Source organism: Sus scrofa, chromosome 6 (genome assembly GCF_000003025.6).
Source record: "Sus scrofa isolate TJ Tabasco breed Duroc chromosome 6, Sscrofa11.1, whole genome shotgun sequence".
Taxonomy (NCBI): domain Eukaryota; kingdom Metazoa; phylum Chordata; class Mammalia; order Artiodactyla; family Suidae; genus Sus; species Sus scrofa.
Window position 1 is genome coordinate 25,592,415 of NC_010448.4, and position 144,179 is coordinate 25,736,593.

Genomic DNA, 144,179 nt, shown 5'->3' on the forward strand with positions numbered 1-144,179 from the left:
GATCCTCAAGGAGTTCAGAAGTGGAAACTGTAACTCAATAACAGTAATAATAATAATAACTGTTATAAACAAGTTGATTTTGCCTTTTTTCTCTCATAATTTTATCCTCAGTGCTCAGAGTGCCTGACATCCTAAAATTTATCAGTAAATATTTGTTGAATGAATTAATAATTGAACAAGTGAAAGAAAATGTTCTCTCAGGAAAGGAAGAATGATTAACCTTTATTAAATACCAAATATGCCCTGTCCACATCTCATGTTCTTAATGCCATTTAATGGTCATGGCACATTGTAAATGGGAAGCATAATTATCCTCCTCCCAAGGCATAAATAAAACATGAAGCCCAGAAAGAATAAGGAATGTCCCAAGATCACAGGGTTGTTTGGCAGCACCCAGATCCAACCTCAATCTGTTGCAGTTTGGTGGCTCTGCTCTGGGCATTGTGCTCCAAAAAGCAGTGATGAGCCTGGGACATGCTCCATCCAGGCCCATCTGCACCATGCTCTCCTCTGAGACTTAGTGCCTTCTCCCCGTATCTGCCACCACAAGCCTGCCTTCTTCTCATTGCTCATATTTATAATTCAGCATCACATTATCTTATTAAAAATACTTTGACCAAAATAGCATAGAGGTGCCATTATGGAATCAGAGGTGTTTACATAGAAACTAAAGGGCAACCCCTGTCCCCAGCCCTACAGTTTTGAGTCTCCCAAAAAAGCAAAGGCAAAGGACAGAATTTTGAAACTAGCCAGTTCTTACTGAAACATAAGCTCTGAAGCTACTGGGTGAAAAGTGAGTAGAAAACCTCTGTGCTGGCTGAATCTTCCCTCACGCTCACCTTTTTTTTTCACACTTTCTGGGGTCCCCCCTTTCTCATACATGTTTACCTCTGACCATAAATCCAGAGTATATTACTGCAACCATAGCCCCCAAAAGTCACTTCTGTCTGGACAGAGAAGTAGTGGGCTCCAGAATCTTTTTGGAAATTTTCAACTTCTGTTACAGATCTAAATACAGTTCTCTTGACTGAGAACTGTAGGTTCAATCCATTGTATGGATTTCTTTATGCTATATTTTCTACTTTGCTTAACTTTTGTATTTGTCTAGGTTCTCCAGAGGGGGAAAAATCATTAAGGTAGGAGTCCTCATTGTGGCTCAGCAGAGACAAACCTGACTAGTATTCATGTGGGTTCAATCCCTGGCCCGCTCAGTGGGTTAAGGATCTGGTGTTGCCATGAGCTGCAGTATTGGTCCCAGGTGTTACTCAGATCTGGCGTTGCTGTGGCTGTGGTGTAGGCCATCAACTGTAGCTCTGATTCAACCCCTAGCCTGGGAACTTCCATATTAGAACCTGAGGCCGTGAAAAAAAATCAGTAAGATAGATAGATGGATAGATTATTTATTTATATATATATATATATTTAGATTACATATATTTAGATTATATATCTTAATATGTAAGTATATTTAGATGTATTACATATTTAGATATATAAATAACGGGTTACACATATTTCCTGTTATATATATATATATATATATATATATGTAGAATATATATCTATGCATCCATATGCATCTGTATCAATATCTATCTATTTCTTTACCTATTTTCTATCTAAAGAGAAATTTACTGGAAGGAATTGACTTGTGTGATAAAGGAGGCTAAGTTCCAAAATCTGTAGTCAGTGAGCTGGAGATCAGCAGAGCAAGTGTTATAAGTTCCAGTCCAAACTCAAGTTTGAAAATAGGAGAAAACTGTCCCAACTCAAAGGCCATCAGGCAAAGAGGAAGATGTCTTGCTTACTCAGGCATTTATTCTAGTCAGGCTTTCAAGGGACTGGATGAGGCCCATTCATATTGTAGAGAGCAACCTGCTTTACTCAGGCTGCTGACTGAAGTGTTGATCTCATTCAGAAACATACTTACATATACACCTAGAAATAATGTTTAACCAAATATCTGGGCACCCCATACTCCAGTCACGCTGACACATAAAACTAACCATTTCAACTTCCATTTTGGCAATTTAACCATTGCTTTCTTCAATAATCTTATCACCTGTTTTTTGAGCATGTGTTCATTGGCTTCAACCAGATTTTCAGTTTGTTACCTCTCGATCTCAGAATCCAAAGTCCAAAAACTACTATGAGGTACCACCTCACACCAGTCAGAATGGTCATCTTTAATAAGTCCACAAATAACAAATGCTGGAGGGGGTGTGGAGAAAAGGGAACCCTCCTACATGGTTGGTGGGAATGTATTGGTACGACCACTATGGAAAACAGTATGGTGGTACCTGAGAAAACTAAATATAGAGCTACCATATGACCCAGCAATCCCACTCTTGGGCGTATATCTGGACAAAACTTTCCTTGAAATAGACACATGCACCCATATGTTCATTGCAGCACTATTCACAGTAGCCAAGACATGGAAACAACCTAAATGTCCATCAACAGATGAATGGATGAAGAAGATGTGGTACATATACACACTGGAACACTGCTCAGCTGTAAAAAAAGAACAAAATAATGCCATTTGCAGCAATATGGATGGAACTAGAAACTCTCATACTAAGTGAAGTAAGTCAGAAAGAGAAAGACCAATACTATATGATATCACTTATATATGGAATCTAATATATGGCACAAATAAACCTTTCCACAGAAAAGAAACTCATGGACTTGGAGAACAGACTTGTGGTTGCCAAGGAGCAGGGGGAGGGAGTGGGATGGACTGGCAATTTGGGGTTAATAGATGTGGACTACTGCCTTTGGAAAGGATAAGCAATGAGATCCTGCTGTTTAGCACTGAGAACTATATCTAGTCATTTATGATGGAACATGATGGCAGATAATGTGAGAAAAAGAATGTATATGTGTATGTGAGACTGGGTCACCTTGCTGTACAGTAGAAAATTGACAGAACACTATAAACCAGCTATAAACTGAAAAAATAAGAATCATTAAAAAAAAGAATCCAGAGTCCACATGACCCCCCAAATTCTAGACTGTTATTGAGACCAGCCGATAACCCCCATTCCCTTTTGATCTGTCTGACTGTAGACCCCAAAATAGGGAGAATTATCATCCCTTGATATCTGTTCAAACAGTAATTCCCAGAATGTGTTCAGAACATGGCAGCTTCCATGGCAAGTTGATAGGAACATAATACATAAATAGTTGCTCAAGAGATAGATAAATGTGAGGTAATCTGCCAAATAACCCAATGTGTAAACTATTGAGAAGCACCAAGTGTCATATCCTGCTGGATTTTTATTTTTTACTTTTTATTTCTTATAAAACATATTATAGGATAAAGGCTCTGAAAGGCATTTGTTTGTTTCCTCAGTGTGGTTCCACCTAATATGGACCAGAGGCTTCCTTCTGAGTGGCTACATTGTTACTTCTTCCCAGTGTAAAGGTCTGTCTTCAACTTTATTCCTGTTTATCCTTCATGACCCCTTCTTCTGTGAAGCCCTTTCTGGACACACTTGAAGTGGCAGGTGCTCCCTGCTGGATAATTTCACAGTGGCCTGGGTCCATCTCCATTTGACCATTGCTTCCTGGCATCAGTATGTTCCGAATATGTGGACACACTTCTCCACTGCACTGTGGGCTTCTTAAGGCCGGAATTGTGTGTAGCCCTTCCTGCATTGTGGAACCTGTGGAACCTCTCATCGTGCATGGCACAAAGCAGTTAGGAACAAAAGCCTAATGAGTGACAGAAAAGGTTTCGTTATTGTTTGTTTAAGAAATAAGAACTTAACTGGTTTAAGAAGTATTTATTTGGTGCTTTCTAGACTCAAAGAATCTGGTGCTACATGCACACATACACTAGACATACACTCTTACATTATATATATGTATACACATATGTATATATTTGTAAATGTATATTGTGTATATGTATATACACAATACACACACACGTATTCATCTATTGAAAGAGATGATCAAGTCGAGTCAATAGAGTTTTTCAAGGCAAGATGCATACTATAAAATTTAGAAGATGTTCACTGAGCAGAGAAAGGCTTTAGGCAGTGGTAATCCATTCAGTGGAAGTTCTCCCAAAATAAGCAGGAGGAAAATCTAAAAGGCAGGGAATGTTATATATTTTTAGAAAACCATTAGTTCAGAATGATTGGAAGTGCTACAGGAGGGTGGTAATAAATAAAAGCAAAGGGGTAGGGAAAAATGAGTTCCCGCTGTGGCACAGGGGGTTAAGAATCCAACTGCAATGGCTTAGATTGCTGTGGAGACACAGGTTTGTTCCCTGGCCCAGAGCATTGGGTGAGAAGATCCGGTGCAGCTGTGCCTTGGAGTTGATCGCTGGCCTGGGACCTTCTGTATGATGCCTGCATGTGGCCATTAAAAAAAGGGGGGAGGGTGAATTAGAGTTTGGACTCTATGCAATGAGTACAATGGGTACAGATTAAGGTAGTTTGAAAAAAGATTACTTTCTCAAATGGTTGAATGCAGGTTCCTTAGGCTTTCTCCCCAGTTTTTCCTCCAGTTGCTAGAGTCTGAAGTCAACATTTTCTTCATCCAACACGTAGAAAAATATCAGAAGATAAATATATTGGGGGAAAAAAGGTGCAGGGCATTTATCAGAGCACACAGAAACTTCTGTGATTAGGGAACATGAGAACTGTCTCATAAAGATAATGCAAACAAAGGGACAGATGAATTGATGTGGAGATGTCTTTTAGTGGTGAATAGGATTGGACTGAATTAATGCTGGGAAATGTTATTTGTATTCCCAGATTTTCTCTCAGTTGGTTTACCTGAAGTTCTCGTGTTATTGTGAAGAAAAAAATGGATATTGGATGCAAGTGGCAAAAGGGCAACTACAATTTGTATGAGGATAAATCATAATTATCTTTATCATAATTATCATCAGTATTTCTTTGCTCAGCCAATTAAATATATTTCACATTTTTTTCTCTTTAGACCTAAAATTCATTACAACAATAGCAGTGAGCCTGTGCATTTAGGGAATATATTAAATATAATAAAAATGATTTATATTCAAGTTAATATCTAACAGCAATAGCTAAACTTCTCCTGTCTTACAAGAAATGCTGTTGTTGAATGGTATTTTCAGATTATATTTCTCTCCTTTTTAAGCAGTCCTATAAAGAAAATTTCTGCTTACATGGCCAATAATTTTTGAAGACAGAGTATGTTTATTGTTAATGTCTACTTGAAACATTCATTAAATAATTGAATATCAGAAAAAAGTGTTTATCTCTATATGAACTAATATGCTTTCTCTTTCTATAGGCTACACATTAATCAAAACATTGACTGCTCTTTTGGCCTTGATATCTAGGAAACCCCAAACTAGATTTACTGCTAAAGTCACAATATTAATTTTTTAGGAATATTTTCCTTCCATTTCAATCCTATTTTTCATTCTGCCTGCTATTTTATCATATGCCACTTCAAATCAGCCTTGGAAATGGATGGAATATAAATGAATATATTAGCAAGCACCAGCATAAATAAATGGGAAACGAAAGGGAGTAATACGGAAATTGTAAGATCCAAAAGGGTAATTCTTCCTGTGTAAATTACAATCAACAAATATAACCAGTGCTCCAGAAATAATGCATTGTCCTAAAACAGTGATTTGAAAATAGAAACAGAGATATTTGACAATTACGAAAAAGTGAGGGGAATAATTTATGTGAAGGAACACTAGAAATTATTAAGATGCCATAATTTACTAATATCACTGGTTATGTACAAAAAAAAGTTGGTAATGTTGCATTTTCACCAAGTGGGGAAGCAGACACTTATCTAAATACAGGTTTATACAAAGTGAAACTGGTGCGACCATTTTACAAGGCAACTTAGCAATATCTGTCAGCATTTCAAATACATATATTTTTGACCCAGATCATTTTAGATATCTGTACTCCACAGGCACTTACTCAAGTGTACAAAGGTATACGTTAAAGGATGTTTATTGAAGTCTTTGTTGTAATAGTAAAGTTTGGAAAAATCTTTTAAGGTGTTCATCAATAGTGGACCAAATAAATAATGGCAAAATGTATAATAGAATTGTACTTAGTAAAAAGAATGGATCAGATCTTTATGTATAAATATGGGAAATTATTTAGAGTATATAACTTAAAGTGTTCCAGAATACATTTACTTTTTAATATATTTATTTATAATAAACCATCATAGATATAAATAAACATAAAAATGATGATAGACAATGAGCTTATATATGCAAGATACTCTTAATAGTGGTACTTCTAAAAGCCGGAACTGCGTAAGGCATTGATAGAGTAACTTGTGTTATTTAATTGATTTTCATTCTAAAGTTTTTGAAATTTTCCATGAATAACTACAATTGTTATAGTAATTATAACAAAAAAAAAGTTTTAGAAAATAACTCAAACAAAGCAATTGCGCTCTAAAACACCAAAAAGAACCATATCACATCACATCTTCCACAAAGTCCAGGCTAGAGAGTGTGGATTCCCCATGAGATTCACCAGCATATAGATTTACGTGTGTTTATAATGTTACTGCAATATAGGAGAAAGTATGTTTTTTTTAAAAGACATATTTTTAAAAGACCAACTATATTTTCTGTTGTTCAGAGTGAGTGCATCCTTGTCCATGAAAGATAGATGCTTGTGATGGTGCTAAAAATGCCTGAGACTAGGCATTTGGTCTGAATGAAAGCATGCAGCGAGAACCTGGGATAAATCTCACTGACTTCTCCGTTAAGTCTCCTTCTCTTTCTTTTGTATTCTCATTCTCTCTCTCTGTCTCTCTTCCCCACCTCCTCCTTCTCCTTTCTTCCTTACTCCACGACCCCTGTGCTCCAATTTATATTCAAAAATCTTACAGTTTTACAGCTGCGCAAGGCTTGAAATATTTAACACCCTCTGTTTTATAACTGAGAAAAATAAGATATGTAGAAAAAGGAAACATCTTAGCTACTACAAACAAGTAATTGATAGATTATAGTCATCTACCAGGTGCCAACTGTCCACTGACGTATGTATTGAGATAGGAAATATGAATATACATGTATATATGTGTATGTCTATATCTGTATATACACATATACATATATATTTCACTGATTGAAACGTGTCATGATTTCCCAGTATCTAGGAATTAGGAAAAGGTGCATTGCACGTCCCCATCCTTTACTCATTCACGATAAAGTTAAAGGATTGAAATTCCTATAAAGCAGTTAGTCAAAGGAAGAATCCTGAATCAAATTAATCAACATTACTTCACAGACTAGGAGCTTTGAAAGCAGACAAACATGACATTCAAACCCAATTCCTTCACTTATTTACCCCTAGAGACTCAGTTTTCCCAACACTAAAATGGGACAGTAACATCCAACATGTGGCGTTTTTGAGTTGATTGATGAAATGGACTATATATTAAAGGCCAGCTTATGCACTTGTCCTGAGATTCTTAACCTAGAAACCAAAAAACCCCTGGGAGGAGCTTTGTAAGTCCTTAGATGAACTGCAGGCATGCATCAAACCTTTGATAATCCAAGCATTTTTCTGCATGTAAGCATTCTTTTCTTTGGGAAAAAGTCTCTAACTATTATTGGAGTCTCAAAGTTGTCTCTGTTCCCAATTATGTTAAGAAAACTGACATAAATAGAAGCTGTAATTGCTGATGTTAATAATAATAATTGTAACCACAGTAATATTACTAATACCTCACTACAAGTAATATCATTATGATTATTAATACTCAGTTCCTTGAAACTGAGCCAAAATTGATGAATGAACCATGTATTTCAGTCTTGGGTGCTTTGCTTTTACTGGGTAGAATATTCCAGTTTCTTCTTATTACATGAGCCCTTGAGATTTTATTTCACTCTGATCCACAAAGAGGAACTCATTTCCCCCAGAAAGGCTGGCTAATGAGGTCTGCTTAATTTATAGCTGAGTCCGTTTATGTAGTCTCTTCGTTAATGGGAATGTCTCTTTAATTCAATAGAATCCTGCAAGTAATACAGGTAGAAGACACCACAACCCCGTCCACTCCACATCCATTTATTAACCTAATGCCTCTGACATACACAAACAAACCATGTTTTACAAACTGCTCAGAGATTTGATTAAGTCACATCATGCATTTTGTTGTAACAAGAAGGGTGATTTAAAATCATTAGGCCTAAAATTTAGGCCTCAGTGTGCTTTGAAGTCAAGAGGAACAATTTGTCAGCTGGTTGATCTTTTGCTTCTAAAGCTAGTTAACTGATCAATCTAATGTCAAAGGAACAGAGACAAATGGGACACATTTTACTATGTGGAAAACTGTACATGAAGATAAATCCAACATTCTGCTTCATTTCATCTGCAGTTGTCTTTGCAGTAATTGCTTTGGAACATTCAAGGTGCTCTTTGCATGAAGGATGTGTTGGAAACTTTAAGTTCTTTAAATTCTAACGTCAAACCTCACTTTGCTCCGCTTTGGGTAGGCAAGGCCATAATCTCTCATTTTAAATGTACACTTGGCAACGAACAAAGGTTAGGATTCTTGACTAGTTAATTTACTCTGTAATCAATTCACACATTTCTGAAATTTCCTGACATGTTTGCAAAGTAAATCTATTCCTTGGTGAATTTGTTTGATTTTTGCTATGAACGTAATGATGAAACTGGAGCTAGAGTAAAAGCTTCTCCTTGAATAGATTTAGTTACACCAGCTGTTCTAGGTACCTATTGCTGCATAAAAAACTACTCCCAAACTAATTGGCTTAAAACAACAGCCATGTGCTTATACTTCATAACTTTGTGGATCAGGAATTGAAACTGGGTAGGAATAGCCAAAGTCACTTACTAGTGTTTAAACTAGTAGATGGCCCATAGGGTCCATACACCTTCCCTTATGTGGCTGGAGCTCTTGGTGAGGTCGGGGAGGGGTTGGGACCAGACAGCTGGGCTCAGCTGGGACTGTCAGCCAGAGCATCAGCCTGTGGCCTCTCTAGCATGCAGTATTAGGGAGTCACTCTTTTTATTTGGCTACTCAGGGCTCTCAGAGAGTTCCAAAATGCCCTATTGGAAGCTGCAACATTTCCCATAACCTAGTGTTAAAGTTAGAACATTCCTTGTTACTTTTCAAGCAATCAGCTAAGATCATCTCAGACTCAAGGTAAAGAAAACTACACTTACCTCATAGACAGAGGAGCAAGAAGGTATCCATATCCATCTTTAATCTCCACACTAGTTGATTCTTTATAAGCTCCATAACAATTTGTTCTACTGCCATCACCTCACGCTTCCCTGATATGTGCTAGAATTTTCAACCAGTGGTGGAGGGAAAGGAATGGTAATTGATTAGACTGCTACTAATCCTAATATCCTACAATGGGAAGTTGCATTTGCTTAACTCGTAGCAATCATGCTACTTTAGAAAAATCAATAAGTAAATTTCTTAGGTTTTAAAAAAGAAAGATTAGAAACATTTGTAGAGGGAATTTATTGTAGATCCCCACCTTTGATATTACTCCCTCCATTTTTAGATTGAGTGATTGCCTTGAAAAATAACTATTTTTCCCCTGATTCCATAAATAGAAAATTGTTTTGATGGTTTTTACTGATTTTGAGGGGCATCTTTTTCTTTCAAAGTGTTAGTTTCACACTGAATTTAGATTTCAAGCATTCTGTTTGTCCATCATCCTAGGATACTGGGAGATATATATATACACACACACATACATACACATATATATTTGTCTTTTTAGGGCCACACTCTCAGCATATGGAGGTTCCCAGGCTAGGGGTCTAATCAGAGCTGTTGCTGCGGTCCTACGCCAGAGCCACAGCAACGCCAGATCCAAGCCGCGTCTGTGACCTATACCACAGCTCATGCAACGCTGGATCCTTAACCCAATGAGCGAGGCCAGGGATTGAACCTGCAACCTCATGGTTCCTAATTGGATTCATTTCCACTGTGCCACTACGGGAACTCCCACTGAGATATATTTTATAGACCACTGGACCTAGAACAGGCACTCCACAAACTCTTAATCCATCAACATTTTATTAAGCCTCTATTAGGCACTCTATGCAAGTGAGAACAAATGAAACAATCTCAAGAATCCTTGGTTGGTTGTTTTAGTTTACTGATAAATATATAATATGTATAATGTATATAAACATATTGCAAAGAAAAAAGAATTTAGTTTTGTTTTTAGAGGAATTTGAATGTTTTAAGTTGGAATTGCATTTTCCCAGTTGGCTAGCAAGGCAACATTGGACAGTTCTTATTGCTTCTATTTTCCTTGTCTCTGAAGTTAGAGTACAAATGATGGAATTGTAGTCTTAAATGGTAATGATGTGAAGCTTTGCTTCTCAGTCAATCTTTCACATGCTTAAATATAACCTAGAATCTGGTACGAAGGCTCTGTGGTCCAAAGGAGGAGGGCCCATGATTCTGCATTTCCCACAGGCTCCTAAGTGATGCAGATACCACAGGCCCATGGGCCACAGCTTGAATAATGAGGCTGCAGAGCATCTAATATCAGTAAATATGAAGATGCCCTCAGAAATGTCAGTTCCTGGTCTCCACTTCCTTCTTCTTCCTTTGAATATTTCTTGGAGACAGGAATGGGTTTTTGTATGTGTCCCCAGTCTCCAATTTGATGAGTTCTCAATTGTGTTCCTTATTTAAAATATCGTGGCTCCTGCATTTTGTTTAACTCTGCTTGACATTCAGTGATTTGTTATTCTCCTCTTTCCTGAGCTTGTTTATAAGACAGTGACCTTGGGATTGAAGACTCTTCCTGTCTAGACACAGGGACACAGAGAGCAGACTTTCTATGAAAGAACTATGAATGGCCATTTTATCCTAGGTTGTTCTTGTTTTCTTTCTTTTTTTCCTTTTTTTTTTTGTGTGTGTGTGTGCTTTGTCTTCATATGCTAATACAATCAACATCCTTGTTTGCTACTTTAATATGTCTTAAGAATGTTTATCTCAGAATTTCCTCTGGTTTATATGCTCATTATTCTTCTAAGTGAATCAGAGATTTCCTGTTATAACCCACCACCACCTCCATGAGGTTTCTCACTAAGCCCTCTTGGCTCCTCATTGAGCCTTTTGAACAACTTTATTATAACAGCATTGAAATGAAGCCAGAAGAGGCAGAACACCAGTGCTGGGCTTTCTTTCGAGTTTTATGGGTTTTTCTCAGAAGTCTAATGTCAGTTTAATGAAGTTTTATAGTTATTAATACTCTGCAACTCTTGCTACAGTAAGAAATATGTAACTAAACAATAACTTAAAATAGGTAAATTCATGATCAAGTCACACTAAACACTAATGTCTCTGGGTCATAGTTCATAATTTCCAAATGTACATCATTTGGAATGATTGGTAACTTCAGCCTTGTAACTCTTTCAAGGAGAAAGGCTATGAGCTTAAATCACTACATTAAGCTGACAATGAGACTCATATTTTCTAAGCTAAAGATATATTTTTATGGGCACACAGTGGACTCTGTTTATCACTCATCATAAACCATAGGAAACCATTTTTGTTTTAAATTAGGTATCCAGGCTTTTGTCCTGTAATCTGTTTCTTTATTTCCCCCTTTCACTTTTGTTGGTCCATTTTCAGCAGCTCCCAATTGTCTTCCATTTCCTGAAAATGGCTCATATTTTATATCTCAGCTTCTTCAAAGATACTTCATCCTAGTTGAGGTCACCTTAATTTACACCTTAAATTATGATTCCAAAGCCAACTTTAGTGTTACTGATATTGAGTAATCCTGCTAAAGAGTCCAATTTTAAAATAAGGGAGAGTCTTATCCTAAAATGCCAGGCATAAGAAACCCATGAATTTTGCATATCTCTTTAGTACTTTTGCTTATTGAATTACATTTCTTCCCTTCCTTTGAGCCGCTTAGTCAATTATGCCTCATTTTACTGCCTAGTCTGATTCTAGAGGCTGTCCCTTCTTAAAGACCGTAAGTCACTTTTTCCTGAACTAGGCAACAGCTACAAATCATTTGAAAGTTAAATGAGTGTGAAATTTGGGGCTTAATGGTTTTAAAACCATCTCAATTATACTTATTAAAATGGAAAATCTTGTCAAAATAAATTTCTTCCTTCCTTCCTTTCTCTCTCCATCTTTACCCACCACCACCCCTTATTCTCCCCCTCAACCTTCCTGCTCACCAAGGCCCATATTTTTGTTGCCTGACTTGATGCTCTAGCATCGGCAGTACGCAATGAAGAGCAAGCTGCCACAGCCCCATAAACTAAGTGGGGGAGGGAAAGTAATGGCCACAGAAGTCTCCTTGATTGAAAACAATGTACCTTTAATTCATATGTGATTATTAAAATGCACTTCGCCATCTATAAATGGCAAAAAAGAGCAAATAAACATAGGGCATTATTTTGTACTTAAAATAATTTTTTTCTCATAATTTCTAAGGCAAATAAAAGAAGCTTTGGTTCAATGTTTTTTATATAAATAAATAAGGAAAGTGGGCCTATTAAGTTTCATAGGAGATAAAAATCTGCATATTTTTCGTAAGTGCTCCTGAAAGATGGGTTTGACTCCTTTTTTTTTTTTTTTTTTTTTTTTTTTTTTGCTTTTTAGGGCTGTGCCTGGGGCATATGGAAGTTCCCAGGCTAGGGATCCAATTGGAGCTGCAGCTACCAGCCACAGCCACAGCCATAGCATCGTGGAATCTGTGACCTACACTACAGCTCACAGCAATGCTGGATCCTTAACACACTGAGCGAGGCCAGGCAACCTGCATCCTCATGCATACTAGTTGGGTTCATTTCCCTGAGCCACAAGGAGTTTCTTTTCTGCTTTTGTTTTCTAACTCAGCTCTATTCACTTTTCTATTGCTCTTATCTGTTTACCAGCTTGTCTTATCTTTTTAGACCTGAACTGTTTAATCCCATAGTTATTAGCTACACATTGCAGTGGACCACTGCTAGTCCAAATTGAGATGTGAGTATTGGATTTCAAAGACTTGGTACAATAAAACAGGTCGAAGAATATATTAATGATTTAATGTGAATTACACATTGAACTTACACTAGTCTGTGTGTATTGAGTTAACTAAATACATTAAAATTCATATCATCTCTTTCTTTTTACCGTCCTAGAAAGTTTTAAAATTACATATGTAGCTCTCATTTTTAACTTGCATTTTATTTCTATTGGCCACAGGTATTCTAAACTATAAATTCCTCTAAAGTAGGAATTGGATCTTATTCTTTTCCAAATAACCAGTGAGTAGATCAGAAACTCCTTAGGGTTATTAAATGACTCAGTGTCTGTACTGATTAATTTATTATTTATTCCAATTTATACTTCACTCCTGAAGATAGCTATATTCTTTGGATAATATACATGTGTGAAAATAATTTCCTGTGTCTTAGTTCAGAGTTTCCTAATTTCTGGCCTCTGGTATTCCTGAATGGGTTGCCATTCAAAAGATTGAATCTTTCAGCTCTAGGAGCTTCCATAAGGGACATGGGGCTATCTGGATCTTCAAGTCTGTTGGTTGCCATGCAGCTCATCCATTTAACCCAGAGTATTGTGGAAACATGATTATCTTCTCTTTTTATGATAAATGAAAAATGACTGGAAAATATTGGCTATATTTTGTGAGGGAATTAAACTTATTTATATTTAGAAAAATCAATTCAAAAATTAATTTAACCATGAACTCTACTATATTTTTTTCTTTCTTTTTTAAACCATTAAAATGGGTGGATATTAGTCTCAGGGTTAATCTCACTTTAGAATGTTATAGCTTGAGGATTATTTCAAATTACTCTAACGTTTTCCCTTGAAACCTGTCTAATGCGGTAGGTATAAATAGTATTATATCTCTGGAGTATATTATCTTTCTTGTTTGATTAAGCACATCTCAGGCAGTGAAGATCCAACTTATTAGGTACTCTGAGATAGTGCAGTGATAGAAATTTTGGCATCGTCCTTATGCCAACCTTAAGCAGTGAGTATGATCAGGCTTATTTTGTGGTGGAGGAAACTAAGGTTAGCTCTGATTCACACAGCTCTTCTGTCATATTTTGGGACATTGGATTTCAACCTCTTTGTATCCAGTGCCTCTACCGTATTTCATAAGTATGCTTCTTAGGGGAAAACAAACAAACTACACGACAATTAATCACATATAATTTATTGAGATATAAATTCATAGTTTCACTTCCCTTTTAATTTCTTTGCCTTGGAGATTTTGTAAGACAGAAAATGGTTGCTTGAATCCACAGCCTGGTCCTCGATACTGAAAAGAAAGCCCTGTGTGTTTTACAGGGAAAGCGGGAAGAAAGAGAGCAACATTGCCAAAATCAGAAGGAGGCAGGATTGGTCCCCAGCACACAGGGTCTTTGCTTTTGTGGGAGGCTCTTGCCTTATAGTCAGTAAGGAGGCAGCAGAACGCTGGACCTAAAAGGAAGCACTCTGTCCTTTCAGGCAGGGGTGAGCACAAGGCATATCCCGTGGCCTGTGGGGTTATCTCCAGTGCTGGGTATGATAAGGTTTTAAAGCAGGAAATATGGATTTGGTATTTGTTCCCTTTTTTGGCACAGAGTTACCAAAACCTTGGAATTTCCTAAATGATGAGAGCAACAAAGGTGTCTTTTGTTATATGGGTGAGGTGACTTTTGGTCCCCACATAGGTAGGGGGGCTGGTTGCCCAGAGAACTAAACAAGTGATTAGAACTTTCAATCCTGCTCACTCCCCTGATCTCTGGGGAAAGCAGAGGGAAGGTGAATCACTTGCTAATGGTTGATGATTTAGTCAGTCATGCCAGTGTAATGAAGCTTCCTTAAAGCCTAAAAAGGAGTTCCCTTGTGGCACAGTGCGTTAAGGATCCAGCATTGTCACTGCAGTGGCTTGGGTTCTGCTGTGGTAAGGGTTGGATCCCTGAACTTCCACATGCCAAGGGAGTGGCCAAAACAAACAAACAGAGAAGTAAAAACAGAAAACCTGAAAGGATTAGGTTCAGAGAGTTTCCAGGTTGGTGAACACTTGGAGATGTAGGGAGAGAGGTATGCTCAGAGAGGCCATGGAGACTCCTCACACCATACCTTGCTCTGTGCATCTCTTCCATCTGGCTGTTCCTAAATTATGTTCTCTTATAATAAACCAATAATCTAGTAAGTAAACTATTTCTGAGTCTTATAAGCCACTTTAGCAAATTAATCAAACCCAAGGACAGGTTCATTGAAACCTCCAGTCTATAGCCGGTCCATCAGAAGCTTAGGTGACAGCCTAAACTTGGGTTTGGTATCTAAAGTAGGGGATGGCAAGATGGTCCTATAGAAATGAACACTGTGAGATCTGGTCCTATGTCCAAGTAGATACTGTCAAAATTGTATTGAAATGCAGGTCACCCAATTGACGTTTGCTTGTTGGAATTGGTGTCAGAATTATACTGGGACATGGAAGGGCACTGGTAGGAGAAGAGATGAGACAGCACTGGCAAAAACACTGTCTTTATCCCACAAAAGCTTTTGTGCATCCCTGCCTCTTTCTGCACTAACTTCAAAACCATCTAGAGCCAGTCAGCGGGAACGCATAGGGATTACAGTGGGAGCCAGATGATGCAAGAAGCTGCTCTTCCACCCAGCAGGCTCCTGAGCTTGGTTCACTGTCCCCACCATTGACATTCTAGCAGAACTCTGCAAGATGCTTGCTCTCTCTGAAAGAACAGTATTTCCTCTTTGGAAGCAAAGGTGTAGAGGGAGGATGGGCTTTTCTATTCTCAGGAAATGCAGTCCTTTTCAAGTCAGCTCCATCTCTCTTTGTGCCCTCTGGTCTACTTCCAGTGCTTAGTACTGTTTATCAACCTTAATCAACATGAGTGACAGAAAACCTGATAATAGACCAGGGCTGGTACTGCTGGTGGGGGTGACCTCTTTTGAAATGTCAGGCTTGAATAAGCTGTATTTACATTTCTTTGGGCTCCAGCTTTTCAGAGATTGTTATCTTCCACACAGGAGAGATGAAAGTAAAAGTTATTTTGGTATCCATCCAAAATTACATCTTAGGACAGCATTTCAAACCCTCCCTGTGCCTCCTCCAAGCTGAGAACTCCTGTGTCAGGATCAAGAGCCACCAGTGAAGCAGCTGCTCTAAGCATCACACACCTTCAGTCTTTGAAATATTAAAATCCATTAAAAAACAAATGAGGACACAGGTATGTTTTAATTAATTCAAAGATGCCACCTTTACTATGAGGTAATGGAAACCACAGGTAGGATTCTAGGTCAGAACTGGGTTGGACCCCTGTCTGTTATTTTTGAGATTAGGGAGGCCCTCCTAATCTCTCTGAGGGTATTTCATGGTAGATATAAAAGAAAAAAACACTACTCTCAGTGAAGGCTTGTCAATTACAGTACCTCACATAAAAGTAGGAATTCAGAAAGAGCCTCCCCAAAAAGGTACCGCCTTCGCATGACAATTATTTTGATCTAAAGACGGTTGAGACCCTGTGTTTTCAAGAGATATTACCATCCTTCCCTTAACTCTCTAGGAGAATTTAAACTGGGGATTTTCTTGGTTATAAAAAAGAGTTATTACCAGTGGAAAAAGTTATCTGAGTGGCCCCATCTATATGGCAGGGCACACAGCAGATTTCCAAACATGTGCTCTTATTTTGCCCTGTGAATGACCCTTCTGTCCTTGGAAGCTCCAAGCACCTGTCCCATTCCTTAGCTCAAGATGTCACATGGACCTCATTTTATCTTTTGGTCTCTGACCCTCTCATGTATGTAGTAATCCCATACATATAAAATTATATTGTCTCCTACTAGTCTGTCTCATATCAATTTAATTCTTAGACCAGCCAGAAGAACCTCGAAGAGTAGAGGAAAGTTTTCTTCTGCCAGGCCACAATACTTGGCATGCATTAAATACTTCAGATACATTCATTTTCTCCTATTTCTTATTTTGTCCTTACCTTAATTAGGACCCTCTTACCAAAAGAAAGAAAAATTATCTTAGAAAAAACTAGTTCAGTTCAGCAAGTTCAGGCCAAAGTATGATTAAGTAATGTGTTCTAGTTGGCTACTGTGATTTAAGACTTAGTTTTTCTTAGTGTGGTGCAGGGTCCAGCACCTTCAGAACTTCTTAGAAATTCAGCGTCTCAGGCCTCACTCTAGATCTACTTAACCGGAATCAACATTTAAACAAGACCTCATGTGATTCCTATGCATATTAGTGTTGAAGAAGTGCTTTTTAATGGAAAGAGCACTAATTTAGGATTTGGGAGATTGGCCTTTTAATTTGTCTTTCTTACAAACCAGTAAAGGCTCTAAATTCTGTGGTTTGTTTCCTTTCCCTTAAAGTGGGTATCTTTTCATGTGCTGCTGCTGGAAAGGATATTTGTGATCTGGAAAAACAAAAGCAAAACTTGGCCTTAACTGTGTGTTGCAAATAATGTGCTTTGGGGTTGCATATGCATTTAGATGAAACTGCAAAAACTAAACCAAACACACGCGTGTGCGCACACACACATAATTGTCAGCAGCTGTGTCACCCAAGTGCAATGCAAAAGCAGTAAACCTCACCCTCTTGGACACTTCTATAACATTTATCACTTTGCAGATGTGTTTGTCCTATTTTCCTGCCCAAGAGAAAAGTATTTGCAATTCTGTGACACTGCCCTTTATCCAACACTGCAAGGACAGGGACATACGAGAAAGTTTAGTTGGTGCTTAAGACACTGGGTTGAGTCTATAATCAAGTCGTGTAATTGGAATCTATTTGCAAACACTACTACTGTTCAGGGATGGGTGTTATTTTGGAGGACACTTTTGAAAACGATCCCCAGAGGACAGACTTTTATCATCTTAGGATTTGAGATGCTGTTTTGCTTCTCATCTTTCTTTATTCAATCCACTTTGATTCTTCATTCTTTCAGGGGTTTATGTTATATATTTCCCTCTATGGTCAAAATAGCTGCACTCCTCCTAATTTAAAGATGTTTCATCATTAAAAATTATATTAAACAGTCAACCATCCTCAGGGAAGACTTAATTTCCACTTTCTGCTGCAGTCAGCATGGTTGAGGTTCAATCTTTCCATAAACTTGGAGTAGCTTTAAAGCTATTTCCATAAACCTGGAGTCATTTGATACCTTTTCATACTCTTGCTAACCAGCTAACTACCTATTTTTAAAAGCCAATAAAATTGACCTGATTTCAGCTAAGAGAGAGAAACACATTTTAAATTCTGCAGAACTGAGAAATTATAGAAACTGAGTTTATTGGGTGAAAGCAATAAAATTGCAAATGCAAATATTTAGGAGTGTTAGACTATTGATGTTAGATTTTGAAAGGAACATGGGAAGTGGGTGAGGGCAGCCACTCCTCTCTCCCCTCAAGGCCATCTTCATAGTTGCTTTTAAATCAGACACACTTGTAACTCATATCAGTGTGTTTTTTTTTTTGAAGGAAAATGTGTTACTATTACTAATGTTATTTCACTGTTTATTAAATTAACATGTACTCAATAGAAATAAACTGAGAAAATACCTAAAATCTATGAAGAAGAAAAAAGAATACCTCTTTAAATAGAAGCATAATGTTTAATTAAACATTTATATCTCTAACATATTTATCTTAAATATCTATTACTTGAATATGAAACGGACAGCACTAATGGCCTGAACCCAGCCTAAACCCAGATTGGGACATGAACCCACAGTTTTAAATTAGAATCATTCACCCGGTGTCTGGACTTACTTAGGTTCATTTTCTTTATGCCTCTGCACAGAAGGAATTCAGTGAGAGACAAAGTGATAGGCAAGAAATAGATTTATTAAGATAAGACTCTTGTGGAATTCCCGTTGTGGCACAGTGGTTAACAAATCCGACTAGGAACCATGAAGTTGCAGGTTCAATCCCTGTCCTTGCTCAGTGGGTTAAGGATCCGGCATTGCCATGAGCTGTGGTGTAGGTCATAGATGCGACTTGGATCCCATGTTGCTGTGGCTCTGGCATAGGCTGGCGGCTACAGCTCCGATTGGACCCCTAGCCTGGGAACCTCCATATGCCACAGGAGTGGCCCAAGAAAAGGCAAAAAGACAAAAAGACCAAAAAAAAATAAAAAAGACTCTTGTGAGAGACCCAATTGGGCAGGCAAGGAGACTCTGCCCCAAGGATCAGGTGGGCTATGGTTTTATTATCCAGGGGGAGTGGAGGTAGGAAAAGACTGCCTCTTACTCTTTCTTTGAGTAGTAGCTACTCCTTGGTATCCAGTAAGAGAGTATTTGACCCTATAAGGTCAGACTAGGACTGTCATGGTGCTTATTCAAATCAGCAGAAGGGTGGTCCTCAGACTCCTAGCCTTGGTCTGAACATGAATGCAGGCCTAACCGCATCCCCCACCCAGTGACCTGAAGCATATCTCACGCCTCCACTAGTCAAGCAAGCCTGCCTTGTTCTGATGTCTCTCTTGTGCAGTTATTAACTTACAGTGATCTCTCAAAGTCCCCTTGGTTTCCCTCTCTATCCGGGGTCCCTTACTGAGATTTCTACAACTACCTGTGCCTACTCCATCCCTATCAAATACATTATACCCCTCTGCTAGTTATAAATATTAATTCACAAAATCAAATTTAACAAATTGGTGGGAAATGCAATGTCATACCAATATGTGCCTCCCTGGGCTATCTAAGGGACTCTTAGTGCAGACAGGGTAGTCTGACTTACTTCCACTCTCAGGAAAGAGAGTCCTAGTATTTCTTCTCCCTGTTGACTCCACTGCTGTGGTTGGTCCTTGTTGCAAATTCTGTGACAGAGAGGAATGAGCATGGACTTTAGATGAGGTAGAGGTTAAGTTTATCTTTCAGGTAGCAAATGTTAACTGAGACCTGAAAGATGATACAACTCCAAAAATGCAGACTCTTAACAACCAAGCCAGGAACATGTCTCTTCAACACTTGCATGTTTAAGCCAAGCAAATGCAAAGCTGCACATCCCTTGAGAAGTGTGCAGAGAGAGTGATGGTTCAGAAGCAGATCCTTCCCTGCAGGAGAGTGAGTCTCAACCCTGACTGCCAAGGAGCTTTAAAATATTGATGGCTTGGTTCCACCCCCTAGTCAATTATATCACAAAATCTAGAGGTGCAGAGGGACTGGGCATCACCATTCCTCAGAATGTACCAATAAATCTAATATGCAAAGGAGGGCTGAGAAGCACTTTTGCAACAATCTACCAGCCAGTAGACTTAAGCCAATAAAAAATCGGTGAGTAAAAAGTCGCATATAGAGTAATAGATATGTTTGTGAGATTCTATGAGGAGAAAAAGAAAAACATTTTTTTAGTCCAACTTTCTGTATTTCATAGAAGATGAAGTAAGAACATTGTGAAGTAAATGAACTTGGCTAAGGCCCTCCAAAAATAAGATTACCTTCATTACTTTATTGGTACTCTTTTCTCTTGAAAATTATCATCATCATCATCCCAAGGCAAAGCCAAAGGCAGATATTTCCACTTCTAATAGCACCTAAAGAGCACCTAACAGTTGCTATTTGTACTTTGTTGAAATTCATCGTGTGAGAGTTTTGCCCCTAAATGGTTCTATTATACAAATAACATTAGGACAAAACTAAAAGAAATAGAAGTAAAAATCTGCAATATTACCCCCCCATTCCTATTTAAGCATGTGAAGTTTCTATCTGTCCATATATTATTTGAGCCCTCATCTATAGCCATGCACATTTTGTATATTTGATTCATAATGTGAGTAAAATTTATTTTTTATGCCCAACATAGGTTATAGATATTTTCAGCCTTGCCATATAATTTGTCACAGCAGCCCTGCAAAACTAATATACCTGTTAAAGGATTTCTACTTTATCTTGAGTTGCAACAAATAACCATTGGCATGCTTAAAATAAAACAATGTAGTCATATTGTGAAGATAACTCTGGATGGAAAGACAGTGTTTTGGGGAAATAAAAAAAAATTTAAATAAAAAAAGCCATTGTGGGACTGGGAATATGAGAGTACTCAGAGCAGAGGGATTTCATCCATCCATTCATTTATATATTCATTAATCCAGTCTTCAAATAGTTATCATGCGCTAACAAACTATGTACATGGTTCTCTGCATGGTTCTAAGCATAGAGAACAAAATAGACTCTTCACTCATGAAATTTAGAATTTAGTGAAGAGAGTGACAAGAACAGAGAGCAAATGAATAATCACTAATTGTGTGCCCTACAAAGAAGAAGAGATGGTGAAGGATGGGAGTAAGTGGGAAGTCGGTGGTTTGATGTAGCCACATAGTTAATGGTTACAGAGCCCCTGCCCAAGATTGCAATATCTCAAGGCTGAGGAGAAGCCAGTCTGGGCAGGATAAGAGAGAACAGGCATCCATGGCAGAGGCTAATAGCATGTTCAGAGGTGGTCTTGCAGCTAGCGAGGAAGTGGGAAGAGGACAGAGTGATGAGGCAATGAGAGAGAAGAAGAGCAGCAGGAAATGATGCTGAAGACCAGAGAAAGCCAGATTATGCTGCAGGTTGTGGGTCACAATTAAGAGTGTGAAATTAATTCTAGATATAGTAAGAAGCCAGTGGAATCCTTTATGCAGAAGAATAGCTGAGTACAGTTGTGTTTTATAATGATCCTGCTGTTTTCATGGGACAGAATAAGAAAGAGTTAAAATGGTGTGGTAGGGAGGATGCTTACACAGACTTCTGAACAACAGTTGATTCAACTTAAAACTAAGGTGATGGAAAGAGATATAGAGAGAGTTGGCCAGATCCAAGATGTGTTTTGGAAGTAGACGTGAGTGCCTTAAGAATGTAAGCCATAGGTCAGGTGAAAAGGGGTAGTGGTTAATGAGTCCTGTCAAATGGCTTTTCAATTACACTGAAAGTACCACATTTTAAGTATAGATATTTCAAAGTAATGTTGTCCTGGTTTCTATTAATATATAGAGATTATGTATTTAAAGGCTTTATTATACATTTCTATGATGATCTGAACAGAATACATCTGTTAAACCTAAATATTTCCTCTCATGTAAATTTTACCTTTTCTTTCTATTTCTCTTTCTCTTGGGGATAAGACATTTTTCCTCATCAAGTTTGTGAGCTACTCTTCATCAGATATAAAAGTCATATTATGTCAGTTACATTTGGTGTCACTGTGTTCTCTTGCTTTGTATTTTTATTTTTTTCTATCATATTATTTTCCAATACAAGAATATTTAGAATGTGTATGGTGCTGATTTCTTCCTCTCTGATTTTCTCTATTGATTTAAAGCTTAGGGTGTTGAAACGCTTCATAAGATCTGACTAGTTCTATTTTATTTTATTACATATATATGAGCATGTGTGTATACATACATACACTTAACAAATCCATTTATTGTTTGTTTTGGCATAAACTATAGGGTGTAAGTATAAATTAATGTTTATTTTTCAATAGGTATCAGTTTTCCTTGCATCACTTACTCAACGTTTATTCTCTTGTCCATCACTATGAAATTTCATAGATGTTAGTAGATATTTTCCTTGGACTTCCATTCTGTTACTTTTGTCTAAATTCTTGTTTGTCAAAAGAGGAAAGACAACCCACTCTTCGTTGCTATGAGCAAAGACTTCCTGCTGGAGAGTTCAAAATAATACTTGATAGATGTACTTGTTGATTCTTCCAGGTTAGTACATCTCTTGTATTTTTTGTTATTATTTAGTTAAATGTATAAATACTTGAAAATTACACATATGCATTTATTGCATACATTTTCTATTAAAGGTTACAAATTTTAAACTCAGTGAGGACTCACCTGGATTTTTCCCACTGACTCCCCAGTATCAACATAGATTATGGTATCTATTAAGGGCTCAAAAATACTTAATGACTAGAAATGAATCAATATATCTAAGTCAGTCATACAATATCCCAAAACTAATCTAGACAGGCGAATTGTACAGTGTTTCATTTTCTCATGCAGAAGCAGGACATTTCTTTTTTCTGTAAGGCTCCTTTTATATATTTTATTCCAAATAGATCACAGATATTTTGGGTTATGTTTACTATAGAGATATTTTGTTTTTAGTATTAGAAATGGGATTTAACTTTTTGTTTTTGTCATCTGACAGATTACCTCTCTTTACAGAAAAGCAAAATTGATTTTATTTATATTGCTGTCAGCTAACATAATAAGCATTTACTGATTTGATCGACATTTCACTAAACCCTAAGATAGCTTTGATTGTAAAATACACGATTGCTTTAATAACAACTTAAAATATAACCACATTAAATAGGCACATGATAGTAAGATTTGTTTCACTTTCAAATTTTTTAAAAAATGAGACTTAATACTAATGTCCTTCAGTAGGTTATATTTAATTATTTGGACTGTGTGCAAATAATCTATAGGACATGACATCTGTAACACATGATATTTTCTTTCTTTGTACTATATCTATGTATCATATTTTATGATACCAAAATTTCAAAATTGTTATTAATGAATACATTGTTTTCCTTATTAGGACTGAAAAATGCTGCATTTTTACTTAGCAAATACGGCATCCCCTCCATGTAGACATGGCAGATAAAACATGCTGATGGGCACTGAAAACAACACCCAGTGAGAGCAGAGCTGCCCAGGCTGTTACTTCCAGGTGAATTTACCCCAACAATCCAGGCGCCAGCTCCATTAAGGTTGAGAAGAGGTTGTTTTCACCTTAGCTACACATGTGAGTTCCTCCTTAAGAGTGCATACCCTGTGCTGGTGGACATAGGTAAGGAATGCTTGCATCCTAGGTATTCTCTCTCAGAGCCTTTAGTGGGCTAGAGTAACGTTTAAAAACCCAGGAGAGATACAGAATTACTAGAGCACATCTGCTTGTATCTTTTTGTAGCCTCACAGTTACAATTTAATATTTAATATTAATTTATTGCAATTTAATACTCTGTGTGTTATGATGGTAGACTAATTTTGTCTTTTCTGTAAGATTCTAGGCACCGTACAAGGTAGGATCCTGTCTGATTTTATTCCACATCACACCCCAGTAGTTTTCCCAAACAGAATGAACTGTGGCTTAATTATCTCACATGACTCTTGTTCCAAAACTCACATTTTTGGAAAATGATGTTGTAAAAGGAATTATTCCTAAGATTGCCCCTCTGTATTACCCAAGGTCCTTTCATTTGATGGAGATGTACAGCTCCTCTGAGATGCAAATAAACAGAAAAGAGAAAAACCACACTCATATTAGAAATTAAGATGTCTCAAGGAGATGATGAATGCAGAATTGGCAGGAGACACTTGCAAAATTCCTAAAATAATTGACTACTTCTTGACTTCATGAGCAGTGAAAGATCATCTATGACATGCCAGTCATTGTGCTTGGTGCTAGGTATCCCATAGAAATAAATACACATTTATTGAGGGCTTGTCACATATAAGAAGATGTGGCTAGGTTGTAGGAAACCACCAATAAGTAAGCAAGGTTTGGGTTGGTCCTGACATCCTGGAGCTTGTACATCTTCAAGTTCACATTCTTATGAAGAAGACACAGCACAGCACAGTGTTGGGCACCATTGACCATCTCCCATCCCTTCAGTCTCTTCTTCTATCTTTCTTTTCTTTTTCTTTTAAATATCTGGCCACTTTGTTGTACTTTTCCAAGATACTGCCCTTTAAAATAAGGGCCCTACTTTTATTATTTATTTTTCACTTTCTCTTCTTATCCCTTCCTTAATTTTCTCTCTCTAGAGAATTGTATTCAGTCTTCTGACTTAGCACGTGTATGCTAGTGACCCTAAAATCCTTTTATTATATGTTTAATGAGTCTTTATAGTTCATCAACTCATATCAAACATTAATTGAGTTGTTCAATTGCTTACCACTTGACCTGACACATGGAAGATTCTAAATGTTTCGTAAGAAATGAGTTTACTAAATACTCATTTACTAAAATGTGGTTAGTGTTAGAATTGTGCTCTAGGTATATGCAGAATGAATTTTTGCCCCAAAGAGTTCACATTCTGATGAATTATGAGGGGATTCAACCCAAAATTGAAATAGCTAATGCAGCTTTAAAGTGTAAGTTGTATAGGGAAAGAGATGAGACTAAAACACAAGGTTGAGAATAAATTATAAAAAGCATTGGAAACTCATCCACTTAATACTATGTACTTCCAGGGAAAAAAATTGAGAAAATCATTGTTCTTCCCCTATCGTAATTTGTTTCATTTGGCTGATTGCCTCTGGAGGTGGATGAGGAGTGTAAAGTGCCTGGAGTACCCCTGCCTTCACTTTCCTCCCCTAGGGTCCCATCAGGTAGAACATTTTCTGGAGTCAGAGAGGAAAAGGGGTGCATCTGCTTAGAAGCTATGAAGCCAAGAGTCAGGTCCAGCAGACACCTGTTATTTCCAGAACCCATTTCCAGTGGACAGGTCTTGATGGCAGCTCCTTGCTTCAGGGTAAATATATGCTCTTGTTCATTAATATAACTTGCAATGACAACAAAGAGTAAGTGAATCTTCTCCATAGACAGTACCCAAAATTCCCAAGCATGCAGTCCCCATCAACTTAGTGATATACAGCATGGACTTTGCCCCCTTGAGATTGCATGCATCATGCATTGCTGTCCAATTACCTCCAAAACCCCTCCTTAAACACCCACTTCAAGTGGAGCAAGCCAGACCAGAAATGGCTTCCCTTCTGGTTTCCATCACATACACATGGTGTTTTGTTTTGTTTTGTTTTGTTTTTCACCACTGCATCTTTAACATAATGGAGGAGTGCGACTGTTGCCTGGGAAACCAGGAGGGGTACATTCCTGCTCGGGTTTTGCTGAGAACTCAGTGCCACAAGAGTAGATTCCAGCCAGGTCTTTATCTCAGATCTTACTTTTAATGACAAGAAGACAAATATTAGTAAGTTCTTTTTCCTTTTCTTCCTCTCCTTCTCCTCTTCCCTGACCCTCCAACTCTTCCTACTCCAAATTCTTCTTCCTCTTTTGTTATTACTTCCCAAGGTCTTTGTTATTATTACTTCCCAAGCTCTCTTTGAATTCTAAACTTAATAGCTTAACTCTTTTATATCTAACCAACATTGATTCTTTTGCCTCTCTCAACAAGATAGATTACACTTGAGGCCAACCCAATTTGGATTACCCACCCAATAGTTTCAATAATTTTATTTCAACCAACTCTTATTCTTACTTTAATAGCTTTAGCTTGTTCTAAACAATATTTTAATAAATTTGAAGGGTGTGTACTGCTTTATATTGTTTTAATATATGTTTAATTAAATGTATAAAAATTAAAACCTGCTAGTCCAGTTCATCTAATACATTCATCTCCTCAATTTATCTGGTATACACTCAGTGATATCCTTGGATATCCTGCCTTAAATATATTTTCCTCACTTTTAGGAGCTTTCCTTAAAAATTCCTCTTCTAATACTACCTCTTCTTTCATACATGGATGAAGTTGGGAAAATATCCTTTGTTTATTAGGGAATAGACATTTTAGAATTTGTGCAGTTTAGTCTAGTCATACCGCCTATAGGTCTTTAAATACAAAAGGCTATTTTGCTGTATAAGGTTCTTATTTATTTCATTGCCTCTTCCTGTAATATCTGTCCCATGTTTATTCTTTGTAACCTTTCTAACTGTATCTCAGGTAATATCAGAAAGCCATCCAGAAGCTTCTAGTTTGATTTAGGGAGCCACTCTGTATTTTCAGAAGAACTTGACACATATCTGTGACAGTTATTTTAAAATTACATTCTTCCTGGAGTTCCCGTCGTGGCGCAGTGGTTAACGAATCCGACTAGGAACCATGAGGTTGCGGGTTCGGTCCCTGCCCTTTCTCAGTGGGTTAACGATCCGGCGTTGCCGTGAGCTGTGGTGTAGGGTGCAGACGCGGCTCGGATCCCACGTTGCTGTGGCTCTGGCATAGACCAGTGGCTACAGCTCCGATTCGACCCCTAGCCTGGGAACCTCCATATGCCGTGGGAGCAGCCCAAAGAAATAGCAAAAAAAAGACAAAAAAAATAAAATAAAATTACATTCTTCCATACCTAAACACAACTTCATATGTATCAATGAACGAGTGCATTTTGAACCCAGAACTTGCCAAATTCTCCCTATGCGCCCTGGTCCTATTATAGCATCAGGCCCAGAAAAGCCACCCAAAACATGCAAACCAAATTCAACTGAATTTTCTTCCTCATCCTTACAGTGTTTTTCCAGATGTAAATTGCAGGTATCTCCTTTAACAACCCCTAAACCCCTAAACCATTCCCAATAGCATAACTTTTACTATCTTGCTATACTGTTTTCTTGAGTCTTCAACATTGAACTATTTGGACTTCAGCACTTGGAAGATGAATGTATTGAGGAAAGAGATAAAAACCCAAAGTAACCTTTCTTTGGTTGTTGTTGTTTTCCAAATGGATGGCAGATTGGGAAGATTCACATTAATATATAAAGAAATATTTTCTCTTCATTAAAGACTTAGGTTTTGTGATAGTCACTATATAGTAGTACTTTCAAGAAGAATAAAATCGAGTTTCTGTTTCCTCATAAGTTTGCTGTCAGACTGAAAGTGAGAGGCCATGAGGACCAGAGAGATACAGCTATAGGACCCCTCAGAGGACCCCCTCGTGTGATTTCCTGGCATCAGTTGTTTGTCACTGGACTAGTTCTGATTAATTTTGCATTGAAAGGTCCAATATCTCTTTCTTCTCTTGCTTGCAGCAACATCGTACAACATAGCTCAGCAAGTGATGCCTCATGCCAAAGGTCTTGAACGTGCTACCATTTTTCAGCAACATGCTAGCAGTTCAGGCACTAGTGCCCTGAATTACCCATCCCTGTCCCCGCTTGCTTTCCTTATTGGTCCCAAACTTCTTTCTCAACCCAAGGGTAAGAGTCGGTGTGATTATATGCAGGGATTGCAGTGTAAGACAATCTGAATTCAAACCCCAGCTTGGCCACTTTGAGCTGTTACTTCTCTGTGCCTGAGTTTCCATATATGTCGGGTAGAGTAATAAATGTGTGATTCAGAATACTTATTTGAAAAAGAAACTATGTTCATTTATGGACCACTCTCAGTTATCTTTTTATCTTCCTAAATGCTGGTTTAAAAAAGAAAGAAAAAAAGAGCGACATTTATTCTGGCAGCTCTTTTCAGATTTATCTAGGCTTCGTTATACTGTGATGAGGTAAGTTTATTATTCTCAATTCTGCAGAAGAAGAAAATGAAGCTCAGAGAAGTTAACAATTTTGCCAAATTCCACACTGTTAGTAAAAGTCACAAGGAAGGATTAAAAAAAACCCAGGTGTTTCTGAATCCAAATCTGGGTTCATTTTCTTCATGCACGCCTCTCTTCCAGCTTCCTTTATATGGCTCAGTAGTTGTCCATTTCTATAGCAAAACCTTGGATGTGTCAAGAGCAGGGATCCCCAGATCACCTTCATCTGCTGGGCCTCCCCCAGTGCCTGATACAGGAGGGCAGCCATGCATACTCATTCATGATCAGCTGATAAACACCTTCCTGTCTCACTCCTCCACACAAAGCACTGTGGCACTCTGTTTTCAGGAACATTCCCCCAGACTCTTCCCTGAGACTTCACTTGCAGGATGCTGTTTTCCAGCGAGAAATTGGGAAACAGAAATTAAACAAGAATTAAATGTGCTGACCTTTTCTTTGGCTCCCATGTGACCTGCCCTCTTCCAAAGGGAAGAGCAGAGATTCCCACTGCATGCCTGCATTAGAACTCTCCCTTTACTGCTCATAGCCTTTGTGGTCTTCGAAACTACAGTTCTCACATGGAAAAGGGGTCATTAATCCCCATTCCAGATTTTTTATGAGCATAAGAGAGATTCTGGCCCACAGCAGGCACTCTACCACTTTATCTCCAATCCCAGAAAGAGGTTCAGGCTGGGAAAGTTCTCACAATCAAATGAGTAACCCAAGATTAGAACTGTTCTTCTCTGTAACACCCCCTGGGACACCCCCCCATTTGCCCACTGTGCAGGTCTCTGTCACATGTCTTCCACAACGTTAAATCCTCTTTACAGCATCCTTTGTTGGGAGAGCGGGAAGGGGAGTCCAGTGGTCACAACTTGAAAAGATAACAATTATCTCAATTTTATAAATGTATTATATCTACTCATATTTATGGAGGACATCCCCCCTCCCATACAACCAGGAGTCATGTGACATAGAGGCTATTCAAAGATAAGCTGAGAGAAAAGCACACCACCTGAGTTCACATTTTATCCACCTGACACTGTGTTAAGTGCTTAAACTGTGTCTCTGTTTTCTCATCTCTAAAATAGGGATAGAGTTTTCATGACATGTGAAAGCATGAGATGCAGAATGAAAATCATTTAGCAAGTTCTGCCATATAGTAAGTGCTCAGAATATGTTTGCTATTGTTAATAAATGATGAGAAACAGCCGTGCAGTTGGAGGATAGGAAACAAATGGTTCATTTCAGTTTCACAGTGCAGGAGTTAACAAGTGTCAGTCCATGCACAAAGCAAGGAATGATCACTGGCCCAGGAAGGGAAAGCTCCAAATTGAAGTGACTCCTGAGATAACAGGCATGTGGATTAGCTGGACTCCTCATCCAGTGCTCAGGGATACACATGACCTTCAAGAGAGGCATAAAACCAACACAGCGCAATCATTGCCCCCCAGTAACTCTTTCTGGAATCAAATAAATACACAGTCTGTGTCAAAAATTGTCTCCAGCAGAGATATAAAAATGTATCAAATAAATCTGCAATGTTTTCATGAAAGTTCCAAAAACCACTTCCTAAAGAAAAAATTTGAATGTGTGAAAGAGCACTGCAGATAATCATGGAGACCTGTCTCCTACTCACAGGTCCAGGAATGCCTGGCCTGTCTGCAAAGCTCACCCAAAGTTATATAAACAGAGACAAGTCTAATCATCAGGCATATCAGCTGAAAACTCTGAATCCATCCTCAAATGTTTTTCCTTCCAAATAATGTTCTTTGGGGAGAGTTTGGAAGAACCATTTCTCCTGAGAAAATATCACTGACTGACATTTCAAAATAATACAATTTCCAGTTATGAACTATCTTTGCATTGCCTCTGTTTTAACAAGAGGGAGACGGGGACTGTAGGGAAGGGAGTGATAAGTCGTCTTTGGTAATAAGAAGAGGAGACAGAAAGTTTACTTTTGAAAAATAAAATAAGCCTACTCAGCTACTCTTGGTAAGAAATACCAAGTGTGGGGTGTTTACAGCATACCAGCACTACACTGAGTGCCCTATACATTTTTGGTTTTGTTTTGTTTTCTTTAAATCATTAATCTAGGTGAGATCACTACAATTCTCCCTATTTTTAAAATGTGGAAACTGGGGTTCAGTGTGGGAAGTAAATTGTTCAAGGTCACGTGGAGAGTAAGAGGCAAAGCCAGAATTTAAATTCCGCTTCCTGGATTCTGCAAGTTACATTTTAAATTATTATGGTGTGGAGTTCCCGTCATGGCGCAGGGGTTAACGAATCCGACTAGGAACCACGGGGTTGCGGGTTTGGTCCCTGCCCTTGCTCAGTGTGTTAACGATCCGGCATTGCCGTGAGCTGCGGTGTAGGTTGCAGGAGCGGCCCAGGAAATAGCAAAAAGACAAAAATAGATAAATAAATAAATAAATTATTATGGTGTTTCCACCTGAAATGTGTCAGCCTTCAGGACTGATAAGAACCTATTTGGAAAATGTGAAGATCCACTGGCTCTTCATGTGATGTAAACCTTAGTTATATTTAGTGTTCACTGGAATTGCAGATTTAGTTATATTTAGTGTTCACTGGAATTGCAGTGTCTTCTTCACTCATAATGGAAAAGAGGGGAAAGGGGGAGGTAACTTTTAATTTGGTTCAGATAAACTTTTTTTCTGTTGCTGTTGCACAGATGATTGTCAGTGTCCTGGCATTCAAAGTGCCATTCTCTTATTGTCATAACGTCTCAAGTGTGATTAAACTGTCTTGTCTGTCAGATCATCTTCAGAGAGCTAGTGGGGCATGGTCACCACTTAGTGAACTTAAAGTCCAAGGACTTGACAGAGAAATACAATAAATAAAAGGGATGATGATAATTAAATCCCAGGTCATTTGGAGGAACAATGCAATCATGTTTTCGAAGACTTTGGTAGAGTGTATGGCACACAGTAGGAGTTTCATAAATATTCACTTTCTTTGTTTAGGTAGGATAATGATTATTATAGGCATTAGTGGAGAATAGAAATGAAATAGACTGTGCTGTTGAACACGATATTTAATTTTTAAAAAAAGCTCTCATTAGGAAATGAGTGGAAAATGTTTCTGCATTTGCAGTAGAGCAGAAAACAAGGCAATTATGGATATCAAGAATTGACTGCAATCACCAGTCAGAGATGAAGAATTACAGCTCCAGCTCCTAAAAGGAAGAGTGAGGAGAAAGTTTGGATTAGAGTTCATACATTTGAGGAGACTAGAGAAAGAATATGAAAACTGTTCTATGGTTATTGCAGCAAGATAATTGAATAGGAGAAAGAGGAAAGAGAAGTTACATAAAGTTTCCTGAAACAGACTGTGAAAAAGTTGATAGATAATTTCAGGGAATATTTTATCATCAACGCTGCTGTCATCCTTGCCAACATCAGTATAAACCATCTATTGATTTTTTTCCAAGTATATAAAACTACTCAAATAACAATTAGCTAGTACTTACTGTGTGTTAGGCACTGCTAATATACTATCCTATTTAATCTTCGCAGAACTTATTTAAGGTAAATATTATTCACATGCTATAGATAAGTGAGATGAGTGTCAGAAATGAGTGCTCATCTTCCAGTACTTGTAATCTAAATGTGAAAGGTATGGAGATTACTTGATTTATATTGAGAAGCTAATGCATGCTGATTATTTCCTATGCATTGTCTCATGTGGTCATCAAAAAAACCCTGACTTAATTGTCATCTCGTACATTTTGCATATCAGGAGACTGAATTACACAGAGTTTAATGCCACAAATCACTGTTTAAAATGGCAGAGGAATCGAATCCTGATTTGTTTGACTCTGCCAAGGCACTGTACGGGGGAAGCCAGGCAAATATCCCATAATCATGGAAAGATAAGCTTAGTTTAAAACTGTCATTCTCAGGGGAAAATCAGTGATTAAAATCATGCCTAATGGCCCAGTCTTTTTCTCAACAAAGCCTGAATTTATTCATTTATGGTCATTAGTTGTACATAATCATGGTCAACCTGCCAGGTAAACAGCTAATTATTTTGGTTGTGTTATGAGCAAATAAACTTGCCTGGCTGCAAAGTGACAAATGAGACCTGATCAACAGAGAAACGGTTGTTCCAACCTTGCAAACTCCCAGGAGTCTAATGAACAATGGCTTACTGAATGAGCAATTGCAAAACAAAAAGATCGCATTAGTGTGGTTTCTTGAGAAACAGAGAGCAACCTATTGGCTTTAATGCCTTTGCAATAAAGAACTGTAGCGAGTGTGAGTTGGGCAGCTGAGAAGGAAATGTTCTTGCCTTCAGCCCAAATATCCAGACATTCCAGCACTCCCTAGGCACAGGCTCGCTTCACACACTACCTCCAGGACTTATTGAAACTCAGAATTTCCACTGGACCAATGGCCAACCAATGGTAACACCACCTGAGCCAAGACAAAGGCTTTCTTTGGGAACATAAAAGACACACCTGTGCTTTGTGAATGACTGGGACATTCTGGCTATGCATGAGCTTGTTAAAGCAGGAGGTAGTGTGAATAATAGCCAAAAATGAACTCAGTCAGATCTGGATTTGAAGCCAGCCTCTTCCACTTACTCACTCTGTGTTTTGGTCAAGTGGCTTACCTCTTGCAACTAAGACATCTTATCTTTAAAATGGGGGCAGTGATTTCTCACTTTCTCTCATGATTCTTGCAAGTACAAACTAAAAAGAATGACAGAGCAGCAAGCTAGAACACCAAACTGATGACTGCGTGGGTGTGTGTGTGTGTGCACTTGCGTGCGTGCGTGTGTGTATTTGTGTGTGACTCTAACATTCAGAAAAGACAAAGCAAGTTGAATAGTTTGAGAAGGATCTCCCAGCAAGGTGTGCACCTATCAGGACTGTGTTTTTGGACTTTGTAATTTCCCTGAAATTTTTACAAGGTGGGGAACTGGGGAAGCAGGATCAACCAAAGAGCAGAGTAAATACAGTTAAACGGCTTTGAACAGATTCAGCTTATGCTCTTGTAAGTAGCTTATTCACTCCAGTTTTAGGAAAACAGGAAATAATGAGATTAAGGATCCAAAGCTCAAATGAAAACATAATGTCAAACCTAGTCCAAGTAGGATTCGGGTTCAGGAAAGAGATTGAAATACTCTATAAAATTAAAGGAAGATGAAGAGGCTTACAATAAGCTGATGCATACACTCTCCCCACATTTTGTAAATTCCTAATGGAGCACTACATGGAAAATAATAAATTGTGAGGGTATATTAAGAAAGTTCAGTGCTGAGCAGGAAATATGGGCCAGGCACTTTCAGGATACGCACGCTAAAGAGTCATGTGCAGCATTTACCATTAGAAACTTAGCAAGGAGTGGAGAAATAGCCTACAAACTTTTTGACCACAGTGCTCTCTACAGGGCAAAAATCCCTAACCCTGCTTACCCAACTCACCCCTATGTGCAAGATCTTCGTCACAACAAATAGTTGGACAGAAATAACCCTACATTGCTTATAATTTCTCTCATAAGATATATAATGTTGTTTATAAGATATTAAACTACAAAGTCATTCAAACTTTAACCAATCATATGACAAAAATTCCTACTGTAAAGCACAGGGAGCTATATCAATATCTTGTGATAGAAAATGATGGAAGATAATCTTGAGAAAAATAATGTATATATATGTATGACTGGGTCACTTTGCTGTATAGAAATAATTGACACAACATTATAAATCAACTATACTTTAATAAAAAAAATTTTTAATCATATCAAATAATTTAAATAGTAAAAGTTCAGGTGTAGTCCACTTGCAATCAAAAATCCCTGTACAAGAATATTTAAAAATGGGTATAAATAATATATTTAAACTGCTGTTGATACACGTTTTAAAGTCCAGTTAAAAAAATGAAGTTGTCATCAATATATGACAATGTAAGAATGCTTTACAAATATGTTTATAAATATGTATTGCACTGCCTCTAAGGATAACTGAATACAATAAACTTAATTGGTAATGAGGAAATTAAGCTTATAGTAATTCCCAGTGCAAAGCAAAAACAGTATACTTTCAATCACCGATTCAAGGCAAAACTGATGTTACATCAGGGATAAAGCTTTTTTGATCAAGTTGTAAAATTCTCAAAATCTGTTTCTCAGTGCACTCAAGAGAGGCTTTAGATCTTGCAAAGAACTGCATGTTAGTTAAATTTCTTTAAAAATCACTGAATAATCCTCGGGAAATTCTAACTTTTATGAGGCACTCCTACTTTTATCAACCATTATTAATACATTGAGTGGGTTACGAGCAAATAACACTCAATTGTGCATTTAAATTTAAAAAAATAAAGATCAGCGTTTAGCACATTAGGTGAATACACACATAGACTCAAGACTAAAGTAATAAAAAATAGATAAACAGCTTCTATTTATTTCAGATTATGTACCAGGGACCATTCTAAGTGCTTTGTATGCATTTATTAACCATCACTTAATCCTTCAGATTTCTCAGAAGTATCAATGGAGTAGATACTAACATCAACTCATTTAAGATAAGGAAACTAAGAAATTGCATAGACTAACCTGGATTGAAAATTTCCAGACAAAGAATTCTTCAAATTGACATCAAAAGTACAAGCTATTTAAAAAAGAATGATAACGGTATCATTATCACAATGGAATGCGACTCAGCCATAAAAAAGAACAAAATAATGCCATTTGTAGCAACATGGATGGAACTAGAGACTCTCATATTACGTGAAGTAAGTCAGAAAGAGAAGGACAAACACCATATGATATCACTTATATCTGGAATCTGATATACAGCACAAATGAGCCTTTCCACAGAAAAGAAACTCATGGACTTAAGAGAACACAGTTGTGGTTGCCGAGGGAGATGGGGAGGGTGTGGGATGGGGCTCAAGTTTGGGATAAATAGATGCAAACTACTGCATATAGAGTGGATAAGCAATGAGATCCTGCTGTATAGCACAGGGAACTACATCCAGTCTCTTGTGGTGGAACATGATGGAGGATAATGTGAGAAAAAGAATACGTATATGTGTATGACTGGGTCACTTTGCTATACAGTAGAAATTGAGAAAATACTGTAAATCAGCTATAATGGAAAAGATAAAAATCATATACACTTTAAAAAAAAGAAAAGCTCCTCATTTGAAATCCTGTCTTTTCCACCTGTTTTCTGCCCTTCACTAGTCAGACAATTTTTCTGGCTTCTGTTTCCACCTCTGTGAAGTGTCTAGGTTTTAAACAAATAATACATGTACAATTGTTTATTTAGAGCCAAGTGCATAGAAGATACCAAGTAAATGTTAATCTGAATCTGGAATTGAATTTGGCAAGAAAGAAAAGGAGATATTCATATTCTTTAGTCTGTGGCTTTTATATGTAACTAAATATAAATGCATTCTTCTCATGTATGTTCCTTGAGATGTTTTACATTATGCTTCGCAATATCTTTATTTTACTAGCAAGCACTCAATGTATACATATAGATACATATCTTTTCAAGTACATTCTTTAAATGTAGGGGAAGTATTTCTTCTTATTGAAGACTTACAAGGAAACTAGATAGAATTCTATATTGATTCACTTGAGGAAAATGTGGAAAGAATTGCATATTTAATTTTACATTCATCATGGGATATCTGGGGGAGATATTTATAGATGTCTGCATGTGATTTGAATAGTATTAACCATCATTCTCAAAGATGGATACTATTCATGCTGTTGCCCTAAAAGGAAGGGACAATAGAAAAACCATCTGAGGCAGGTTAACCATTAAGACAGGACCCTAGAAAGGGCTATTGGTGAAGTTAATGTAAGTCTAATGTCGCCTTCTCACTCCAAAGTTAGCGGAACCCCATCTTAGCTGTACACTCAAATATAATCAGACTCAGGGAGACTGTTTCTCATTAACCAGGCCCCTACAACACTGACAGATAAAGATATTTCATTGTATCTACTGAAAGTGAGAATTATAACTGCCAAGGAGTTTTAAATTCAAGATTCTGGGCCAATAAATTCTCTCTTTTTTTTTTTTAAACTTAAATTTTATTTTATTTTAGTCTTTTGTTGTTGTTGTTGTTGTTGTTGCTATTTCTTGGGCCGCACCCGCGGCATATGGAGGTTCCCAGGCCAGGGGTCGAATCGGAGCTGTAGCCACCGGCCCACGCCAGAGCCACAGCAACGCGGGATCCGAGCCGCATCTGCAACCTACACCACAGCTCACAGCAACGCCGGATCGTTAACCCACCGAGCAAGGGCAGGGATCGAACCCGCAACCTCATGGTTCCTAGTCGGATTCATTAACCACTGCGCCACAACGGGAACTCCAAATTCTCTGATCATAGTAATTTTTCCAAATAACAAATAATAGGTACATTAATTAATACATTTATTCATTCATTCAAGACACCAAGCTACGAACTTGCATACAATTTTAGCAAAAATAGATACCAAGCTTGGTCCTTTTTTTCCTGCATAGTGAAGGAGATAAATATACATTAAAAACTACACAAATAATTGTAAAATTGCATCTGTGCATATTGGACAAGAAGTAGTACATGACATAATGCTATGTAAACCACACACTTACACTCAAGCAGTGTAAGGGCAGTTAGTTGACTTTTCTTCAACTATGAAAAGCTAGCAAACTCATACCTTCACTTTCATAGAGACAAAAAGTACTCTAGTCAGGCTTCCTCCCACCTAGAAGAGAAATAATACTACCAATTCTGCAAATATTAACCCCCTATTTCCCTATTTTCTTCATCCCTCTTCCCTTGTCATGTTCTTGATTGAGATGTGAATAAAATCTATTAGGCCAGAGTTGAGAAACACTCTCCTTGTGGATCAGTGTATCTTTTTGAGACACCTTCTACCAGTAACTGAACTCATCCATCAGGTAGTAGTTGTATCAGTGTTGAAAATGTCATGTTCTTTTGGTTGTTTCACTACCTATATATGTCTATATATGACGCTGAGTATGACCTCAATGTGGAGAACCATGACTGATGGCCCTTCAGTTTCCTTTAACTATGCAGAGAGCAGGCTGGTCCCAAAGAGTTTCCAGGGATGATTTCACAGAAACATAAAGGCAGGTGCTCACAGGCTGATTCCAAGATGTGTTTGCTGGTGTGGAACACGATACCTCAATAGTCTAGGGTGGGAGGACTAAAAATACATGAGCAAGCCCCCCTGGGAAAAGACAGGTAGCTAAAATTGAATGGAATTCTCAGAAGATAGCACCAGACTTCCTTGTCTGCTTTTCTAAACCGCTGCCGCTGTAGTGTGGTCTGAAAAGTAGGTGAAATAGAATCAAGAATGACAAGGGGTGATGTCCATGGGTTTGTTCTTCTACCAGCTGAAATCTTTATAAAAGCTAACCCTAGCTTTGAAGGAGGGAGGGTGCATGGTCTAACCTAGACCAACCCCTGCTGCTGTCACTACAGAACCAGCTAGTGCACTTCTATTGATTTCCATTGTTTTAAAAATATTTCAGACTTCAAATTTAGGAGACTTAGCAGTAGCAGGCTTTGAGGAGATCAGTTCATAATTTGAAGTCTGGTTGGCCATGTGGCAAATAAAAGAGAGAAAAAAATATATATCTTCTTTTGCAAAGATCTAGATACTTGAAAACTCTCCTTTGCTGAAATTCATCATGGAACCAGCCATGCCATTCTAATTAAGTTTACAATGTCTATTGTTAAAAGGAATAGTTCTTACTGTGTAGAAGAAATTATACCCAGCAATTCCAGCCTGTAATAGTCTGCAAAAATAACTCCTTAATTGACTGTTGAGAGTAATGATAACATGATTTAAAACATAATGTTGGCACCAGAAAATTTAGTACAGAAGACCAATCTGAGGGTTAAGCTGTCAGTAAAGCAGCCCATTGAATTTTTCTAAGCTAATTTAAATGAAAACGCTGATTAAAAGTGATAACACAGTGCCAATGAGATAAGAATTTCTGCAAAATTAGATTACAGTCTTCTTGTGGCCATCAAAACTGTATTATCCTTGACACTACTAAATCACCGCATGAAAATTATCTTCACAAGTTAAACTAGTATTTCTTGTTTGAACCTGAAACGTTTGGTCTGTTGTCCTGTTATTTAAGAAACAGAAGAGATGCTTTTTTTATGTAGTTCTTGTTTGAAGAGGGATGGATGCTTCACAACCAGCTTTATGACAAAGAAATAACACCATTTGCCTGTGGTATCAACAAAGATATCATTTAATTTAAAATGAGAAAAACTTTGCAAGTATTGAATTGTGAGATGCAATAACTTTTACCACTTGTCATTTATCCGCTTATTAACATCCAGTCACAACTTGTTTAAACATAAGTTTATTTTTTGTGTTTGTACAACACAGGTAACCATTTCCTGATACTTCTGTTTATTTTTCAGCAATTTCAGACATCTTTGATGAATAGTTTTCATTTAGGATATTGTTTTTCCTGTTTAGTGAGAGTTTAGTTTATTGAAAACTGAGTGTGAAAACACCCTGTCTGGTTCTTCAGGAGAACAACAGAAAACAACAGAACACTCTTGTATTGATACAAAAAGAAAATCGAATTCCAGAAAACAGGGTTAAGACCATGATGTCCTGACCATTATCTGCTCTGGAGCAAATGTATATGATAAGAGCACAGACTTAGAATTCACAGGGACCAGAGGTCAAATTCCAGCTACATTACATAGTAATTATATGAGCTTGGAAAAGCCTTATAACCTCTCTGCGCTGACTTTCTTATTGGTAAAAATGATATATTAATTTTGAAGGGTTGGTGTGAAAATTTAACTAAGTACAAACCATGATGCTTGACACATATAAAGAACTTGACATATTGAGTTATTTTTATTATTACCATTAACATCTTCATCGGTATTATTTGTACATCCGAATTATATCCATGGAAGTGGTAATTATTAAAATAGGCCATCTTATTTCCAGTATCAACACCTAAAGCATGCTGTTCCCTCTGTCTGAAAGACCTTCAGATTTTAATAGTGGTCTGGTAGATATTCATCAATCTTGAATATTTATTTCAAATACTCAAGAAGTGGTAGATGAGTACAAATGATTGACAAACAATTTTCACCTATCCTGGCCAACTAATTGATGCCATTGCCCTCTATCCACTGCTAGCAACCTTATGAGATTATTCATTATTGGACTTTCGCATGGTATGGTAGCCATTGGTTGGCTTCTTTTTTATCTACAAGATTTTGAATTCCTTAAAGATAAAGATCTAGTCTAATACATATTTGTCTGCTAGTCTCATATAACTATGGAATCTGACATATGTTCCATGTTTGCTAAGGAAGGGACTGTTTCTATGGCATTTTTAATAGACAGTGTTTTAGAATGATTTTAAGTTCACAGAAAAAAGTGAGTGGTAAGGACATATGCTTACTTCTCCCACAAGCATCATCTGGCACCCGAGTGGTACCTTGTTGCGCTTGGTGAGCTTATACTGACACATCATAATCACCTTAAAGTTCACTCTTAGGGTTGTACATTCTGTGGGTTTCGACAGATGTATAATGACCTGAATCCACCAATTGTACAGAATAGTTTCACTGTCCCAAATCCTCTGTTCCACCTATTTATTGTTCCTTCTCCCCAACCCCTAACATCCACTGATATTTCTACTGTCTCCATGACTTTTCCTTTTTCCAGAAAATAGTTGGAATCATACAGCCTTTTCATATTGGTTTAATTCACTTAGTAATATACTTTTAAGCTTCCTCCATGTCTTTTTATTTCTTTCATCACTAAATTATATTCCATTGTCTAGGCATAACAGTTTATTTGTCTGTTCATTTACTGAAGAACGTCTTGATTGCCTCCAAGTATTGGCAATTGGGAATTAAGTTGCTACATCCATGTGTAAATACAATATAAGTTTTTGACTCATTTTGGTAAATATCCAGGGGCATAGTTGCTGAATCATATTGTAAGGATATGTTTAGGCTTATAGGAAACCACCTAACTATCTTCTAAAGAGGCTGTACCATTTTGCAATTCCACTAGCAATGAATGTGAATTCCTGTTGTTCCACATCCTTTCAGCATTTTGTGGTGTCAGTGTTTTGTACTTTTAGCCATTCTAAAAGGTATGGAAATGTATCTACTTGGTGTTTCACTTTGAAATTCCCTAATGACATATAATAGTGAGAATATTTTCATATGATATTTGCCTTATGTCTTTCTTCTTTGGCGAGATGTCTTTTCAGTTCTTTTGCCCATTTTCAAATCAGGTTGTTAATTTTCTTACTTTTAAGTTTTAAGAATTCTTTGTCTATTTTGAATATCAATTATTTATCATATATATCTTTTGCAAATATCTATCAAAGTCTCTGGCTTGTCACATTCTCTTCTCTTGACATCATCTCATTTTCTTTCTTTTTTTTTTCCATGTGAGAAATTATGTGTATTTGTGCAAGATTCATATTATTGATCTTTCCCAGGATTATTTTAGTAATAATAAGAAGTTACTAGAATTTTTTTACAGGTTGATTGAAGAAATCATATATTTTTTTAAAAGGAAAATAAAATTTCATGTGTAATACAAATGTTCAGAAGTAAATTTTGTTCCATTTTGGTACATACTTTTTTTTCTTTTTCTTTTTTTTATATATATTTTTTTATTTCCCCAATACATTATTTTTTTCCTACTGTACAGCATGGTGACTCAGTTACACATACATATGTACATTCTTTTTTCTCACATTATCCTGCTCCATCCAAAGTGACTAGAATAGTTCCCAGTGCTACACAGCAGGATCTCATTTTCTTGACATTGTTGCAGAGCAGAAAATTTCAGTTCTAATGAAGTCCATCTTATCAGTTATTTCTTTTATAAACATACCTTAGGGGTGATATCTAAAAAGTAATTTCCATGACCAAGGTTATCTAGATTTTCTCCTGTTATCTTCTAGAAGTTTCATAGTTTTGCCATAAATTTAAACTGGTGATCCATTTTGAGTTAATTTTTGTAAAGCGTGTGTTATGGAGTGAATTATATCTTTACAAAACATATAGATTGAAACCCTAACCCCCAAAGTGGCTATATTTAGGTAGAGGGTCTACAAAGAGGTAATTAAGGTTAAATGAAATCATAAAGGCAAGAACCTAATCCAAGAGAAATAGTGCCCTTATAAGAAATGTGCACTCAAAGAAAAAAGACCATGCAAAAACACAGCCAGAAGGCAGTGCTCGGCAAGGAAAGGAGAGATGCCCTCAGAGAACTTAAATCTGTCAACACCTTGACCTTGGACTTGCAGCCACTCCGCCCACATAATTCAGTTATGACAATCCCATTGATTAAAATAAATGTAAAGTCTGTGTCTAGATTCATTTTTTCCTGCACTGTGTTCCAGTACCAGTTTTGAAAAGACTAAATCTTCTTCATTGCATTGCCATCAATTCTTTGGCAAAGAGCAGTTGGTCTTTATTTGTAGTTTCTCTCATCTGTTTCATTGATCTATATGTGTGTTCTTTTACCAATACCACACTGTCTTGAATACTATAACTTTATAGGAAGTCAAATAGTGTCAGTCCTCTTTCAATATTGTGTCGTCTATTCTTTTACCTCCCATGTAAGAGGTGTTTTATCTCTCCATATACGCTTTGAATCAAAGAGTTTATCAATATCTACAAATTCCTTGCTAGGACTTTGGTTGAGATTGCATTGAATCTCTTAATTATCTTGGGAAGAGTTGACATCTTGTCAATAATTGAGTCTTCTTAACAACTATGTATTATCTCATTTATTTAGTTTTCCTTTGATTTCTTCCATCAGAGTTATATATTGAGCACATTGTGTCATATTTATTCATAAACATTTTGGAGGTGCTAATATAAATGATATTGTATTTTTATTTCAAATTCCACTTGTTCATTGGTGGTATACAGGAAAGCAATTGACTCTACGTTAACCTGGTGTCTTACAACCTTGTTATGCTTGCTTGTTAGTCAAAGCTTTTTTTGTTGTTGATTTGTTTGGATTTTCTATGTAGAGAATTATGTCATTTGCAAAAAATATATAGTTTTATTTCTTTTCTTCCAATCGGTATACCTTTTATTTCTTTTTCCTATTACTTTAGCTAGGACTTCTAGTAAGACGTTAAAAAGGTGTGCTCAGTGAAGGCATCCTTTCCTTATTCCTGACCTTAGCAGGAAAACTTCTAGGTTCTTACCATATGTTAATTTTTTATAATGATTTTATGTGTGAGAATCATAATCAGACATAGAAAATACTTAAAACTGAGTTCATTGCTTGTGTTTCAGGGGCCTATATTCAGTCATAGATTTCTACATCTTCCTACCTGTCACACATCTAGAAAGAAATACCTATGTCTTAGAAGGGGCTTTTTCCTAACCCAAAAAGGTGTATTCCACAGTGGGATATGTCATATATTCTTTACCACTTAGTGTTACAAATTTACCACTTAGTGTTACAAATTTAGGGCTTTAAAAATCTGATCATTGTATTTATATTTTATTTAAACTCTCCCTTTAGTCCTATTCATTCTTCAACTAGGAAGATAAAACACACAGTCCACTAATACCCACCCCTCTTAATTCTGCCTTTCTTAAAATGTAAAGCAACATGACATTAAATTGCAAATTCACAATTAAAACTCTGATTTAATGTGTCTTCTTGTAGACAAATGGATGATTTGGTTGAAAAGTAACAAAACTATTTTAGTATTATACCTTTGAAAAGGTACTTTAAGATTAGGCAACAGGAGTTCCCATCGTGGCGCAGTGGTTAACGAATCCGACTAGGAACCATGAGGTTGCGGGTTTGGTCCCTGCCCTTGCTCAGTGGGTTAACGATCCGGCGTTGCCGTGAGCTGTGGTGTAGGTTGCAGACGCGGCTCGGATCCCGCGTTGCTGTGGCTCTGGCGTAGGCCGGTGGCTACAGCTCCGATTCAACCCCTAGCCTGGGAACCTCCATATGCCGCGGGAGCGGCCCAAGAAATAGCAACAACAACAACAAAAGACAAAAAGACAAAAAAAAAAAAAAAAAAAAAAGATTAGGCAACAGCAAACAAGTGAGAGCAAGATAGAAAATATATTTTTGTTCAAACCCCAAGAAAGCAAAAATAATCTAAAATTTATTAATTATTGTTGAGTTCCAAAAATTATGTTCAGCATTTAATCTCAATTTGTTATATGCTGGTCACAATTTGGAAGCTGCATTTTGCATTACTCATAGCCATAAAGGGATTGATCATGTATCCAATCTGTGGTAACTAAAAGTCTGTGATAAATGTTACAAGACATTTTACTTTTTTAAAGTACAATTAATGATGTTCCTACATAGCAACTTGGTTGCATTACTGGAAGTCATCCAAGAGATTTTATACTAATACAGCTCAAGTAAATATACTATATTAGAAATGTAGCAATTTTTTTTCATATCTCTAATTTGGTTGATTATATGAGCAAAAGAAAGTATGCAGAAGATGCAAAATGTTGAGTATAGTCTCCAGTTTTCATTTTAGAAAAAAAGTGCCTATAAAAATTAGTATTTTTATTTTATTTTATCCCATTTTTCAAGTATGATTTTAAACCTTTTTAATCTTTTAAAGAATGTTATTTATCTCTGATTTGTGCATGTGTTAGGAAAACTCAAAAAAGTAGCCCCACAATGGTTAAAATATTCAAGATATTATTTGTTTAAATGTTTCCTTGTGTTCATTAAACTTTACTGCATAGTGTAACCTTGAGCACTGCCAGCATTTGATTGCTTAGAATTCCAAATCTGATCTGTAAAATCACCTCCAGTGTATGACTGGGTTTACTATGTAATCTTTCTTTTCAAATATGCCATTATTGTAGGCTTCCACCTAAACCTTAAGAATACTGTTATTAACTTGCTTTTAAATTCCTCAATAAAGCAACATTTAGGATGTACATAAGAAACACTGAATTTTTATTAAACAGCCCTAGAGGAAAGAAAGGTTATTTTAAGCCACATCAACAGTATAGTTCTACACTTCTTTTCAATTAGCATTGGATTGCCGACATCCTTAAGTACTGGCACCATGTACAAGTATGCTTATTAATAGATTTTTCTTTTTCTACCCTTTAACCAATATCATAGGATTCTTTTAAAAACATGTCCTAGATTTTTCAAGGTAAATGATAACCTTCACCTCTCCTTTTCCTCCCACTCCCTTTTTCGTCATTCCCTCATCTCCCTCCTTACCCTTAAACCCCCTGTTTTCTAAGGATATGAAAGAGAGAGAGATCATAGATAGATGATGGATGGATGGATAGATAGATAGATAGATAAATAGATAGATAGATAGATAGATAGATAGAATGAACCACAAAAAGACACACGCTAGGGCCATGTTAATGGTGATACAGAAAGAGAACAGATTTGAGAACATTTAAATTAAAAACCTAAAGAACTGGATCATTGTCATGGAGGTGAGCAAACGCAAGAAAAAGATATATAATATAGAATAATTATCAGGTTCAAATAAATATGGTTAATTACAGCTAAGTTTTACTTAAGGCTTAGTATGTGCCAAATACTTGCTAAATTATTTTTCATATGGTGTTCCATTTAACTTTTTAGATAAACTTTTTAGAGAAAAGGAAACTAAATCCAGGAGTGTTAAGAAACCTGCCCAAGGCCATATCTGTAAACATGGTAAATGGGGATTTACAGCCAAACATTCTGATGCCAGAGATCACATTGTTAATGAAAATCACCTTTCCTTTTGGCATGCTGATTTTGAGACGCTTGTGTGCATCTAGGTGGAAATGGCCAGCAATATGTCGCATATGGGATTCTGAAATTCAGGAGAAATGGGATTTTCCATTTGGTAGACTTCCCTGGGGAGCAAAACCATGTTTAAAACAGTGATCCACCACAGATAGAATGCTAGGAAATCACGAGATTTATAGGAAGGGCTGAAGAGAGAATAATCATGAGATAGAGAAATAACACTCACAGGCGGGGAAAAGGAATCAGAGGATGCAGAGTAACCATGTCAAAGGTAGTAGATAGTTTCACCAATATCAATGCATATAGCAGCACACATCATATAGCAGAAAAGTCAGTTGTGAGAAAAGAGTGTCATGTCCATTGGGTAGACTATAGAGGGTCGTTTCCAGGATGCAAGAGCAGTTCTAGTAAAGGGCTAAGGAAAGATGAGATTGCAGTGCATGGGGAAGAGGTTGGCAGGGAAGAACTGTGGAGTTTATTGGGCTAAAATTATAAGGATGCCCAGCAGATGCCTTTACATGTAATGTTTTCACCATAAGAATTATTATATTTATCCATATTCCTTTTTGCAGTGAAGCCTGTGCCTAGAGTAGCATACAGAAATTTCATGCAGAGATGCTGCTAGAAATAACCTAAACTGTAACCTCTAACTCTTTAGCAGTGGGGGTAGATTTTAATGGAACAATATTTCGAAGATTTTTCATGTAAGCCACAGAATAAGCAAGATATATATTTCAGTCCACCGAAAGAGGTTCATTTGGTAAAGCAAAAATGCCGCAATCTTTTAAAACTGATACTTTTTCTAAAACTGAAAACTTCACACATTTTGCATTTCATTTGCTAACTTTCGCAGCAGGCCTCCCAAAACCCAACTTCCTACTGAAGTGTGTTTCCAAGCAATTTAATTTGGAAATTGAGAGTTGTCCTGACCTTTTCATGGGTTTTAACTCTGTGTCCCAAAAGACTTCAGAGACAACACTCGACAGGTGACCAAACATACCAGAATAATAGGATTCCTATTTTTAGATAGTATTTTTTATACAAAAAAGATTATTCAATCAGTTTTCTTTTAAAAGGCCTTCTAGAGAAGCAGTTTTTACATTTGAGTTTGCATGACATTTACCACTTTGTGTGTTCCATTAAGTATCATTACCAGGCCTTTTACATCTAGCAATGTATGGCTCTCACACACACAAAAAATCCCTTTGTTTCTGGGCTCAAGACTCCTCACCAAGAATCACAAAACTGTAGAAAGATAGCACTGTAAGATCATCTGTGCTGCAGAAAACTTAGCCCTTCTCAGAGGTTTGCTGAGACTCCACTCAGAATGACAAGTTTTATCAGAGAGGAAAGATTTGAACTGGATAACACTACACATCCCTTTCATTCATTTTATTTATTCAAGTTTCTGGCAACCCATTTTTTTTTTAAGAGAAAATAGCCTTATTTTATAAGTGGTTAAAAATGTAGGTTTGGATCACTAGCCTAATTTTATAGTTAAAGGAAACCAAGGCTTAATTATGCAAGAGGATTTGCCCAACGGTACATCATCTATTAGTGGCAGAATGGGTTAATGCCAGTTCTTTGGGCTGCAAACTAAAAAAAAAAAAAAATTTAATAAGAATTGGGTACTGACTAGAAGGATACTAGAGTAGCCCACAGAATCCAAAGGAAAGCTTAACAGCCAAAATTTAGGTGGAAATAAACCATTGTAGCTATAGGAACAGAAGTGTCAGAACTTCTCTCCAGAACATGGCCATAAGGAGACTCCGCTGCCATAGAGGGAGCTGATATGGTCAACTCCCACAAGGGAACCTCTGATTGGTTGAGCTTGATTGGCAGGTGACTGCCTCTGAATCTAAAGACTATGATTTGGAATTAGCAGAGCCATGGCCTTTGGCAAAATTCTTATAAGTCTCATACTCAACTGTGTCTCACACATGGCATGGTGTCCACATTGCCCGGTCTCCTATTTACATTCTCTTTTCTGTCATTAGCATCCCTTGGGGAGATTTAAAAAATACCAGTACATAGACCTTACCCTTCAGACATGATTTACTTACTCTGAGCAGGGCTGAGACCTGTTTGAGATGATGCTGCCTCCAGCAGAAGTTAAGGGAAAGAAGAGAATAATGATTTGCAATGATTGAAAGAGAACAGCATCTCTTGATTGACAAGAAGCTCAGAAACCAGCCTTTTTATACCTATACTTGTGCAGGTCAGATTAATCCAGGGAATCTGTTCTAAAATGCAGATTACAAAGACCCATTCTAGACTCCATGAAAGAATAAATAAATAAGATGGAGTCTCTAGAACTTGTATTTTTAAAACTCTCTTCAGCTGTTTCTCACTAGACATACCTGCATTGGACCTGCAGTTCTGAGGACCAGATCATTGATTGTGATCATTCTAGGCCAGTGGTTCTAAACTTGAGCAGACATCAGCATCACCTGGAGTGCTTTAAGATGCAGAAATACAGCTTGCTGAGCTCCACCTTAGGAGTTTCTTTCTTTTTTTTTTTCTTTTTATGACTGCACCTGCAGCATATGGAAGTTCCCAGGCTAGGTAGGGGTCAAATCAGAGCTGCAGCAGAGCACAGGATCCAAGCCACATCTGCAACCAGAGCCACAGATTGGGGCAACACCATATCCTTAGCCCACTAAGCGAGCCCAGGGATCAAACCCACATCCACATGGATACTATGTCAGATTCTTAACCGCTGAGCCACAATGTGAACTCCAGCAGTTTCTGATTCAGTAGGTCTGAGTTGGAGTCTGAGAATTTCCATTCATAGAAGTACTCTGGTGATGCTGATGCTGCTGGTCCAGGCACCATATTTTGAGACTCATACCATTAAGAGATTTGTACTGATTCTCTCATGGAATCCTGATTGTAAAAGGCTTTTAAAGTCAAATCCATGACAATAATTCTGGAGGAAAGCAATGATAGGAAGCTCCTTCAGAGTAGAAAAAAGAAGTGAGGTCAGTGGAAAAGGAAATGACTCATGAGTGTTAAAAATACCATTTTACTGCACAATGTGAAGCATCACTGAGCCAGCAGTCTTCTAATCTGGCATGTCTTAAATTGACCTAATGTAGATGGTGTTGCTAATACTTGGCATATTTCTTTGAAATGAGTCCTAGTGCATCATTCTACATCTTTCTCAGAGATAACTGATGCTTTGGGGCATTCATCATACAATCTGTTCCCAAATACCTATCAAGAGTTTCTCTCACCATCTGAATGGATATTAGTTAAATTATCCTAGGTCATTAAGTTAAATTATAAACGATCATAAATCATTTGTTAAGTATCCGTTTATCAAAATGTTTTGAGTGTTGATTATGCACTGTGCTGAGCACTAGGAAAACAAACATGAAAGTTACAGATTTGGTTTTTAAAGATATATCACCTATATAAATACACCCTTAGATAGTATATGCATGTATTTATATACCAGCACAATGAATTATAAGTAAGGGAATGGTCAGTGCTATAGAGAGATATCATATTTAGAGGAAGGTCAGAGAAGCTTTTTATATATGAGCATTCAAAGGTGTGTAAGCTGATCTGGCACATGAAGGAAATAGTCCCAGAAGACATAGCAACAGAAACAAAGTCATAGAACAAAAGGAATCCCATAGTCAAGCAGCAAAGAAGAGAAAGAAGATGAGGAAGAGGTGGGCAAGGCCATATCTTGGCCGTTCTCATGGGCTGTGCTAAGGCATCAGCAGACTAAAGGATTATTTACAGGGAGTTATATAGGTGGGACTTAGCCCTCATATTAAAATCACCTGGAAAGGTCTAACCCCCCACACCTGAGCCCTACTCCAAGTTAATGGAGTTGGGATCTCTAAAGATAAAGCCTAGTCATCCATATTTTTTAAACCGTTCACAGTGATTTTAATATTAAGCAATATGTAATTATTGACAAACTGTAGCATCTCATTTGCTAATAGTCAAGATAGTCTGGCATCCAGGTTCAAGGGTGGTTTGGGATAGACTAACTGAAAGCAGGGGGAGCGAGCAGAGGTGTTGGCAAGAGTCCTGGAAAGGTGGGAAGTAGTGAACTTTGTAGTTTCCTTGGAAATGGAGAAGAACAAACTATAAGAGGAATGTCAAAGAGGTTGGGTTTACAGAAAGAAATTTCTGATTGAAAATGTTGGAAAAGGACTTTTGGGAAACAACAGAATCCCCATGTCCCTATATTGGCCGTATCTCACTTAGATTTCCCCTCTTTTCAATTCAGTAATGTTTTCCTGGACAAGTTCTACAAACCAGATACAAATTGAGCAAGACATCACCTTCCTGTATTTCTGGTCTGGTCACCTCCCCAGTGCAATCATCTTAATACCAAGGTCCCGAGAAACATGTCATAGAATTTTCCTTCCAGTTGAAAACCAGTTCTGTTTTTTATGGCAGAGAGCCAAGTACATTTGGCAAAGAGTATTTACATAAAAGCGAAGCTACTAGGGTGATTTTTTTTTCCTTTCTATTTTAAAGTACATTTGCATCTGGGAAAAATGGCAGGTAAAGTCCTTACTGAAATTTAATGCATGGTTTAATACCTCCATTTGTCAAGATGTCAACTGCCAAACACCCAGCACAAGCCAACATTGTTTTGAGGGAGTGGGGAGCTTGCCAACTCGAAAGATGATGTCTCTAAAGGGAGGTCTAAGTATGCAAGAATGAACAAAGTTCTCCTTTGCTGTAAATTGATGCCCACTAAGTAAATGTATAGGGAAAAATAGGATGGGCCACATCCCCTTATAGTTATGACTTTGACATTGCAAAAATGAACTGTGATTTTCCCATTTTCATGGATGATATTTTAGTGGATGTTTTTTATTTTCCAGAGGCAATGAATTTAGGTAGACATACATAAAATTTAATTTTGATATTGTAGTAGAACTGTCAGTTTTCACCCTCACAACAAACTCATGAGGTAGACAGAAGAGATTGGTGTCTTTTTTGAATAATGAAGATTTTGGCTTATCCAGCCAGCATCACAAAGCTGGGAAACCAAGAACCAAACCACAAGTTTCAGATCCTAAGCCCTAAAATATTTTTTTCACCTGCTCCTTCACCTTCACCATAAAAGTTACCAGTAGCTTATCTTTGCATGTTTAGGCTATCTAACAAAATCCCACCAACTGGATGGCTTATAAATAATAGACATGTATATCTCACAATTCTGGAGGCTAGAAGTCTGAGATCAGGGAGCCAGCCTGCTCTGATGAACATCCTTTTCTGGGTAGCAGACTTCTCATCATATCTTCACATGGTCGAGAGGGCAAAGGAGCTCTCTGGAGACTCTTTTAGAAGAATATTAATCTCTTCCATGTTGTCTCTGCCCTCATGACCTAATCACATCCCAAATGCTCTACCTTCTAACACCGTCACCCTGGGCATTAAGATTTTAACATATGATTTTTGGGGGGACACAAATATTCAGACTACAGCACAGGCCATTGTGGGAAAAGTTCAACATTGAAATCAGAGACATTAGATTTAAACAGGACTCCTCCATCAGTGTGACCTTGAACTCCTTACCTCTCAGGGCCTTGGTTTCCTCACTTTTAAATTTGAATAAATATATAAACATCACAAGATACTTTGGAGACTGCATAAGATATCTGATGTTATACTAGAACCACCCCTCATTCCTATACACACACAGATAGTCACACACACACACTCCATCACTTATGGAATTGTGAGAGAGCATGGGTTTTGCTTTGGTTCCTGTTGAATCTGCCATGTCTAGAAAGGACATCTTTAATGGTGGAAGAAATGAATCTGCAAAACACTTCTCAAATATCTAAAAACTGGTATGTCTTATTTCCTTCTTGTTCTATATTTTTATCTTCTACATATTTAATTGTAGAAGTTTCTAAAGACCTGGTTTTATAGTATACCTTGTCTGACAGACACAAAGTTCTCCAGCAACCTCAGCAGAAATCATACTCACAGGATGACTGCACATCCACAGGGGACAGCTGGTATCTGAGGCAGTACGTAAATAATAATTTAGCATTTGAAAATTGCACATAGGTCTTCCAATTTTATTAACCTAGACAACTTATAATAATTATGATAAACAGACATTGTCATTAAATATAGCAGCCATTTGATAAGATTAAGTATAATGCAATACATCTTCCTTTCCACCAGATTCCGTATAATAAATTACCCGTAGGCTTCTAAATGAAGCATTTTATAATTGAGCAAAACAGATCGATTTTTAGGGGTCCTTATTTATATGCAAAACAGACTTTTTGAGAATGGTAAACTTGATTAAAATATCTCTAAGTGCAATTCACAAATAACTCCTTCTCACAAGCCATAACCATCCTATTAATGTATAATTTATTGCATACAAGGATAGTAAAATTCTAATGTGCTTATTTATGATCCAGATGGAAGAAAGAGTTAAATAGAGAAAACAATAAACCACATAAAATGAGAAGAAAATGGAATTGAAATTTGAAAAATATTGCACAAGATAGCATCCCAGCTGGTACAGATGCTATAGGAAAACAGAGGCTGGGTTAGAATAGCATAGTCAAATCAATCTCAGGAGAATTTAAAAAGAGGTGTGTTTTCATAGAAGTTCTAGCTTTAGAGAGGAAAAAAGTATAGTTCCTAAAAAGCATGAACAGTGTATTATATGTGGAAAACAACTTTGCAGATGTGGCCTCTTTGAGTCTGCATTACTCAAAATCATGGGTCTTTTTTGGCCCCCACCCAGCAACTAAGAGACGATGCCCTAGATGAGTGGATTTCTTCCCAACTGTGTATAATTTACAAAAAGAAACGACTTTTAACCAAAAGGACACATGAGTGACAGAGTTAACCTATATATCATTAAAAGGCAAGGCCTGGTTTATGTCAATCATAGCCTCTGCAAATATCAGCATTAGGCCAATTTCACATGATATCCTGGGTCCCACTTTAGAAGTGAATCCAGTGGAGGTATTCTCCTGGGAAGAAGACTTAACGGCTTCAAGATCCTTGAATCATGTTCTCTACCCAGCTTCTCCATGAGCATACATGTTACACACACATAAAATTAGCTTTATTCTCTTTTCAGAAAAAGAAATTACTACTGACAAGGGTGCTTATTATTGAGTCAGAGCACATGATACTATTTCTTCTCTAGTAAAAGTAAGCATTAGAAAAGGGCCTTCATATGTTCCTGTTGTGGCTCAGCAGATTACAAACCCGACTAGTATCCATAAGGATGCAGGTTCAATCCCTAGCCTCTCTCAGTGGTTAAGTATCCAGCATTGCTCTGAGCTGTGGTGTAGGTTGCATACACGGCTGAGATCTGGCGTTGCTGTGCCCGTGGCACAGGCCGGTAGCTGAAGCTTTGATTATACCCCTAGCCTGGGAATTTCCATAAGCCACATGTGCCACCCTAAAAAGTGAAAAAAAAGTGGGGGGAGGCTTCAGATTCCCCCATTCTTGCAGGAAGTTGTTTACATGGTAGAATGTCTTGGAACATTTGTTTGCATGTGTCTAGGATTGCAACTCTTGCATTCTCTGAAATATAACATTTATTCATTTACTCAAAATTGTTTATGTCACCAGTACCTATGATCTCCAGTCCTGTGTGCCAAGATAATTTTAAGTCATTTTAAGTACTTTTAATCATGAAATATTTCAATTACATACAAAGAACAAAAAATAATGCCCATAGTTTATACAAATATATTTTAAGGTGTATTTATAGGACATAAACAATGGAAGGACTCTGCCCTGGGAGGCAGTGATGAGTAAGGTAGACAAAGCCCCAACCTTAAGACAAACAATTACAATAAAAGAAGAGGAGAAACAGAGTCTTATAAATGACATGATAGCCAAAGCTCAGGGTGATGGGACCATATGGCCGAGTGAAGGAAGGCTTCCTGGAGGGTAAAATGCATATTTCTTCTGAACTCAGCATAGCAAATCACCCTTAAATTGCAGAATGAGGCATTTTGTAATGGAGCCAAACAAACCAATTTAGAATCTATATTCATAAGAAAGTCAGGGTTTTGAGGCTGGTAACCCTCATTTGGAGCTGTGAAGAATGTTCCAGGAGGGGGATTGAGGTGTGAAAACAGATCGCTGTTTCCTCTCACCACTTAGGTGATGGAGGAAGTGCTCAATGTTCAGTCTTAACACGGAGTCTCTACACAGAGAGGGTGCAATACAGGTACAGGTGCTATCAGCCTAATGATTGTTGGTTCTTTTCAAATGAAAGTATCTTAAAAACATTTCATCTACTGACAATCCCAGAACATGATACTTTGATAATAGGTGTCAATTTAAATTTAAATGTTGTCCCAGCACACTGATTTTTCTGGCTATGTAGGACTGGTTGACTCAGTGCTACTGTTTTGACTGAAAGCAATAGAGAAAAGATATGCTAATACTACACACCTCTGAGTAGTCTCAGACTTCGGCCGCCTTCTGCAAAGGGGAAGTCATGATGGTGTCAACAGGCAGACATGGGAGGCAGTCAGGATACTAGGTTTAAGTTCTTCTCGGCCACATATTCTATGCAGTCTTGCACAGTTACCTTCATGGCTGCTCAGTTTCCTCATATGTACAATGGACACAGAAATGTGTTGCCTGTCACAGGATTTGTAGGACACCAAACAAAATAAGACCTATAAAATATATCCATGCTCTAAAAGTAGCACAAAGTTTGGAATCATTGGGTACAAGTCAGAGTTCCTGAGGGAGCAGGATTTCCCAAGCTAACTCATTGTCTTGTATATTCTCTCTCTGAACAATTTCAAATTGCAACCATTCAGTGAAATGTCTAACTAGTGTTCCTCAAAATTGTCAAGGTCATCAAAAACAAGGAGTATCTGACAAACTGTCACAGCTAAAGAGGAGCCTAAGGAGACATGATAACTGAAAGTTATGTGGTATCTTGTATGGGATCCTGGAAAATAAAAAGGATATGAGATGAAAAGTAAGGAAATTGGCATCCCCATTACAACTCAATGGGTTAAGGACCCAGTTAGCATCGATGAGGATGAGGATTCAATCCCTGTCCTCACTCAGTGGTTTAAGGATCTGGCATTGCTTCAAGCTGTGGTGTAGGTCGGAGATGCAGCTCAGATCTGGCTTTGCTGTGGCTGTGGCATAGGATGGCAGCTATGGCTCTAATTTGACCCCTAGCCTGGGAATCTCCAAATGCCACTGGTGTGGACCTAAAAGACAAAAAAAAAAAAAAAAAAAGAGAGAGAGAGATAGAGAGAGAGAGAATGGAAATCTAAGCATACACTTTAGTTAATAATAATGTATTGGAGTTCCCATTGTGGCTCAGTGGGTTAAGAACCTGACTAGTATCGATCTCTGGCCTCTCTCAGTGGGTTAAGTATGCAGCCTTGCCACAAGCTGCAGTGTAGGTTACAGATGCGGCTTGGATTCTGCATTGCTGTGGCTGCGGTATAGGCCAGCAGCTACGGTTCTGATTCAACCCCTAGCCTGGGAACTTCCAAATGGAGCTGGAGGAATCAGGCTCCCTGACTTCAGACTATACTACAAAGCAACAGTCATCAAAACCATACAGTACTGGAACAAAGATAGAAACATAGATCAGTGGAACAGGATAGAAAGCCCAGAAATAAACCTACACACTTACAGCCAACTAATCTATAACAAAGGAGGCAAGAATATACAATGGAGAATAGACAGCCTGTTCAATAAATGGTTCTGGGAAAACTGGACAGCCACATGGAAAAGAATGAAATTAGAACACTCCCTAACACCATACACAAAAATAAACTCAAAGTGGATTAAAGACCTAGATGTAAGACCAGATACTATAAAACTCTTAGAGGAAAACATAGGCCAAACAATCTTCAACATAAATGACAGCAACATCTTCTCAGATCCACCTCTTAGAGTGATATCAGTTAAAAATAAACAAATGGGACTTAATCAAACTTAAAAGTTTCTGCACAGCAAAGGAAACCCTAAACAAAATGAAAAGACAACCCACAGAATGAGAGAAACTATTTGCAAATGAATCAACTGACAAGGGATTAATCTCCAAAATTTATAAATACCTCCTACCACTCAATGCCAAAAAAACAAACAATCCCATCAAAAATGGGCAGAAGATCTAAACAGACAATTCTCCAAAGGAGACAAACAGATGGCCAAAAAGCACATGAAAATATGTTCAACATCACTCATTATAAGAGAAATGAAAACCAAAAACACTATGAGATTCCACCTTACACCAGCCAGAATGGCCATCATCAAAAAGTCTACAAACAATAAGTGCTGGAGAAGGTGTGGAGAAAAAGGAACCCTATTACACTGTTGGTAGGATTGTAAATTGGTGCAACCACTGTGGAAAACTGTATGGAGATTCCTCAGAAAACTAAAAATAGAACTACCATTTGATCCAGCATTCCCACACCTGGGCATCTATCCAGAGAAAACCATGACTCGCAAAGACACATGTACTCTGATGTTCATTGCAGCACTATTTTCAATAGCCAAGGCATGGGAACAACCTAAATGTCCATCGACAGAAGAGTGGATCCAGAAGATGTGGTACATTTACACAATGGAATATTACTCAGCCATTGAAAGGAATGAAATACTGGCATTTTTAGCAACATGGATGGACCTAGAAACTATCATGGTAAGTAAAGTCAGCCATACAATGAGACACCAACATCAAATGCTTTCGCTGACATGTGGAATCTGAAAAAAGGACAGACTGAACTTCTTTGCAGAACAGATGCTGACTCACCGACATTGAAAAACTTATGGTCTCTGGAGGAGACAGTTTGTGGGGTGGAGAGATATGCTTGGGTTATGGGATGGAAATCCTGTGAAATTGGATTGTTATGATCATTATACAACTACAGATGTGATAAATTCATTTGTGTAATAAAAAAATTAAATTAAAAGAAAAAGATGTGGTACATATGCACAATGGAATATTACTCAGCCATTGAAAGGAATGAAATACTGGCATTTTTAGCAACACGGATGGACCTAGAAATCATCGTGCTAAGTGAAGTCAGTCATACAATGAGACACCAACATCAAATGCTTTCACTGACATGTGGAATCTGAAAAAAAGGACCCAGTGGACTTTGCAGAACAAATACTGACTCACACAGACCTTGAAAAACTTACGGTTTCCAAAGGAGACAGTTCGGGGCGTGGGGGAATGCACTGGGGTTGTGGGATGGAAATCCTATAAAATTGGATCATGATGATCATTGTACAACTGTAAATGTAATAAATTCATTGAGTAATAAAAAAAAAAAAAAAAGGATGCGGCATTGCCACAAGCTGCAGCTTAGGTTGCAGATGCAATTTGGATTCTGCGTTGCTGTGGCTGTGGTGTAGGCTGGCAGCTGCAGTTCTGATTCAACCCCTAGCCTGGGAACTTCCATATGCCCCAGGTGTGGCCCTAAAAAGAAAAATAATAATGATAATAATGTATCAATTTTGACTGATTACTTTAGCATATGTAGGAGTTTCCATTGTGGCTCAGCAGAAACAAACCCGACTAGTGTCAGTGAGAATGCAGGTTAGATCCCTGGCCTTGCTTAGTGGGTTAAAGATCCAGCATTACTGCAAGCTGCAGTGTAGGGCGTGGACGTGGCTGGGATCTGGCGTTACTATAGCTGTGGTTAAGGCTGGCAGCTGTAGCTCAGATTCAACCCCTAGCCTGGGAACTTCCATATGCCACAGGTATGGCACTGAAAAATATTTTTAAAAAATTAATTTTAGCGTAGGTACCATAAGATAATAAAAAGAGACACTAGTCATGGAGTATATGAGACCTGTATCCTCATATTTTTTCTATAAATATAAAACTACTCTAAAGGAAAAGGTGATTTTTTTAAATAGCATTATGGAAAACTCCCATTCATTGATTTAGCCAACAAAACAGCATCAGCCAAAGACACTGTTCTAGCTACAGGTGATAGAGTGATGAACAGAGTGAAATCCTAGCCCTCCCTCAAATGGTTTGTATACCAGTGGGTGAAGGAAAACAAATGAAATGTAACTATATTTAAAATCCTATCATGTGGTACTCAGTGCTATGAAAAAAGAAACACAACTTAACAGTGAAGGGGGAAGAGATTGAAGGTAGTCAGGAGAGGCCTTTTGAAGGGAGGGCTGTTGTACAGACAAGAATAAATGGGTGGAGAGGGGCAGGTAGCCATGCAAAAACCTGTGCTGAGTGCATCCGATGTAACAACAAGTTTGAGACTCTGAAGAAGAACAGGCTAAGGGAGATCTAGGAACAGTAAGGAATCCACTGTCCCTAAACAAAGAGAGGGCCAGAGCATAAGCAGATGAGGTCAGCAAGGTAGTCAGCCAGGCACCATATTGTGCAGAGCCTTGTAATCCAAAGTAGCTGTCTGGATTTTATTCTAAGTATGCTGGAGAACCTTTGGAGGATTGTGTGCAGGAGAGAGAAATGATATTTCCATTTCCCAATATTTTACTATGAAAATTGTCAATCATTCCAACAAAGTTGAATAAATTTTACAGTGAATACACATGTACCCATCACTTAGATTCTATAATTGCTTTGCTATAGTTGCTTTAGCACATATTTATCTATCCATCTGTCTATTCATCCATCAATCTTCTTTTTTGATGCGCTTTGAATTAAGTTTTAGACATCAGTACAATTCCTCCCAAATACTTTAGCATAATATTAACTAAAATTCAGTATGTGTTGATACTTCTTTATATTTGTGATAGAATTTGCATATAGTGAAATATATAAACATTAAACATATCTATTCCATGATTTCCGATAAATGTATACACCGGTGTAATCAAACCCACTTTAAGGTGCAAATACTACATCACCCACAAAAGCTCTCATGCCCCTTACCAGTCTGTCCTCATCCTCACTCACTTAGTTTTCCCCAGCTTTATTTAGGTATAAATGACAAATAAAATTATAAAACATATAAAGTGTACATGATTCAATATGTGTATACATTATGTGAAGTTCCCCATCAAGTTAGTTAACACATCATCTCACAAATTTACCATTTTGTTTTTTGGTTTTTTGTTGTTGTTGTTGTTGTTGTTAAGAACATTTAATTTCTGCTCTCTTAGCAAATATCAAGTATACAATGTTGTCAACTATTCTCATCATGGTACACATTAGATCCTCAGACCTTGTCATCTTATAACTGAAAAGTTTGTGCCCTTTTCCCATAGACTCCTATTTCCCACCCCTCAGCCCCTGGCAACCACTTTTCTACTCTGTTTCTATTATTTCAACTTTTTTTTTTTTAATTCCACATGTAAGTGATAGCATGTGGTTATTTGTCTTTCTCCACCTGGCTTGTCTCACTTAGTATAATATCGTCAAATTTCATCCATTTGACTGTAAATGATAAGATTTCCTTCTTTTTTAAAGCTAAATAACTTAGCCCCATAATTTGCTTGATCCATTCATCTATCAATAGACACTTAGGTTGTTTCTATACCTTGGTGTTGTGAATAGTGCCGCTATGAAGATAGGCATACAGATAATTCTTTGAGATAATAATTTTCTTTCCTTTAGATGTATACCTAGACATGAGATTTCTATAGTAAAAATAGGGATCATATTTTTAATTTCTCAGTAACCAGTTTGAACTCCCAGCAACATTGCACAAAGGTTCTCTTTTCTCCACATCCTCACAGGTATTTCTTATCTCTTGTCTTTTTGATGGTAGCCATCTGGCCAGGTGTTAAGGGATAGCTCATGGTAGTTTTGATTTGCATTTCCCTGGCTAGTGATGTTGAACACCTTTTCATATACCTGTTGGCCATTTGTATGTCTTCTTTTCAAGAATATCTGTTCATGTCCTTTTCCCATTTTTAAATGGGGGTTCATTTTTTTTTGTCTTTTTGCCATTTCTTGGGCCGCTCCCATGGCATATGGAGGTTCCCAGGCTAGGGGTCCAATTGGAGCTGTAGCCACCGGCCTATGCCAGAGCCACAGCAATGCGGGATCAGAGCCACGTCTGCAACCTAACACCACAGCTCACGGCAATGCACGATCCTTAACCCACTGAGCAAGGGCAGGGATCAAACCTGCAACCTCATGGTTCCTAGTTGGATTTGTTAACCACTAAGCCACGATAGGAACTACTAAATTGGGGTTCTTTTGTGGGCTATTATTGAATTGTATGAGTTCCCCCACCTACTTTTATTTTTATGGCCACACCCACTGCATATGGAGGTTCCTGGATCAGAAATTGAATCTGAGCCACAGTTATGACCTATGCCACATCCACAGCAATGCTGAGTCCTTTAACCCACTGCACGAGGCTGGGAATCAAACCTGCACCTCTGCAGTGACCCAAGCTACTGCAGTGGGTTTCTTAAACCACTGCACCACAGCAGGAACTCCTTCCCCACCTACTTTTAAAGGCAACCTGTGTTATGGGAATTTCACTTTTGTATTTATCCAAGATAAATTAAAACATATTCACAAAAATGTGTGTTCAAGAGAGCTTATAGCAGGTTTTTTGATAATACTCCAAACTAGAAACATCTAATTATCCATCAGCAGGTAAATCAGTAGAGAAAAAAAAAAGTGGTATATTAATATAGTGGAATGCTCACAGCATTAAAAAGCAACAAACTACTAAAGCACAGAATGATATGGATAAATATAAAACATATCTTACTCGGTAAAAAAAAAAGTCACTCATAAAAGAATACACATACTGTACATTTCCATCTAAATGAAGTTTGTGAGCAGGAAAATCTAACCTATAGTAATCTATCTGTCTATCCATCTGTCTATCATAATTCAACTTTTCAAGGATCCCTTTACCTGCTTTTCACAGAAAAGACTTCATTCCAGATGAATGAAAGCAAGAAACATCTTCCTGCTTTTGACCCAATTTCCTTGATCCTAAAGTACAAGCTCAGTAATTGCTTTTGGGTTTTTTGTTTGCATTATTTTATTTTTATTTTTCAATTTAATTGGAGTATAGTTGGTTTATGAGGTATTATTTTCAAGTGTATAGCAAAGTGAATCAGTTATACATATTGTTGAACAAGTGAATGAGGAGCTAAATAAAATGACTTAGGAACTAAAGCATCCATCTTTGAAATGGGACTTGTAGGGGTGTGCCTACACCATCCTTAGGCAGAAATTCTCCATTCTGAAACACTGGAAGCACCTACACATGCTCCACTATATTTTTTCCCCTTTTTCTTCTGAAACCTTTATCCAGTACTGTTGTTCATTGACCTGAAATACACATGCTAATTTCAAGGTAGTGTTGTGTAGGCATCGTGTTCATTTCTTTCCTGGCACCAACTAGGTTACAACAATTTATATGTCACACCATTTATTGGGTTCTCACTACACAGTGAAATCTTAATCTAGGCATCAGAGACAGAAGGAAATCATACACAATTATTGCTAGAAAATGTCACTTTGGGAGAATGGCCACACCCACTGCATATGGAGAGGTGATAAGGACCTGGGCGGAAGTAGAAACAGAAGCATCTAAACCAGACTGGGTTGGGAGCATGGAGATCATCAGATAAATCTTTCATATATTTAGTTTTATATTTAATACAGAAAATGTACTAACATTTGTAAAAAAAAACAAGTGATAAGAGTTTAACAAGCAAGCATGCAAGTCCCTTCTATCACAGGTATCATGAGAACTTACTTAGAATCACCCTTTCTGTATCTACTAAATCTAAGAAACAGATTATATGCTAAATTCAAGCTCAGCTAGCTCTTTCTTTGTTCTTAGGAGAGAAGTGCTTTATTTAAAAAAAAAAAAAAAAAAAAACCTCATTTAAACAACAACAAAAAACACATATAATTTATCATTATCAACATTAAATATGTATATATGTATCATTGGCTCTGTGAATTTTACATGGCATTTGGGGACGTACTCTTTTTTTTTTTTTTTTTTTTTTGGCTTTTTGTCTTTTCTGGGGCCACACCCGAGGCACATGGAGGTTCCCAGGCTAGGGATCCAATCAGAGCTACCTACACCAGAGCCACAGCAACGCCAGATCCGAGCCATATCTGCGACCTATACCACAGCTCACAGCAACGCCATATCCTTAACCCACTGAGAGAGGCCGGGGATCAAACCTGCAACCTCATGGTTCCTAGTTGGATTCGTTAACCACTGAGCCACGACAGGAACTCTGGGACTTACTTTTTAAATATAATTAATATTACCTACAATTTTTAAGGCTAGTTAATACATGTCTACCCTATTACTTTAATTAATTACACGATATTCCATTGCATGAATATAACATGAATTGTATAATCAATCCCCTGTTGGTGGACATTTAGGTTGTTTCTGGTTTTTCACTTTTATGACATAAATATCCTAATTTTGTCTGAAAATGAGGCTTAGCTAGGCGATTGCCTCTATATTACTTTAATAATGCCATTTAAAGAGTTTTCTCCCATTCCTCTCTAATGGAAGGTTATAAATGGCACCATTTAGTGAATGGAAAGGATTTCTAAAAGTTTAGGTGCTGCCTAAGAGCTGATGCTTGCAGGATTTTAGCTCACCTAATGTCGGGCTCATTAATCAAGGCATAGGACTCAACCTAAGAAGAAGTTGGGGACCTAAAGTTCGGTAAGGGGGTGGGGAGGGTGGCAGAGACACCTGACTTTGAGTACAGGTGACCATACTCATTGGCTCTGTGATCTTAGATAAGTTATTTAGCCTTTCCAAACCTTTATTTCTATACATACCGAAAGGAAATACTAATCCTCTGTTCTCATGAGGTTGCTGAGAAAATCATGAAATAAGGACTGCAGATAAGATTAAATGAGTTTTCCAAGGGCTATTTATTTATAGCTTTTACCACCTCTCCTGATGTTCCTGAGGCAGTCAAATGCATACAAGTAAAACTTTTTACACAAGTTAAATTGTTTAATAAACAAATAAAAATCCTTCAAACCATATGACATAATTCTGATGTTAATAGGTTTCATATAGGTATTAAGCTTTTTCAAGGAAATTTTAGCCCCAAAAGGCTGTTATAAAAAAACAGGAAGCTTTTCTGAGCCTCACTCTTCTCCAAGTGTAGGTATCCAATAAGTTAGGTGTAAATCTAAGCCTTGACGGAAGGATCAGACTTTGACAAGCAGAGAAGGGACCACTTGAGACAGGGGACTCTGAGTGAAAATGCTGTAGGGGAGTAAAAATGCGGTGCTACAGTGCACCTGAGACCAAGAGTTTCCGTGTCATCCTTCCTTTCTCTTTCTTGGCCTTTGTCATCATGGTGATAAAAACACCTCTGCTTAATCAGTTGTCAGATTGGACCACCAAACTAGAAGTGATGGCAGACAGAAATTGAACCTCTTCTGTTCATCTCCCTAAACTTAGTGCTTTGCTAATTTTGACCAATAAAATGGTCAAAATTATCACGTTTGGTGAAGCTTCCTACAACCACGGTGCTGGAATAGTAAAAAGTTCTGGTTATTGATTTACTCTGGTTTTCTTCAAGCTAGCCTCACATGTTGGCAAAATAGTGCTTTAGCGTTTATAAAGAATATTTCAGACATTAGCCAGTTTCATCCTTATATTGTGTAATGGGTATATTATAGAATTCATTTTACACATTATAAAGCCCAGAGTGCATATAGCAGCTGGATCTGGTCTCTGGATCATAGCTAGCACCAGTTGTAATGGTTCATACCATGTGTATAGGGGAGTATGATGCAATGATCCTGCAGGAGAGGAAAAATAATTTTTCCAATACCCTCTAGGTTTTTTGCCAAAACCCCCCTTGTAATAAAAAGATTAAATGGAGAAAAAAAATTTTTAATTATTTACATATGTATTTACTGGAGTCCTGCAAATACATGAGACTGAAAAAGCAGCCAGATGATTGAAGTTTATATGCCATCTTGAGCTCTGGAAAGGGATAAAGATCTCGTTTTTACTTTTGCTGGGGAAATGCCCCTCCCCACTGCTTCCCTAAATTAAGGACAGTCCTGTCTAGGCCATGTTCTTAGGGTGGTCCTTCCATTCCTTTTGGTGGACACCTAACAAAAAGAAAGCGTGGGCTAGAGTCACATGACATGGCCCAAGGAGACACACACATACACACACACCAGGAAAATAACTTCTGCCCTAGGAAATCCAACCTAAGAAATGTGGGAATCAAATAGCTGTCAGTAAGAGTTGACCCTGAAAGGCCATGCCCTTGAGGGTTGAGGCCAGAGGGCCTGGGATGTGATCGGCAGCTGTGTGGGAAGAAAAGCATGGGAGCAAGAAAGCCAATGGGAGGAGAGAGAAGGGGCTGGGCTGAAGATGAGCCCCCAGGGAAGGTCCCATGAACAGATTTCACTCCCGAATTAATTGTCCTAGAAGGGATCCCCTGCACTGCTGGGACCTGATTGTTTAGCTCTTACGGTTTCCTTGACACATGTGTACTGAATTTAACTCCCCCACCTGTTACAAGAAATAATTTGACTAAATTTCCGTTTCTTACAAGCACAATAACCTGCTAAATTATATACTCCTGTGCTAATGGCACAATTATTTGTAACACTGTTTGGAATCAACTTGAATGACCATCATTAGTGGGCTGGTCATATAAACTCTGGTATTTACTTTCTATTGAATATAATATAGTAGGAAAGGAAATTGAATTATGTTCCTTATGGTATACATCACGTTTTTTTTTTTACTATTGTAGTATTTTGTATTTCATAGGAATTATTGGCTTATTAAGATATAAATGTCTGTTATATATGTATTAATGTGTAACATATAGATATTTAATTTTGTGTATAAATGTATACAATTTCATATGTATCATATTCCATAAGAACACAAATACTGCTATACATATCACATGATATCATTAAATAAAACAAAAACAAAGTTTTACTACACATACAAAACAAAACTTTATCTATGTATATGACATATAAATAGATTGGAAGGACACATAGCAGATTGAAAAATAAAATTTACCTCTCAGGAACTGGGTTCGAATTATAAAGAAAAAAAAATGAAGGGAATGATCTGTACATGTATTTCTCTTAGTTTCTTTTTGTAATTTAAACCAATTTTTAAAATATTTAAAAGCAACTCAAGTATGTGAACCATAGATCTCCCAGTTTCCTTGCATTTCATTTTGTTTTTCCTCCTCACATCCACACTGTTCAATATTCATTTTGTGGTGAGTTCTCACCTCAGTGTTCTAAAATAAAGGGATAAAAGGAGATATTAAGTTACTCTGAAGTATGCATCTACCAAGGCTCTGTTTATTTATTTATTTCGAAAATATTGACATGGATAAAAATAAAACCTAAAGCTTGAGCATTTGATTTTTTTTTCCATTAAATAATACCAATTACAGGACGATTTTTAAGACATAGCACAATGATGCAGAAAGAACTTACTTCATCTTTTAAAAATTGAAGTACTTTTTTTTTGTCTTTTTGGGGCCATATCCACAGCATATGGAGGTTCCCAGGCGAGGGGTTGAATCAGAGCTGTAAGTGCTGGCCTACACCAGAGCCACAGCAATGCAGGATCCTAGCCACCTCTGTGACCTACACCAGAGCTCATGGCAACACTGGATCCTTAACTCACTGAGCAAGGCCAAGAATTGAAACCACTTCCCCAAAGATACTAGTTGGGTTCATTAACTTTGGAGCCATGATGGGAACTCCTAAAGTACTTTTAAATATAGTCTTTTAATAACTCTCTTACAAAATAATAGAATTATTAACTCTATTTTGTCATATACTGTATATCTTTGTTAGAGTGTGTGTATCAGAGTCTTTACATGGATGAAAATAAGAACGTAATTTTAGTTAGCAAAGTAGAAATTTTCTGGGTCTAGAATGTGCCAGTTTAACAAGATGTTAAATTTAACAATTTAAACATGTTTTTTCTTTTATATGTGCACATGGACATGAAGCTTTTATTTTTTTTTTCATTTTTTTATTATTAAAGTATTGTTGATTCACAGTGCTGTGTCGAGTTCTGTTGTACAGCAAAGTGACCCAATCACATACATCACCCTGTGCTGAACAATAGGATCCCATTGCCCATCCATTCAAATACAACAGATTGCATCTAAAAAAAACCCCAAAGGCCCATCCATCCCACTTCCTCCCCTTTCCCCCCTCTCCGAACCCCAAGTCTGCTCTTCTTGGCCATGATGTGTTTATGTTTTTTGTTTGTTATTTTTAGATAGGATCATCTGCTCCATATTTTAGATTCCACAAATAAGTGATATCATATGGTATTTGTCATTTTCTTTCTGGCTTACTTTACTTAGTATGAGAGTCTCTAGAAACATCCATGTTGCTGCAAATGGCATTAGTTTGTCTTTTTTGTGACTAATATTTCATTGTATATATTATATCTTCTTAATCCATTCATCTGTCGATGGACATTTAGGTTTTTTCCTTCTCTTGGCTATTGTGCATAATGCTGCACAGAACATAAGGGTGCATGCATCTTCTTCAGTTAAAGTTTCGTCCAGAAATATGCCCAGCAGTGGAATTGCTGGATCATATGGTAGTTCTACATTTAGTTTCCTGAGGAACCACCATACAAGTTTCCATAGTGGTTGCACCAATTTACATTCCCACCAACAGTGGAGGAGGGTACCTTTTTCTCCACATCCTCTCCAGCACCTGCTATTTTTGACTTGTTAATGATGGCCATTCTGACTGGTGTGAGGTGGTGCCCCATTGTAGTTTTGATTTGCATTTCTCTAATAATTAGTGATATTGAGCATTTTTTCATATGCCTGTTGGTCATCCATATGTCTTAGGAAAAATGTCTATTTAGGTATTCTGCCCATTTTTCAATTGAGTTGCTTTTTGTTGTTGTTGTGTTGCATGAGTTGTTTGTATATTTTGGAGATTAGGCCCTTGTCTGTTGCATAGTTGGCAAAGATTTTCTCCCAGTTGGTGGGTTGTCTTTTCATTTTTTTAGTGGTTTCCTTTGCTGTGCAAAAGCTTTTAAGTTTGACTAGGTCCCATTAGTTTATTTGTATCTTTATTGTCATTATTCTAGGAGATGGATCAAACAAGATGTTGCTGTAATTTATGTCAAAGACCATTCTGCCTATGTTTTCCTCTAAGAGTTTTATAGTGTCTGGCCTTATATTTAGGTCTTTAATCCATTTTGAGTTTATTTTTATATATGGTGATGGATAGTGTTCTACTTTTATTCTTTTACACGTAGCTTTCCCCTTTCCCCAGCACCATTTATTGAAGAGGCTACCTTTCTTCCACTTTATTTTCTGTCCTCCTTTGTCATATATTAGTTGTTACCCATAGGTACTTGGGTTTATATCTGGGTTTTTTATCCTTTTCCATTGGTCGATATTTCTTTTTTTGTGCAAGTACTGTTTGGTTTTGATGGCTGTAGCTTTGTAGTATTGTGTAAAGTCAGGAAGCTTGATTCCTCCATTTTTTTTTTCTTTTTCAATATTGCTTTGGCTATTCAGGGTTTTGTGTGTTTCCATACAAATTTTAAAGCATTCTGTTCTAGTTCTGTGAAGAATGTCTTTGTTAATTTGATAGGTATTGCATTGAATCTGTAGATTGCCTTGGGTAGTATAGTCATTTTGACAATATTGATTTGTCCAATCCAAGAGCATGGTATATCTTTTCATCTGTTTGTGTAGTCTTTGATTTCTTTCATCAATGTTTTATAGTTTTCAGAGTATAGGTATTTTGTCTCTTTAGGTGGGCTTATTCCTAGATATTTTATTCTTTTTGATGCAATTGTAATTGGAATGATTTCTCTGATCTTTCAATTGATTTCTGTGTATAAATTTTGTAGCCTGCAACTTTGTCAAATTCACTGATGAGTTCTAATAGTATTCTGGTGCTGTCTTTAGGGTTTTCTAAGTATACTATCATGTCATCTGCAAACAGTGATAGTTTTACTTCTTCTTTTCCTATTTGTATTCCTTTTATTTCTTCTCTGATTACTATGCCTAGGAGTTTAAAAACTATGTTGAATGATAACGCTGAAAGTGGGCATCCTTGTCTTGTTCCTGATCTTAGTAGGAGTGTTTTCAATTTTTCACCATTGAGAATGATGTTAGCTGTGGGTTTTTCATACATATGTTTTGTTATGTTGGGGTAGATTCCCTCTGTCCCTGCTCTCTGGAGAGTTTTTATCAGAAACGGATGTTGAATTTTGTCAAAAGCCTTTTCTGCATGTGCTGAGAAGATCATGTGGTTTTTATTCTTCAGTTTGTTGATGTGGTGTATCACACTGATAGATTTGCAGGTATTGAAGAATCCTTGCATCCCTGGGATAAATCCTACTTGATCATGGTGTATGATCCTTTTAATATATATTTGGATTCTATTTGCTAGTATTTTGTTGAGGATTTTTGCATCAATGTTCATCAGTGATATTGGTCTATAATTTTCTTTTTCTGTGCTATCTTTGTCTTATTTTGGTATCAGGGTGATGGTGGCCTCATAGAATGAGCTTGGGACTATTCCTTCCTCCACTATTTTGTGAAAGAGTTTCAGAAGAATAGGTGTTAACTCTTCTCTGAATGCTTGATAGAAGTCACCTGTGTAGCTGTAGGTTCTAGGCTTTTGTTTTTTGGAAGGTTTTTAATCACATTTTCAATTTTGGTACTTGTGATTGGTCTGTTCATATTTTCAGTTTCTTCCTGGTTCAGTCTTGGTAGGTTGTACCTTTATAAGAATCTGTCTGTTTCTTCTGGGTTGTCCATTTTATTGGCATATAGTTGCTTATAGTAGTCTCTTATGATCCTTTGTATTTCTGTGGAGGCTTTTAAAAACTTATGCTATACACCCATGAAAAAAGGCTTCTTTATTTTTCAGTAGAGTTCCTAACTCATTTATTAAAATAAGCACTGAACATCCCTGAGCACAATCAAAGAAATTCAAACCTGAGCCTTTCTACAGCTTAGCAAGGTGGTTGAAGGTATTCAGGAGGGGAAATGTGAAATCTAGGTGTCAGTGCTGGAGAAACAGACCCACCCCTCCCCAAGAGTGGAGTCTGGATAGCACCACTGAGATGGTCAATGTCCAGCATTCAATTTGGGAAAGTCAGGAAGAAGGTCATCAATGAAGTTGTTACACATATCCTAGACTACTCCCAAAGTCACCTGGGAAAAAGTAGGTTCAGATTGAGTTGTCTGAGAACAGTCCAGACTAGGACCAGAAAGCTAACAATATATTGGGTGAAAGACCCAGGTTGTAGTAAAACAAAAGCAGAGGGCAGGACTTGTCAGTAAAAACTTGTCAGTAAACTTGTCAGTAAAAACTTGTCAGTAAAAACTCAAAGGGTTGTCTTGACTAGGTTAATACAGTAGAGAGCAAGAGCCAACATCTTGGGGAGCCACAAAAGTGGTCTAAGCTCACCATTATTCAGTCTGTCTTAGGTCCACTGGGAAAACAATCAAAGAAACAAAAGATTCTGATACCAAAGACCACATATTGTTGCAAAAGAAGCTGCTCACGTACCTCCTACCATGATCAGTAGTATTTTAATAACTGGCCTGAAAGAGGTCCTAGGGCCTGCTTGTGGTTTCCAAAGTGGTAACTCAATGAAAAAAACTAACCACCAGTTTGAGAGATGTATTTGTTATTTCTCTTAATATCTGCTATTGCCTTAGTACATCTTTATATTCACTGAAAAGGCTCATAGCCTAGTTGGGAATAAAAATAAAACTCAATCCAATTCTGCATCACCATAGTGATTTCCCCTCTCTCCCACTTCCGGGTCCTCCCCAACTTGTAAGATCTTAATCACCAGTTTGCAAAATGCAAAGGCATTGGCTGGCATAACATCCTAATGTTAAAAGACAAATAACTATATTCCAGAGCAGCTGAGTGACATGATCTAGGTCCTGTAACCAGTGATGCTAAACCCGGAACTGAAATGCAAACCTCAGCTCCCAAGATAAACTTCCTTCCACTCCGCACTGTCACCTTTCTATGGAATTTCTTCTATTTACTACCTCCCTCATTCAGTTTAATTATGTTTACACAATGTTGGTAGACTTGCTCACTGTTGACACCTAATTATCTTTCTAAGAGAGAAAAATGATAACCCAAAACAGATAACCCACTTACTGAAGCCCCATTGAAGTGATTTGCATCCATTGTGATATTTGCAAGAGCTGTCATAGTATATAAGGTCACCAGAAATATCCAGTTTAATTCCCTTTGTCGAGATAGACATTCTCCAAAAGGCCCAGCACTTGCATCTTGATTTTAAAAGGCACTTAGCAGCAAGCCCTCGTTGACCTACATGTTTTGATAACTATAGGCTCCTCTACATTTGAGAGCATTATTTTTGAATCACCTTTCTCTATGTACTGAATATTTTTTGCAGCTTCTTGGATACCTAATGAAACTGCTTGGGGACCAGGTGAAATATATTTTTGGAACACGATCACCCTGCACTTTGCAGGTCATGAATTTCTTTATTATTTGTCATGGCAGGCATTGCTACCCCAAAAGTTATTATCTATACAATCTCAGTTCTAACCTGCAAGCAGATCTGTCTGAGGAGCCAATTTATTACTGATGTAAGAGCACCAGGGAAGATGAGTTTGCTTGTTTAAAGAGATGAGCAGCATTGGCAACACAATCAATTTTCCAATACAGAAATCCTATTCACGGGATTTTTTGTAGTTATTAAAAAATCATGCATAGCAATGTTTCTATCCTTCATCATGCGTTTGCTGGGATTGCACATCTATCATGGTCTGTTCCTCTCTAAATGGGCTTGTCTTTCAGAAATCCGTAGCCTCGAGGGTTTTTGCCAAGCACTAAGTTGTCAGACCGGGAAGATCATAATACCTTCTATCCTTGGCTCTATGTTTTACCATGAATGGCCCATATTATGCCCTTTGCATGTAATTTAACTTCTGTGGTTATGCTTCATGTCATCAGTCAATTCACTCACAAATTTAATTAAGTATATACCCAGGGTCTCCATATTATGAGAGAGTGTAGGGTACAGGACAATATCGTGGAATATAGATCACTGTGTTGTTGGCAAAAAGTTACACACACACACACACACACACACACACACACACAATTAGGGACACGCTTATTGGGCAGAGTAAAGTAGATCTGGATTCTAACCCTGCTTTCTGCTCACTTGCTGAAAGAACTTGGGTGAATCAGTTAGCTTCCTTGAATCTGTTTTTTGTTTAATCTATAAAAGAGAATAATAAAACCCACCTAATAGCAATGTTTTAATAATTAAGATAGACATATAAATCATTATCATAAGTTCTGGCACATAATTGTTCCTATTGGTTAACAATATTAAATTATTAGTTATAGCAATATTGATGACAAATATTTAAGATGTCTTCCTTTTAAATAGATGACCTACTACTGGACATGAGGAGGCACAGACATGTATGCGATTAACCATAAAACAAGTCAGTAAAAGAAAATCTCAACAGAAGAGAAAGAAAATAATCTCTGCTGGTGACCTCTGGTGAGATCAAAGGAGACGACAGGAGAAGTTTAAATTGAGGCAGACGTTGAAGGATGGAGTATTCAGAGCTCCTTGACTTTCAAGTGGGAGAAACTGAACTCCAGCTAGGTTAAGCCAGAGAGCAGCTATACTGGCTGACAGAAATGGGAAGTCTAGGTCTGGCTTTTGGCACAATAGGATCAAGTTGCCTCAAGGAAGTTTTAAGGGCTCTGATCTCTTTGTTCCCGAGTTCTAAATCCCTCTGTGTGTCAGGAAAACCATGGTATACACAAGTCTAAAACTTTATGACTCAATATCCCAAAGGAAAGAGTCTTTCTCTGCCATAACTCATATGATAAATCTTAGAGAAGGCCTTGATTGGTCCTGCTTGGGTCAGGTGTCTTCTCTGGATGAATTTTTATGATCAGGAAGTGAGTACTCTGACTGGATAGCCTGGATCATTTTCCTAGGTCTACAGTAAGGGGTTGGGTACTCTGATTGACAGCTTCACCAGGGCCACTTGGAATGATGGCAGAATGGTTTATCAGAGAAAAGTGTAGTTCTTAGAAAAAGAAAGAGGAGGAGGAGGAGAAGTATATAATACTAGGTAAGCTAAATGATAGATATTTATTATAAAGATACCATAGGACATGCAGAGATCCAGGACAAGGAGTATGTATGAGGGACCATTACAAGGAAATCTACTGAGGAAGGAAAACTTTGCCTCTAGAACACAGCCAATAATCTATCACATATTCTACCAGTTTGACATGCTCACATACTTTCCCTCATTTGATCAAGCAGTGGTTCAGAAGGTAGCCATAGAAGGCACTTAATTCTGCTCAATGAATGAATGCATGAGTGGATAGTTGGCTGAAGGATCGTATACACTTTTCACATTGCAGTTGTGTTATTCCCATTTTACAGATAATGAAACTGACTTGGAGATGTTTAATGGCTTGCTTGAGGCTAGGCAGAGTTTAGAGAACTTGGGTCTTCATTAGCCTTGGCTCTAAGTTAAGTTTTCTTGCCATTCCCTATCCCTTTCCCACCCACAACGTTTCCTTCAAACTGCTGCTTTTTCCCAGGCTGACTCGTGGAAACCCGCACCCTTGGGGCTCATTGCTCAAACTTCATTTCCAACCTCTTTCTGTTGTTCCTCAGCTTCTTACTTAAGGTTTTGAACTAAATTACATTTATATCCCAGTAACTCACAGATTTCTAGACACTTTAGAGTCGGAAGGGACCTGGAAGCCATCTAGTCCAAAGGACATCACACAGCAAATGGTGCTTAAGTGACTGTTTCTGTCAGAGAATGAAGGACGGGAAGCAGAGAGCTCCCTTCTTGTGTTTTCCACTGACTGAGTTACAGCTCTGAGAATTCAAGTGATTTCTCCAAAAGTGATTCTAACAAATGCTCAACAGGCTCTCACTTGAATAGAGTTGCAGGAGTTCAGAGAAATAGTAAAGGCGCAGCAAGCCTCTCCCACTAGTGCAAAGCCTGGAATAGTTCCCTTGGGTACAGGGAAGCTGCCACCCACTAGGATCTGACATATGGAACACACACATTTAAAATAACAAGATGGGAGTTTGTTGTATTGTTTTTACTGCCCCCATCCCAGCCACCTCTTCACATCCCTAAATCTCCTTATCATTTAATAAAGACAGCCACCTGTTTGGCTTAATGAAGTAAGCCAGCTGGGCTGAAGAGGGACAGGGAACTGTCTGTGTGCGGTCTCTCCCACTCTGCTTTCAGATTATGCTGAAGACAGAAGCAACCTGCTTCTTCTCCCTCCCCATTCTCAACACTCAGTTTAAGGAAATCTTAACATTTTTGTTCCTGGCCGGGAATGGCATGATTCCCCACCTCCAGCTTCCCATAGAGCTTAGGGTGACCTTGTGCTCTGTTAGTGGTAGAGTTCCTCCAAACACTGTATGCCCCTCCCCTTTCATCAAAATCCCCTGGGTGCTTTTTAGACACTCAGACTCCAGAATGCCTGCCAAGCCTGCAGAAATACAATCTTGGAGCATCCTAAAATATTTTTGAACTCCCTGGGAGATACTTACACAAACTAAAGTATGAGAACCTCAGCCTCTCATTCCCCTGCAGTTTTGTTTTGGATAGGTCTTCTCACATAGCAAAACAGATGGGAAGAAACACCTTGGGAAGCAGAGTGAAAATGGTGAAGTGTTTTCCAGGTGATTGAAGGTATGGAAATCTGCTTCCATCGACTCCAGGTCTAAGTCTCAGACCATAAGAGAACTTAAAAGCAGTGTGGTACAGCTTTGTTCATTATGGTAAGAGACTCCACAGGGATTTAGGACCAAAGTTCTTCTTAGATGTAAGGCATTTACCTGAAATGAATTTTGCACCATATATTGATCTATGGTAATGTTTTTCAATCTGCATGTCAAATCCCATTGATGGACATGAAATCAGTTTTGTGGATTAATGGATCCTGGCCATGCTAAATAAAAATGAGTCACAGTAGAATATTTTACTTTGACTATTTATTTAATAATGGAATATCCTATTTTGAATGAATAATATGAGGATGTGCCTTGTAAGAATAGGGATTGTTTTCTGAAACTTCTGTTTCAGGTGTAGGTGTGGGAAGGTGTGTCCTGAGTTGACATGTTCAATATATTTCTTACAGTGGGCTGTAGTCCAAAAAATGTTGGAGAATTATTGAACCAGGGAACCTAGAGTACAAGACAAGTTGCTAAAAATTTACATCTATTAACCTATTGGTCCCATTTTACAGATTGGAATACTGAGGCAGAGATACAGTAGTATAGTGAAAATTCAAAAGTATTTGAACCACAGAGCCCAGCTGACTGAAAATAGAGAACCAGGGAGAAAATAATGTCCCATTGTCATAGGTTCACCTAAGTCGTCATCAACCATCTCCCTATGCCATTTAAATAACCTGACCCTCTAACCTTGTACTCCTCTTCCTGGCCTTTGCCCCCACAGTATCCTAACTGTGTGACTGATAAGCAGTTTTACACTGTGTTAAATCATCATATTAATTTCTACACAGTGTTGTGCTTTTAATGCCATTTGACAGGAACTCGTGAGGACTTGATAGAGTCTTATTTGTTTGGCGTTTACTGAAGGTCAGACCAAGATTCACTGCCCTCACTAGAGAACTGGAATTAATATTCAGATCCTCTCTCCAATATCAAAGCCTCCTTGTTAAGGGCTCTTCCACGGGCCATCAATGGCAGCTTTGTTTACTGACTAAAAATCTCTTCAAGAAATTAACCGATACCTACTTAACACATAAGATTCGGTTGGTGGCAAGTGACAGAAAACTAGACTCAAACTGGTTTAATCAGAGAGAAGAACTCTAATTTTTTTCAGATAAATTAAGCATAAGGGGGAGAGCTGGATAGGTTCAGGCTTGGATCTAACTGGGCACAAATCATATCATCAGGATGGGATGTCTCTCCCTTGGTGTTTCAGCTCAGATTCTCCTGTGTTGAATCCACTCTAGGAAATGATGTCCCCTAAGAGAACTGCCATCATATCCCAAGTTAAGGCATGAGAATCTTTGATTCTCTCTGGGAATAACTGATTTTGGCTGAGTGACTGCTCATTCCTGAATCAATCGCATAAGCACAGTTACTATGCAACATGATATGCGGATTGATGGAGCCCTACATAAAGGCACTGGAGTGAAACAAGGGTGGATTTGTATCCTCACCTCAAAGGAATGAGGTGAAGTAAATGGATCCTAGGTTTCAAAATTTCAGACCTTGTACTAAGAATTCTGGAAAAGGAACCTTTGCTCTTAAAAGAGTATACATTCATGGATTCAGTAATTCAGGGGTCATTGAATGTGTGTGTGTGTGTGTGTGTGTGTGTGTGTGTGTGTGTTGTATGTGTGGATGCAGGTGCTGAGCAACATGGTAGATCTCTGGAAAAATGGCAAAGGTACTTCATAAGGGAATTTGTCATTTAACAAAAAAGAAGTATCATGCGCATCATTAATAACTTTAATGATGAAAGTGTGAAAGGCAGAATATACAAAGTTTAAGCCAAGCCATTAGCCTAGGTCAGGTGTAGATACTATGGGAAGACACATCTACATCAACTGAACAAGTCTGGTGAGTGGAGGGGGGAACAAAAGGCTGTGACATTCAGTACAAGCAGGTAAAGAAGGAGGAAGACTGAAAAAGGGAGGGACCAGAATACAGAATGCCAGGTCTTAGTGTTTAGGTTTAGGCAGCATTGCAAATTAAGTCAGGCTTTACAAGAAGGTACACATCAGGTCTGTATTATAAAAGTCACCCTGACAGTAGAGATAAGGAGGGTCTTGAGGGGAGAACTTTGATAGTGGGAGGGGGAATTATTAATCCATATTAGAGATTATAGGAGTGTGAGTGCAACAGTCGTGACAGACATTAAAAGGGAAAAGCGATTACCAATGTGACATCAGAGAAAGATATTCTAAGGACTTTGCAATTTCTTAGATCTTTTATGACTTTAAAAAATCTGTTTTTCTGAGTAGTGTCCTCTCAAGGGGACGTCACTTGGGAATAAACATCTTCTGGTTTATAACCAGTTATCCTGGTTTGCTTGAGATTGAGTTCCAGTCATGGGGGAAGGTATGAGGAAGTTTCCAAGCATCATGGAAGGTCTTACATATGCATGTCAGTGCTTTGGATTGGAAAGTTTATGAAATTTGGAGCCAGTTGGACCTGAGTTCAATCCCATTTCTCTTCATCTAATATCAGTTTCCTTTCTTGAAAATAGGTTTCATAAATCTAATATCCTAGGATCATTGTGAAGTTTGAATGATGCAAATGCATAAGCAATTCCTACTCAAGTATTAACTCACTATTAATTCATAGAGAAATACCAAAATCAGGCATTGATAATATCTTATTTTTATAATGTATAAGGAGACCAGTGAGAGAATGAGAAAAAGAGAATTAAACTTATTCAAAATCTTTGCAGCTAGCAAGTGGCAAAACTAGGGTTCAAATCTGTGTGGCTCTAAGTGAGCTCTTTCGGATGCTCTCCATGTTTAGAGTACTGACTTATCAAATTTTATAGTGAAAAATTTTACAAAGGACTATAAATTTTCACTCAGTATTAACATATGACATCAATGTTATGGTCAATGAATTATGTATTCTGCATATCCCTTAGGCTGTTTGTGGTTTTTAAATGTGACATAAGCGTTAGCAATATTACTTGATTACCACTGGAATAGCAAGTCTTTCAGTGGATGTCAATTAACATCTTTTTTACACAGATGTTCCAGGATTGAAGAAGAAATATACTGATTAATACCTCCCTCAAATCCTGGGATAAAGATGAAAGTATTATATTATCCACTTGCTGGCCAGTTCAATAAACTAGATTAAAGAAAGGAATGAGAAGCTATCCCTCCAGGCTTAATGAAATATGTGTTTAGCCGAGCAGGCTGGTTAGAATTGAGCCTCCTCACAGAGACATCTGTTGCCAAATAATGTTTTTTGTTTTGTTCTGTCTTTTTCCTATTACTATTATTATTAACATTGACCTTGGTGGTGATCCAGCACTCTTGCTGCTGCCTTTAGGTTCTAAAGATATAAAACAACTAACATAAAATAGATGTGATCCCAATGGCTAAACTATGAGAAGAAGAGAGGAAAAGAAGCTGGGCCAAATTATGGACAAGGGTAGGAAAAAGTTGCAGTCTCTTCGTGCCATAGAGGAGTATGATGAGAACACCTATAACCTGGGGGGACATTGGCAGGACGCAGTCCAAGCACTCTCCCATGTGATAAGGGCTTCCTGCTGGCTTATAAATAGCTGAAGATTTTCTCTGTGGAGTTCACAGCCATGGTTGTAGCTGTGTTAGGACTTGAAAGACATTCATGGGCATTGCTGTTAAAAATGCAATCTTTTATCTCACTACAAATATGTATAATAAATGCAATTTTAATCATTACCTATGTATTTCACCTAAAATCCTTTCTTATTTAAAGGGTTATTCTCTTACTCGGTAAAACTGAATCAAGAGTCTTTTTTGATGGTCTGTATGACCCTGAGTAGCCTGGCCTCAGCCCACTTTCCTGCTCATTTACCCCTCCTCAGCAATACTGATACCCTTTCACATCCTTCTACTTGCAGGACCTTTGTACAGGTTGTTCCCTATGTCTGTCTGAGTGTCCCTTTCCACTCTTGGTTGCCTGGCTTTCTTTTATCCAGCCACTGGCCCAAGGACATCTACTTTGACCATCATCTCTAAATCATACCTTTCTCCCAGCCTTGACACCACTGACGGTTATTCTCTATCACACCAGCCTGTCCATCTCCTCTGTGTAATTATCACTAGGTATGCTTAACTAACTGTTTGCTTTTTAAACTAGCTAAAATTAAGTGAACAATCATGTGTCAGCCAAATTCTATGTATTTAGTTATCAAAAACTTTGATCTTTATTGTACCAACATAGGGTAGGTAGCATAATTAACTCCACTTTCTTAGGTAAAGAAACTGAGATTTACTGAAATTGGTTTACTTGCCAATGCTTTAAAACTAAGTAGAGGGCCAGGGTTTAAACCCAGCAAGTCTTGATCCAGAGTCCATGCTCTTGAATGCAATCCCTTATGCCTTCTAGCCATGCATATACTTTATCTCTCATAATTGAAAATGAAAATTTCAGGGATTATTGTATTTGCAAACATTATTTCATTGTATCTTTATTTAAAACACATACATAGAATGATTCACAAACTTGGCTTTTCCCAAATGCTAGCTAGCTAGCTAGCTAGGGATAGATAGATCGATAGACAGACAGACAGAGATTGATAGATAGACCAATGCACATATACACATAAGTAAATATTTATTTATATAAGACATAACTGTATATGAGGCACAGTTCTGCTCACATTAATAGTCATAATCTCAAAGTCATGTTAAAAAAAAAAGACAATTCACTAAGGAGCTACAAATGACTATAAATCCATAAGCAAATGTTCAGCCTTACTACTCATTAATGAAATAAAATACCATTTCCTACCTCTTTAATTAGCAAGGATTAAAAAATAATACCCATTCTTGGCAGGAGTACAGGGAAAGGACTTTGTCATATGTTAGTGTTAGGAGGAAAAAAAAAAAGTGTTTACAGCCTCAGAGCAATACAAATTTAGCAACATGTATCAAAGGAAAGCAAGTTTACCTTGGCCTTTGATCCAAAAAATACAGTATTCATAAGTCAAGTTTAAAAAAAAAATGAATCAGACTAATATTTGGGTTAATTTTCACAAGGGTTCTGTGTGTGTGTAAGCAAAAGTAAAATGATGATAATGTAAATAATCCAACTATGTCAGTTAGCAAACATCTCCTGAGTACCTACTGTGTGCAGGAGCCTGGATAAGGTGCTGGGAGGTGATGGTGAATGATTGGATGGGGTTGTGGTCCTTACCTTCTCAGAACGCAGCACCTTGTGGGACTGATTAAGGACATGCTGTTGAATCCACACTGGGGAATGTTAATTAACTACGGCAATAACATTATAATGAGGACATCCGAAAGCGTGATTTTAGAGAATGTTTAAATAACGATGATTAAAGACCTGTGAAAAAGAATGGTGTTAAAGTTAGACAGTAAACGAGTCTAATTTGTATAAAGTGGATAACATGTAGTACATACAGATATATAAATAAATGCATGTAGAAAGAAAACCATAGATTTAAAAAAAAAATCACCAGAATATTATTGGTGGCTATTACTAGGAAGTAACATTAAGAATTTTTTTTGTGTGTCTTTTTATTGTTGTTGTTGTTGTTGTTGCTATTTCTTGGGCCGCTCCCGCGGCATATGGAGGTTCCCAGGCTGGGGGTCCAATCGGAGCTGTAGCCACCAGCCTACGCCAGAGCCACAGCAACGCGGGATCCAAGCCGCGTCTGCAACCTACACCACAGCTCACGGCAACGCTGGATCGTTAACCCACTGAGCAAAGGCAGGGACCGAACCCGCAACCTCATGGTTCCTAGTCGGATTCGTTAACCACTGCGCCACGACGGGAACTCCAAGAATTTTTTTTCTCTAAATTTTCCATACAAATATTTTATTGAGGGAAATTATACTGCCAATACCAAAAGTTCCAATGTAAAAATGCTTAAAATTCTGTAATTATGTATGGTGACAGATATTAACTGGATTGACTTTGGTGATCCTTTTGCAGTATATAAAAATATCATATCACTGCTATACGTCTGAAACCTCATATGTTATATGCCAGTTATACTTCAATATACCTCAATAAATAAACTTTCTTCAAGTAATAGTAAAAATGCCAAAAAGAAAAAGCAATTAACTTTTCACAGAAGTTTCCTTCCCCAAGACCGTTAAGTTTCTGGATCTTTCTGAGGAAATGAAAAGAAGTCTATTTCTTCCTCTGCTCATTGGGGGCAACTCATCCCTCTCCCTGAATATCACAAAAATCATACCATCTTCCTAAAACCACCCCAGAGCCCCGCTTTGCAGACACAGTGTGGACCTCACACCTGTCTGCCCCCCACCTAGCGTCACAGCCTTTACAGTGTCATGTCTCCATTTGAGTCAGTTTTTTCTCCTGTGAGCTCCTGAAGCACCCAACTCATCTTTGGAACTCAGAATTTACATAATTAGTTTAATTATTGGCTATAGTTAATTAACAGTTGGAAACAAACGACTCAAACCAAGGGAACTGGGCAATTAATGTAAAATAGCACATAATTTAAAAGGGAGGCAACTTTGCCTAATGGGAAAATGTTTGGTCTCCTAAATCAGTTTCACCTTAGGTCACAAGCCTGCCCTGACCTCTTTATCTGTGCAGCCTTAGGTGAGCTGCTTATACCCTTAGACTTCTTATGTTCTCCTACGAAAATTAACTGGGGAAGGGTGGTGAGACTATTACAAAATAATAAGGAAAAAGTATTTGTCACAAAGCAAGAGTTTAGGGTGTTCTAGTGGAATGTTATTTTCAAGTTTATAATCAATATGGGATATGGTTGGGAGTTCCCATTGTGGCTCAATGGAAATGAACCAAACTACTGTCCATGAGGCTGTGAGTTCGATCCCTGGCCTTGCTCAGTGGATTCAGGATCCAGCTTTGCCCTGAGCTGTGGTGTAGGGCACAGATAGGGCTTGGATCCTGTGTTGCTGTGCCTGTGGTTTGGCCAACAGCTGTAGCTCCAATTCAACCCCCAGCCTGGGAACTTCCATATGCTGCTGGTGTGGCCCTAAAGAGGGGGAAAAAGAGAGAGAGAGAGAGAGAAGAAAAGAAAAAGAAAAAGAGAATAATGTAGGATATTGTTTACTGTCTTATTTTTTTTTCCTGCCTCTTTCTTTGATTTTTAACTTCTAAATTGATTCATTGGTACTTGTTTGTCAGCTTTCTTTTTTTTTAAGTCTGTCTCTCTGAAAGTCAGTGTTCTAAACTGATTTTCAAGTTGCAAAAGACCAAACTTGATTTCAGAAGAAGTGTGTGTATGTGGTTTTAATTTCATTTGTTTATACCACAGTCTATATTGTAAAAAAAATATTTGGTTGGAACCAGGTTCCTTTATTTATAGACAAGGAAACGGAGGGATAGAGAAGGAAGAGCACAGAGACAAAACGGCGTCACAGACACCATAGTGGGCACTTTTAATCTTTACAGCAACCTCACATGGAATGCACTGTCCTTCCTCACTTTTTGCATAAGAGAAAATCCTGACAGCTTGGAGAAGTTCAGAGGCATGGTCAAGGTTCTAATTAGTCAGTAGTAAAAGCCAAATTCAAATTCAGGTCTGAGTCAGAAATCATTTTTGGGGGAGGTGAAGTGAGCTACAATCTACATGTCCTAACTTCCTATTAGTCCTGGGCCTCCTTTACATACTTTTGCAGCAGAGAAAAGAGTATCCTGTGACCCTAACCCTCCACCCATGGTAATAATCCTATTCGGAGACATCACTGCTGTCTGTAACGCATTGTGAAGGCATATGATTAATGAGACCCTGAGAACAAACAGAATCCGTGCTTCTTCTTGTGGCGCTACCACAGGCTGCCTAATTGGGATTTATGGGTGGCCGTGATAATATTTCTGCAGAGTGAAATCCTGAGATTTCTCTCGAACTCTTACATAATGGCCAGCAACACCTTCAAGACTGAAGTGATAGGTCATTGCAGGTGTGTGTGTGTGCTCTCCTATGCATGAATTTGGCAGGGACAGGAGAGGTGGGTGGTTTATACAAATTAGACTAATATGAAAGTCTACTCCTTTGAGTAATGTCTGCTCTTTACTAATTCAGACCTGAAGTGGATTAAGTCCAAGCCTTCCTCCCAGGATCATTGAAGAGCCATTCACAGTGTGTAGAGCTTGAAGGTTTGTTTCTCTAGGTGCCATCCTCACTCTGTTTGCTGAGTCTGATGTATCGCCTTCAGACCCCAGCAAAAAATGGTGCAGTCCCAGTGGAATGCCATCACTCTCTCTTCTTTGGTGAGAATGTTTAATTACGGTGATAACTACAATGATGACAGCAGCAAGCCACCATCTTTGACTAGTGCTAAATAAGTATGAAAAAGGCTTGTATTAATTAGGTCTAATATCATCCAACTACCCAATAAGGTAGCTGGAATGATCTCATTTTCTAGCTGAGAGAAGAAATGCTCAGAGAGCAGTAGTAATTCACACCAGGTCAGAGAGCCAATGCACGGCAGAGCCAGGATATGACAATGACATAGTTGTTTTCTGTAACAGGTCTTTCACCAGTACACCCCTTTATTTTCACAGCCCTTTCACAGTGTAGTACAGTAAGACAGCCCTTCTTAATATCATCTTTAAATAATTTTAAACTTATTTTTAGAACTTGTATTAGTTTTCCTAACAAATGACCTTGAACTTAGTGGCTTGGAAGCCCCCAGACTTATTATCCCAGAGTTCTGTGTTTCACGAGTCCAGGTGGGCTCAGTTGAGTCCTCCACTTAGGGTTTTGTGAGGCCAAAACAAGGTGTTGCCTGGGCTGATTTCTTACCTGGAGGTTCTGGAAAGTGACCAGTTTCCAAGCTCCTTCAGGTAATTAGCTGGATCCAGTTCTTTGTGACTGCAGAACTGAGATCCCTGTCTCCTTTATGCTGTCAGCTGGGGGCTTATCTTTGTATCTCAATGATGCACACATGTTTTCTGCTTCCTTCCAAGTGACCACTTTTAGCAACAGAGTTGAGTCCTCTCATGCTTTGAATCACTCTGGTTTCTCCTTCTGGCACAGCACTGCAACTCCAGCTGGCAAAAGTTCCCTGCTTTTAAGGACTTATAAAAGCAGGCTGAGGCCACCTGGACGAATAATCCAGGTTACCTCACTGTTTTAAAGTCTATAATCTTAATTATATCAGCAAAATTATTTTGCTGTTGAAAGTAACATATTCACAGGTTCCAGGGATTAGGTCATGGACACCTTTGGTAAGCCATTCTGCCTACCACAGGAGTTATTGAACATTTCTAAAGAGGCAAATTAAATTACCTAAACCTGTTTAAATAAGCATTCCTTTCTCTGCGGCTGTATTTTAGCAATAGGCTTTCTTATCCTCTAGGAACCATGGCAGTGATGCCTGCAGGGACTCTGCTAGCAAAGCCATTATAAACCAGCATCCGCATGTCAAAACAAGTGGTGCTATGGCCCTAGCTGCAAACAGATAAAGCAGAGAGGAAGGGAATATGCCTGCTTCCATGAATAGGGGGTGCTCAGCTGCATCTCCATTTCTGGGAGAATTTATGAGTGACGCACAGGCCAGGAAGCATGGAGAGCTTCTCTCCCAGAAACAGATGCTACTGATCCCCACACAGAAGCCACCTCATTCCCAGTACTCCCAGACACTGCCTGCCAGATGGCCACAGCTGAATCCACAGCTGAATAGATATCTGCTGTTGGCACCAAACATACCTCTGTGGGACTGGTTAAGGACCCAAGATGGTGTGGTAGAGCATAAAACACACATGAACAATAAAAATGCTTGGGAGGTGCCCAGCACTGTGCTAAGCACTTTACAGGTGTTAACTCAACCTACACAACAGTCTCAGATGGATGCTGTGATTCTTGTACCCATTTTTTATAGGCTTGGAGAGGTTGGGTAGCTTGCCAATGGTAATAGAACCTGTAACCAGCAGAGATAGAATTTAAATGGAGGCAAATAGTATGTGATCACAGTCTCCAGAATCTGTGATCATAGACACTGCACTAGCTATGTTTGATGTCAAGAGCCCTTTAGCCCTCTGCCCCAGATTACCAAGCATCCAAGCTTACCTTGCTCCAGCTCAGATATGCCCAAAATCCAAGTAATTGCCATGTGTTGAAGCACCCTGTTCTTGGTCAGTGGCCAAGAATATTTGCTTCTTCTGGGATGATATGTTGAGCTAAGGAAAGGAAAACTGAAGCTGACACGTAAAGGATATCTGTTGCCATGGAAAGCTTAGAGAACTGAAGACAAATAGTAATGACACTGGAAGAGGATCCAAGTAGGAAAAAGTGATGTGTGACTCAAGACTTACTTAAGAATCCTGGGTACCCTATGTATGGATAAAGGGCAAATGTCATCATCCTGAGCATGAATAAACTGCTTAATATAGACTAGGAACTGAACTTTACCTATTGCATGGATCATCTCACTTAATTCTCATACCATCTTTACAAGAAAAGTTTTTGCTCCTAGTTTGCAGATGGAAAACTGAGGCTGAATGATGTCCAGTAACCTGTTTCGAGTATCTCAGTTGATAAAAGGCAGTTTTATTAAGGTTGAACCTAGGCAGTCTGACACAAAAAATAATTCATTATATTCCACGTTTTCTGTTCCAAAATGTCACAGGACACTTTTCAATTAGTTCCTGGGATGTTGGGTTGACTCAGGAGAAATACAGTCTGTCTTAGCACCACACTGAAACTGGTGTCAGTCAGGTGCGCATATGCTTCATGGAACCATGCCCACAGATTAAAAGATGCTCTGCTTTCTTCCAGTATACTAGACATAGGATGCATTTTATTAATGACCATTGAATGCATGAATTGAATCAAACTGAAAGAGTAAAGATATTGGAGAGTTGAGGTCTATTGCTGAATCAGCAAACTGGAAAGAAAGTCATGGTAAGAACATAATGAAGAGGGAAAAGTGAGGTTATATCTTGAAACTAAGTTCTTAAGTCAGGCCAAGGTACTGTTTGATGAAATTGTGTAATTGTGAAATGTGGCTGTAACTTGAATCACTTTTTCCAAGTGCTGTCATCTGCCAGAATGGTACCAGCTCTGGCTGGACCCTGTGATCATTTCTCAGGTGGGGTCAGAGCATGTTCAGGGAGGTAAAAGGAACAGAAATCTAGCAACTACTATGGTGTGCAAATTATAGAGACACATGACCATGTACATAGTAATTGTTGCCAACAGAATGGTAACTTTTAAGAAATCCACTGTTTGGATGAATGGCCAAGTAACATGGGCTTTCACTGTGTATATATTGGGCACTGAACTTCTACCAAGACTAGAAAATGAAGGGTATAGATGTAAAAATTCTTACCTGAAAAAAATGCAGATAAGGCGCTATTTCAATAGAGTTTTGATAGTTAAATACAATACACTGAGAAACATGCCTGACAAGAAGGAAGTAGGACATATATAATTTGAATGAGTTAATAAAGCACAAGTATATCCAAAGGAACATGATAAGGAAGCATTCAGTTTTTTTCTTCTCTCCCTTTTCCTTTTCAAATTATCACCTGTGCCAGTTGCTGTGACTACTTTGTAAAACTTGGGGGCATAAAACAACCAATTATCATTCTCATAGATAAGTGTTTCACAGACTAGGACAGGTGACAGCTGGAGGCATTGTTTATGCTCAACAATATCTAGAACCTCAAAGACTAGGGCTGGAATCCTCTAAAGGCTTTGTCACTCACATATCTAGCTGATATGATGTCTATGTCTGTATGATATCTATATCACATATGATACCTATTACTATATCACAGAACTGAGTGTGGCCTGAGACTTTAGATGAGACCATCAAAACAGTCAGCCAGAACATCTTTATGAGGCCTGGGCTTCCTCACAGTATGGCAGTTGGGTTCCATCAACAAGCATCCTGAGAGCAAGACAAGATGAAGCTGTACTCTCTTGGTCAGAGCATTCTCTTCCCACTCAGATTCAAGGGAAAAGAAAATGGTTTCTAACTCTTCATAGGGAATGTGCAGCTTCTAGAAGAGAATGCAGAACTGTGAATATTGCTGTGGCTGTTTTTTGAAAACATAATTATGCCCACTGGCATCTAGATCCCCATGGGTATAATCCATTAGATTTATTATTTTTAAAAAAGCAAGGAAAAGATTTTTTTATATTAATCACATGTTGGTATTCCAGCACATCCAAATCTTAACAAAATTATATTCTGAAATTTTAAAGTGAGTTTGGCTTAAGAATATGTCTTTATTTCTTCTCATTTCAATGTTATATGCATGCCCAACCTTAAAAATTAAAAAAGAAAATAATAGATTTTTTTTTAATTAAGCAAGCATAATAAGTCCTAAATGAATCAGTAGTGTTTTTGCCTCATATACATTTTCTCATTCTCCCTTGTGTTTGGATATTTACAGCTATATATTTCCGTTTAATTTAAACATAGCATTTAGGGAAAATATGTAACTGGGCCTTTCTTAGGTCTAGTTCCCTCATCTATCAAATGGAAAAGAATGGGATGCATAAGCATTTCACAAAGTGCACTCACTGGTGTGCTAATCATAATAACATTAAAAAGGTACTGTAATCGAATAATTAAACAGTGGGACATGACATTTGTTGTAAGATTTCTCAGAGCCATTAATATTTTTCCTCAAACCCTTTTTTGACCATGGACTTTCTTTTGAAAGATCACCTTAAAGGACTAGACTACATATGAGAAATGATAAAATGAGACAATCATTTTTAATTTGCATTTCTAAAGAACACCATGTAATAGAGACAAGCAGTCTTTCCCCCAAAGTATACAAAGGAAAAACAAAAAGAATTTACTCAATGCTACAGGTCAGTCTACTTATTTATTTCTAACCATTTGGGCATCTATTACATGTTTCTCTTCTAAGATAGATTTTGAGATGGCATCTTCCCAGTCTTGCTTTTTAGTAATAACTATTTACCTTCTATGAAGCTCATATCATGGGTTAGCCCATGTCAAACTCTGCATGAATGTCTTCATTTAGTTCTATAAATGATCCCCAAAAGTTGCTGTCCCCATTTTCTAGGTGTTGAAACTAAACCTTAAAAATTTTAACAAACTCATCCAAGGTCAAAGATAAAAAGCAAAGGCAGGTTTTAAAACCAGGTCTCAAGAAGTCCAGGAGTTCCCGTCATGGGTCAGTGGTTAACGAATCTGACTAGGAACCATGAGGTTGCAGGTTTGATCCCTGACTTTGCTCAGTGGGTTAAGGATCTGGCGTTGCTGTGAGCTGTGATGTAGGTTGCAGATGCTGCTCGGATCCCACGTGGCTGTGGCTCTGGTGTAGGCCAGCGGCTACAGCTCCAATTAGACCCCTAGCCTGGGAACCTCCATATGCCATGGGAGTGGCCCAAGAAATGGCAAAAAGACAAAAAAAAAAAAAAAAAAAGTCCGGTGAACTATGCTAATACATTGGATTCTGGCATTTTTATTTCACAACCACCTATATAAAATAATGGGTGAGGCTTCATATCCACAAATTACTCATATATTACTCATATTATTAGTAATTAACCTCATGTTCCAGCTTGTCCTGCACACCAATTCCTGACCTATTTCCAGCCTTCTCATTGTAGACCTTTAAAATGGATGATGATGGAACTGATAATGTTTATGCTGCTGATGATAATGGTGATAGTTTATTATATTACTGTTATTTTTTATTAGTATTATTTTATCACTGGCTATAGAACCTAACTTTTTTTTCTTATGGCTGTATCCATTCCAAGTAGTGGAACTGTGAAATACCCCAAAGGAGGGAGGAGGCAGCATGTGCAAAGATCCAGGGGACAATGAAGCGTGGACATTGAAGAGAGGAGACTGACCATTTTGGCTGGAGCACAGAGTCTGGCCTGTACCTCCCTTTGCATTTAGAGCCTTGTAGGCTAAGAAGGGGGTTTAATTGTCAGAGTAGTGGGATGCCACTGGAGGTCCTAAGCAGGACACTAAAATTAACTTAATTGCATTTTTAAGAAAATCACATTGACTGCAACCACAAGAAAGAATCAGAGGGACCAAGGTAGATTTAAGGTAACCAGTAAGAAGGCTATTACTATAGTCCAATAAAAAGTGTTGACAGCTGATTTCTAAGGGCCTTTTCTGCTCTTAAATTAGATGTTATTGTGACTATTAGCAGAAATTATAGAAGCTACTGGCCTGCATTTTTTGAAACAAGCGCTAAGTTCTATTGAATTTTAATACCATTCCTTAGGAGATATGTATTATTTCACAATGGGATTCCAAACTTGTCAAATTATCTCTACAAATAGGGACACTTCATTGATTGTGATTATTGAAAAGGGAGTCCAACTAATCAGTTTTTTGAAAAGTCAAACCATCTGGGATGTGTATATGTGCATGTTTATGTGTGTGTTCTAGTTAATGACATAGAAATGTCCTAAAGGCTAGACATACATTTTTGGAAACAGGCAGTGTCAGCTAATCCATCACTGAATAAATATTTATTGAAAGTATTCATTGAGCACTTACTATATGCTCAAAATTGTTCTTCCCTGTAGGATAAAGTACAATGAAACAAATTAGCTCTCTCTCTCTCTCCTGCTCTCCTTCTCTCCCTCTCTCTCTCTCTCTTTCTCTCCTTAATTCTATATGAAAAAAAGCAGGGTTTTAAATATACAACACACAGGTTCTGACTTTTGATTCCAGCCCCACAACTGTGTGACTTGAACTAGTCACTTTTCTGAGATTGATGTCCCTTATCTAGAATTAAAGGATAATAGTATATAAGGATTTTAAGAATAACATCTGAGAGTTTTCTAAGGATTGAGATAACGTATTTCAATCACCTCACACAGTACCTGGCATATATTTTTACAATTAACCAAACCAAGGTTCTTAAATTTAGATTCTACCATAATTACTTTGGGCACTCATGGTCATGTTTGGCAATAATTTTAATGACTTTGCTAAAACAGTTTCACCACTACTTCTGCCTCCGTCTGTAAAAAAGCCCAGCATTGTTCATGGGCAGTTTCTCACCCCTTCCTACTGTAACAAAATGGATACTTTCTTTAAACTAGAAAACACAGTGTCTGGTATTGCTTACTTCAATTGGCCATGGGTCCCATAGGATCAAAGTCTGTGAACAGACAGCTCTCATACCTTTGGGGGAAAAAAAAAAGTCTCAGTGGTCTCAAATGTATAAGCTTTTATCTACTGAGGTTTTAATACACTTAAATTCACTAGAGTAAGGGCGGCAAATCCAAAATATGCCCAAATATAAGTCGGTCTTTTGTTTTTCCTCTGTGAAAATCCAAAAAAGAGGTCAAGCGTCAACCTAAGTTGCTGAATGTATTAAAATAGCTTCAGATTCCTTTATCATTCAAATGAAACCTCAAATTCTCCTCATCCTTCTTCAAGATCTTTGTATTTGTGTCATTTAACACAGATCTTTAGAGCACATAATTTTCCTTTCCATCAAAGTCATCTGAATGTCAGAAAATGTGAATCCCTGTAGGGTGATGTCACCTGCCCCCCAGTAACCACTCCCATAATATGCTCTTCTGTTGCTTGTGCTTTTCCATTCCTCCCATTAGCATGAATTTTTGACCTCCAGAGTGTAACTACTTACTCCATTTCTTTTAAAAGCCATCTTTAATAGGCTTGTTTACAATGGTGTCTAAGCTTGTAATTGTGAGGTAAGAGCTCCAGGAATAATTGCTAAATTGTGTTAAATTCCTTGCCTCTATTTTCCAATTTTTAAATGATTCTGCCAGTGACCTCTTTAAGCAATCCAAACTAGTATTGATTGAGGTCCTTTCCAGCTTATATGCAGTACTTTGTTCAAGCTACAGTAATTGCAAAAGTGCTCTATAATATGAGATGCTTTACTAGGACTCGGATATGAATATTCCGGTGGGGTGGGTGGGGATGATGTTTCTTTAAGGAAAAGATCACCTTGCCTCATATGTAAACAAAAAGTTTCCATTGCATAAATGTCACTATGCTCCCTTTACCTTTGCAGAAAAAAAAATTTAATATGTCATGCCATTCTTTTGCTTTGAGGCTGGGCTCTATTTCTCTCATCACTGCTCTACAGACAACTCATTTTCTAAGCCAATCTAAGATTTACTCTACTATGTGTATTTATCTGTTCAGCATTTACTTTATGTAAGCATTGGGATGAATGCCTTTCATTTATTTTTTCAAATGCTGCTAAGTGTTCACAACAAACCATGAGGCATATTTCTGTACTGTCCATTTTGCGGAAGAGAAGAACTGAGGCTTGGAGAAATTCAGTAACTTGCCAAATACCACACCTGAACAGTGGCAGAGTTGAGCCTCAAATTCATGTCTACCTGATTCCAAAATTTTGTCTATAGAAGAAGTAATAGTATTAGACATCTCTTGGGGAAAAAAAAAAAGATTGTTTTGTAGTTAGGAAAGGTATAATTTAATGGCCTCTTGTTTCTGTATTTCAAAAATCAAACGATGGCCATGCAATTTTATTCCTAGGTATTTAAATGTGACATGCAAACATACATTCACACAGAAATTTGTACATAAATGTTCATAACAGCTTTATTCATAATAGTCTCAAACTGGAAATCACCCAGATATCTGGAAATATCCACTAATGGGTGACTTATTTAACAAATTGTGTTGCAATTCAATGGAATACTATTCAGAAATTAAAAGGAGAGAGTACTGATACATGTAACAGCACAGACAGATCTTAGAAACATGATTACCAAAAGAAGCAAAGTACAAGAGTATACAATGAATGCTTGATTCCTTTTCTATGAAGTTCAAGCATAGGCAAAACTAGGCTATAGGAACAAAAAGTAGATCAGTTATTACCTTGATAAGAGGTTACGGTTGACTGCAAAGGGACCCTCAGGGAACATCTCAGAATGATGGGAATATCCTACATTTTGATTGTAGTTGTGCCTACATGTGTGTGTATACTTGTTAAAACCCATTCAATGTACATTTAAATGAGAATATTTTCTCTTATGTAAAATATATCTCAATACAGTTAATTAAAAATTAAAGAAAGAGATTTATAATTAAACCTAGGAACATTTAGGCATTAAAAAACAAAGAATTTTGAGGACAAATGTGTTGAGAATTGGAAGTCAGTTAACAAATGCAATAATGAAGAAATGAGAGGTATTTGGCTTTGATAATAGATGATTCCCTGGAAGAGGTAGACAGCCTTCAAACATCAGACGCCAGATTTCGTGGAAAAGGTAAAAAGTTGAAACAAGCATTAAACATGGCAGGTGATAGAGATCTTGGTTCAACATAAGGACATCTTTGGAACAATTATACTTGTCCAGTGAAATAGGTTATCCTGTGCAATGGCAAATTCCAAAAATAAAAATCATTATAAAAAATGAAAAAAAAATCCAATATAAGTGCCTGATAGAATTTTGGTAAACAGGACAAAAAAATTAAAAAATAAAAAATAAGGAGTTACCCATGTGGCTCAATGGTTAGCAATCATGAGGTTGCGGGTTCAGTCCCTGGCCTTGCTCAGTGGGTTAAAAGATCTGGCATTGCCGTGAGCTGTGGTGTAGGTTGCAGACGCGGCTTGGATCCTGCGTTGCTGTGGCTCTGGCATAGGCCGGCGGCTACGGCTCCTATTCGACCCCTAGCCTGGGAACTTCCATATGCCATGGGAGCAGCCCAAGAAATGGCAAAAAGACAAAAAATAAAAAATAAAAATAAATTTAAAAAAAAGAATTTTGGTAAATAACCACAAACAATGACATTCAAGAGGTCCTTAACATAGATGAAAGAGCAAATTAGAAAATGTTTTAATAAATATGATTCCACCCATATGATGAAAAACCCGATTTCTTTCCAGGTGTTCACAAAGTCCAGTTAAATTTTAAAAGCACACGTGACCACATCTCATTGAGGGGCAGCTATTCATGTGCCAATATTTGGAATAGCTCATTAAATTAAAATTTGCAGAAAATCAGCCTTAATTCTAAGAAAGCCTTCTTAAGTAAAATACATTTATTCTTCCCCCCACCCTTCTATGAACTGCTTCATTTCATCACATTTTATGAAGCAACTATTAAAGGCCAAGAAACATGTTCCAAGTTACAGGAAATACACATATATACACAAGAGTGTAGATGTTAATCTAAATGTGAGGGAAAGAACCACACATATTACAACTACAACAAGTATGTACCCAAATGATAGCACATACAAATTGCTCTGGAGGGTCCAAACCATGCAGAAACCTAGCTATACATCCACTCTGCCATTGACTGTCTCCACCAAGATATAACAGGGGCCTCTCAAAGTCAACATAGTGAAACCCAACTGAATATCTGTTCCAATCAGCCTTCTTCTCTTGGGGATCTTTAAGAATGGCACTAATCTCTGTGATCTACCATAACCCCTCCTACCCAAAAAATACTGCTTTGATTTGATATGCTGGCTGGATCAGGAGGCACTTCAAAGTCTTTCACTTGAACTTCACCACCATGGTAGCTCTATCTCACAGACTGAGGCCATAAGGTGTGGGTTGCTGAAAAACTTGTAAGAATGCGATTATCATTATACACTAGAGGACTAGAAAAATGACCGCTGGGTAAGTCCAAAAATCAATGGAACCACTGTAACTCGCATTTTGGACAAAACTCCATTTGTTACTTGATCTTCAAATGACCTCACTTTTAAAAACAGAAGCTGTGATGAGTCTTTGCTCATAGGTTCATTTGGTAAATTTTTAAACCTGGAAACTATTGACTTGAAGAATCCCCAGAAGGAAGTACCCCGTAACAAGATGATAAATATATAATGTAATAATTTCCCCCAAAGAAACCTATGAGCATTTGCGCAAGTGATGTAGACTGGGAAAATGGAACTGCTCAGACATTTCAAGGACAAAGGGGCAAAGACTGAATTGATAATGACACTCAGAAATTCAAAGAAGCCCCTCTATCACTGCAGACTTGCCCCCAGTTTTCAGTACCTCCTTCTGCACTGCTTCTTTCAAAACATAAGGCAGACAAAAAAATCTTTATCCTTCATCTGTGTTCATTTCTCAAACCACAATATTGAAATTACTGATGCCTGACTTTTTTTCTTCCTAAAAGATGAGTTCCTCATCCCAGGGAGATCAGTTTATTCTTTCCTCATCTTGAGCATCCTTCTTGAAGGAATCCATTTGTGAAAAACTTGAAAATCTCCAGAGAAAGGACAACTGAAGAAGGATGTTGAAACAAGAGGCAAAGTAAAAATGTTTTTAATTTCAAAATAGTATACTTAAATCAATTTTTATCCAAAACAGCAATATAATTCATAGGTTATACTACATTAAAAACTGGAAGCCCATGATTTTGCTGTTCTTGATGTAAGACCATGTATACGTCACTTAACTTCTCCATGGAATTATTTCCTCATCTTAAAAAAAAAAAAAATAGACTCAATTACATGAACATTCCCTCTTTCCTCCAAAACACAACTCTTTTTCTTTAAGATGTTGAAGGACTTTCTTCTGAATAGTTTGAAAATTTGTGAAGTCTTTAAAACAGTGTGATTTTAATGAATTTTCTTGAACATTCGTGTATAGTACATCCATATACTTTATTCACTTATAGCTACATGGTGCAGTGAATTTGGTATTACTTTTGAATCTTTTCACATTTGAAACAACCTCTAAGTGAAATCTTGGCTTTTTCAAGATATCTTGCCATTTGGATTCAAAGCAAAGTAATTTTCCTGCCAAGAATTCTCCCTTTGTTATCTCATCTTTTCATCAGAGGCTCCATTCAGTCTGTTATAGAACTGGGGCAATGCTTAGTTTTGCCCCCATGCATGGAGTATGAAATCATTGGCTATCTTTTCCAATGTGTTTGCACACAAAGGCTTGGTGTAAAGGTTACGAATCCATACTGATATTATCACTCGGGTAATCAAAGAAGTAATTACAAAAATGCTCTTGGAAGACAGGCAGCATGATTTAGCCTTTGAAAAGCAATTTATTTGCCTTTTTTAAAAAATAGCAGATTTGGCATGGGTCCATGATTAATTTAACATTTACTCAACATAGCAATGAGGGGGGACCATTTTTATTATACACAAGTTATTACAATCAAGTTGAGAAATGATTGCATATTTAAACATGTCATTATGTCATAGTTCATATGCTGAATATATGCATTACTAATTAAGAAAGCTTTAATGCTGAGGGCATAGCAAGTACACTCTAATAATATCTTTTTGTTTCACATTCTTCAGATTACTTGTTTCCCACTAAATCACAAATTCACAGAATCACTGGACTGGAAGGAAGCACACTATCAATTTTCAAAGTATGTCCTGTGGAACCCTAGGGTTCCCCAAGAATGACTGAAAGGAGCCACAGAAAGGAAAAAGAAGTCCAAGTAAGAGAAGTTTCAAGGTCTTTGAACTGCTGTAACTGGAGCAGCTCCTTTTATAGAGTTTGAAAACTAGTTGTGTACTAAAAGAGGTCTATTTTTTTAATTTAGTTTTCTAAGTATAAATTCCTATGTCACATTTCTCCCACATGGTTATCTCATCTCTGTATGAATCATGCAAGAGATAGGACTCCCTCTACTTTTGAGGCTATCAATTCTATTTTCAGACAGATCTCAAGAGATCTGATTGGAACAATGATACATATTCCTAGGGTGTACATTCTGTAATTGGAGAGAATTGTTTGGAGTCATTTACAAAGATTTCATATTGTGTGTAACAGATTGTGTTCTCTAAGGAAGTGGCTCAGACACGGAGGTTAGGGTGCAAGATATTTATTAGACAATGCTGTTGGAATCAACACCTATGGGAAAATGGGAAAAGGTAGGGAAGAGGGAGAAATCAAGTGATTCAGGTACAGAACTCACCCTACAAAAAGCTCTGGAGCTAAAGTGAACATCCTCCTTGATCAAGCAAACCCAGAATCAAACTCTACACATTCCCCCCAACTCTTGCTATTAGTCCATGCTTGAAGTTTCTTTAAAGAATGGTCTTTGGCTTCTCTTATCAGGTTCAGTACATCTAAAGCTGTGCTGTGATATAACTTTACTGTAGTTAAAGGTATATTGTCCAGGATAGAGAGAAGAAACATCCTGAGGGACTGTTGCTATCTTTTGAGGGTGTGGTCTCTGAATTGCCTACAAGGAAGGAGAATGCGATAGTTTTTAAATAAGGAGAGGTGGTCACTTCTGAAGGTTCAGATGGTTCAGGGAAATGGGATCAATCAAGATTTTCATATTCATCAACCTAGATGTTTCCATCCATTTTTTTTTCCAACCAGGGTCCTGACTTTTTTTTTTTTTATTTTCCCACTGTACAGCAAGGGGGTCAGGTTATCCTTACATGTATACATTGCAATTACAGTTTTTCCCCCACTCTTTCTTCTGTTGCAACATGAGTATCTAGACATAGTTCTCAATGCTATTCAGCAGGATCTCCTTGTAAATCTATTCTAGGTTGTGTCTGATAAGCCCAAGCTCCTGATCCCTCCCACTCCCTCCCCCTCCCATCAGGCAACCACAGGTTTCTTCTCCAAGTCCATGTTTTTCTTTTCTGAGGAGATGTTCATTTGTGCTGGATATTAGATTCCAGTTATAAGTGATATCATATGGTATTTGTCTTTGTCTTTCTGGCTCATTTCACTCAGTATGAGATTCTCTAGTTCCATCCATGTTGCTGCAAGTGGCATGATGTCATCCTTTTTTATGGCTGAGTAGTATTCCATTGTGTATATATACCACCTCTTCCAAATCCAATCATCTGTCGATGGACATTTGGATTGTTTCCATGTCCTGGCTATTGTGAATAGTGCTGCAATGAACATGCGGGTGCATGTGTCTCTTTTAAGTAGAGTTTTGTCCGGATAGATGCCCAAGAGTGGGATTGCAGGGTCATATGGAAGTTCTATGTATAGATTTCTAAGGTATCTCCAAACTGTTCTCCATAGTGGCTGTACCAGTTTACATTCCCACCAGCAGTGCAGGAGTGTTCCCTTTTCTCCACAGGCCCTCCAGCACTTGCTATTTGTGGATTTATGAATGATGGCCATTCTGACTGGTGTGAGGTGGTATCTCATGGTAGTTTTGATTTGCATTTCTCTTATAATCAGCGATGTTGAGCATTTTTTCATGTGTTTGTTGGCCATCTGTATATCTTCTTTGGAGAAATGTCTATTCAGGTCTTTTGCCCATTTTTCCATTGATTGATTGGTTTTTTTGCTGTTGGGTTGTATAAGTTGCTTATATATTCTAGAGATTAAGCCCTTGTCAGTTGCATCATTTGAAACTATTTTCTCCCATTCTGTAAGTTGTCTTTTTGTTTTCTTTTGGGTTTCCTTTGCTGTGCAAAAGCTTTTCAGTTTGATGAGGTCCCATGGGTTTATTTTTGCTCTAGTTTCTGTTGCTTTGGGAGACTGACCTGAGAACATATTCATGATGTTGATGTCAGAGAGTGTTTTGCCTATGTTTTCTTCTAGGAGTTTGATGGTGTCCTGTCGTATATTTAAATCTTTCAGCCATTTGGAGTTTATTTTTGTGCATGGTGTGAGGGTGTGTTCTAGTTTCATTGCTTTGCATGCAGCTGTCCAGGTTTCCCAGCAATGCTTGCTGAATAGACTTTCTTTTTCCCATTTTATGTTCTTGCCTCCCTTGTCAAAGATTAATTGACCATAGGTGCAGGGTTTATTTCCGGATTCTCTATTCTGTTCCATTGGTCTGTCTGTCTGTTTTGGTACCAGTACCACACTGTTTGGATGACTGTGGCTTTGTAGTATTTCTTGAAGTCTGGGAGAGTTATGCCTCCTGCTTGGTTTTTGTTTCTCAGGATTGCTTTGGCAATTCTGGGTCTTTTGTGGTTCCATATAAATGTTTGGATTGTTTGTTCTAGTTCTGTGAAAAATGTCCTGGGTAATTTGATAGGGATTGCATTGAATCTGTAGATTGCTTTGGGTAGGATGGCCATTTTCACAATATTGATTTTTCCAATCCATGAACATGGAATATCTTTCCATTTCTTTACATCTTCTTTGATTTCTTTGATTAAAGTTTTATAGTTCTCGGCACATAGGTCCTTTACCTCTTTGGTCAGGTGTATTCCGAGGTATTTGATTTTGTGAGGTACAATTTTAAAAGGTATCGTATTTTTGTATTCCTTTTCTAATGTTTCATTGCTGGTATACAGAAATGCAACTGACTTCTGAATGTTAATCTTATATTCTGCCACTTTGCTGAATTTATTAATCAGTTCAAGGAGTTTTGGGGTTGAGTCCTTAGGGTTTTCTAGGTATAGTATCATGTCATCTGCATACAGGGACAGTTTGATCTCTTCTCTTCCTATATGGATGCCTTTTATTTCTTTTGTTTGTCTAATTGCTGTGGCTAGGACTTCCAAAACTATGTTGAAGAGCAGTGGTGAGAGTGGGCATCCCTGTCTTGTTCCAGATTTGAGTGAGAAGGCTTTCAGTTTTTCCCCATTGAGGATTATATTTGCTGTGGGTTTATCATAAATGGCTTTGATTATATTCAGGAATGTCCCCTCTGTACCCACTTTGGTGAAGGTCTTGATCATGAATGGATGTTAAACTTTGTCAAATGCTTTTTCTGCGTCTATTGAGATGATCATATGATTTTTGACCTTTTTTTTGTTAATGTGGTGTATGATGCTGATTGATTTGCATATGTTGAACCATCCTTGTGAACCTGGGATGAACCCAACCTGGTCATGGTGTATAATTTTTTTGGTATGTTGTTGGATTCGGTTGGCTAAGATTTTGTTGAGAATTTTTGCATCTATATTCATCAATGACATTGGCCGATAGTTTTCTTTTTTGGTGGTATCTCTGTCTGGTTTTGGAATGAGGGTGATGGTGGCCTCATAGAATGTCTTTGGGAGTATTCCTTCTTCTTCAACCTTTTGAAAGAGTTTCAGGAGGATGGGCACCAATTCCTCTTTATATGTTTGATAAAATTCACCTGTGAAGCCATCTGGTCCTGGACTTTTATTTGTAGGGAGTGATTTTATGACCTCTTCAATTTCATTTCTAGTGATCGGTCTGTTCAGTTGGTCTGTTTCTGCTTGATTCAGTTTTGGCAGGCTGTAAGATTCTAGAAAATTGTCCATTTCTTCCAGATTGTCAAACTTGTTGCCATACAGTTGTTCATAGTATTCTCTTATGGTTTTTTGTATTTCTGCTGTATCCGTTGTGATTTCTCCTTTTTCATTTATAATTTTGGTTATTTGGGTTCTTTCTCTCCTCTTTTTAGTGAGTCTGGCCAGGGGGTTGTCCATTTTGTTCACCTTTTCAAAGAACCAGCTCTTGGTTTTATTAATTTTCTCTATTGTTTTTTGAGTCTCTATTTTATTGATTTCTTCTTTGATCTTTATAATTTCCTTCCTTCTGCTGACTTTAGGACTTTTTTGTTCTTCTTTTTCTAATTCGTTTAGGTGGAGGGTTAAGTTGTCAATTTGGGATCTTTCTTCTTTTTTGAGAAAGGCCTGTATTGCTATAAATTTCCCTCTGAGCACTGCTTTCGCAGCATCCCATAGATTTTGAGAGGTTGTGTCTTCATTATCATTTGTTTCAAGGTAATTTTTAATTTCCTTCTTGATTTCCTCATTGACCCATTGGTTTTTTAGTAGCATGTTGTTGAGTCTCCATGGAGTAGGTTTTTTCTCATTTCTTTTCCCATAGTTGATTTCTAATTTCATGGCATTGTGGTCAGAGAAGATACTTGAGATAATTTCTATGTTCCTAAATTTATTGAGATTCGCTTTGTGTCCCAATATGTGGTCGATTCTTGAGAATGTTCCATGAGCATTTGAGAAGAATGTGTATTCTGATTTTTTTGGATATAGTGTCCTGAAGATATCAATGAAGTCTAACTTTTCTATTGTTTCCTTTAGGATCTCTGTTGCTTTATTGGTTTTCTGTCTAGAGGATCTGTCCATTGATGTGAGGGGGGTATTTAGGTCTCCTACTATGATTGTATTCTCATCAATATCTCCCTTTATGTCTGTTAATATTTGTTGTATGTATCTGGGTGCTCCTATATTTGGGGCATATATGTTGATGATAGTAACATCCTCTCCTTGGATGGATCCCTTAATCACTAAGTAGTGTCCTTCTTTGTCTTTCTTTATGTCTTTTGTTTTAAAGTCTATTTTGTCTTATATGAGCGTTGTGACTCCTGCTTTTCTGTCATGTCTATTGGCGTGAAATATTTTTCCCCACCCTTTCACTTTCAATCTATATGTATCTTTTGTCCTAGGTGAGTTTCTTGTAGGCAGCATATTGAAGGTTTTTGCCTTTTTATCCACTCAGCCACTCTGTGTCTTTTGATTGGGGCATTCAGTCCATTGACATTTAAGGTGATAATTGATAGATGATTTTTTATTGCCATTTGAACCTCGGGTTCCAGTTGATTCTATGGTTCTCCATTCTTCCTTTTTTTTTTTTTTTTTTTTTTTTTTGGTTGGATGGTCTCCTGTTATTATCTGCTTGAGTGTATTTTTTTTTCATTTTTTGCAAATGCAATATTTGGTTTTGGCTTGTGGTTGCCCTGTTTTTTAAGTATGCTAACCCCTTCCCATAATTGTGTGTTTTAGCCTGATGGTCCTGTAAGTTCAAACCCTTCATTACTATATTAAAATTAAGAAGAGAGACATACATACAATAAAAAGGGTTATTTACCTCCTGACATCCCTTGACCACATTTTATGGTTTTGATGACTCTTTTTAATTTTTTTCTTTTTAATTTTATTTTGTTTGAAGCATGTTCATGATTAAATCTGTATGCTGGCTTATTTGAGTGACTGCTCTCTGATTGTGGTTTCCTCAGTCCTAGTTCTTCCTCTTCTTCTTCTTTTTTTTTTTCTTTTCTTTTTTCTTCCCTTTCCTTCCTTTCTTTTTGGTTTAGAGAAGCCCTTTCAATATTTCCTTTAACCTGGGTTTTGTATTGCTGTATTCTTTAAGTTTTTGTTTGTTGGGAAAAATTTTTATTTCCCCTTCTATTTTAAATGATATTCTTGCTGGATAGAGTATTCTAGGTTGCATATTTTTTCCTTTGAGCACTTTAAATATCTCTTGCCATTCCCTCCCGGCCTGTAGTGTTTCTGTAGAGAAATCAGCTGATATTCTTATGGGGGTTCCCTTGTAGGTAACATTCTGTTTTTCTCTTGCTGCCTTGAGGATCCTCTCTTTATCACTAACTTTTGCCATTTTTATTATGATGTGTCTTGGTGTGGGTCTGTTTGGGTTCAGTTTGTTTGGGGCCCTCTGTGCTTCTTGTATCTTGAATCCAGTATCCTTTAGACTTGGGAAGTTTCCAGCAATAATTTCTTCAAATATATTTTCCATTCCCTTATCTTTTTCTACTCCTTCTGGAATTCCTATTATTCGTAGATTGGCCCGCTTTATATTATCCCATAGGTCTCTTATATTGCTTTCCAGTTTTTTGATTTGGTTTTCTGTCTGTTGACCAGATTGAGTGATTTCCATTATTCTATCTTCCGTATCACTGATTCCTTCTTCTGCATTATTCATTCTGGTTTTTACTGCCCCTAGTTCAGTTTGCATCTCTGCAAATGAATGTTCTAGTTTTTCTTGGCTCCTCCTTATATTTTCTAGCTCCTTTCTGAGGGTATCTGCATTACTGTTCATATCTTCTCTTAATTCCTTCAGTATTTTCACTATTTCTCTTTTGAACTCCGGGTCTGTCAGACTGCAGAGATCTGTTTCATTGTTGACTGTTTTAGGTGAGTTCTCCTGTTGGTTTGACTGGGGGTGGTTTCTCAGCTTCTTCATCTTGCTTGTTGTTTTCTTTCTCCTGAGGGAGTTGTACTCTCCATTATCGGGCAGTGTTTGCCTTGTCACTGCCGTGGAATATTTCCTGAGGGCTGGCGTTGTTGGTCAATCTTTTTTGAGGCAGTGTGGCTTTTCTGGAGTGTTGATGGGGCTAACAGTGTTTCTTTGAAGCAAAGGAGGACTTCCTGAGGGCAGACAGGACTGGGAGGTCCACACCACGATGGTAGCAGATTTCACTTGGTCATGCAGAGCTTGCTCTGGTGTTTTTAGGCTGTGGGGTTCTTGCAGGGGGTTGGCGGTGTTGGGCAGCTGCTCTTCAGGGGTGCATCACCCCCTGGGGGCTGGAGCAGCTATCTGGGTCACTGAGAACCTAAGAGGCTCTTCCCTAGGGCAGCCCAACTCAGAAGGACAGCCTGAGAATGTAGGCGGATCTTTTCACAGTCTGGCCGAGCTTGTTGCAGCTTTTCTGGGCTGCAGGGGCTCTTCCAGGGGGCTGGTGGTGCTGAGCAGTTATTTCATGGGAGTGGGGCACCCCCTGGGGGCTTGGGCAGGTAGCAGGGCCGTTGGAGACCCAAGAGGCTTCTCCCCAGGGCAGCCCAACTCAGAAAAACCATCTGAGATCTTTTCCCGACTCGGCCAGGCTTGTTGCAGCTTTTCTGGGCTGCAGGGGGTCCTGCCTGGAGCTGGCAGTCCTATACAGCTGGTCCACTAGAGCATCCCCTGGGGGCTTGGGAGGGTAGCAGGGTTGTTGGAAACCTAAGAGGCTCCTCCCCGGGGCAACCCGACTCAGAAAAACCGTCCGAGAATTAGGCCGATCTATTCACAGCCTGGCTAAGCTTGTTCTAGCTTTTCTGGGCTGCAGGCCTTTTCTCGGGGGCTGGTGGTGTTTGGTGCTGCTCTGCGGAAGTGTAGCCCCTCCAAAGGGCAAGCAGGCCTGTGCAGGGAGAGCCCCTGCGGTGGTAGGCTTCAGGCAATTGTTGAGGCCAGCCCTCCTGGATGGCAGGCAGCCCCAGGTCCGGTGAGAGCGTAGGGCGTGGCAGGGGTGGGGGGAGGGGATGCACTGGGAAGCACAGCTTTCAGCTAGCTAGCCGGCCTGTAAGCTTGCTGTGGCGTGGGGGTTATTCTATGGGGACCCACCCCTTCTTCTCTCCCCTCCCCAGCACGGGCGCAGACCAGGCTCTTCTCCCAGGTTCCCTCTGATGTGGCTTTCCACTTCCCCGCTCCTAGAGTATTGCTCCCTTCCTCTGCGACAGCTTTGTTTTCTAGTCTCCCAGGCAGTCTCTGCCCCGTCAAATGGTTTCTAGACCTCCCAAGCAGTTTCCGCTCTGCCCCGCCCCCCTAGCCCGGGGACTAACCTTCGGCGGCGAGGTCTCGGTGCCCAGCCTCCCCCCAGGCATCCCCTGGCCCTTTCTCAGGGACTAACCTTCGGAGGCGAGGTCTCGGTGCCCAGCCCCCACCCAGGCGTCCCCCCGGCCCCCTCTCGGGGACTAACCTTCAGAGGCGAGGTCTCAGTGCCCAGCCCCCACCCAGGCGTCCCCCGGCCCTTTCCCGGGGACTAACCTCTGGAGCCGAGGATTCAGTGCCCAGCCCCCACCCAGGCGTCTCAATTTTTGGTGACTGTGCCCATAGTTCAGATGGTCCGTTGGGTTCTTGATCAGCTTTTCTGTACTCCAACTTACTGCTACACTCTTCTCTGCATCTGGGGATTCCTCCGGTTCGTTTGATCTTTCCCCCGGTAGGTGACTTTCCAGGGTGCGGGATCCCTTTCTCCTCCGCAGTTCCCTTTCGGGAGTGCCCGTCCCGCTCGGATTCACCTTCTCTCACTCTCCTCTTTTCTCCCGTTCTGCCCAATAATGTCACGAACTTCTTGCCGTTATTGGAGTTTAGGTTCCTCTGCCAGCGATTGGTTGCTGTTCTGTGCGAGTCATTTATTCTGTAGATGTGCTTTTTTTGTTGTGTTTGTGGGAGAGGGCGAGCGTGTCCCCCTATTCCTCCGCCATCTTGTCCTCTCTCCCCTGACTTTCAAGTAGTAGGTTTGCCTGGTTTTGTTTGTTTGTTTGATTATAAAGCATTGTTGATTTACAATGTTGTGTTAATTCGTGTTGTATAGCAAAGTGACTTAGTTATCACATAAAATTTTTCATATTCTTTTCCATTATGGTTTATCATGGGATATTGAATATGGTTCACTGTGATATATAGTAGGACCTTGTTTATCCATTCTATATATATATAGTTTGCATCTAATACCAAACTCCTAATCCATCCCTCCTCCTGCCATCTCCCCCTTGGCAACTGTAAATCTGTTCTCCATGTCTATGAGTCTGTTTCTGTTCTGGAGATAAGTTAATTTGTGTTGTGCTTCAGATTCCACATGTAAGTGATATTATATATATTTGTCTTTCCCTTTCTGACTTACTTCACTTAGTATGATAATCCCTAAAACCATCCATGTTGCTGCAAATGGCATTATTTCATTCTATTTGTGGCTGAGTAGTACTCCTCTGTGTGTGTGTGTGTGTGTGTGTATCACATTTTCTTTATCCATTCATCTGTTGATAGACACTTAGGTTGTTTCTTTTTTTTTTTTTTTTTTTTTTTTTTTTGTCTTTTTGTCTTTTTGCCATTTTCTTGGGCCGCTCTCGCAGCATATGGAGGTTCCCAGGCTAGGGGTCGAATTGGACTGTAGCCAGCAGCCTACGCCAGAGCCACAGCAATGCTGGATCCGAGCCGCGTCTGCAACCTACACCACAGCTCACGGCAACGCCGCATCGTTAACCCACTGAGCAAGGCCAGGGATCGAACCCGCAACCTCATGGTTCCTAGTCAGGTTCGTTAACCACTGCGCCACAACGGGAACTCCACTTAGGTTGTTTCTATTCTTGGCTATGAGAAATAGTGCCAGTTGCCTTTTTTCTTAAAAATAATTTATTTTTTAGAGCAGTTCTGGGTTCACAGCAAAATTAAGAGGAGAGTACAGAGATGTTTCATATACCTCTTACCCCAACAAATGGATGTGACCTCCCCATCAGAGTGGTATATTTGTTCCAAATAATGAAGCTACATTGCCATATCCACCTCAGTCTGTAGTTCACATTAGGGTTCACTCTTCGCATTGTACATTCTATTGGCTTAGATAAATATGCAATGACTTATACCCATCATTGTAGTATTGTACAGAATAATTGCACTGTCTTAAAAATCCTCTGTACTCTGCCTATTTATCTCCCCAATCCTGGACCCCCTAGCAACCACTCATCTTTTTACTGTTGCCATAGTTTTCACCAACCAATGAATGAGAGCTGCTATTGCTCCACATTTTTGTTAGCATCTGTTATTGACAGTGTTTTATACTATTGGCCATTCTAACAGGTGTATAGTAGTATCTTTCTATTTTAATTTTCAATGTCTTAATATATAAGATGTAGAGCATTTTTTAAATATCCTTATTTGCCCTCTGTATATCTTTGGTGATCTGCTAAGATCTTTGGCCTATTTGTTAATCAGGTTGTTTGTTTCCTTATTGTTGAGTTTTAAGAAGCTGTTTTTGGTGTATTTTGGATAACAGTTTTTTATCACATGTGTCTTTTGCAAAAAAAAATTTTCTCCTTATCTATGTCTTATCTTATTCTCTTAACATTGTCTTTTGCAGATCAGAAAAATTTAATTTAATTTTTATTTTTTTTTATTTATTTGCTTTTTAGGGCTGCACTCTTGGCATATGGAAGTTCCCAGGCTAGGGGTTGAACTGGAGTTACAGCTGCCGGCCTGTACCATAATTACAGCAATGCCAAATCCAAGCCGTATCTGTGACCTACAAGACAGTTCATGGCAACACCCGATCCTTAAACCAGTGAGCAGGACCGGGGATCAAACCATATACTCATGGATACTCGTCAGGTTCATTTCTTCTGAGCCACAATGGGAACTCCAGAAAATTTTAATTTTAATGAAGTCTGGCTTATAAACTATTTCTTTCAAAGATCATATATTTTGTATTGTATCCTAAAAAGTCACTGCCATACCCAAGGTTTTCTAAATTTTCTCTTATCCTCAAGGAGTTTTATTTTGTATCCTACATGTAGGTCTATGATTCATTTTGAGTTAATTTTTGTGAAAGGAGTGAGTTCTCTGTCCAAATACACTTTTTTTTTTTTTTTGATTATGGATGTCCAGTTGTTCCATCACAGACTATCTTTAACCCTTTGGGTTGATTTTAAGTAAACATGCAGAATAAATCCTGATCTCCTTCTATATTGCTTAGCTTTGCTGTTTTGCTACAAGAAACAAGAACCTCTGACTTTCTAACAGACTTGGAATTACCCATTAACCACTCTCCACCTCTGATATATTTGTTTAGAAAGAGAATGGTGCCCATATTCTTCTATCGTTCTTGTTATTATATTCTCCATTTTAATCAAAGGGCCAACACACTTCAGGAGCTAATTCATTCTTTTCCACCAGTGTACAATCCCAGCTCTCCATGAGTAAAAGTTTAACAGTTTGTCCATCACTTTGTGCCGGGTGCTATCTTTGTTCTGCTTACCACTAGTAAGTGCTCATTGCCAGACAGGCAGCTAGGGAATCTAGGTCCAAACTATCTCCTTATCACCTACTATCTCAGATTACTTCTGGCACCAAATTGGCAGATTTATTTTTCCAGGAAGCTGATTTTTGTTAGAGTGGTCTTGGCATCAACACCTGTGAAAAAGAGCGAAAGGAAACAGGATTGGGCAGAGGGAGAAGTCAAGCTGAAATGCCAGCTCAGTGACAAACTTGACCAGTCTTTTTGGATTTTCTGTAATTAAAATGGCCCATCAAGAGTTGTCCCACATTCGTCTGAAATAGACTAGCCTTTCTCTTCCCACTTCAGTGAGTCACCAGATGTGAACCACCCCAGGACTATGAGCAAAGTAGTTCTCAGAAGACATTGTGTTGGTTGCTTCATCTCATTTAGTCCTCACATTAAGAGTAAAATTTTCTTTACATTAATCTGTTCATTTATTCAAAAACCTTAAATTTGTGAATCCATTTTATGTAGAAAATAAACCCATTACAGAGATAAAAATAACCCAATTTCCGCTTATAGTTTCTGAGAGGAGTTGACAATTCAGCTGAGTCTTAAAGGGCAAGAGACTGCACAGTATCATAGCCATCTCTGCACAAATACTGAACAAATAACATGTTAAGATGTTCCAACTGAATCCCTTCCCATTCCATCATCCCATTGATGACAACTCTGCCTACCAATTGCTCAGGATAAAATCTTTGAAATGATTCTTGACTTCCATCATTCCTACATGTCCCCCATCCAATCTTTCATGAAATCACGTTGGCCCTACCTTCTAGATACAGCAGGAATCCAGCCACCTCTCTCCACATCCAATGCCAGCACCTCAGTCTGGAGCACTAATATTTCACCTAGATTACTATAAGTTTTCTTGTTTCTATCTTTGATTGCCTTTAACCTAGTCTCAATACAGCAACTAGAGCAATGACTTCATCATCAAAATTTTGCATCAGCTTCCCATTTCACTTATAGTACAAATTAAAACCTTTCCCATGGCCTATAAGGCCCACATGATCTACTTTCTATTATCTGTGTGACCTCATTTTCTAATGCTCTTGTGCTTATTCACTCTACTTCCAGCTCACTTGTTAGTATATCACATATAGGGATAAGTGGTGAGAAACAAAACCAATGCTGGCTGGAGCAGGGCAGAAAGGACTTTGGTTGATGTAATAAATGCCTGGAAATTTTTCTCTTTAAAAGTCCTAGAAATTCTTCGACGCATTTTAAGCAAGAGAGTCAAATAATTAGAAGTTTGTTTTGAAAAGATAAGCTGATAGCTCATATCAAAGATGGACTATGGAGATGAAGCACAAGAGGCTAGAAGGATATAGTTAACAGGTGTTTCAATCACAGAGATGAAAGAAGATAAAAGCTGGAAAAAGCACCAGCAGCAGAGAGAGAGGGAGACAATCAGAGTGTAAAGCAATCAGAGTTTTAGAGATGCTTAGAATGACATAATTGGCAGCCCTTTAAGTAATTGAATGATTTGTATAAAAGATGAGTAAGAGGGATTTCTAGGATCCTGGATAGCACAACTGGAAGGCTGTGGGTACCATTCATTAGGATAAGCAATAAAAGAAAAGAAACAAATTAGAGAAGGAGATGCTTTCTATTGGGGATGCATTGAGTTGAACGTGCTAGCTTTTCCCTCAAGTGAGATATTTTGGAAAGAAATATCTCAGATGGTTGAAGTCATAGAACTAAACTTTAGGAGAAAGATCAAAGCTGGGCATAGAGATATGGAAGTCAGCTTAGAATGGCAATTGAGTAACAGTCTTGGTTATGTCAACATTTAGGTATAAGTAAAAGTAGTGGGGTCACTCACTCAAAATTGGCAAGGAGAAGCTGTTAAAGTTTGGAGTGCAATTCACTCACCTTTTGACTTCTTCAGATTATTACAGTAAAGATGCAGGGAACCATCTGGGGATCAATAGATCAGCATTATATACATCCCCAATAACTCTTAAAACATACTACTCTAAGGAAAGTTGGGTTTTCCTAAAATTCAACCAGTAATGTATCCTGCAAGATATATTGCCCTTGCCACCATGTCAGTGGGCATCTGGGTGTATGTGCCTGATGGAAGATTGGGGTGAGGAGAGAAGAAAGGAAGAAGTAGAATTTTCTTCCTCCCTCTCTGTTGTTGGGGGCATTTTAAGATAATGGCTGAGTATCCTCAATGATCTATCTTTTGAGTATCCTTTTCTCTATGGCGTGAAGCAGCTTCTCTCTGATTCTGGCTCCCACCAGATAGGCACAGCTCCTGGGTTCTATTGACACCTTTCAGCTCTTCCATCTTTTGTTTAATCCAGCAAGTCTGTGTATATTAACCTGTATTGAATTTTGAATTACCTAGTCACTGTTTTCTTAACCTGATGTGATACCAACTTAAATGTTTGAAAAGCATATCTGGAAACTAAAGCCAAAAATGTAAAGACATCCTACTAGCCCTCTGTCTCAGAAAGTAATCCCCAAATTAGGGGTATATTTTGGCTATTTTTAATAGTCCTGATCTGTCATACATATATGTGGAAAAGTGAGAACCTGGGATTTCGAGATGGTGAAGAGAACAGTCTATTTCCTACCTTAAGTCTAGGGGCTTGAGTCAGTCACATCTGTAGGCAGAAAAAGAAAGTCACAAACTTCCTTTATGGGCTGTGAAATTACCCTCTGGTAAGCAAAATCCAGGGTCTCAGCCATCTCACCAATCAGATAAGTCAACTCCAGGATGAGTAGATTAGTCTTGCAAAGGACTGAGTCACAAGGAAATCACTTGTATGCTCTCTCACCATACCATCTTTCAAGGAGCAGAGGGCCTAGTGTCTTCGTTATATTGAAAGCTACGGTATGGAAAATTAATTACTTTCTGCAAGTAGCTAGGGAGCCAGGAAAACTGGTGTGGTTGAGTGCCTTCATTATATTGAAACCTATGGTATGGAAAATGAATTACTTCTTGCAAGTAACTAGGGAGCCAGGAAAACTGGTGTGATTCCCAAAGAAAAAAGGAACTTCCGTAAGAGGGAAAAATCAATAAGATTAAATGTTCCAGAAACATCAAATTAAGATAGCAATTGAAAATTAGTTATTGGATTCACTAACTAGGAGGACTTTGATGAGTTTTAATGAGCAGCTTAAGAGATATAATGAAGGCATTAATGAGACTCCAGTCACTTGGGGATTGAACAATGGGGTAGAGATTCCATTTTCACTGGACTATCCTTTCATGGAGTTTAGCAGGGAAGAGTATACAAGGGTAAACCAAGGAATGGAAAAAAGACTAGACAAGACTCTTCTATATTTTTATTTTTTTGGTCTTTTTTTATTTTTCTATGGCCATACCCACAGCATATGGAGGTTCCCAGGCTAGGGGTCTAATTGGACCTGTAGCCGCAGGCCAATGCCAGAGCCACAGCAACACGGGATCCGAGCCGAGTCTGAGACCTACATCACAGCTCATGGCAATGCCCGCTCCTTAACCCACTGAGTGAGGCCAGGGATCAAACCCTCAACCTCATGGTGCCTAGTCAGATTCGTTAACCACTGCACCATGACAGGAACTCCTAAACAAGACTCTTTTAATTAAAAATACTTGTATGGGTTTAAATGCTGATAAGAGCACACAAAGAGAAGAAAGATTGAAAATAGAGGAAAAAGAGAATTTATTAATGATGCAAGATCACTCAAGTGCCAAGAGAAAATAAGACAATATATAGTGAATAAAAGAATCATGGAAGAAAGAAACTTCATTCTTGTCTTGAAACAAGACAATGAGAAATGGAGATAAGTAGTGATGTACATAAATTCATAGAATTCATTAAGATCCATCTAAAAATCTTAATCTTTTTCCTTTTAAAATTAATACACATATTACTGCTGGTCAAAGATGTTAATTAGTACACATGTGAAAATAAAAAACAAAAATAGCACCATTAGCAATGTTTTCTCATCATCTAATTCCAGCCAAAGGAGAAATATTCCCAGTGTCGTCTGGTAGATGAGACCACTTCCCCTTACTGCTTCCCTCGTCTTGCATGTCTTCTTCATTTCTGCAAATCATGGTAATACTGAACTTGTGTAGAACAAAGAAATTATTTAATTGGCACATACGTTAAACTGCCACTTCCCATGATGTGCACATTATAGAATTCTATGAAAAACTTATTTCATGAGATAAACAATGCTAAGTGTTTTACTGAAAAATATATTGCCTGTCTTATTATTGCCTGTCTCAAGAGAATTACACAAAATGCAGAGATCTCCACCACTACCACTGGATTATAGAAGATTCTTACTAGTGGCAGTCACAGAGGACAGAAGTTTCAGGAAGAGTGTCTCTGTATCGGAGTCATGCATATCACCCCACTTCTGCCTTCTGGGGTCTTTCTATGTGAAAATAATCCCAATGACTTGAGCAACCCAAGATGTATTCCACTGGATCTTGAATTCATTCCTAGCGGTGCCATGAAAGTGCTTATGGTTTAATGACTTTGGCCCACTCTTGCCAACCACCAGAGTGGAAGTGATGACCTGAGCATAAAGATTCCGTACGCATTTTCAGAACCTCTCCTCTTCCCTATTCTGTACTTCTACGGTATCTATAAAGCCTTTTGTTAAATGGAAAACATCCCAAGGATAACACTCTTGAAAACAGCAAACCCTGAAGTTGGCAACATGACGATGTACATTCATGCTAGCTCTTTCCATCAAAAATCTTAGTGAAGATCCGTCATATCTTTATGACTAGCTTGGCCCCATGGCTTCAAAATATCAACATTGAAAGACTTCTTATTATAGCATTTCTCAAAGTGTGGTCCAAGAGCCCATTTGAGTTAGAATAACTTAGGTAGCTTATTTTAAAATAAGCCCTTTTCTTATCCTAAGAGTAATGTTTTCTGGAGAAAGAGCTCTGAAATCCGTTGTTTTAGCAAGTTCCCCAGGATCATTGTTTGTAATTAGTTTATTTACTAGGCTTTAGTAATTTTTTTTTTGTAATTAGTTCATTGTTTAGGCTTCAGGAAACAAATAAATATTATCTCAGAAATTCTGTATTCTGATACCCTCACTTGTGTTTCCAAATTTTATTAAGAAATAACATATACAAGAAAGAACACAAATTTATGATTTATTTAAAAAGTGAATACATCTGCATAGCCAGCATTTACATCAGGAAACAGAACCAGAGCAGAGCTCCAAAAAGCCCCATGCACCCCTTTCTAGCCGCTACCCTCATAGAGGATAACTACTCTCCTGACTTGTAAGTAACACTGTCGATTGGTTTCACCTATTTTTTTTTTAATTTTATCTAAATTAAATCAGTAATGTGGGGACTGGCTTCTTTTATTCAACATTTTTTGGGTGAGGTTCATTCACACTGTTTTCATTGTAGTTTTCTCCTGATCTTTGCTGTATAGTAGTACTTTTCATGAATATACAATTGAACTATCCTCTATGTTGTATACAAAAATCTGGGTTGGTTTGGCCTCTCTGCTGCTATGAACACTTTTTACATGACTTTTGTCTCACATATTTATATACATTCCTATATGCCTAGAGATAAAAATTACTAAATCATAATACGTATTTTGTTATTGTTGTGGTTCAGCTTTAGATTTATCTTTGTTGTTATTTTATTATTATTATTATTATTATTTCTTCCCAAATAATTGCACCAAGTAAACACCAACCAGCAGGAGATGAGTTTCCAGTTTCTTCATGTACCTAATCCCTTCCCTTGGTGCTATCTGTCTTTTTCATTTTACCCATTACGGTTGGGGTGTACCATATTATATTGTGGTTTTAATTTTGAATTTCCCTAATAATAGTTAAGCACTTTTCCCATGTTCATTGGCTCTTTCAATATCCACTTTTAAGAAATGACTGTTCAATTTACCTATTTTGAAAAATTGGGTTGCTATCTGCCTTTTGCTTATGGTAGGAGTGTTTTCTACACTCTGAATTGAATTCCATTATTGGATGTACGTATTGTGAATATAGTCTCCAATTCTGTAGATTGTTCCTTCACTCAAAAGGGTGATTTTTTTTAGTAGAAATACCTAATTTTAATGTGGTGCAATTTATCACATCATTTTCTGTGTCTTTTCTAAGAATTATTTGCCTACTTCAAATTCATAAAGAAATCCGCCTCCATTTTTTTCCCCAAAAGCTTTGCTGTTTATTCTTTTACATTGAGATGGGCTGACTGGAATTGATATATATATATATATATATATATATTTTTTTTTTTGGTTTGGTATGCATAGGTAACACACACACTCTCTCTCTCTCTCTCTCTCTCTCTATATATATATATATATATATACACACACACACACACACACACGCACACACACATTTATACACATATATATAAAATGAAGCCTAAAGAGAGACTAAGGTGGCCCCAGGGTTGCCCATCTAGTACAAAGAAAGTTGGATATAGTGTTACAACCCACTTTGCTACCTGTTTTCTTTCATTGATATGATTATAGCTCTTAGCAAGGATTTCTCGAGGCAAAACTGCTTCACCAATTGATGGTTTCATTTAAGGTCTTACTTATTGACCACCATTCTGATCAAAACCACCTCCAGTTGCTCTATTCTTTAACCTTCCTCTTGAATTCAGTGCAAAACAGAGATGTCAAAAGACGCTCAATCCCATAATCCATGGGTTACCTGTCTGGTACACACACATAGCACCACCTCTCTACCCAGATGTTAAGTCATAATCCCCAAATACCCAGTTTCATGCTAGACTCAGTCATTACTTAATTATCTAGAGAGAATAAGAAATCCGCTATCTATAAAATGAAGGAGTAGGATGAGCTTGGTTCCAAATTTCCTTTCACTTCTATTAAGGAAAAAAAACAAAAAACTGTAATCCCATTGCTTTATTTTCAAAATAGCCAGTCTCTCTGTAATTATGGCAATGTATGACACATTTTCCCCTTAATCATCCACTGCAAAATAAGAATGTCTGGATATTATTAAAACTTAAGGACATTCTGTGAAAGCAACTCAAAGTATTTAAATTCTTGCAATCCATAAAAAGCATCTTATCTCCTTACTGCAGTTTGCCAAAGGATTTCCATTTAAAAACCCAACTTCAGTCTGACACCTTCATTAAACACGCAGATGTGTTGTTTGATGTGTTATCCCCTTCTAAAAAATCCCAGTTTCCAACCAGGCAGGAAAGACAGATTGAGAAGGAGACCATAGAATGAATTTTATTAATGATTGCTGCCTGTTTTTGTATACATATCTCAGTTCATATTCTGAGAAATTCTTTTTCACTCAGTCCATTTCTATTACAGTCCTACACTGTGTTACCACCTCATTATCTGTCTGAGAGACTGATTCAAAATGAGGTTTAACATGCTGAGCATTTGGGCAGCAAAGAGCAAGATTTTTTTTTTTTTCTAGCAGGAAATTCCTAGGAGGTCTCTGGCCACTTTCTTTTTATCGCTGACAAGTTGGTTTTGATATTTGAGAATGTAAAGATCAATACCAACTTAACCATCAAAATGACATGATGGAAGAAACTCTCTAATATTGTGCCAAGAATAATACTTCATATCTTTGAGACTCTTGCTATAAACTTTGCCACTATTTCCGAGTGCCCCCACAGGGGGATCCCCTGGAGTAACTTCAAAGGATTTAAGGAAAGCATTTTTACCCAGTTCTCAATGAGACCCACTCAGTAGCCTTCCAACCTGAGTCTAGACTTCATTGAAAATAGTATTAGGGATCCATGAGATGCTTCCATTATTTTAAAAGGATTGAAAAAGAATGATATCTTATGGGAAATCAGGCTGCCCAAGGCAATTAAAATTCTATATCCCTTTACTATTGGAAAAAATTTAACAAATTATTTTAATTACACTGGATCTCTCACCCTGATCAGAAGCTGTGATTGGAAGATAAATACTAGAAACAAAAATAAGGAATGAACTAAATATCGCTGACCAAATAGAGGTAGTTCAAAAATGAATTCCTCTGTATTCTGTCCTGATGGTGGTCATGGTTACATGTGTCTGTGAATTTGTCCAAACACATTGAGCTGTACACCCAAAAGAGTCCATTTTATCGTACATAAATGTAAAAATACATATTAAGTGAGTCCTTTCAAAACAAAGCAGGAGTGAGAAATCATTCTCTCAGATGGAAGATGGAGTGCTTCATTCTGATGCAGCATGATGAACTCAGAGACCCAAGGGTCCTGATAAAGAGCGGTGCACAGATGTATTAGGGTCACACCCCTGGGGAGAGTCATCGACCATCATCAATCCTTGGGGAAGACAAGGGGAATAAATAAGAAGCCAGGCAGCAGAGATGGAAACCTGAAGTGTTACCAGTTGATCCTTCAAGCGAAGGGGTAGGATAGAGAGGAAGCACAAGACAAGAAGTGTTACCAGACTCAGCTGCTTGCACTGCTCAAAAGGCAATAATTTGAGAGGCAAATGTCAGTAGAAAGGAAAAGCGCTCTAATCAGAAAAGCTGGCAATCTGGGGAAAAGGTAAACTCATGTCCTAAGACCAACTCCAAAGATTCTGCTCAGCTATGTCAGTTTTTAAAGGAGAAAAAGCAGGAAGAATCTAAGTGAATCATCAAGGCAGGAGGTTGGGGTTCTGTATCATTCTTCATTGCATGCGGGCTGGCTGAGTCTTTAGATGTTATCTTGCCCAGGTGATCTTGCAGGATTGCTAAAAGGACTGTTGTGGGTAGAGAGCTAGTCATTTTTTAACTGCTTAATTCTTTATTCTGCTTTTTATCTAGGGAAAGAATCAACAGGTTAGGCAAGGCATCATGTGCATTCAGGAGAGCATAAGTCAGGAGTTAGTTTAAATTGCCTAGTGATCTCATTCCTATAATTAGGTTTCTTTCATTTTTCTGCCCATATGGAGAGTCTGAAGAAGAATAAAGCTAATAAGAACAGATCAAAGGTGGAGAGGAATAGAGAGAGAGAGAAGAGAAAGAAATCAGACAATTGTTATCACTCTGAACTTTTAATTACACTAGCTAATATACCTTTTTTGTGAGTTTCTAGATCTGGATTTCTGTCATTTGCAATAATCCTACCAAAGCAGTGGACAACACTTGATTCCCTGGGTGCATCATTACCCAAATCCTTCCCATATCTGAGATTTCTGGGTAGATAGGGTGCCTGATTTCATTTCAGAATCCTACAGTCAACACTCACCAGCTTCTATTCCCAGCACAGTGAAAGAAACACATTCATTATACCCACTGGGAAGATGTGTGTGCCGAAGAAATTTTAACACATGCAGGTTGACCACATATGAAATGAATCATAAGGATCATGAGAAAGTCAAAATAGAGAATATTCAGGCAAAACAGTGTCATGAAGTGATAGCCTGGATAAAAAGTAAGCCAGCCTGGCAGTCTGTTCCAAGAGGACTCTGTAGGGAGACTATACAGAGATTGTAGGAATAATTTTGTTTTTATGTTGCTATTTTTATGGATGGTGTAATCCCTGCTTCATATATGATAAACTGGAGGCTCAGAAAAAGTAGATAACTTGCTTAGCTAATGTCCAGATCTGTAATTTTAATCAGATTTATATAAATTTTAGCCACTTTATTATTTAATATATCATTGCGGGGTGCAAGAAAATAGTAGGTGGTCAGAAAAATGTTAATGGCCTCAGTCTCATGGGGTAGACAGAACCACCCTGGGTATCAAACAACTCCTACTTTTCCTCAAGTTGTATCCCTCGATATCCATGCCTTGGTGAGCAAACACTGCTAAAGAGGCTGGCTGTATGAGGCATGTTCAGTAAGGGATTGAAGATACACAAGAAGAGGAACATACAGACTGACCCTCCCCTTAGGTGCACATGGTCTTTTGGGGCAGACAATAGCAAACAAACATTTGCAGTGGTATGTGATTTTTACAAGGATAGAAGCACAGTCAGGTGCTGGGGAACACAGCTGCAAGTGACTTCTGCTTCCTGGGGTCTCAGGGAAGACTCTATGAAGGGAGTTCTACCTGACATGGGCCTTGAAGACACATGGAGCAAAAGGGACCTCTTATCCATTTATGGTGTTAAAGAAATATCTTTTTTGGCTAACATCTCTGTGGCAGGTAACTCTTTTTTTGTTTGTCCAACATATCATAGTTCTCTCTTTCTCTCATTCTCATTTTAATAAAAATTCCCCTTTAGAAAACCACCATTCTTCTCTCTTTCCATAGGTTTTTATTTGTCTTTGACCTCTGCCTAGTAAATCAGAGTGAAGACATTGATTCCTTTAGAGACTGAGGCCTGACCTGTATTTGACCAAGTAAGAATCACACATAATTTTTATACTTATTAGTTGTCAGAACATAAGGATTTTCTCATGGCTTGTTATTTGGGAGGACATAAGTCCTTAAGGGCCATTGCTCTTGTGTGTACCACCAAGTGGGCCTGAGAATGAAGTCAATAGAAAAGACACAAAAGAAAGAGTTTTTATGACTTTTTAGGTATCCATATCTATCTGTGCCTGAAGCCAGTAACACCTTTATATGCCATAGGTAAGTTAACTAATAAAAATCAAATTTGATAGATATTTCACACTAATAGAGTAAATGCTACTCAAGTAACATTTTCATTTTACCTAGGACCTTCTGGAGGCACCTTCTTATGCATGTTAATTGTGGGAGGTTTCTATACATTGCAGCCATTCAAAAAGCATGTCAGAGCTCCCACTGTAGTGCAGCAGGTTAAGGATCCAGCGTGTTAGTGGCAGTGGCATGAGTTTGATCCCTGGCCCTGTGCAGCAGATTAAGGATCTGGGATTGCCGAAGCTGTGACGTAAGTCACAGCTGCAGCTCACATTCTATCCCTGACCCAGGAGCTTCCGTATGCCGCACATGAGCCAAAAAAATAAAAATAAAAATAAATTTTAAAAGCATTTGTCAATCACGTTAGCAACCACCAGCTGTGGGCCTACTATGTATGAAATACTGCTCTTGGCCTGGGGATATTGATAAATAACAGAGAGCCCTTCTAGAAGCTCTGTGTTAGAGAAAGGCACAAAGCAATCAATTACAATGCCGTGAAGTTTAGTAATAGTTTTGTGGGTTTTTTAGGCAAAAACAACAACAACAAAAAAAAAAGAATAATCTTTTTGGGGGAAGGGAAGGAAAGCTTCCTGGAAGAGGCCATATTTCTCACATTAGAAAATTAAGCAAGTGTTCACAAGACAGAAGAATAGGGTTAGAGATTTCCAGAGACAGAATCAGCTTGTTCTTTTGGCAAGGCATATCTAAGAGTGTGTTCAAGGAAAAGCAGTTTTTCTGTACTAGAAAAGCAAAGCATAGACTGGTGAGATTGGTCTCAAATGCATCCGAGAAGCATATTGAGATTCCATGATAAAAGTGTTTACGCTGCACCAATCAATTTCACCCTGTGAAAAATAGGAAGCCAAAAAAAGAAAAAGTTTTTTTAAAAAAGAAATGAATTGCTCAGACTTGAATTTTAGAAAATGCATCTGGTAGTAAGAGGGGAGACTTGATATCCAGTGGGGCAAAAATAGACTAGAGATAAGGATATAAACAGGAGTGTTACTGTAATAGACTAGGAGGGAGATGGTAGGGCAGTTGTAACTGAGAGAAGAAAGAAGGGTAAAAGGAGGACAAAGAGCAATATGAAAGGATGACAGAATGCTAGATGAACAACTGGGGAGAAATAATTTTCCTTCTTAATTCTCTTTGCAAACAGAGATCAGTGTGTCAGGAAGGAGGGGGCTTCTGGGTGTACTTGACCTAGATAACTCCAAGAGGCAGACACTTCAGTGGCAGGCATTGCTTTTGGAACCTCCTGCATTTTGGGGAATCCTGTATTTACCTTAGGAAGTTTCTCCTTCAAGCTCTGGCCAGCTACAGTTCTTTGCTAAAATAACGTCCCAGAGCCCATCCAGCAGCCAGGGTCCAATGAGGTTTTCCAAAGGCACTTGTCATCTTCAGTCAACATATTCTTGTTATGTGCAAGGTATTAGATCAGACTGGCTTCCTAAGCATTTTGTAGTTCTCACAACTCTCCTGAGGTGGGCAGTATCATTATCTCCATTTTCCAAATGAGGAAAATACAGCTTAGAATAAGTTCATGTTCTGTTGGGGTTCTTTTTGTTTGTTTGTTTCCTTCTATTTAATTTATCTTGCTTGTATACATTAGATTCATTTTTTTAAAAAATCCTAAATGTGTTTCCACACCCTTACATAATATTTGGAACAGGATTATCAGGCTTGAATAATATTCAATCAAATGGAAATAAACACTTCTGGAGATGTTTACAAGTCACTTCTTTTGTTTTTTGGTTTTTTTTTTTTTTGGCATTGTGAATTATGCTATGGTAAATATCCTTATCTACAAAAAAATGGATTTCATATCTTCTGCAGTGAATTCCTAGGAATAGATTTACTAGTATGAACATGTCTTAGCCATAACATCTTTTTCCAAATTTTGGAAAGGATTTCTAAAAATACCATTACAATTTATTGATAATGTGGATTATCAGAGTTTTAAACAGGATTTGGAGGAAGAGTTGCTTGATTAATGAAGGAAGAGGTGGTAATACAGTCACATTTCTTACTAATTCAATTGCCTTTTCTCCCCATCATCACCTAATCATAATGTTGTCTTAGACAAGTTAATCCTATTTGAAAAACAGAACAGGAGAAGGCCATGAATCAGTTATAACTGATCTATTGTTGACTCCTTTTTTCTTGAGTTATAAATTCCCACTTATTTTCATTTATTTTACTTATTGACAATATATGTTTTAACTGTGAATATCTGATAGATTGGTAGGTAAGGTAAAACATTTTTTGCAAGAAAATCATATAGCAGTAGAAAGTTTCAAAATGTTCAAAACTTTCAGTTATAAGACGAAGAAGATCTGGGTCTAATGTATAAACTGGTGACTATAGTTTGTAACCTGTATTGTATAATCAAAAATTTAAATTTACTAAGAAAGCAGAATTTGAATGTTCTCACACACACAAGATCATGGATGTGTTCATTCGATGGGAATTCTTTCACAGTGTATAAGTGTAGCAAATCATCACGTTGTGCACTCTGTAAATCTTACAATTGTATGTGTCAATCATACCTTAATAAAGTTGGAAAAAAGTCCATCTAAAATATTTTTAAAGATATCTATGAATATATAATTAATATCTTTAACAGAAGAAAAATAAAATTATTAAAAGTGTACAAATTAAGTAATTTTCTTTAGTTAGAATTTCAAGTGTCTTTGTAGTTAATTGCCATTTTTTCTTATTTCCAGGATTTTTAGGTTGTCTTATAACTGCTTGTCATCTGTTCACCTTAAACTTTTAATAAGGTTTCTATTTAGAATGATTTTAGTTTACAAAAAATTAACAGAAATAGTACAGACTGTTCATGTTGTATCCTTTACCCAGTTTCTCTTAGTGTTAATTATGTGAGCAACCATTTATCAAAGCTAAGAAATTAGCACTGATAAATACTATTAATCAAGCTTTATTAGGATTTTACCAGTTTTTCTACTGAAGTCTTTTGTTTCTGTTCCAGAATCCAATTACCGCAGAATCCAAATACTCCATTACATTTAGTCTGTCTTTTGGTTTGTCTGATTCTTCATTGATCTGACTAGGTTGTTATTATGTTAATTTGAAATGTGGCTGATGAAGGCCTCAGAGTAGCAGTTTCAAACTTCTCTTGCTGTGATCTACCACTGCTCGCCTTATTAGTATCATCTTCAGTCAATATTCTCTTTTCAGGAATTTTAAAAATCCACCTCTCTTTGAGTGGGTTAATTTAATCAAACCATATAACTAATCTATAGATTTCCTTAGCTGAGCCACCCCAAACTGTAGGATTTCACAAAACAATGGCATTAGAATAATTGCCAATCTTGTAAATTATGGAATTCTCACCCTTTTACAGGATTCATCAAATATTGTTCAGGATTAGGAACCCTCTGAAAGATGGAGAGTGATGGCAGCACCTTCAATCAATGTGTAAGTATCAGAAAAAGATGTTTTTCTGACGTTTAGATAAGTGGATATAAATTCTTTCTAGATACAGATGTACCTCAGAGATACTGCAGGTTCAGTTCCAGACTGCCACAACAAAGCAAATATTATGATAAAACAAGTCACTCACGAATTTTTTTTGTTTCCCGGTCCATATAAAAATTATGGTTACGCCAAACTTATATTTACACTATACTGTAGCGTAACTGTGGAACAGCATTATGTCTAAAATATGCTAACCATCATCTAAGCCTTCAGCAATTTGTATTAGGAACATCAAACATCTCAGATCACTGTGACAAATACAATAATAATGAAAAAGTTTGAAATATTTGGAGAACCACCAGAATATGACACAGACATGAAGTGAGCAAATATTGTTGGAAAAATGATGCTGATAGACTTGCTCAGTGCAAGCTTGCCACTTTGTAAAAGACACAGCATCTGCAAAGCGCAATAAATGAGGTCTGTCTGTATATGGATATAAAAACAGATTCCAGTATTTTCTTCCTATATCTTCACAAATTTGCTTGACCCAATGGAGAGATTCTGCCCCCATAGGAGGCTTCCCAACTTCTGTAGGCTTTATTTCCTGGGAGGAAGTAAAGTACCACCCATAGCCTTCCTTTCTAGTCCTCACCACTCAGGAATGCTCCTTATTAAACCAGACTCAGAAACTCAATGTGTCTGCTCTGAGTCACTGAAAGTGTTCCTGAAATATGACATCTGCAGCGTTAGGGAGAGCAGAACTTTGTTGTGTGGCATTTAAACTTTCAGCAGGATCACAGAACGTCTGTTATTTCAAGTTGGACTCGATTATTTCTTTTTTAACTGCCAGACTTTTAGACCATACAATACCAGCTTTCTTCAAATGTAACTCTTAAGTTCCTTTTATGGTAAAGTTTAATACTGCGAACATATGGAGGGCCTGAACGTCTGCCAAATGTTTTAAAAGACAAGGTTATAAATACCCCGGCAGCGAGCTTTGTTCCTTAATGTATGGCTCTGTTACTCGGAGTCAACGTGGAAGATAAATCAGAACATAGAGCTGGCTTGGGCATTAACTTGATATTTCTGGCAAGTATTCATAGTTTCTCATTTGAGAGAGAAAAAGAAAAGTGGTTGTTCTGAGGTAACATTAACAGAATGCAAAAAAAAAAAATTATAAAAAAGTAGAACGCGGAATAACAGCTTAAATAAAACATCTAAAATGTGAATACACAGTCCAATTTTCTCACCAAAAAATTGAAGCGTAAGGAGTCATCATAAAGCCCATGGGATTGGAAATGATACTCTTTGCCCTGTTCCCCTCGGTTTGGATACCACTCAGTGTAATTTGTAATCGATCTCCCCATCCCACCGCAAGCTCAGCTCTTCACTAATCCCCAGGGCCCTGTTCTCAAGTGTCCCTCTGCCCAGACTTGGGCTGGTTCCCGCCTGACTCAGCTCAGGACCCACTATGGTCATTTCTCTGATTCTGCTGATTTTCCCTAGAAACAGGACTTTGCTGACCTGCCCTTGCTCTCCCGAGACCAGACACAGTTGGTCCCCTTTGTGGCTGGGCTGACAGTCAAAAGGGCCCTTACCCATTCCACGACATAGGATGCACTGTGTCAAGGCTGGGCCTAACATGTATTTGAGACGAGGCCTCTTGGGTGAATAAACCTCAGCATGGGATAAGGAAGGCTCTTTGCATGAACTTTTCAGGTCACTGGGATAATGTTTAATGATTCATGTCCTCCTCACAGTAAGTGCACTTAGTACCCTGAATGGCTTAATGTAGCTTCCAATGAGCCCTGGAACAGCCTGAACTGAACTCATTTATGTGTCAGGATGTGATTAAGGGCAGAAAGCTGCAAAAGGTATCAAGGGAACTTCACTAAGGTTCTTTTTCTCTGCTTCCTGGAGGAGATTTTTTGTTCTTTGGCACATACTGTCTAAGCCTAAACTGCATCTCTAAAATGGGAATAATAACAAACCTGGCTTGCTTACGAATATGGAAATAAGACTCATATGACATGAGGCATGAGACAGCTCAGAAGAGCCTGAAAAGTGCTCTTGCTATGTGTATAAATGAGCCAGGGTTTGCTGCTGTAACAAAGAACCTTCAACTCGGAATGAATTACAAACAGAATTTGATTTTTCACACATGATACATGTTGTCTGTGGGTTTCTTGCCACTCTGCTCCAAGGGTCTGCTTCACTCCAGGATGCAGGGTAACCCCCTACCTAGGAATTGTTTTCTAGTAGTGGAGGAGGAAAGCAAGAGTACAACCCCATGGTGGTTCTTAAACCTTCTGCTCCAATGTAGCATGTGTCAAATCTGCTCATATTTCATTAGCCAAAGCAAGTCGTGTTAACAGACCCGACCTCATGTTGGTGAAAGATTATACATATCTCATAGGAAAACAACAACAACCAAAAACTGTCAAAATTCTCCCCTCTGCCTTACCTGTAGCCCTTGAACAGTTATGATGAAGTAGCGTAGAAAAAAGGGACTCATCTGAAATTCAATAGACATGGAAAGAATAGAAGATGAGAGGTTTTATGGATAAAATTAGAGCAAAAAAAAGAAAAGGAAAAGGTAATAAGGAATGAAAAGAGAAAAAGAAAGAGAATAAAATATCATATACAACACTTCTGTCCCAGAATGTGTGAAGGAGATGTTGCATTTCATAGCACAAGATTAGAGCAGCCTTCTTAGTAAAAACCAGAGCTCACACTGTGAATGATCTGTCAGTGATTGTGACAACTTTCATTAGACTCCGGGTCTCCCTGATCCTTGGTTACTTGGCTATAAAATGAGAAGAATGCAGGCAAGGGCATCTCATAAGTTTCAGTGAGAAAAACAGATATGAAAGTATACATCTTAGAACTATCAGGCAGAAATAGATATTAAAGCAACATTTTGGAAGAGGTTATTTGGTTTTGCGTACTCCAACAATAATCTGGATAGAAGGACCTGTTAGCAACCAGTCGTTCTCTCCTTCCACCTGCCCAGCCATCAGCCACCAAGTCGGCCACACATTTATCCAACCTACATTTTCCTATATCAACAATTTAAAAAATGTAAGGCTCCATAAAGAAAACAGAAGTTTTTGCTGAAGAAGCAAAACAGAAGTATAGCTGGCAAGTAGTATAGTCATATTCATAATTAAACACATCTAATTCTGAACAATATTCACTATATGCACATTTTTTTTTCTGCAGCATTGATGAGGAGAGGAAAAACTCAGAAACTGGCTGCACAAAGCTCAGAATGATCCCTTTCCCTGAATATACTTGTCTCTCAGTCTGTCTGAAGTTTCCCTCAGACTCACGTCTGTTCCCTCTGCCTAGAAAATTCCTCCCTTGTGGGTAAGCACAACTAACTTCCTCACTTTCTTCAGATCTCTGCTCAGAAGTTACCTTATTAGAGATTCTTTATTGACCATTTTGTAGAAAATAACAATCCTTCAGGATAAGAGTGTGTGTGTATGTCTCTGTGTATGTATGATTTCCAAAAGGACAGAGACATATATTTTGGTTGTTTTACACTGATCTGTTAGTTCAAGTAGTGTCCAGCACAGAGTAGGCATATACAAAAATGCTTGAATGAAGTCAGTAGTATTTTGGGTGTTCTCTGGTTCTGGTCAACCCAGAAAACCAGCTCAATTAAGACTGAACTTTCAAGATCCCCTTATTTTGTCCAGCCATTCCTCTCTACCTGGCTTGCCTTAACCTTCCACTAGAATATTGGGCAGCTATCAAAACTTTGTTTTATAGACCATTTGGTCCATGAAATCATCAAATTTACTTCTGTAAAATTGCACTGCTGTCCCTTCCCAAACATGAGTTCTATTTGAGAAAAATTCTAGCATAAGAAAATTGGAGTTCACAAGTTCCTGTCATGGCTCAGTGGCAATGAATCCAACTAGTATCCATGAGGATGCAAGTCCAATCCCTGGCCTTGCTCAGTGGGTTAAGATCTGGCATTGCTGTGAGCTCTGGTGTAGGTTGCAGCCATGGCTCAGATCAGTTTAGCCCGGCAGCTACAGCTCTGATTCCACCCCTAGCCTGGGAACCTCCATATGCTGTGGGTATGGCCCTAAAAAGACCAAAAAAAACCAAAAAAAAAAAAAAAAACCAAAAAAACAAACAAACAAACAAACAAAAAACACAAAAAGACAAGACAAGATAAGAAAAGAAAACTGCAGTTTGGGAATATAAAAAGGTAGAAAAATAGAAAATCCAAGAGATTTTAGCTTTCAAAGCCTCAGTGTAGGGTAAAAAGGAAAGGTGAGGTGGTATCAGAATTCCATCAGCTAGCACATAAACCAGGAATGAACTCAATGTTTGAATGGAGAGCCATATCCCATAACACTTTTTAGTGGGTACATTACCTGTAACAAGACAGGATACCTTTAGGTGTATTTAGCTGGGGTTAAGGAGAAAGAAGATCTTAAAAGTCTCCAATGAGTATAGGTCAGAAAAAATCTGTAGTATAGCATCAAATAGTATTATTAACTCAATGTTTGTAAAATGTATATATAATGTATGTATTTAAACTATTTCACCCCAACCTTTAAGCTTTTACATTCTTGGATTTATTGTCTCAGAGTTTGGAAGAGCCACCCCTATTGGAATGCTACTGCTGTTAATTCAGAGCTCCAGGATTGGAGCCGAGCACCCTGGTTTTGCTCACCCTGTGAGCTCAAGTTGCAGTAATCTATCCCTTTACCTCTGAATGCTTCTGCACAAGACACGTCACTATTCTATGCCTCTGCTTCATCATCTTTAACGTGGTGATGATAGTAATAGTTCTAATATATAAAGTAATGAAACAATTAAATGAATTAAACTTAAGTTGCCAAGTACCTGGCACTGAATTTGGTATTTTTTATTAGTAATAATAATACATGATAATTTTTTTCAATTTAAAATCATTGAAGACTGTATTAGTTAGGATTCTTGATTATAAGCAATGGAAACAAAGAAAAGGTAGTTATTGGCTTCCATAGTTGGGAATCTTGTACGTATATTTGAATTGGGTCACAGGAGATGAAAGGAGGCTGCCAGGCTCATCATCATCTTCATCATCCTCCCCATCCTCTCATGTTCTTTTCCTCTCCATCCTTTTCTCTTTCTCCCTACTTCTTTTTCCTTTCTCCTCTCCCAGCTCCCTTCTTCCATTATTTTTTTCTCTCTGTAGCTCTGCTTCTATTTACCTATCGGTCATATTCCCTAGAATCAGTCTGATTTCCTAGAGCTGGGAAAGTGATTATTGCTTGCAACAAGCCCACATCCTCGTGTTTATAATGCAGTAGGGAAAGAAACCCTTGTTTCCCCCTAGAGTTTCCTAATTTCATGGCAGTATCTGCTTGAATCCAATGTTCACCATTTGTGTCCAACTCTAGGACAGGCAAATTATTTAAGACACAGCGGCGGGGCGGGGGGTGGGGGCAGGGCAGAGTGGGGAGCATGTGGGATAATCTCTTGAGAACCAAATGACGCAGTCAGACACAGCTCTCACTGGGACAGAACAGACACAACAACAGAAATCCCCTGAAAGTACCTACTATATGTAGCTGTCATCACTTCTGTGCTCCCCATGACCAATAAGAATGTCCACACCTAACAATCTTTTAAGGACTTAGGGGCAGCGACTGTCCACCTTTCCTACACCAATGAATTAATATGAGTCCCCCACACCAAATCCCTGAGTATTTCAGGCTTTGAGGAACCCAGATTATATTCTCTCACCAAAAAGTCAGGAAGATCCTGGGATACTCTTTGTACTGCTATTTGAATATCACATGACCCCAAAGCATTCCTCCTTAAGACTAATAGAATATCACTTTTTTTTTTTTAATTTCTCTCTGCCTTGGCCACCATTGGAATTGCAGAAACTTAACTATTATAATTTCCTATATACATTAAAAAATTAAATTCAAAGTCAGTTAGGTTAGAGTGCAAGTGTTATGATGAGAAAGTTATTTTTAAAATACATGAGTGGTTCCCACACAGTGGGACCTTAATAAATGTTTAATAATGGCTATATTAGTTTACTTCCTATAATTGTTTCTGCCATTAAAATGCACTTCTACCTTCTGAAGGAAAATGACAAGTGAGGAGGCTTAAGATTTTTGAAACAATACGCCATTAAGATGCTACAAAGGATATATATTTTTTCCTGGCCAGAACAAAGAGCTCAGGGATTTGCACTTTTTATTTCCTCACTTAATCACACATAGGTTGTGTATGTAGACATGGCAGGATTCATCCAGTGGCATCCACCACCCTTTTATTCCTAGTGTTGTGATTTTGGAATAATCCATGTGCAAATCAATTCACCAAGCATTTTCAGAGTGCCCCCATTGAACAAATAAAGGTGTCAGATGATGTGGGCAATGAAGAGAAAAGGGTTGAGAAGGAAAGATTTTTGTTGAATATAAAGCAGATTATAAAATTTTCCTTTTTTCTTTTCTTTCTTTGTTCTTTCTTTCTTATGTCTGCATCCATGGGATATGGAAATTCCTGGGCCAGGGATCAAATATGAGCCACAGCTGCAACCTGTGCAACAGCTGCAGCAATGCCATGGGATTCAAAACCTGAGCCTCAGGCTGGGGAATCAAACCTGAGCCTCAGCAGTAACTGGAACCACTACAGAGACAATGCTGGATCCTTAACCTACTGCACCAAGGCAGCAACCCCACATTATAAAATTATCTGATGTTTTTAATGTGTGTGTATGTTGGTTTTCATAAAGGCTCATATTCATACAATATACAGAAAACATGTTTTTTGAGGCACACTAGCAAACATCCATTCAAATTAATTAATGCTCCATTCTAAACTTAATCACTTAGTAAGAACAACAGAGTCTTAGGCAATGTGTTAGATAATCCATTAAATTCCTCATCTCAAAATTTTCTCATGTGTCATTGTACTTTTGTAGGTACACAGACAAATAGCTTCTCTTTTCCGTATTCCTATTTTTTTTAATAGCAATGAAACTGACATTCTGAAAAACAGTACACACTAGGAATTAGAAAGAAACAAGGAAAACTAGAGAAATCTTTCACATCTTATCAAGCATTATTTACTACCACCTATTCTTTTTTTTTTTTTTTTTTCACTAAACACGATTGTGTAATGTACCCTCCTGTTTCATTTTGTTATTGCAAATCCCTGCATTTCTGGCAATTACACTTTCTAAGATATTATTATGTAGAAGATAAGAAACGAGACCTGGGAGTTACTTCTGTGGCTTAAGCGGGTTGAGAATCTGATTAGTAGCCATGAACATGCAGGTTTGATCCCTGGCCTCACTCAGTGGGTTAAGGATCTGGTGTTGGCCACAAGCTGCAGCAGAGGTCACAGATGCAACTTGGATCTGGTGTTGCTCTGGCTGAGTTGTAGGCTGGCATCTGGAGCTCTGATTGGACCCCTAGCCTGGGAACTTCCATATGTTGCAGATGCAGCCTTAGAAGGAAAGAAGGGGAAAAAAAGAAGCCAGACCTGATCTTCCAATACAAAAGATCCTGTGTTTAAAATATTTGATGTGTTTGAAGGACCCTAAATAGTCTTTTATATCTGGCCACACAGATGTATACGGAAATATCTGAGGCAAGAATGACAGACAGCAGCTGGTGTCAGGGGTTTTCTACATCATATCATAATGTTAGCTATGAGTAAATAATAGAGGATTCTAAGCATTGATGTGATCCAATATGTGTCTTAGAAATGTCACTCTGGTGATTAGCCAGGGGACAAGATGGATTAGACAAGATTGCTTAGAGGGTAGAAACAATGAATGCAGGAAGATCAGTAGGGAGAAATTTTACAAAAGCTCAAACTAGACAGCAGATGGAGAAGGCAGGGGATTTAAAATTGAAATTTATCAAGAGGTAAACACTATTGGATTTATGGGGCAACAGAGTGTAGGGCTGAGGGATACAAACATGCTAAAAAAAAATTGGATCGAAAGACAGGACTTGGAATCTTTTGTTTTCTCATCCCTTATCAGACATTCTTAAAGGTGGTGTAATCCCTGAGAAAACATATCCTTGAGGAAGTTAAGGGAAGCCCATTGAAACCACAGTCTGCATGGAAAACAAGGCCACCCTTGTTCTTACTAATGGCAAAATATGGGACCTGACCATAGGTTTAAAGAAAAAAAAAAAAAAAAAAAAAAAAAAGGAAGGGAGATTCGGCCTATTTCCTATTGTTCAAGAAATGTTTGATTATTGGTCCAAATGAACTACCACTTTAGACTCGGGGCGGGTAGGGGTGTGTGTGGAAGTTATCTCTAAATTATAGTCCAAAAGCCAGAACTTAATTATTTTTTTAGTGTTTATTTATTTGTTTATTTTTATTTTATTTATTTTTTCCACTGTATAGCATGGGGACCAAGTTACACTTATATGTATACATTTTTTTCCTCCCTTTGTTCTGTTGCGATATAGGTATCTAGACATAGTTATCAATGCTATACAGCAGGAACTCACTGTAAATCCATTCCAAGAACAATAGTTTGCATCCAGTAACCCCACGCTCCTGATCCCTCCTACTCCTTCCCTCTCCCCCCCAGGGAGCCACAAGTCTATTCTCCAAGTCCATGATTTTCTTCTTTGTGGAAATGTTCATTTGTGCTGTACATTAGATTCCAGTTATAAGTGATATCATATGGTATCTGTCTTTGTCTTTCTGACTTATTTCACTCAGTACGAGAGTCTCTAGTTCCATCCATGTTGCTGCAAATGGCATTATTTTGTTCTTTGTTATGGCTGAGTAGTATTCCATTGTGTATATATATACCACATCTTCCTCATCCAATCGTCTGTCGATGGACATTTGGGTTGTTTTCATGTCTTGGCTATTGTGAATAGTGCTGCAATGAACATGCGGGTGCATGGGTCTTTTTCAATAAAAATTTTGTGCGGATATATGCCCAAGAGTGGGATTGCTGGGTCATATGGTAGTTCTATGTATAGTTTCCTAAGATACCTCCATACTGTTCTCCATAGTGGCTGTACCACTTTACATTCCCACCAACAGTGGAGGAGGGTTCCCTTTCCTCCACACCCCCTCCAGCACTTGTTATTTATGGATTTATTAATGATGGCCATTCTGACTGGTGTGAGGTGCTATCTCATGGTTGTTTTGATTTGCATTTCTCTTATAATCAGGGATGTTGAGCATTTTTTCATGAGCTTGTTGGCCATCTATATATCTTCCTTGGAGAATAGTCTATTCAGGTCTTTTGCCCATTTTTTCATTGGGTGATTGGCTTTTTTGCTATTGAGTTATTTAAGTTGCTTGTATATTCTAGAGATTAAGCCTTTGTCTGTTGCATCGTTTGAAACTATTTTCTCCCATTCTGTAAGTTGTCTTTTTGTTTTCTTTTTGGTTTCCAGAACTTAATTTTGAGCTATGGTTATTATCCAAAACTTTATGTGGTATAACTGTCATAGTACTTTACATGAGTTTACATGTTTAATCCTTGCATAGAGTTTTTGAAGTGGATACTATTATTAGCATTACTATTGGCGTAAAACCAACTAATTTCACATTAAAAAAATCTTGCATCAAAAAATGATTGGAAGGGATAATTTATCACTGTGAACTCAAACTTAAGATTTTACTATGTTATTCATAGAATAGTTTCTTGTTATTAATATTTATAATGATTGATAAATATTCTCTCTCTCTTTTTTTTTTTTTTTTTTTTTTTTTGGTCTTTTTAGGGCCATACCTGAGGCATATGGAGATTCCCAGGCTAGGGGTCGAATTGGAGCTGTAGCTGCCAGCCTATGCTACAGACACTGTAGCACCAGCTCCGAGCCATGTCTGCTCAGGGCAACGCTGGATCCTTAACCCACTGAGTGAGGCCAGGGATCAAACCTGCATCCTCATGGATCCTAGTCAGATTCAGTTCCACTGAGCCACAATGAGAACTCCTGATAAATTATTCTTTACTTTATAAACACCACATAAAAATTTTTGGAGGACTAAATACTACATTTATTTGAATAACTTTTCATGAAGATTTGTTCTTACATGTTATGAAGGTCTTATATCTATAATATATGTGATATTTGAAAGCTGGCTATTTACCAAACCATGCAAATGAGCATAGCAAAGTCAAGAGACAGAAGGGTAAATATTCTGTAATTTAATGAAATTGTATTTGCTAACACTGGCTAACATTTGTGAAACCCCGCCTGTCTCTATTTATCTCACACTGCCCTGATTGTGTGTCCCACTCTATTCCACTGAACCAAAATTTAGCCTCAGGATCCTTCTTAATATAGGGCTTTCGTAGCTATTACTAACAAACTAGAGTTTTGCCACACAAGATGAAGCTTTATTTCCCTCCAAAGGGTAAAATATTTATTCTGTTGAAAGTGAAACAAACTTGCTTCCATAAAGGTATCTCACTTAGGTAAATCTGAAATTGTAAATGTCTCTGCAAACTTTTAAGAACAGCTGCGCCACACCATGAAGGACTCAGAAAACTGAGTATTTTCTGCAGTTCTCTCTCCAGATGTAACTCACTTAGCAGCCTTGTCTTGACAGTGTTAAAAGACCTGAGAAAACTCTCTACTGAGAAAATCTCATTCAGAGGCTGAAGACCTATTTATAAGCTGGGGAAATTAATAATAGTGTTACCAAGGCAGGAGGTGTTAGGTTAAAAAGAGGAAGCCGGTATTTGGCTGTGTTAATAGGTCAACAGACAGACTTTAGGACACACCAACTGGAATATCTGGGCCTGCTGCTTCTCACATAGACCCCTCAACATGTTGGAAAGTCAGGAAAAGAAGCAATGAAACTTTGTCTCTAGGTTCTGAAGAAGTAGTGTGGGGCCTGAAAAGAGCCAGGAAATTGAAGCCAGATAAATAAGGATTCATAAATCAGTTAGATGCTTCTCTGTAGGGATCAGGGTATCCTAAAACTCTCTGGACATCATGACTGGATGGTAACGATTGATAGGAATAACTTATCCAAGATGTCCATTGAAAAGGTGGGAGGACACAATCTGCCGTGGAGACCTAGTAGAGTCACAGAAAACACAGGCTAATAATGTGCAAAGTGTCTGTATAAAGCTGTCTCCATGAGGAGGGGCCTTAATTGGCCACTGCTTTTTTAAGGCGAGAGAGTTGGGTAGAATAGCAATTTCAAAATTCAGGGGCCTTCTTTAAATACATTCAGATAGCATCTTTCAAGGAAATGAAAATGTCCCTGGATCCCTAAATGATCTTTTTTTTTTTTTAAGTCCAACCTGTGTATTTCAAAGTAGAAACTTTTAAACTAAAATATCTAATCACGAATAAAAGGCTACAGCTCACCTCTTGAAGAATTGCCCTGAATGGGTTGTTCTAGCAGTAAGAACAAATTCTTTTCATCAGTACTCTTGTCTAAAAGCCAGCATTTTATGCTGTGGAGGGCAGGAGCACTTTGAATCCCAGGAGAAACTTTCTGACTTTAATTTTTAATTAAATCGTTTCTTGCCAGCAATAAAATAGTTTAGGGAAAGGTCATCCACAAAAAAAAAAAAAAAAAAAAAAAAAGAAAGAAAGAACTCATGATTTTAAGTGGAGCTGAGAGAAGGAGCATAGGAAATATTTAAAAAAAAAAGAAAGAAAGAAAGAAAGAACTCATGATTTTAAGTGGAGCTGAGAGAAGGAGCATAGGAAATGTTTAAATCTTCTCTAATCTCCCATAATACTTTTAGATAGTGATGCAATGTTTACTTGAAGGGAATTGGCATTTATCAAGTGTCTACTCTTTCCCAAATACTGTGCCAGAGGGTTAATTTGCTACCATCTCAAAACACCCATGAGGTTCGATCCTAATTTTATCCTGATTTTTCAGGTGAGGGAACTAAATTTGACTGGCATTAAGTAGTGTGCGCCTGGTTACACACCTGAACTAGGTAGGATCTAGGAGTTAAACCTCAGTTTTAGGAATTCAATGCCCACTGCCTAAGGCATAATCCTTCTCATGAAGGAATACACAAAAGTAGCTTGAAAAAACACAAGCCTAACATTTAGTGATATGTACAGCCGGAATCTGATAGAAAGAAATTCAATTACCTCAATAATTTCCTATGAAATATAACAATCAGCCCTGCCTCTATTCTGTAATAGGAAACTGTAATCCATGGGTTAATAATGCTCTTCTTTTACAGATATATCTCTTTCTCGGTAAATGTATTATATTCGAGCATAATATGCATGTGTGGGTGTACAATGTTTGCTTCTAAAACAAGAGAGCCTGATATTCTTCTTCTTAAATGTCCATTCAAATTAGCCATGGAGGGAAAAGTATGAAGTGGTGAATTCATGCATTCATGCATGCATTCTTTTAATATCAATAATGCTATTATCAATTAACAAGGTGATGCTGGTAAAATCTTTGTTTTGATTTGAAATAGAGTTGCATCTCGCTACTCTTTCAAAATGCAGAAAAACTTCACATTACTATGGATGCCATTTTTAGGTTTCTAACCCATCACCCATTTATAAAGGAAATTGTTTTTTCTCTGGGACAAAACTGCATAGCACTATAGAAACTTATAAATGAAATTACAAAAGAAATTAAAATATTTATGGAATATCAGAAAAAAAGGACTACATTATTATGTGATTGTAGTAGTTTGGAATACTCAGTAACCTGGTCAACACTTAATGTATTAATAAGGTCATCATTGTCTCTCCTCCAACAGGGTGCTCTGTGTGAATTGCTCTTACAAGCCAATCAGGATCACAACTTATCCTTAGGAAATAAAAAATAGTAGCAGTGCCTGAGATGCCTATAACGCTTTCATATCTTTAAGAGTCCACTGTTTCATTAGTCCTCAGAGAAATCCCATGAACAGTGATAATCTTTCCCCTCCAAAGAAGAAAACAGAGGTCCAGAGACTTACCCTGACAGCCTAGTCTGATCTGATAGTCAGTGGGAGAGCTTTGGCTTACAAGACACCCATCTCCTAAGTCTAGAACCATATCGTCACACTGCAACTGCCCACAAAGAGTTCCAACAGTTTGATCCCTTGATCTACTGCTGGACCATTCTGCTGTGTATTGCTTATTCATTTACTAAGCAAAGGCACAAGTGCCTGCTTTGTTAAGCAAACACTTAACAAACACTTCACACTTTTGACTGTAACACAGTCAAAGGGGACAGATGAATATTGAGCGACACAAAGCCTGATTATAGAAAGGTGGTAAGATGAGAAGCTGACCAAATGTTTGAAGACGTATCTAAAGGAACAAATAAGTACAGCTTAGTGGAGATCTGAAGAAGAACAAGCATTAAGCAAGCAATGTGTATGGAGTGTGTATGGATCAGCATGTTCTAGGCCAAAGAGGCAGAAGGTGCAAAGGCTCTGTGATATGAGCGATATGAGCTGAGGACGGAGAAGTAGGTGGGAATCAGACCATAGCAGGTCCTTTAAGCCATTAGGATTTATCATATCTCTAAAAATCAGTGGATGTGACTAAAAAGTTTACAACAGCTTGTGCAAAGAAAGGGTGATGTGATGACAAGGTAGACTGGCAGCCTCAAGAAGAATCTACTGAGCTGGGATCCTCCAGCGTTAGCAGATATTTCTACTTTATTCTCAACTAAAATAACCAATACCAGATCAAAAGTTTTTTGTTGTTGTTGTTGTTTTGTTTTTTAAACAAGGACCTGGTTTCATGGTACTAGAAGGCCGGAGTACAAGAAGGCCGGAGTAAGGCCACAATATTTATGATCAGTCCCCAAATAGTCAGGATATAAAAGATTCCATGTAGTTTCAGGAGTGGAGATAATCTGATAAAAGCTTGAGTGGTAGTCCTTCCCCTTGCCGGCAAGGAAACCAGAGACGAGGAAGTGAGTTATCAGAATTCACAGAGCGAGTGAGAGTTAGGAGGGGGCTTTTCTCTGGCTTCCTTAGCATTTTCCATTTCTAGGGAGATGTGAGCAAATTTCCAGGGGGATTAATCTCCCCTCTTCATTCTGCACTATATGCAACCAAGATGATATGGCACCTTCAGATAACAAAGAATAACAGCTCTCAGTTGACTGGCAAATATCCATTTCAGAAGCAGTGGGGAAATTAAATGCAGGAGGCATGTACACATTTATGTATTTTCCATATCAGAAAATGACCTTGTTAACTGTCATCTTCCCATTGAGGCATCTCCCTCAGCACAAGATATATTAAATTTATGGATACAAGGTATAAATATAGTCACTAGCCATTCATTCAGCCAGCATGTATTAATCACTTGTGTGCACAGAGCCATAATTCAATTAAATTCAATTCACTTTTATAAGTATTTGGAAGGCAGCAAGAGGAAAGAACACCAGATGCAATTTTGAATCATGGTTTCAATACTTCCTGACTGTAATGGTAGGTCAAACATATAACCTCCGCAAGTCTCAGTTTCCTCATCAGGAAAAAGATAATAAATAATGACCTCACCATGTCCAGGTTAGAGTAAATGAAGTCATACTGCACCTAGTGCCTGGCACATAAGTGCCTAATACATGTTTCCTAAATGCATGAATGACTAAAACAAACACTCCGGGATTATTTTTTTATTTTTTATTTGGGTAATTCTCTGTTTCTGCATAGATACTTGGGTATTTCTCTACTTGGCGACCTGCTTAAAACAGAACGCATCTCTTCCTTGGGTGCAGCAAAATGAACCCATTACTAGAAAATCCCCTCAAGAATTATGAGGTGGAATTGGGAGGCTGGGCTCTGTTTTGTCAGGTGTTGGGACACATCCCAAACCGGGAGGAGGCACCTCTTTCTCAGGCGCTGGGAGCTTCTTCTACACCCTTATATTTCCACCATAAAATGAAACTGACGAGAAGCCTTTTTTAAATTCCTTCCTGCCACACTGTGGTTTGGCCCATGAGTGAAGTGCTAACCAGCTACCCAGGGCCCTGGACTGTTCTCTCAACTCAGCATTCAGCTCAGCTGGGGAAGGCACAGTGTCTAGTTACATTAGTTTTGAGTGCCAAGGACAGAATGACAGGATCCATGAACTGCTGGGAAAAACATTTGTGTATCATATTCCTTTGACCATGTGGCGGCTTTCCATATGTGTCAGTGTCTGCTTGGAGCTTTGAGTATGCCTGACAGTGCTCACCTTTAAAACGAGGGAGATGGCTCGTATTTGATCACTGTGCTTGCTGTGTAATCGAATAGACAACCTCTTTATGTGTTTAAATATGAAGAATTCTACGACATCGTGGTACACACACACACAAATGCCCTTTGTACTTACACTGCATTTTCTAAAATCTACAAATGGATATAGTAAAAACACATGAGGTTCAGAATAAGTTGGATTTGGAATTGATCCTAAACTTAGCCTCTTGCCAGCTCCAGGACTTTGAGCAAGTTATTTCGCCTCTCTGAGCTGAGCCAGGACTAAGGTGGTATCAGAGAGTCACCCAGGGTATGAAATTTAAGGCAGCACGCATGACACTGAGAGTCTCCTTAACTTTTGCACCCTAGGAGTATGTTGGCCCTGTCTCAAAGTTTCAGAATCTTATAAACAAGACATTTAAAGCACCTACTGCACTACTCAGCACAGATACCTAGCAAATGGTGACCTTTAACTAGAAACATTCGCATACACAGGAGTGAGTGTGCCTGGTGCAGTCAGAACACATCCAGATATTACGTCTGGCTTCATCCCATGCTAGGATGGGGTGAATATCCCTAGTCACTCAGAGGTCCATTAGAGAGCAACTACTGATGACATGACAGGGATGTTGAGATGCAGATTAATAGCAAACTGTGAAGTTTCTGGGGCAGTGCTCATAACCCAGTTTACCCATAATCCTCAGGGAGCCACTGAACTTTCCTAAAGCAAAAGAATACCTAAATAACATTTGGAAAACTTTTCCTGCTCATCTGAGTTAATTTTAGGGAATAAATAAAATACAAAAAACAACAAACAACAAACCAATATTCCACAGCAGAGTCATTATTCATTTCTGAGGTATTTTTTTCTCCTCTGTTATACACACTTGCATGTAATTTGGGTTCCATTCCATATAAAGATTTCTTTTTGTTTGTTTGTTTCTTAAGGTTGTGTCACAACTATTACTTCATGTCACTAAATGTTTTATCACTGTTAATTTTAATGCCTGAAAAGAAGGACATTTCATAGATAAAACATAACTAATGAATTGTATATTGTCGGGTTTTGAATTTCAGTCTGAAACACATAATATTTTGATGACTATCCTGCCCTCATTTATCAGTCCACATGTTTGTTTATATTTTCATATTTGTCAATGGAATTTTGCGTTAAATGTCATGAACGGTTTTAAGGCTGCTGATGCATATTGCCAAATGTCTTTCCAGGAAAGTTGGATCTATTTGCATTATTCACAGCTGGTGCTACAATGTGTGTCACAAGAGGACATTTGTACTGTTCCATGGTTGGCAGTTGATGGAACAGACTGGGCCTTAGGCTATTTAGCCAGGGACAAACCTTCTCCTGCCTGAGATGGCTCTTCTCCACTCAGATACTAGCCTGTTTCTCAGCAACACTACTTGTGTTCCATCCCCATAGCTGTAATTCCCCTGGATCTGACTGAAAGGCAGGGCATTCTTCATAGATTTGCTTCTCCATTCTTCTCTTAAAGCAAGCTACAGTATCAAAGAGTAAATAGGCTGTGCTGGGTACAAAGCAGAGGGGAAGGCACTGCGGAAAATTGACCTTATCTGAAGGCATAGCTGGATAAAAGGACAAAAACTTTTTATGGGATTTAGTTAAACGTGTGAAAAAACATTCTTCATCTGAAGGAGTGATGAAAAAAGTAGTTGAAAAGTTTATTTAAAGTATGATTTACTAAGCATAAGGTATTTTACTTTTAAAATTCTAATTGAAGTCTTATACCATAGGCAAGTACTATTCTCATAGTAGATGAGAAAATAGGTTTGAAGTTCAAAAAAGTTCAGTTCTACCTCAAACAATGAACTTGAATCACTAAGCTTGGATTCAAACCAGCCTGACTCCTGTGATCACTCTTTCTGTCTCAAAATGCACCTTGGCACTGGGAAAACTAATTTGGCTTGTTGGACTTGGCAAGTAAACATTTTTAATCCTTCTGATCTTGACATTGCTTAGAGGTGGTTTAGTTGGTCCAACTCTTTTTGAAAATAATAACTGGTAATTCAATGTGTATGCTGTTCCAGGCATTCTCCCAAGAATGTTACTTCTAAGAAGTCATTTAAACTGCAGACATTCCTGCAAGGTAAGAACCATTATTATTCTCATCTTACAGTGAGGAAGCAGAGGCCCACAGATGTTAAGAAATTGGTCTGTGGCTGTACAGTGATTGCATGGGATAATTGAGCTCCTCATCCAGCTCTTCATAACTATCCCCTGGCCCAGCGGTGTTCCAGTGATGTTCTCGGCAGTACCTTACATCCCATTGTGGATGCAATGATAGAATCCACAAGAGCCACCGGGACTGCATTGGTGGCATAAAAGCAATAGGTGAAACCCCATACACAGGTGGCTTTAGATCTGGGGCTCGAAGATTACCAAATAAGAGAAACAGGCAGCTGCCTCTGTTTCACTTTGCCCCTAAAATATATTCAGAATTACCCATGTTGTTGGTGTCTTACCATCATTCCTGTCCTGGATTTCATAAGTCTGACCTTTAAGCACATACCACTGCCTGCATGCCTGTGCCCTACACCTGGCCCTATTTGACTGAGCACATGCTCAACATTAATTGCCTGAGTGATTTCCAACTGAAGAATGGCAGATGAATTTAAGCCACCAGCCATCCAACAAAGAAATTTCCATTAATATTCACCGAACTTAGAGTGTAGTAGAGCGAAGATTCAAATTGATGTTGGTTTTAATCTGGTGATGAATACATACCTATGTTTCTTGGTTGGGGGGAGTAGAACGGATGGGGACAGTACTTTCATGCAGCCCAAGTGCAGTGATTTCCTGTGCTCTGATGTGGACACAGCCAAGCTCCATCTGCAACAAACGTGACCTTCAGATTCAGGTAAAAAGGTTTTAACTTCTTTAAATACTCGGGTATGTCCACATGCTGCTGCAACATCTGAGTGGAAAGAAAAAATATGGTGCTTTTTACAGATATATTTTTTCCTTTTTTGAACATATAGACGTTTCAATATCTTCAAGTATTTGGCACCAAATAGCAAAAAAAGATCCAGGTGATAGATTACATTTTTCCTTTTACATCTGCACATTTTTGTGGGATATAGGATGAAATGGTGTGCTGCTGCAGGGATCTGTTTCTGGTTTGAATGAATAAACCCGTGAGTGTTTTGCTATTTTCTTTAGAAAAATAGAAAATAGCCACACACCACACAATCTTGGGGCTTGATATTATATCTCACCTTTCCATGGAAAAGCTAGGGTATTATTTGGCAGAAATAACAGAGGTTATTTTCAGAGTGGGGGCAGGGGAAAGACAGTGTTATTTCTTTATAATGTGTAGAAGAGTTTAGGAAATATTTGAGAAAAGGAATATAGCATTTGGAAAGAGCAAAGACTAAGGAGTCACAGAGATCTTCCATTCACTAGCTGTGTGATGTTGAGAAAATTGCACAACCCCTCTGGACTTTGATTTGAGTGTCAAAGAGAGAAAAATTCTCTCAATTGGCATAAGGACTAATTAGATGGCATTAAAGTTTCTAGATAGCTTAATTTGGCCCCTCATTTTGTAACACAGTTCTAAGCTCTTTGTGTGAATAAATTCACTTTAGCCACAAAATAACCCTATGAGTTAGGAACTACCATTTTATAGTTGAGGAAACTGGGCCTCGGAGAGCTCAAGATAGCTGGCTTATAAATGACAGAACTAGGATTTTATCCCAGGCAACTTGACCTTGAAATCAGAATTTTTAACACAGAATTTTTAATACAGCGTATAATATATCATAAATGATTTATAAAAGCCTGCCATCTCAGGATTATCTGTTGCAGAGGTGGCCAAGTTCTCTGAACAAGTTCCTCACCATCAGAATAACAACAGTTGTAATCCCTAAGAGGTTGCAGACTTGTGTTCCAAATATTTGATGTACATCCAGCATGATTTCACCTGAACATGAGGGAAAATATGGTATACAAGCAAAGAACGTGGGCTTTGTAGTCAGACTGTATGTGGGTCTAAAGACTATTTTGCTAACTGGTAACTGAGTGACCCATGCAGAAACTTAGCTTGTTTATCTGCTTGTAACGAAGACTAATTAGTACCATAAAAATAACACCATTAAAGGTCAATAAATATTACTAGTTGTGATGACGAGGATCACAATCGTGGTTGTAGAGTAGTAATGGTAATTTCAGTTGCTGTAGTAATAATCATAGTATTAGTAGAAAAGTATGTAGGTTGCAAGGGCCGCCGTAACAAACTACCATAGACCAAGTGGATTTAACCACAGAAGTTTATTTTCTCACAATTCTGGACACCATTACTGTCCAAGGTCAAGGTGTTGGTAGGGTTGGTTTCTTCTGACACCTCTCTTCTTGCCTGTAGATGGCTTTCTCCATGTCCTTACATGGTCTACTCTCTGTGTCCCGATCTCCTCTTCTTAAAAGGACACCAGTCATATTGGATTAGGGCCTACACTAATGACCTCAGTTTATCTTAATTACCTCTTTCATAACCATTTCTCCAAATACAGTCACATTCTGAGGTACTGGAGGTTAGAACTGCAATATATAAATTCTGAAGGGACACAATTCAGCCCATAATTTCGAGTCTTACACATACCAATTTCCTATGAGTCAGGAGTCCTTCATAATGCTTAACATGATGGAATTTAGGACACATAACCTCAGAAGTAATGATTTAAATAATGGTTCAAGCAAGACATTGGACTTGTGGTACTCAAATGAGAGAGCACTAGAGAGTGTGTGTTTTAATGCTGATGGGGATGGGAAGATACTGGTATTTAAATGGGTGGGGGGCAGGGATGCAATGCAAGAATCGTCCTGTGCAATGAAAAATTATTTTGCATTCCATAGGGCTTTTTAAAATCCACCAGGTATTAAGTAGATTAAAACCCCTTTATAATCACATGTCCCTAGATTCAAGTCCTATATACATGTATATATATATGCACATACACACATATGGAGTTTATCTATCTCATTGCTTTAAAATGCACTGGATTTTTCAGGAATACCAATTCTGTTTAAATTGGGGAAGGTAGATTTTTTTTTTTAATCTTACTAAGTCAATTATACCTCAATTTTAAAAAGATCTTAAGAAGAGTTCTCTGCTTTGGGGAAAATCATATTAGTTACAGAAATACTCCCTCCTGGTGTATATACTGCCAGTATAATGCATCTGGTTTAGTCTCCATCTTTGGCTGTCCTAGTCATGGTGATTTTATGTATGGTATAGGTATCTTATTGCTTCATGATATCTTCATATAATGTCATGTCAAACATTATGACTTATGGGAAATAGTTATTAATATTATCACAGTAATACTTGTGGGAAATAATTATTACTTTATTATCTACTTTCCTTAATTTCTCTTCACAATTATGGCATTCCACTAACTTTATAATTTATATTATTTATAAATTTCATTTCAAAATGATCAAGGGAATGTTATGAAAAGAATCTTTGGAGAGTTCCCTCTGTGGTACAGCAGGTTAAGGGTCTGGCATTGTCTCTGAGGCAGGTGTGGTTTCAATCCCCAGCCCAGCACAGTGGGTTAAGGATCCAGCATTTCCATAGCTATGGCATATGTTGTAGCTGTGGCTCAGATTCCATCCCTAGCCCAGGAGCTTCCATATGCCTTGGGTATGGAGAAAAAAAAAAAAGGGCATTGGCTCATTAGAACTTAAAATAACTACACTCACCAGGCCCCCCAAGATTAGAAAGTCTACAGTGGCTAATAGGTTAATATTGGATCCTAAAAATGAATCCAAACCATCAAAGCTGAAGGAGGGAACTGAGTCTAAGTGAGGCCAAGTGACTTTCCAAGGTTTGTATTGTAGAAATGTTGACTGTATTAGAACTCTGACTCTGAGCAGGGATTCCTCACAGTGGCTTTCCTAGTAACACATGAGCCTACATAAAGGGCCTTTGGGGTTTGGGAAGGAAAAGTCAAGTTTAACATGCAAAGTTTTCGTACCCTAAGATATCACTTCTGTTGGAGGTTTTGTTTGTTCATAGCCCTAAATTAAGTTTACACATGCAGCTTAGAGCTCTTTGAAAGAAGATAAAACACAGTAATTAGCTTATTGCCAAGCAGTTATTAAAAGCCTATGATGGCAGTCCCCATGGGAATCTTCCTTTGTGTAACACTCTTGGAAGAAAGTGTAACCTCATACATAGCTTAATTTTGCTTTTTTAAATGGTAAACCACGAGATTTTCCCACCAAACAGTGAGTTAGGACAATCATCCCCTTAGTTATAGATCAGTGAACTAAGTCTCTTAGCTTCACCACAGTCACTATGGCTCATAGAAATAATCTCAGTAAATTTAAGCCACTGATGAACAAATCAAATTCCATCAAAGTCTGCAGCAATCCTCCAACACATAGATGATAAAATTCAGGTTCTCTGGAATGTCATTTCAGCCTTGTCCTTTGATATGATTTCCGCATTGGTTCAACCTCATCTCCTATCCATCTTTTCCAAACCAGGTCCAATCCAGCCACACAAACTGTGGGAGATTCCTCTGCAGCATGGCCTCCCATGTCAATTGTTTCAACAGAGGCTTTCCTAGTCTCCTCAAAATTAAATTTACCCTCAATATTACCCTCAATATTGAAGACTTAGCTTAAGTAAGAAGCATTCCTATCTCACCACCTTTCACACCTCTCCTCTTTGTATACTGAAGTCTCCTGACCATATTACTTGTCACTTCAGAGTGTCATTAGTGATGACCTTATTTCTGAGGACCCCCATGCATCAAATACTGAGTTTTTCCAAGAATAGTATGTATTTATCTTGTTTCCCCAGAGACAAGGGCAGTGTTTCGGATATCGTAGCTTGGTCCTGTTCAGTGACTAGAGTAACTGTTGATTACATAGTTATGCTCATTTGGCTTCCTTATAGGATAGAGACAGATGAAAGAAGTGATACCGTAGAACTGGGAGCAGTTAATCAGAATTATTGGTAGCATCTTACAGAAAGTGACATTTCCTTAAAAGGTATAGGCTGGTAAGTCAGCCTTGGTTGGGGTAAAGGTTTTTTGAGTCTTGGGCGGAAGCCTTGAGTAGAAGATTTCTACTGAGGCCAATGGTCCATTACCAATGGTCACGGTGCTGGAGAAGGCACCAAGGCAGCCAGCGGCACTAAGAAGAGAGGAACCCTCTCATGGACAGCTGGCAAGAAGAGAAATTGGTGCAAACTTTCTAGGGAAGAACTTGTACATCTGTGTGTAAAAAAATTTTGTTAATAAAGATATGAACATATTCATTCTAGAATTACTGATGTGAGAAACCAACAAAGTTAAATGTTTAACAGTAGGGATTATTTCAAGTAAATTATGAAATATCTGTGTGATGAACGGTTGTGAATCATTCCAAATAATAATAAAAAACGCTTATTCCATATAATAATGCCAACCACACAGCTAGACAATTTTTAAACATTAATCATTTTCATCCTACTACCAAGTATTAGGGATGACAGTTTACAGACAAAGGACCTAGACAAAAAAAAAAAAAAAAAAAGATCTTGCCTAACATTACATAATTAAAGCTGAAATTCAGGACCAGATCTGCCAAATGAAAAAGTCCATATTCTTCCCACTTGATTGAATTGCTTGTAATACTTTCACTGATGTGGAAAAATGCTCACCCTACATTGTTACATGACAAAGATGATTATAGATGTGTATATTGCATTAAAACCGCAAAAAAAGAAGGAAATAATAAAGCTGTGATTTGATTATATGCAGCTTTCTTCCCCTTTTATTTTTCTGCTTTTCCTAATCATTCTATAATGAGGAGGCCTTACTTACAAAATGCAAGTATTAAAATAATATAGGACAAGGAAATATCCCAGGTTTATTATGGATATCAGATATGCTGACATTCACTTGTCATTTTAGGGCGACAAATGCCTGGTGTACCTGCTGAGACAAGGAGGAGACTTTACTCTTGCTTGTTCCCAACAGGCCCTGCTGCACTTATAATGGCATCACAGAACGAAACAAAGCAGCGTGGGTCAGGAGTGAGGGGGTTGTCAAGGGGACAGTCCAATCTAGTCGAGGGTATTCGAGACCAAGAAGAGCCATTAGATTTGGTGATTAGAAAAGTATTGGCAGCACATGCCAAAGTCGGTGGGCTATCAGGTCCAGAGCCAGACCTCAGGGTGTGAAATGAGACAGAGAAATGAGGAAAATGTCAGCAGGTATATGCCACTTTCAGGCAATGGGAGAGTAATAGCATGTCAATTGAAGTGTGCCCAAGTGTATATGAAGGTTGCCCATCGTGATTCCAAATCATTTCAAATTTCTCAACTGCAAATATTCATACATATTTGACAGGAGGTAAAAACTGCCATCAGTGGGTGGGTTCTAAAGAAAGATCTAAGACAGAAGCATTTTGGATTGCCATCTTAACACTCCGTTAATATCTGGGACAGAATGAGCTTTTTAGCCTTTCAGTGGCCTCCTGGAAAGTGGGACTGTCAGTACAGTAGGAAACTTGGTGTGGATTAACTACCGATTTGCATCCTTGTGAACCAAACATTCTTGCTCCACATAGTTTTCCAAGAAAAAAATACTGCAAGAAAAGCAATTCCATTAGCTCAGCCTATTCGGGGCGAATTTAATGTGGAGAAGAAACCTGAGGAGAAGATTGCAGTTTTTACATACAACCTGGACACCTCTTTCCACCGGCTGGCTCTCCCTTACCCTGACTTATCTATGCAGGATCCCTTTTCCTCCTGAGCCCAGCAAGGTTTGCATCTGCCTTCCTCTCTTTAAGTGGCCGCCTCCAATTTAACATATTTATTGGCATTCTCAAGTGAGCCTTCAACAGAACTGAGCCATTTAAGGGTTTGCCCTCATCTTATTATAAATTAGTTTTGAATATCTCTCAGTATGCACAACATTCCTCAGCTACCCAAGTTAGAGCTCCTTATTAGACTAGGAAGAATTTGCGTTTTAATTAGTTTTACCTCTGGTGTACGAAGCCCACTGAGATGACTACACTTAGTAAAATTTAATTAACTTGACAAAAGATCCTAATTGTTTTCGTGCCACTGGTCCTTTGCAGGGCTAAAATTAATGCCCTCCAAATTAAGCGGCCACCACAAAGCTTCATTCTGACTGCCCTATATTGAAAAAAAAAAGTCCAAATTATAATTCACAGGAAGTTTTTCTTTGTCAGACACCAGAATTTGAGTGCACAGGCAGAGATTTACAAACCCCTTAGGAAGAGCTATCTGGGGATTGGGGGTGAGTGGGAAGAGGCAGGGATGAGGAGCTCCCACCGCCCCCACTCCCCCACCCCACCCCCACACACTGTCTCTCTCTCTCTCTCTCTCACTTCATTCTTGTGGAAAGCTTTGTGGAAATGAGATGAAGAACATATTGATCTGTTCACCTCCTCAAAGGCTCAAGCAGACATAATATATCATGTGAATTAATAATGAAGTTTTATAAGTAAAACATGCTGAATGAATAAATATTCATCCATTCATTCATCATTGCTTTACTCCTTTAATGTGCATTTCCCAGGTATCTTTGGGGACAGGTGCTCACAATGGAATGTCAGATCTTTAAAAACCCTGGGTCTTTGCAATATCATTCCCAATGTGTAACTTTCCTTTTCCTCTGTTCACTCCAGCTAATATTCTATAGCCTTCAAGACCAGCAGCATTTTTTGCTCATGCCTTTGTGTTCCTAAAGCATTTTGTCTTCCTGTTCTCATAACACTAACTGCGTTGGAGGGATGTATACTGACACCATGTGCTCTTGCTGCTGGCTTTTGTTATTTGTGGCCAGATAGGTTTTAATCTGGTCAGTCTTGGACCTTGTACAAGAAAATCTGCTTTATATTTCGGTATTTTCCTCAGAAGTGACAATAGCCTCTCCCTGGTGGAAGTTTGGAAGGACTGAATGACAGCTTAATATAAAAAGGAGTGGACAAATTTGGCATTGAGTGTATGCTGGTATTTTATTTGTGTCACTTGGAAGAGCCAAGTCAGTTCCCTCGACCTGATCCTACCAGGCCTAATTTCCTTGTCTCCTTTCATGGACCACTATACAGTTTAGGAATGCATAGGCTTAAAAAAAAAAAAAATGCATAGGCTTTATAATTAAGCCCATCTGACTTGTGGTACATCTTTGACCTGAGAATGTCATCATCATCATTAGTAGTATTTATATAACGAACCTAAGACCATGGCTGTAACAAGTTATATCCATAAAATTTGGCTAAAATTTTTTAAAAAGTTAGTATTGAATATGGGCTGCAGCATTTCAAAAGGTCCTAGTTTCACTTCGTTTCAGAATCTGGCCATTCTGTCACATGCTAGAATATTGTGTCTCAGCCCAGAGCTTTGCTTTATTTGCTCTATTTCTAACCTGTACCCTTACCAAATTATTGAGGACTCTGAAAACTTCACCAGCCAGTGTGGTCAACTGCCTAAAAGAGTCTTTCCTCTATTTCTGAAATGGCTGGCAGGCTGCTTCTTATATTGTGTTTAGGAACAGCCTCCTACCCCAGACATCCCTTTTCAAACATGTTCTTTTTCTGCTCTGGCTGTCAGCTGCAGTGTCCCACCCTCCTGAGTGTGCAGATGTAACCTAGGTCTGGACATTCAGGGTGCCCCATCCCAATGGCCACAGTGATACACAATGACAAGTCTGAAACCAGCCTGGATTGTGTAGACAGAGTAAACTCTTCATTTCCTTCAGGCTCAGGAAACTAAGCTAATGGAATCCTGGAGCTGGATATGCCTGTTCCTCTGTTTTCCAGCCACATGGAGGATGCCTGACTGTGGGAGGAAAGATGGAGGTCACCCACTGAGAGAATCAAAGCTAAGATACGTAGAAAGGGAGAAGAAGGAGAAGAGATGTGGACGGGAAGAGAGGGAGATGACAATATTCTTGAAGTCACTGGAGA